At 41.2% G+C, this 111,213-nt stretch overlaps 5 protein-coding genes across 10 annotated transcripts; 1 reads left to right on the forward strand and 4 right to left on the reverse strand.

The window, feature by feature from the left end:
• Positions 1-2,034: 2,034 nt before the first annotated feature.
• On the reverse strand, positions 2,035-29,618 carry mgarpa (mitochondria localized glutamic acid rich protein a). 4 transcript variants are annotated; one of them, XM_049586267.1, is made up of 8 exons: positions 29,376-29,618; positions 26,138-26,238; positions 23,747-23,852; positions 16,635-16,652; positions 9,684-9,980; positions 5,190-6,196; positions 4,863-4,909; positions 2,035-4,668 (listed from the first exon to the last, which is right to left on the reverse strand). In XM_049586267.1, the coding sequence occupies exons 1-7, from the start codon at positions 29,449-29,451 to the stop codon at positions 4,874-4,876; spliced, it is 1,641 nt and encodes a 546-aa protein (XP_049442224.1). In that variant the 5' UTR covers positions 29,452-29,618; the 3' UTR covers positions 2,035-4,668; positions 4,863-4,873. The 4 variants fall into 4 exon arrangements, with proteins under 4 accessions (XP_049442224.1, XP_049442225.1, XP_049442226.1 ...); XM_049586268.1 differs by having other exon boundaries at positions 9,684-9,977; positions 29,376-29,617; XM_049586269.1 differs by lacking the exon at positions 4,863-4,909.
• A 4,458-nt stretch (positions 29,619-34,076) lies between these two features.
• Positions 34,077-36,200, reverse strand: ndufc1 (NADH:ubiquinone oxidoreductase subunit C1). Its single transcript, XM_049586302.1, has 4 exons — positions 36,066-36,200; positions 35,203-35,306; positions 34,376-34,447; positions 34,077-34,190 (listed from the first exon to the last, which is right to left on the reverse strand). The coding sequence occupies exons 1-3, from the start codon at positions 36,109-36,111 to the stop codon at positions 34,388-34,390; spliced, it is 210 nt and encodes a 69-aa protein (XP_049442259.1). The 5' UTR covers positions 36,112-36,200; the 3' UTR covers positions 34,077-34,190; positions 34,376-34,387.
• A 597-nt stretch (positions 36,201-36,797) lies between these two features.
• On the forward strand, positions 36,798-58,751 carry naa15a (N-alpha-acetyltransferase 15, NatA auxiliary subunit a). Its single transcript, XM_049586260.1, has 20 exons — positions 36,798-37,027; positions 38,864-38,948; positions 42,277-42,381; positions 42,624-42,781; positions 43,005-43,139; positions 47,374-47,527; positions 48,719-48,838; positions 51,110-51,205; positions 51,407-51,513; positions 51,615-51,687; positions 51,826-51,995; positions 52,130-52,282; positions 52,451-52,579; positions 52,706-52,919; positions 53,287-53,480; positions 54,114-54,222; positions 54,407-54,505; positions 54,795-54,938; positions 56,441-56,538; positions 58,036-58,751. Exons 1-20 carry the CDS (start codon positions 36,974-36,976, stop codon positions 58,243-58,245), a joined length of 2,607 nt encoding a protein of 868 aa, XP_049442217.1. The 5' UTR covers positions 36,798-36,973; the 3' UTR covers positions 58,246-58,751.
• Positions 58,752-63,183: 4,432 nt separating this feature from the next.
• immt (inner membrane protein, mitochondrial (mitofilin)) lies at positions 63,184-84,510 on the reverse strand. Of its 2 annotated transcripts, none has more exons than XM_049586264.1 (14): positions 84,269-84,510; positions 81,619-81,683; positions 81,290-81,473; positions 80,292-80,436; positions 75,707-75,799; positions 75,138-75,302; positions 74,202-74,335; positions 70,031-70,134; positions 67,598-67,733; positions 66,454-66,583; positions 65,914-66,137; positions 65,565-65,696; positions 65,135-65,264; positions 63,184-64,744 (listed from the first exon to the last, which is right to left on the reverse strand). In XM_049586264.1, the coding sequence occupies exons 1-14, from the start codon at positions 84,308-84,310 to the stop codon at positions 64,137-64,139; spliced, it is 2,292 nt and encodes a 763-aa protein (XP_049442221.1). In that variant the 5' UTR covers positions 84,311-84,510; the 3' UTR covers positions 63,184-64,136. The 2 variants fall into 2 exon arrangements, with proteins under 2 accessions (XP_049442221.1, XP_049442220.1); XM_049586263.1 differs by having other exon boundaries at positions 81,619-81,686; positions 84,269-84,509.
• A 1,319-nt stretch (positions 84,511-85,829) lies between these two features.
• LOC125894705 (stem-loop binding protein) lies at positions 85,830-96,738 on the reverse strand. Of its 2 annotated transcripts, none has more exons than XM_049586287.1 (8): positions 96,393-96,738; positions 94,726-94,875; positions 93,277-93,390; positions 93,074-93,139; positions 91,359-91,481; positions 90,938-91,093; positions 87,990-88,095; positions 85,830-86,610 (listed from the first exon to the last, which is right to left on the reverse strand). In XM_049586287.1, exons 1-8 carry the CDS (start codon positions 96,449-96,451, stop codon positions 86,539-86,541), a joined length of 846 nt encoding a protein of 281 aa, XP_049442244.1. In that variant the 5' UTR covers positions 96,452-96,738; the 3' UTR covers positions 85,830-86,538. The 2 variants fall into 2 exon arrangements, with proteins under 2 accessions (XP_049442244.1, XP_049442243.1); XM_049586286.1 differs by having other exon boundaries at positions 93,074-93,145; positions 96,393-96,735.
• Positions 96,739-111,213: the final 14,475 nt, after the last annotated feature.

Here is a 111,213-nt window from a genome sequence, read left to right on the forward strand (position 1 = left end):
GTCAGTATCTGGTGTGACCACCATTTGCCTCACGCAGTGCAACACATCTCCTTCGCATAGAGTTGATCAGGTTGTTGATTGTGGCCTGTGGGATGTTGGTCCACTCCTCTTCAATGGCTGTGCGAAGTTGCTGGATATTAGCAGGAACTGGAACACGCTGTCATATACGCCAATCCCAGTTTTCACTGTTCAGGGCAGATGGCAGACAGCTTGTGTGGCGTCATGTGGGTGAGCGGTTTGCTGATGTCAACGTTGTGGATCGAGTGGCCCATGGTGGAGGTGGGGTTATGGTATGGGCAGGTGTATGTTATGGACAACGAACACAAGTGCATTTTATTGATGGTATTTTGAATGCACAGAGATACCGTGACGAGATCCTGAGGCCCATTGTTGTGCCATTCATCCACGACCATCACCTCATGTTGCAGCACGATAATGCACGGCCCCATGTTGCAAGGATCTGCACACAAGTCCTGGAAGCTGAAAACATCCCAATTCTTGCATGGCCAGCATACTCCCCGGACATGTCACCCATTGAGCATGTTTGGGATGCTCTGGATCGGCGTATACGACAGCGTGTTCCAGTCCCTGCCAATATCCAGCAACTTTGCACAGCCATTGAAGAGGAGTGGACCAACATTCCACAGGCCACAATCAACAAACTGGTCAACTCTATGCAAAGGAGATGTGTTGCACTGCGTGAGGCAAATGGTGGTCACAACAGATACTGACTGGTTTTCTGACCCCCCCAGACACATTTCAGAGTGGCCTTTTATTGTGGCCAGCCTAAGGCACACCTGTGCAATAATCATGGTGTCTAATCAGCATCTTGATATGCCACACCTGTGAGGTGGGATGGATTATCTCGGCAAAGGAGAAGTGCTCACTAACACAGATTTAGACAGATTTGTGAACAATATTTGAGGGGAAATGGTCTTTTGTGTATATAGAAAATGTTTTAGATCTTTGAGTTCAGCTCATGAAAAATGGGAGCAAAAACAAAAGTGTTGCGTTTATATTTTTGTTCAGTGTAGAAAGAAACGCTGTCAGTCATGTCAATCACTGCTCCAGAACTGCTGTCAAACTGTCAAACTAGGAAGTGCTGATCAAATACTAATCAGGATTGTGTTACTGCATTGCCTTTTCTCACTTCAGATGTTTTTCAGAGGCATTTTTATTTTGAAATAATACACCAGATGAGGATATAATGACTAGTGAATGAATAGTTAGAAACTTGACTGGTACGTGGAGGCATACAACTGTGGGGCAGTAATTCTAGTTTATCTTACAGTTTATATCCATGTCTGTGAAAACATGGATGCTTCATACACATCTTCATCCTGGCAGCACAGAAGATCTCTACAATCAGCACAGTTTTAAGGAGGACACCCAATATTAGTGTCACCAATTCAGTATCTGACCAAATGTTGAGTAATGGCCAGAAAAGTGTTTTATTCAATTCAATTTCAATTTTACTCATAAAGCCCAATATCACAAATCACAATTTGCCTCAGAGGGCTTTATAGCATACGACATTCCTCCGTCTTTTGGATCCTCACAGTGGATAAGGAAAAACTCACCCTAAAAAAAACCTTTAACAGGAAAAAAATGTATAGAACATTATGTCAATAAAGTTGACCTTTCAACTTTTGGATATAAAATGTCATCACTTCATTATTTTATCCTATTAGACATTTGTTTGCGTATGAATTCTTCAGTTATGGCCAAAAACATTTTGTGAGGTCACTCTGACCTTGACCTTTTGGCCACAAAATTCTTATCAGTTTATTCTTTACTCCAAGTGGACCCTTGTGTCAAATTTAAAGAAATTCCCTTAAGCTGTTCTTGAGATATTGTGTTCATGAGAATAAGTCAGATGCAAGGTCACACTGACCTTGACCTTTAACCACCAGATTCTAATCAGTTCATTGTTGTGTTGTGGGGGGGGGAATAAAAAATAAAAAAAACCTACTGCAGCTTTAGGTCACGCAGTCAAGTTTTGAGAAAAATTAGTTTAAAAAAACAACACAAAAATCATGTTGAATCCCTCTTTATTTTGAAAAAACAAGAAAAACAGTAATGTGTGAAACAGTCACAGTTTCTGTCCTTTACCAAGTCAAAGGTATCCTTTCATGTCCTATTATAGAAACCTGCCTACGACCATCAAGGACACATCCATTTTTAAATACATACCAACAGACGAGTTCAATTCTTTCCTCAGTGATCTCTGATCTATTCAAAACACTGTACACAAAGCTAACAAATCCAGAAGTTAAACAGTAGAGACGTGAAAATCTGAGGGGGAATCGGGAAAGAGAGGACTATAGCAGAGCTGTCAAAGCATTTCACACTGGAGACTTTACTTCAAACATTAGCACATCAGTATCACCACTGTTCAGACTTCCTGCAAGCCTTTAAATCACACATCCATACAGATCAGAGTGCTAGAACAAGGCAAGAAAAGCTCCTCCAAAAGGACACAAAAGCAAAGAGCAAAAGAACATGCTTCTTATCCCTTCTCTTATTCAACTCACTCACAACTGTTTCTCCCATGACGCTGAGCTACACTCATCAGTCTATTAGTTTATCAATGAATAAGGAGATGTGAATAAAAAGGATACAAGAAGGACTTTTGCACGATTCATATTCAGTTATATTAAAGTTTAAAAGAGATTGTAACTTCATATCAGGCAGATGTCCCTATCAGTTTGTACATTCGCTACATAATGAGATTGTCTGCAAACCTGGGGGAACAAACTCACCCAAAAAGGTAACTCAACACTGACTACAAAGACGAACACACCTGCTGCGCTGCTCTCCATGGGTCACAACTTTTAAAGTTTGTTTCCAGTCTGGCCACAGCCCAATCAATGATGTCACAACTGGGGTTTTCCAACAGCTGTTGAGGGCAAAAGACCTGCTGTGACATCAACTGAGGTGTGGCCAGAAGTGAAACATGCTTTAGAGTTGAAACCGAATGAGAGCGGTGCAGCAGCAGCAGCTTCCTGCTGTTTCAGTGTTAAATGACCCTTTAAAAAGGAAGAAAAGTCAAGGGAAATCCACATATGTTTGCCTTATTTCATTGTACAGGATAAGTTAAAGTGATCAAATTACAGCTTCTGAAAAATAATGTGCTTACTGAAGTCAGTGGCTTAGCAACTGTGCTGTTGGCTTAGGAACTGTAACACTGTGACTGCATCAAGAGGAGGTCTGGAGTGTCCTTTTAAAGACTGAAAACACAAGAACAGTGAGGTAGCAAGGTGGCTGCTGCATATGGGCTGTTAAGTCTGTGCACAGAGTGTTCCTTCAAAAAAAAAGAAACCACAGCACGTGTTTCCAGCTGTTCATCGTCACACAAAGAGAAGCAGAGGAGAAACCTGAGGTAAGGTACTGTAAAGAATGCTGGTGGATAAAAACACCCCTTGCTTCTTTAAAAGATAACACTTGGCTTCACACTCTAAGTAACTGGGGAGAGACTGGGTTAAAAGGGGAACACTGGTATTTTTCAACCTGGAGCCTATTTTCTCTTGTTTGTGCCCAAGTGACACGCAGGAACAACAACTTTTAAAAATGGTGCTGTATTGAGAGAGAGAGCTGCAGCCGGCAGTGGCAAAACAGTCAAGGTGTTTGGTTTTGCCACTGACAGGCTGTGTGTCTGACAACATTACGGAAAGGACCCTACAGAGAAATTAAACGTTTGTCTGTTCTTTACAAAAGGTATCGTTCTGAAATCTCTTGAATTTTTTCATATTGTGGAAATCAGGTAATTATTTAGTTGTGACATTAAAACTTTTAGATAAGAGTGAGATCCTTTTTCTGTACCCCATCACAACACACCATTACCGGCACTCCTCTCTCCAACCCTCACTTGCATTTCCACTGTTTTCTTCCTGCACGAGTCACCTCATGAGATTTCAGATTGAGACTTGGACACAAAACAGACTGCAGAAAGCAAAAGCTACAGAAAAACATTTAATTTCTTTGTAGAGTCCTTTCCATACTGTTGTCAGACACTGATAACAAACTGATCCTGTCAGTGGCAAAAAAGCACTTACAGTGAGCATAAACTGACTCCTGCAACAAGTAGTTGCATTGTAGCCTGCAGCAGTCTCTCAATACTGGACCACTTTCAAAATTGCTGTTCTCATTGGTCACTTAAGACACAAAAAATGGGAATATAGGGTCCAGGTTAAAAAATACCAGCATTCCCTCTTCAACAGGACATTGTGAGGTGTATCAAATATTCCACTGGAGTGATTTGAGGCAGTAAACTGTGTAACAGTAAGAAAAAGGGTGAGTGAATGGCTCAGTTTTGTCCTCAGCAGTAAACAGGTTGCAATTCTTTGAAGTTAACGAAGAACTGTTACTGGGGATACTAACAGATAAACCAGAGATGTGTTCAACTACTGACTGGGCTCATCTAGGACAAGAGAGTCAAGACATGAAAGTCAGTGTGGAGTGTCACAATAATGGGCACTGCCAATATGTTGGGATGACAGTTCCATAAAGCAGGCATTAATCTAAACATGGTGCTGTATTTGTATCTTTACACTGGAACTACATATTAGTCCCTTGCAGTTTTACAGGTAAAGGGAGGAAGGAAAAGTGTTGGGTAAAGGCACATCCTCTTCTTCTGCAGGACTGAAGTCATCTTTCAAGAGCTGTTCACTGTGATGGAGGACAGAAACACAAGTCAATAGTATTGTACACTGTCTGTGTCTAATATGAATACATTAAAAAAAAACTGTACATCCCATAAGAGTATCTGAGCCTGTAGTATAGCAATGTGGATATGAAGGGTGAGAAGTGTGTCATGTCCACAGCCTACTCTATCATGGTAGAAATAATTAAAGACTCAGTACCTTACATGGAACTACTGCATTTGCATCCTAAGAAGACGCCGTTTACCCTGAGTAGCAGAGTTTAAAAATCCATGTTAGAATGATTTTTAAAAGCCCACACTGATTGAGAGCAGGGGTCAAAATTTCATTTCATTACATATCTATGCTATGCTAAAGCATTCTGATTATAAAATGGGTCTTTATGACCCTTTCTGAAAACACTGTTACACTGTACAACTGAGACTGAGACATGAGGAATCTAGTCCTGTTACTTCTATACTGATCAACATCCCACCATGAAGTCTTTAATCAACCTAAGAACAGTCTAAAAACAAAGTTAAGTGGTACCTCAGAAGCAGGGGTATCATCATCATCTGGGGCTGGGATGAGTCTACCGGTCATGGATCCCACTCCCAGCACCTTGGGCCGTTTTTCAACTTCAGGTGTTCCTTCCAGAACCACAACAATGTACTCTCTCTTGGGACCTTCTGGGTTCTCCGCAGAGCCTGCAGCTCCTTCTTTCACCACAGGACTCGCTGCTTCTGTAACAGGGGCTGCTGCAACTTCTACTGGGGCCTCTTCTACCACGGACGCAGCATCTACTGGTGCAGGGGCTTCCTCAACAACGGGTGCAGCCTCCACTGGTGCAGGGGCCTCTTCTACTGGTGCAACCTCCACTGGTGCCGGGGCCTCTTCTACTGGTGCAGCCTCCACTGGTGCAGGGGCCTCTTCTACTGGTGCAGCCTCCACTGGTGCCGGGGCCTCTTCTGCTGGTGCAGCCTCCACTGGTGCAGGGGCCTCTTCTACTGGTGCAGCCTCCACTGGTGCCGGGGCCTCTTCTGCTGGTGCAGCCTCCACTGGTGCAGGGGCCTCTTCTGCTGGTGCAGCCTCCACTGGTGCCGGGGCCTCTTCTGCTGGTGCAGCCTCCACTGGTGCAGGGGCCTCTTCTACTGGTGCAATCTCCACTGGTGCAGGGGTGTCTTCTGCTGGTGCAGCAGCCTCTTCTACTGGTGCAACCTCCACTGGTGCAGGGGCCTCTTCTACTGGTGCAGGGGCCTCTTCCACTGGTGCAACCTCCACAGGTGCAGCTGCCTCATCTGCTGGAGCAGTAGATTCTTCTGCTGGTGTAACTTCAGCTGGTGCAGGGGCTTCTACTACTGGTGCAACAGCCTCCTCCACAGGTGCAGGGGCCTCTTCTGTGGGTGCAGGGGCCTCCTCAACTGGTGCAATGTCTTCAACAGGCTGTGCCTCTACTGGTGCCACAGACTCTTTGATGTCTTCAACAGTGGGTGCCAATTCTTCACTGACTTCAGTTATTTTTGGTACCTCTACGGCAGAGGCAGCTGCCAGGGCCACTGAAACACAAAATCCAGCCATCCAAACATCACTGATGCCCAAGTTATATTTTTCCACATTTAGCTCACACAACGTGCGGTAGGTAGCCAAAGATAGCATTTGTGAGACAGTTTTAGGGATAGAGAATCTAGTGGCAGCAAATCTATCTGGTTGATTGTGACTACATGCAGGTGTCATGTCAACCCCCAGCAGTGGAAGAAGTTGAAGAGAAACAGAGGCGTTACAGTAAAGCGGTGCAAGTCATTACGGGCATAGATGTAGAGCCACAAACCAGTGAAGATTCTCCACATAATAGGAAAAATACACAGCTGCCAACATTAATTCTACATAGACAAAAGCAGAACAGCACACCCATTAATAACTGGCAACTTGGGTGGAGTTTGGACACGCTGCTTTAAACTCTTGGAAATTCTCTGCAAGAAATAAGTAAATCTGAGGACAGTTGCAGTGCAGTTTCTACATCAGCACATACCATTTTTGAGTAAGATCTGTTATATTTGATTAAGGGTGTATTGTCAAGGATACAGCATCTATTGGTCTGGACATGTTATAGAAATCACCAGTCGTCTCTGGTGAACAAACTATACATTTTAGTACCGCAATTTCTTGTTACTAATTGACCAAAAAATGCAGTAGTGTTGATAAACGGCATCTGTGAAAAGACTGGCGACTTTTAACATTACATGTTTGTTACTGAGATTCATCAGAGGGAGCCTGAGATTTCTGTTGCAAATGACTGCTTCTCTGTAACTGCTGTGCGTATGACAATACAGAACTTGAAACATACCGCTGCTCATCTTGCACATAAATTCTTAAAGGTGAAAACGCACTGCCACCGCTGCAGTACAACCTGACGCGTGCAGTGCTACCCCTAACACTATGGGTGGGAATCACCAGAGGCTCCATGATACCATATTGTCACTATACTTCAATCACGATACAATATTATTGCGATTTTAAATGTCTTGCGATATGCCAAGTATTGCGATAAAACACACTGCGATAGTTTTCAGTCTGTTCATCTCACTTGCAGTTGCAGCAAAATGCATGTAGTAGACTGAAAAGCAACTGACCTTTACTCAAGTAGGCTGTCTAAAGTTTAATTTGTATTTATAATATTAATAATTTACATTTAAAAAAAAAAAAAAAAAAATCGATAAATGGCACTGTGGCGATCCGATATTGCCACTAGGGATGTCCCAATCACATTTTTTTTTCATCCAATCTGTTACAAAGTCCTTTATTTTGAAACCGATACCGAGTCCAATCCGATACTTTGTGAATGCAAAAAAGAATGCATCCAAGTTGTCCCATAAGGTTTGTTTTTTATTTTAATAATATCCAAAGAGCTTATTGGTGGTTCAGCAGCACAAAATGTAAACAAATTCTGAATTGTAAACAAATGGTCCCTCCAGAGTTGCTGTAGGGCTGTGGTAGGCGAAGTTCCGCCGTTAGGTGTGGCTGTGTTGCTCGGAATGCAGAGAGTTGCGGTGGCCGCTGAACCTTTTGTCTCGACTCCTGTCCGTTTATTGCTCATTAGCTGCACTCAGTTAGGTGAACCCAGGACGCTCGCTGTTACAATACATTGGAAAGCGGAGGCAACAATGAACAACACAGATGAAAAACCTGGCCATTTTTGTTGATTTCATTCCTCCAATCTTTTATTACCGATTCAGATTTTGTAAAAATAACGTGATCGGTGTCGATGCCTGATCCGAGGATCCCTAATTGCCACACAAAAATATTGTGATACTACGCTGTATCTAGAGCTGCTAAGGGAGCCGGTATGTACAAGAAGAGAGTGAGTGGGGGAAAAATGCATTTAATTCCCGGTGACAGGGGTGGGAATAGGACAGTGGTGTGAAGTGCCGCAGGACCGTCCATCCAGGAGCACTGACGCATGTCTAGCCACTGCCAGTGTGGGGTTATACACTGAAAATAATGGGGGTATTTTTTGACGTGCGCTGTTCACATCTGTTGTGTTTTGGCCTTAAAGTGAAAACCATGCAAAAAGTAAGGGTTGTATCTCGATGAACAAAGAAGTCCCAGTGCATTTCTGACAGTGTAGCAAAGAAGAATTGGGTGCAGAGAGCAGTGAGAAGAAAATTTAAAGTATTTGAAATGCATTTCCACGTTACTGTGAGCATTTAATCAGGCTGATTAAAATGCTCACCTCAAAAGAAAAGAGCAGGCTTGAGTTTAGGTTCACTGAAGACTTGCATTCAGTATGAGAGGACAATTTAAATAATTTATAGAAAATTATAACATTTATGATGGGAATTTAAAAATTTGATTACTAAACTGGAATGAATAGCTAGAAATGTCCTTACTTAACGTACGTAAAAAGACCAAGTCAGACAAATTAAAGACGGCAGTAAACCTTTCCGGCTTCATAAAGGTTTTATTGTATGACTTGATGAATTACTGTAAAATGTTCACAGTGCTCATTATCCAGTTATAAGCAAAATAAAAATATGATCACATATGGGTTGAATCACTTGTTGACCTGATGAGTTCTTATGAGTTTCACATTACACTTAAGGAAAAGAAAACACTGCAGCGGTTACACAATTAGTACAGAGCCATCTCATCTTGCTGTAGAATAAACACAACTGTTTGATAGTTTAAGAATAAACAACCTGCTCTGTGATACCTGAATGAAGTAGTACAACATTACAGAGGTTTCAATGAAATACAGCTTTTGATCAAATCTCGTAAAATTCCATTAGGGACTTCATAACAAAAATATAGCAATGTTATCACAGTATTTAAGGGGTGTTCCTGCTTGTTCCACGCTTACTTCCTTGTGTGTGGTTTGTTGAACCTGATATAAAGCCTGTGGTATTCTCACAGGGATTAGCTGGTTTTTAGTCATGTTAACTGTGTGAAATAAGGCCAATCTTTATGAATGTTACTCAGAGTGATCACATTTATTTCACTCATAACTGCATATGAGAGACCTAACTGACACTTTGGAAATGTCTCACTCTGGTGTGCAGCTGTAAATCAAGAGGAGCCTGCTGAGGAGATCTCTTTGCTGGCTTTGATATCTCTAGCTCCCATAATAATCTGAACAAATATAGACATCTCACACTGATCTATGCTGCACACCGAAACAAAAAAATCTTAAGTCACCCTTACATAAAGAAACGCTCAGTTCACACATTAATAACCCTCTCAACCCACTCCAATAAATAAAAGAGAAACTATACATTGTCAGGAAGATAAGAGTGCTGAATAAGAGGTGAACCCCAGCACCTGAGGAGAAGCAGCTAACCTCTAGTGGATCTAGACAGTGACTGTAAGTTACCAGTTTTATTGATCCCAGTGTTGTGAGGGAAGAAAAGGACCTGCTGTCAGCGGCTCTTTAATTAAAGTGGTTTAAGGATAGTTAGATAGGAAGTGTGTGTGCGCCTCCCTGTAGTGAAAGTGTGACACCTCAGGCCTCAGAGGCAGCTGCCTCGTCCTCAGGTGAAGAGGTCGTACCGTTGCTTTCGGGTTCCTCAGCAGCGACAGCGGCCGGTTCTGCAACAGCCTCAGCAGCCTCCTCAACAGCTTTGGCCGCTTGAGCCACTTCTTCTGCAACTGTCTCCACTTCGTGCGCAGCCTCGGCAATGCCCTCTGCCACCTCAGCAACAACCTCAGCGGCCTCAGCGACTGCCTCTGCGACTGCCTCCTCTACAGTCTCAGCCTCGCCATTAGCAACTTCCCCAGCCTCCTCTTCGCCAACCTCAGCCTCTCCACTGGCTTCCTCAGCTGCCACTTCTTCCTCCTCCTCTCCTGCTAGAACACAAGAACCAGAAGGAGTGGATCAGCCAGAGCATTGGTTTGATTCACGGGGCTAACAGTGAGCAGCCAGCAGTCAGCAACCCGTCCTAATCAATATTAACCATTGGTGCAGCCACTGTGTGTTCTCTACAGACACATGCAGTTTGGAAATGCTTCATTTAAGAGCATAAACCAAGCAAAACATCACTCTTTAAATGTGTGTTTTGATTAAAAACCGCATTAAACAATATTTTTTATATATTATCTGTAGCTGGGTTTCCATTCAAACTGTGCCAGAGCCCCGACACATCAAGCATCCGTTGCCCTCGTGTTTGCGGTGTGTCCAGCACCATTGGAACTATTTGGCCCTTGTCTGCTGTATTCGGCCTATTCAGCGTGATGAATTGGCGTTGAAGCCAGTGGAGCCCGTCTGTAAGTGAAATCACACTGTTTGAAAGCTCATGAGAAACTGCACTGCAGAGAGCTAACAAGACACCTCAAGTCAAAATGGCCTAAGATCAAAATAAACTTATTAGGTATTGAGCTCTTTAGCGGGAAATGTCTGTAATTGTTTGTATTATTGTTCATATCCTTTGTTCTTACATGTGGTATGTTGTTAGTGGCCAACTACCATCCTGTCACTCTTCCGTTTTTTCTTTTTGAATGTCGACTTCAGACTACCGCCGCCTGCTGGTGTGGAGAGTTTTTCGTCTCACAGAATGTGCTGGTTGGCAGTAGTCTTTGTGGTACGTTCAGGTGACACTTTTTGGCCGAGACACGGGCGACATGAGGTGACACAACAGTCGGCTTACGTCGCCACTACTTGTTTGATGTCTGTTTGGTGTGTCTGGGCCTTTAAACCACACACACACACACAGAGAAAATTTGATAAAATGTTTTATAATACCTGTTGTACTACTACTGTTGTAGTAGCTGTCACTTTTTATTACAAATTCAAATTTCATTTTAATGTGGGAACAAATATTTGACCAGTCATTATCTTATTAAATTAAAAAAATCATTCAATTTACAGTCTGCAAGAAAAAAAACAGCATAGTTTTTGATCTTTAGGATTGAGTAATTGTTACAAGGTGAAAATTCACCCTCTAAGGCTCAACCCCAATAAGCCCCGTGCCCCTACTATTTAGCCCTTAGCCCAACATTTTGCTCATTCCCGTCTAGGGGTAGGGCGTATTGATTCTTGTTGGGACAGAGGGGCAGGGCAAAGCGTTTGGGCTACAAGGCCCTCAAAATGGACGTTTTCCCAGAGGCACACTCCATACTGAGTGTTCTGAGAAATCATCTGCAAGATGACTACACTAATTTTTTTTTCATGACAGTCTCGCTTTGGGACATACTTCCATGTCACATTCCACCCCTTTGATGACATATGACAACTGAAATTGAACTGCAGTCCAGCAGCAAGAGAGAGAGACTCACAAACAAAGCGTCACACACTGATGCACAATAGTGTGTCAACAGGCAAAGCACGTGTTTGAATCTGCAGGGCTCCAGACCATGACTATTTAGTCACATTTTGTGACCATGGAGCACCAGTGCAACTTGCAATAATCATTAATATATGAACTGGAGAGCAGTTGGTTTGTTTCCAACTCAGTGACTACACTCATGTTAAATGGCGCCACGCCAACAGTTTAACTTACTGAGATTAACGATAGCATGAGCAGAAGAAGCATGTGTCTTTGTATCTGCAGGGCCCCAGACCACGACTATGTAGTCACGTTTTGCAACTATGGAGCACCGGAGCAACTTGCAGATACAGTTATTAGTTTGTTCTAATTCATTCAAACTTTTTTATTTTTTTTAAAGTGACAACTCTACAATGTAGATAACAAATGTGCCGATCTGCTCAGATTTGTCAAATGTCAGGTACTTTCAGACAGCGAGCAGTTGTTGCCGAGGCCTTCGCTGTTTTTAATGTAAAATAATGCAGCAGTGCCACTTTCCTGAACTTGCACTGTGTGTAACAGCTTTGGGAAAATGAGACAGGTGGACAGTTGGATGGAAACATAGCTACTGACAGCTGATCGTATTTTCCCAGCAGGCTGATCCAGATGTACTACTTCTAAACTTAATACTTCAGTGAATACTAAAGGCAACACCATCATCACATAAACTGCATGCAAACTCAAAGACAGGAAGGATCATGACAGACCAGAGAAGAGAGGGGAAGGAAGGGAGGTAGAGGGGTGGGTTAAGGGTGTGGGGTAGAGGGGGTGAAGTTGAATTTTGGTTCTTACCATCCAGTTAACAAGCTATGTATTATCTGGAACTCTGAAAGTAAGTCTGACAGTGAGACAGCCAGGTAGGTTGTGCGTCTTTAATCTTTGAGACATCCCTCCACCATTTGCTCTACAGTAACGATTAACACATATACACCAAGTTGTGGGAGACTGGCCCAGGAGTCAACTTTAACTTTAACTCTAGTGCTCAACACTTGAGCATTAACTATTGGGAGTGATAATAGCCAGCTAGCACATTTGTACTTCTGCTGTTTCCAGAAGTATTTTTCCCCACTGTAATTTTCCATTTCAAAGGTTTCTGCTAACGTTACCTCCAATGTTCTTGAACCCTAAAAACACTTTAGACCCCTGTAAAATGAAACAATACCGACCACAAGTTGAGGTAAAGGCCATCAGTTTCAACTGTTTCAAGTTTGATTCCGAGAAATGTTTTTGCGTCTCAGCTCCCATTGCTATGGGGAAGCAAAAAGTTTGAGCTGTAGCAAATTCAAAACCTTCTTTGTTACATTTGATTTTAAAACACTGTGCCATAGTTAGCAGAGCCATTAAAAATTGATGAAGAATCCAAAAAAGGAAGTTATCTGAGGTGCTGATTGTATTATTAGGTTTCTGAAAAGCATCAACTTTAGCATCCACAGCTAGTGGATTTAACATTTCAAACTCAGTTTTTATCATAATGCACCTTTGGAGTTGCGGTTAACTGTGAAAGCTTTACAAATATTAAGTCTCACTGAAGAATAATATATATGAATTATTTTTTAAGTGGCCATTGAGACTGCAAATGAGGTAAATATATATCACTGACCAGCAGATACATACACTGTATGTTCACCTGGAATAGTGCTAAATGTAAACCTGGCTACATCAGCTCAAACAGCCCCTGAGATGGTGCTAATGGAATACCATCACTCACAACAGTGCATGCTAATGTGGTAGCATGGATAGCTTTGCTCAATAGTTATGTTAATCAACTGGCTAATGTCCCACAAAAACAAAGTAATCTTTTAACATTCAAACTAAGATATAGTCCACTGATAAAAAAAAAAATAAATCTGTCAAGTGGTTTTGGATACTTCTGTCAAGTCCATTTATCCTCTTCACAGTTACACATTAACATTTAGCAGCAAGAGGCAAAAACTGAAGAAAGGAGCACAGAATCAATATCCTCCACAGAACTGTCCCGAGGTTTAAAGCTGAGTAGAGCACTCTCTTTCTTAGCAGTACAGGAAGGGAGGAAGGAGGAGAGGGATTTTGTTTTCCTGTTCAGATCCAAAGAGTCCAGTTCTAGGACGAATATCCATGCGGCCACAGAGGACCTTAGCTTTACCATTACACTGAAAAGAGTAAAGACACAAAGAGTTAGAGAAATGGGAAGAAGAGGTCTAATTTTTTTTTTTTAAAGCCAGATTTAATTTACACACCAAAGTCATTGTCAGTCTAAAAACCACCCACAGAAGCTTGGTATGTGAAATGGCAAAAAAATGGGTATGGGCTGCTTTAAAGATGCACTGGTGATGTCGATGGTGAGTGCTCTGAGAAGAAGCTTTTGTCATTAGCACATATGACAGTTTGTCTCACTTGGAGCAGAGATGTCTTCAAATTGACTCAAGTTTGGAAGAAAACACAAGACCTTATTTATCTAAAGCCCTTCCCCACAACAGGAATAAAGAACACAAGAGTGAGAGAAAAGAGGGATTGAGTGGGATCAAAGGAGGGGACTGGTTTGGTGACTAAAGCCTTTTGGCAAGGAAGATAAAATTCAGAGGCAAGACTCAGGTCAGATAGGAAGACAAGTGCAGCCAATACATGTTTCCAAACTAGAAATTACTCCTCTGAAGTTGGAGATAAAATGTACAACTTCAGGGTAGGATGAATTACAAATATGGCTACAGCCAAAGCTTAGCTACTCAGGATGCTGTAAATGATTGTGATGCGCAATATGTGTCTCAGGGGCAATCCCCTGCACCATTTACATGTATGTGTAATTGTTACATGTATTCTGCTTCTTAACAAATCACAGAACCTCCCAGTTGATGTTGTGAAGTTTAAGACAATTCATACCCATTTTCCACCAAATTAGCTCTGGTTCTTGAACTGGTTCTGTTCAGGTTTCTTGGAACCTTGGTGCTATCTAGCAAACAAGCCTGACTGTCCGTCAGTTTTGGGCAGAACAATTAATAAAAGGATCAGAAGTAAACAGTATTAACAAAACTATCACATTAATTATCTGAGAGCCTTTGTTCTGTTATTAGAAATATTTGTTCTCATTTAACAGCACGGACCCAACGATTAATAAGATGTTTACACGAGACTCCATCCTCTTTCCAACCTGTAGAATATGACACATCTACTGATGTTGTCATGGTTTACACATTAGGTAAAAAAAAAAAAACCTGCTCTTTACAATTTTTTGGATTCAGAATGCTCCGAGCAGTTCAAAATTAGGTGTGGAAACCAGAACAGAACCCATGCAATATTGGTGGAAAAGGAGTTTCCTCCTTATTTTCTTTTTGTTTTAACTCTTCTACTAACCCTGCTTTGCTGTTCTTTTGTTATATAAAAAAAAAAAACGAGTTCACCATCAGTAGAATCCATTATTGTCCCTGTATTTTGTGTGATCTATCCGAGCCAAATATTAACCATTCAGTGTGTGTCAAATGCACACTTTTTGATTGAGGAAAGTCAAATAGGGCAATCTGAGTCATATATAATATCAGCTTTAGGGGAGCTCTTAAGTTTGCAGCACAGTTAGCACTGATGTAGATGAAAATCCTATACTTTTAAAATGAAGTGGAAGTTTTTAGGTCATTTTACAATTACAATAAATTGCGATATTTGTTTGGCATTTGTGAAATATCTTCAGACAACCTGCTGAAAAATTGGAAGGAGGTTTTGTTTTTACCCTAATCACCCTCTGTATTGTCCTGAGGGTGTCACTACAGGAACACTTTTGTCCAAGATGGAAGCACGTTATTCTCTGGAGAGCAGGAAGCAATTTTCACTGCAATCTGCCAATTAGATTTTGACACTAATGGTGTACTAGTATAGATTTCAGCCCTCGGCACAAATTCTAAAATGGGATGAGAGTAGTGTAGTATCTTTGTGTATGTTTACATGCCCATTAATATTCCACTATCATTCCAAATGACAATATTCTGAATTTGATGCGGGTCATGAAAACAGTATATTTTGTTTGGACTTTCCTTTCTTTGTTGATGTTTACAGCACATTAAAAATATACATCTCGACTGGGGGTTTTTCCACAGTTTACAACACACGGCGTCCTGTCCATTTACGATCAGCTCTGTGTGTTTTCATGGTTATGTTGTACACAAAGCAACCCGCAAACTGTTTGCAAGGCTGAGTAGTCATGCATGTCTCAAATAAAAAGCCCACAAGGACACGCACAAATATAACGCCAACCTTTTCAAGTAGGTATATATAATATTGGCATGTCATCGGTATCAATTGATATTGGCTTTAAAATGGATTGACCAACATGCTGATAATATTCGTAAATCATCGGTATTGGCCAACATGCTTTTTCGTGTTTAGCACAATTAATGAATATAGCATACACTGAACAGTATTGTATTTTATGTCTCCTTCTGCTGGTGGGCCATCACAATAAGAGTATGCGTGCATACTATGATGTTAATTCCACTACAGAAGAGAGGTCTGCATAGACAGGTAAAACATTTGTTCATACACCCTTGCTTTTTTGATGTTCCAGATTTCTTCTTACTTCATTTCAATCAGGTTCCATGAGGCATTTATTTAAATTTCATCTTACGTTTTTATGTTGTCTGAGACTTTCCATGAATGCATAAACATGCATTACAACAACTGTTTGAGCCATATTAAGCGATGCCCCAGTGTTCTCCTGACTCCAGGTCAGTGACCCTTTGATACATATTAATTGTGTCGGTTGCTTGGACCCCACTAGAGTTACTTACAAGTCAAGTTTTTAAATATTCTGCTGTGCTCTGACTACCCCCATCTCTACAGTGGCAGTATGCAGCTGTAAGAATTTACAGTTCCCCCTGTTAGCTTTACCTGACATGATATAGCACTGTAATCTTAAAATAGGTTGTCATCTTTCAGACTACATTTGTCTTTGTTGGATGTGACTGTCTGCTGCTACAATCACATCATTCCCATTTTATGTGTAGCTACCTTAACTTTTTCACTCTCGACTGTGTAATTTTGGAACTATGAGTGGTAAAAACATACAGTGATTTGTGTGATCATGAGCTTTCGGTGCAACTAATGTTGGAATCAGGATAGTGAAATTATTAAAAGCACAATCAAGCCCATGCCAACATTTCCTTAACTCAGGACAACATTTCAGTGAGCATTCAGGCGGTGATAATGAATGCTTAATATCTGTGATGAAACAACTTACCCTCTTCTTCATCCCTGCCTGTAAGAAAACAGAAACATCAGTGTAAGTTTCACACAGAAACAAGATGCAGCCACAGTGGCAACAGATGAGCAGTAAAAAAAAAAAAAAAATGCAGGGTTTAGCAAAAGGAAGGAGGTGTCTGGACAGACTCTGGAACATGTTCAAGTTTACAATCTGTTACAGCTTAAAAACAAGGATATTTGATACACATTTCAATAAATTGGTTTGCATTTGACATGCTGGTCACATCATTTTACCCTTGTAGATGTGCTTTTTCTTAAAAAATATTAATAGTTAAATGGAGATTTTATTTGTCATATATTCCACAAGATTTATCTTTTGCGGAGCATGAATGCACTCTGTTAACTTCTGCCGATTATATTTTAAAGATGCTTGTGTGAAACTGGGATATGTGGTTTGATAGTGAACAAAAGAGTCTTTGAAATCATTAATATTCATTCTGTGGAACTAACTGGAATTTAACACTCAGCCCAATGGGATTGTTTCTTACTGTATGTAATAGAAAACTACATGAAATAAGTCATCTTGATAGCAGCAGTGAGCATGACTCTGCAGAAGCACAAGTAGTTTATAGGGGATGTATCTCTTATGCATTCGTGCCTGTACACAGTGATGGTATGAGTACACTGGCAGTTGGTATATTTGCTCTATTCAGTATCTCTAACGTATCTCATGAATCTACAACAGAACATGGGCAGTTAAGAGTCCGCCAGCCAGAACAAACAAAAAGCCAGCTATCAGTGATCACAAACACTGATATCATATTCAAACACAATACACAGAGTCGTGTGTGCTGGATCAGAGGATGTTTGTGTTTAGAGGAAATTAGTTTGTGTCAGGGAGGGGAGGGGCTTTAGAACAGGGAATTCCAGATGTACTCAAAAGTAAAGACTGTCTCATGTTATCATTTTGTTTGTTGTTTTTTTGTTTTGTTTCTTGCTCTATTGTGTTTCTTTACTGCTTTCTACTGTCTTTCTTCACTGCACTCTACCTGTTTCTTTACTGTACTCTGCAGTGTTCCTTTACCACAGTCTACTTTGTTTCTTTACAGTGCTCTTCTGTGTTTTGTCCTTCTCAGCCTGCTGGTGTTGCAGCACTTCTTTCATTTACTGTTTGAATGCATCAGTGAATGTGGCTGAGTTCAGAAACTGAGGTAGGTAAAAGGGATGGATGCACTGACCTACAATTGTAATTAGCATTAGCAAAGAGTAGTGTCCAAAGCATTCAGCAGGGTTCCTTTTAGCCTGTGCTGAACATTGCTTTCATGGCTTAACATGACAACCATCACAGCCAGGTTTTATCAGCTGTTACCAATTAACATCAATTCTGTTAGTAAGATGACATAACAAAATGAAATTTGTCTGTTTTCTAGTTAAAGTGCTCCCTACAGCAGTTGGTTGTACTCAGCCAATGATTATGGCTGAGTGGTGTTACTGAGTGTAGGACCCTACACTCAGTAACACCACTTTCACCATCTCATCTTCTCCATGAAAATGGAGTAAACTCCATCTGCTATAACGATCATCTGTGGTTAAAAACTCAAAAATAAATAAATAATTAATAAAGTAAAATAGTTGTAAGAGGACCTTGGTTTGTTTTTTTCAAAACCAAGGTCAAGATGTCCACACTCAATGCAGCAGCAGTTTTCTGCCAACTGTAATTCCCTGTCTAATTAGGGTTGCAGTTTCTGACAATTGTAGATTTATCTATTGAATATAACCTAAGCACAAAGTAAGGATATTTGTAGATTTTTTTCTTGTAACAATGCTTCTTGGCAATAAATATTATACCGTTGGAAAGCCTGTTTATTTCTCTTTTAAATGGTGCCACATTTGTAAGGAACATGCATTTGTGGGATGAGCAGCAGAGCTGAGTATGTGGGTTGTGCCCATGCAAAATTAGCCAAATCTTCTCTGCCAACGCCAATCGGCTTTTTCTTGCTGTTGCTATTGACTCTTGTTTTGAGCTTCTGGTACCCCCCAGGTGCTGACAATCAGTTAGGTGGGCCCTGCTACAGTGGTCAGTTGGTGTCTGCTCTAAGAATCAGCATGCCACTTTTGACTGATCTGGATAGGGCGCGTGCAATAGGGCAACTTCAAGCTGATGTTCTGCAAAACCAAGTTGCGGCATTATTTGGAGCGAGCCCAAGTACCATCTGCAAACTGAAGGCCAAGTTCCATATAACGGGGGATGTCAGAGTCAGGCCGCGAAGTGGGCGTCCCAAGAAGACTGTTTCCTCATCCTGTCAGCACTTAGGAACCGTAGGCAGTCTTCTACAGATTTGCAGTTAAGGTTTGCAGGACGATATGGCAGACAGCTCTCTGTCCAGACAATCTGGAACAGACTGCACGCAGCCAATCTCCAGTGTCATAGGGCTGCAAAGAGGCTTGCCATGACTGCCCTTCATGGTCAGGCCCGTTTGCGCTGGTGTCAGCAACACGTGCACTGGAACCTGAACATGTGGAGGAACGTTATGTTCAGCGGTGAGTTCAGATTCTGCCTATGGCAGTTGAATCGTATGGTCAAAGTGTGAAGAAGACGTGGACAACGCTTTGCTGCTTGCTGCACCGATAGAGTAACATCTTTTGGTGGAGGCAGTGTGATGGTGTGGGGCGGCATCTCCCTCATTGGAAAAATGAGGCTTGTCATCATTGGAGGCAATCTCAATGCAGAGAGACATCGAGATGAAATTCTGAAACCAGTGGCAATCCCATATCTCCACAGTCTGGGACCGAACTCTATCCTCCAAGGAAATAACCTACCAAACACAAATTTCCTTACTTTTTGTGCTTAGTTTATATTGAATATCAATGGTTTGGTCTATAACATTTCAGAAAAATATCCATCACAATTTTTTCAGATCCCAAATTGATTTAGTCAAACAGATTATACAATTTCCAAGAAGACCTAACTGATAAAGCACCCTGACAATAGTCCAGATTTCTTCTAATTGGCTTCAAAACATCTAAACTGATTTGAAAGCAATTTAGCAGCAGTGGTAAAAATACACACGTAGGTCAGCTAGCAACATGGCTCTGTGTGTGTGTGTGTGTGTGTGTGTGTGTGTGTGTGTGTGTGTGTGTGTGTGTGTGTGTGTGTGTGTCTAACAGGATGGCTCTCTCCCAGCAGACTGAGCTGGGCAGCTATGCTCAGTCTCTATATTTGTGTGTTGTGTCAGTGAAGTTCACTTACTGCTGAAATAAGCAGGAGATAATCTGAGACTGTCCCACAATCCTTTGCTTGGGGGTGGACTCAATCTGTTTGCTCACAGTAAGGCAGAGCAGCCGCAGGCATAAATGAGGGCTTATTATAATTATCCTCAACATTGTTTTAGTGCAAGTCCTATTGTTATCGGTAACTCAGCTTAGACCTTTAGCCCCTGTCATAAACCTAGATTTACACTGTGACACAACAGTCTGACATTAAGCACAGCTACAGTCAGTGTCTGCATTTCTTGATTAACTCTCAAAAATTACAGAGAGAACACTGATAAAGAAAACAAGAGCTAAAGAAGACTGGTCACAGTGCTGTTTATCTTCTCAAGATGCACTGATGCTCATTTCTGTTATCAAACAATACAATTTAGTTGTTGTTTGTATTTGTGGTCAAATAAATCAATTTGTGTTTCAATTAAAGACAATACAGTTTTGCTTAGTCCAATGAAATGTTTTGACTTTCATCCCCTGTTAGCCCTCATTTCAGCACCAGGAGCTGTCCACAGTATGATCCATTAAGCCTCTTACTGTACATGATGCAGAACAAGACAGTCGTGTTGTTCTCCACATGGGATATTGGTTATTAGATGGTAAAACTGTCTCACTGTCATTCATTCAGGCAGTAGGATTACCTTATGTGTGGAACACTTTGTTTTTGACAGTTAACCATAAAATCAAAAATCTGTATTTTTCCTCTTAGCTGCAGTGCTATTTATTAGGGGTGGGCGATAATACGACAATAAGGTATCCCACGGTATCTAAAAATAGCAACGGTATCAGTTTCATCACCATCATTAAAAAATCTGCCACCCATATAGGCCTATAGGGGCCTGATATAATATTAAATATAATTTATTTAATGCCTAAATAATGAGTGTTTGTCCAGCTCCTATGTATGTGTGGTTGAGTTTTCAATTTAATACTATTACAATTTAAAACTAACAGTAGGCTTTAATGTTTCTCTTATAACTGCCCTTAACTGTTGTCGGGAGATGACATTTGATAAAGTTTTTGGATGTGACGTCTTCACATGACAGCTTGGACGTGAGAGGGAAGAAAAGTTGGTCGCCAAAAAAAACAAAACAAAAATAAACACACAACTTCTGCAAGCAGCAGCAGGTCCAGTGGCCATCAGAGTGAAGGAGGGAGAAGCGCAGCCCGAACCACCCAGCACTGCAGCCAAAGTTGTCAATCCACTACGTGCTGTGCTCCAGATGGAAGAAGTAAACATGCTGTTTTTTTCTGGCGGAAAACCTTGAATAGTTTTGAAGCATAGGATGCTGCTATAGCCTAGTTATCATTATGCTTTGTTTTTATTTCATTTTCAATGAAGAGTAGCCTGTTCTGAGGAAAGTTTGGACTCGGAGAGGCTGAACTTTTCAAACTGAAGGTAGGCTCTAAAAATAAACCAATGAACAGTCTTTCCCGTTGCGTTCTCAGGATAGGATTATATATGCCCATTTTCAATAATGCCTTGTTATTTATTGTTCTGTTCTTCTTATTTGAAGAGCCCTAGTACTGGATGCTGTAGAGCTGTGCTTTTAATTTGATTTATGTTGATAGGATCTAAAAATAAACCATCAGACTATACCCGTTGCGATCTCAGGATATGCTGTATAGCACACATTATCGTTACTGCCTTTGTTATTTATTGTTACTTTTTTATTATTTGATAAGCCTATAAGTATTGGATGCTATAGGGCTGTGTTTTGATTTAACTGATTTGTGCTGATTACTGTACTGAAGTGGACTGTAGCCCACAGACAATTTGTTGTTATTTCATTCTGTTTTATTTGGTTGACTGTGGTATTTGCGTATTTGTTAATAAAACTTGTTAATGTTGTACATGTTTTCTTGTTATTTTTCAGTATTCTTAGGCCTATGTAATGTTTGCTATTCTGTTTCTGAACAGTATAGGCACAAGCCGACATTCTGGCAACTCCCTCTGAGCCCTTCAAAGTGATTTTTAATTAGTCACGGTAATACCATATACCCCGGGAAAATGTGGGGAAGGTTTAACAGTAACAAAATTTGGATACTGCCCAACTCTACTATTTATTAATCTAGACTGTTTTGGTGGGAGTTGCCGAGTGTTGGAGATATTAACCAAAGAGATGTCTGCCTTCTCTCAAATATAATGGGACTAGATAGTAATGTCTGCCTGTGGTGCTCAGAGGGCAAAAAAAAAACAAAAAACAAAACAAAAAACAAAACAAAACACACATTAAAAAAAAAAACTCAGCAGTGATGTCTCTTTCCAGAAACAATGACCCAGTGACTCAAGATAATCCACAGACCTGGTTGTGAGCAGTTTCATGTAGGAACTGTTTTCTTTCTACCTAACTAGTCCTGCCAGCTATATCACTGAGCAGAAGGAGGCGTGCATCTACTAATGGACAAGAGGCTCGTGACAGCGCAAGATGTAAACATCAATGGCGTCTTCCAGTGGTGCTAGGTGAGCTAACAGTAGATGCACACTTCCTTCTGTGCAGAGATACCGTTGTAGTGTAGTTTGGTAGAAAGAAAATAGTTCCCTCATGAAACTGCTCACAACAAGGTCTGCGGATTATCTGAGTTACGAGGTCATGATTTCTGGAAAGAGACACTGCTGTTGTGTCTTGTATTTTGGCAAGTTGCGCAATGGGAGCCAGGTGCCATCTAGTCCCACTTTTGTTTTGCACCAATCTAGGCAATGTGACTTAAAAATAATACTGCAATATTTTAGGCTATATGGTGACACATGATATATAATGTTCTGCAAATGATTACGATTGCAGTTAGGTTGAATATAGTAGCTACTGTCATATTAAAGTTAAATAAAATACTGTTATAATACAGTTAAACGAAGTATTGTTATGTTTAAATAAATCAAAGCAGAAGTGCAAGTGCTTTTATTTTCAAGCACCCCGCTAGTCTTGATCAGGAAGTGTTGATGTTTTTGCTTTGAACTTAAAGCTTCCGGTCAACAGACATTAGCAGTTAGCAGAAAGTTAAGCTGCTGCACTGTTAGCATGATGATTTATTCACTGTGAGCTGGAAACACACTAACAGCTCTCCACTTTATATATTTATGGTATTTGCAAGCTGCAGTGGTGCTCCATGGTTGCAAAATGCAACTAAATGTAGCGGTGTGGAGCCCTGCAGATAAGATACATGCTTTGTCACACGCTATCACTAAGGAGAAAGTGGTGTGGATGGGGAGAGGAGTCTTTCCTTCGTGTGTGTGTGTATGTATGTATGTATGTGTGTGTGTGTGTGTGTGTGTGTGTGTGTGTGTGTGTGTGCCAAAACAAACTGGATTCATAAATAGCACTACGGGGAAGAGGAAAAAAATGTATTTTTGATTTTGGGGCAACCTGTTCCTTCAAGCCCATTAAGCCAACATATCTTTTCCTTCACAATCTGCCAAATGTTCTTCGGCCAGGTACAGTCACTGGCTTGCAGGGAGCACTTAAACCAGACAAGAACAAAGTTTCATTTTAACCAAGTTACTGAACAATGACTGGACACGGGCAATTATATTCCTTGCTGGAAACTTGTCATCTTACTACCACAAAGGCAGCCATCACTGTGGGCTAAAGAAATTATTATTATTATTTATTTATTTATTTTTTAAAAAAAAGCCTGTTACTTAAAATCAAAATAATTTGCTAACCTGGAGGCAGATCTAAAATAAAACCAGCTATCAGAAGACCAAACACTAACCTGAACTGTACCTATACACAAAACAAGTGAGTAAAGTTTTATCAAGAACTATTTTTAGCTTCATATAATACAATCCAGGAGCCAGTGGAGATGATTTGGTCTCTGATCACCTGTAGTTTAGTCTGGTACAGTAGGTAAAAAAAAATCAAGTTGCAGGTGAGGAAAACTTACTCTTAGGTGGCCATGGTTTAGGTACCCACTCTGTCTTTGGTCTGGCATTGATTTGTGCCACACGATTATTGAACCGGGCGTTGTCTGAGGTCACAGTGTTGTATGCCTGTGGAGAGAGGAAAGAGTCTAAAATCTGAAAATTTTCTTAATTTCTCATTCCTGAAATGAAATTATGTAATTTTATATGATTAACTCATTTGTTGGACTCAGACAGTCAGGGTTTGGTTTGAGTGATGGACTGCTGCCTTCTACATCTGGTAGGGTTTTCCTATGGGCCAGAGTTGGTCCACATTACCTGCATTGTGCCAAGCCAGCAGGGGATAGCTGTGATGCTTTGCTGTGGTTCTGTGTACTGCCACCCTGTGATGTCCTTCTCGCTGTCTGTACAGCTATGTGACTAGTCCAGGAGGAACGAGGACTAGGAAGAATTCTTTGTTACAAAAAGTCTCTCTGCGTTTAGCTCTCAGTTCTTTTGCAGCTTCAGACTGAATGTTTGAGGTTTGGAGTTTAGTCTCACTCCTGTGATCTGTCCGCAGTCTCCGATCTCTGATGTGAGACTGCAGACAGCCTGATTTTACCGATCGCTTTCAACAGTATCGGAGCTGTGTTAAGCTGCTGCTGATGCAAACCCATTCTGTTGCTGTTCACCATAAAAGCTATCCACTGATGAACAGGCAGGATGCTGTTTTAGTGAACGAAGAAATACCATGTGTTTTTCACCAAGGTAGCAGAGCTTCATTAACAGTGCTAATCTTGAACAGAAACAGGTATGATCAAGCAGATATTGACATATTCTGTGCTGTTTGGTCAGTGTTTCAAAATATTGCAGGGAAGAATATTATAAACACGGACGCAAATAAAAAATGTAAGTATTTGAATTTTAACAGCCATTGAATACTTAATCTTTAAATGTTAACACCACTAATTTCACAGAATTGATGTATTTTACTTTGAAAACCATGTATCTGAATTTTGGTTCTGGATTCACCTCTTTGAAATTTAACAATATTATTTTTATTGATGTTCACAAATTCCGATCCAGAAATTCAAGTTGCAGGACTTCAAAAAATAATAAAATCAGGTTGCTCAATTTTGTTCAGTCAAGTCAGATCCAAAAATTCAAGTTTATGGAGAACATGTCACAGTGAAGTTCACCTTTGACTTTTTGGATATAAAATGCAATCACTTAATTTTATCTTATTACACATTGTAGATTTTGTCACAATTAGCTCATGAATTCTGAGTTATGCCTATTCACTTCATTCTTGAGTCTAAGTGGATGTTTGTGGAAAAGCTGGGAGGAAAAAAAAAAAGCTTAAAAGGGACACTGTGTAGCGTTTTCAGTTGTTTATTGGCAAAAATCGATGTCTGCATTCATAAATGTCATCATTGGTGAATTATTACCTCCACCGATAATCTGACTTATTCTTGTAAAAGGAGAATTTCAGATTTGTTTGTACATTGGGCGGGTAATTCGTTTGGGGGGTTTCATAATGATCTGCCATCTTGAAAATACATCCGCCAGCAAGGGACATATCACACTACCAGGGAATAACCCCGCCTTCGGCGTTTTCATTGAGAGCCAGGCCAGCGCTGGTACACAGTGGCTACCATAGTTGCAATACACATTTGAAAAAGTGAGGCACTAGAGTGCGCTATCCGTTTGAATTCAATACACCGTTTCAACGTTATGCGAGAAATTCCTACACATGGTGGCTTTAAGGCTTTCTTGAGATATCAGGGTCACAAGAATGAGACAGGAGGTCACAGTGACCTTGACCTCTGACCACCAAAATTTAATCAGTTCATCGTTAAGTTCAAACAGTCATTTGTACCACATTTGAAGAAATTCTCTCAATGTGTCCTTGAGAAATCACGGGAATGGGACTGACAAATGGACAGCCAACCCTAAAACATAATGCGTCCAGCCACAGCTATGGCTGGCGCAGGGGCATAAAAATTTCAAATAGCAACGTCTGGGCTACCCAGCCTATCCTACCCTGGGTAGCCTGAATGTTGCCATTTGAATTTTTATATTTAGATAAATGGTTTTCAAAGTAATATTTTCAATTCTATGACTTGAGTGGTGTTTAAATCTCAGTATGAAGTACTCAGTGGCTGTTAAAATCCAAATACTTATGTCTCTTACATGCTTCCATACACAAACAGAAACAATAACAGTGAGCTGTACAGAGCTGCATGCTGGCACTGTTGTTTGTGACTGAGACACCTCCATCACATCACCTTGCTGCAGAAAAACTGCACAGAAAAGAAAAAAAAAGATGCTAGCTAACAAAAGGTTAGCTTTGTCAGCTTATTTAAGGTTAGTATCATCATAGTATCTTGTCGAAGTTACTGAAATGACAAAGTGATAGACACAATACAACTTACGTATGACACGGCACCGACAAAAGCTCCACCACACAGCAGGGTGTAGACTATGTTCTCCCCAGACCCACCAGGAAGTGAGGACATCGGTCGCTGCTGCACAACTGGAAAGGGTTAAAAGGTCACATGTTAGAGCGCTCTCAAACCTGTCAATATTTTATTCATGCTTATTATCCTGTTAGGGGTCACAGAGGGGCTGGTGTCTATCCTGCTGACACTGGGTAAGGGGCAGGGTACACCCTGGACAGGTCACCAGACTATCACAGGGCTGATACAAAGAGACATATAACCATTCATACGCAATTGAGAGTCACCAATTAACCTAGCCTGCATGTCTTTGGACTGTGGAGTACCCAGAGACAACCTATGCTGACACAGAGAGAACATACAGACTCTGCACAGAAGGGCTCTCCCACCCCAGGGTTCAAACCAGTAACCCTCTTGCTGTGAGGCAACAATTCTAACCCCTGCATCACTGTGCCGTCCACCCGTCAATTTGGTAAATTAAAATTTTCCTTAATCTTATTAGGTCTTCTACCTTTGACCTTTGTATGTATTAGAGGTTTTCTGATTTTCTGAAAGGACTAAAGTGAAAGAATACAAATGATTCAAGAGGACAATCAACCTTACATTCACATCAACTGCCCTGCCTTTATGTGCTCCCACTGCCATTGACCCTGGTGGCTTTAAAAAGATCCAACAGGATAGGAATAATGTGCTGCACAAACCCCTAAGCTTCGGCTCTTTCTCCAAGTGTTTTCTCACCAATCCCTTTAACACTAAGGTGCTCGACTGGCCCATGATGCCTCCCACTCTGATTGGATTTAGCACAATAGATAGATTTAGATTGCCAAAAATATGCCTGTCAGTGCTTGTTTGACACCTGCAAGGTGTCGCATTCTACGCCACACCCTTGGAAAGAGAAGATATTTGTTTTGTTTTGACCTGTTTCAAACACGTATTGCAAGGAGCTTTAAATACCGAAGTAAGTTTTAGCAAAGTCCCTGCTGCAGTCTCGGGTGAACTACTCCTGCAGCGTTTGACTAAGCAAAACATCTGTTCCTGTTTAGCGGAGCATTTTCTTCCCTGATGGAATACTGTAAAAATACAAACAAGCACATTTTGTCTACAATGAAAAACACTGTCAGGGTCCACTCCTCTAATACTTTTGACATCAGCTTTCACTTAAACCCTCCACAAACACCTAAGAATCATGCTTACAACAAACTACATGCGGCTGAACACAATTTAACACAATTTGTTTGGTTTAGAGATGATGGATGTCCAAAAAGACACACACACACACACACACACACACACACACACAAAACAAAAAGTTCTATCCTTAAATCTGGCTAGGCCTCAACTTACTATGAGAAAAAGTAAAAGTCCCCTGCTACTTTTGTTTTTAAAGGATGGGGGTGCACGTGTTCTAAATATTAGGGGGGCATGTCCGTCATCTTATTGTTTGTTAGTAGTTTTTTTGGAGAAGTTAGGGCCAATGGAGTTTTGACATGTCCACTGTTGAGGGTATTAAAGTCTTCATATTCTCAGGAACTAATCCATTGTCCCAGGGTTCTGACACTGCTCCCAGTCACCCTGTTATTTATACTGGCTAATCGGCTCAAGTAAGGCACGAGTGAGTGGGATAAGGTGGTGAAAATTCATGACCACTGGAGGGGACGCAGGTCAACAAGTCACAGGATTAGACCATGATACAATCTTCTGGTTAAGTGGGACCACTGGAGTGGAGAGGGGCTGTGTATGTGTCCCATCACTGAATGGATTTTAGGTATATAGTGGACATTATGTTGATGTAATCTCTTTAGAGGCCCCCAGTGGTGCCTGGCAGCAAGACACAGGACAAGCCGTACTGGGAAGGCTTGTCATGCTACCGTCTTTTTTTAGTCATGGACTTTATGTTAGGGCATAGAAGCCAAAAGGTGACGCCTGAAGCAGTCAGGTCAGATAAAGGTGGGGCAGGCTGCACATTGGGAAGGACAGGCATTTTGGAGAAAAATGATTTTTAGATATGTACCATGGAAGTGTAAAGGCTGCTACAACTGACCATTCAGAGGCAAAATGTAGCCAAAAATGAGCTAAAGAATGCAAAACTCAAGGTCCACTTATTGCTTTCACAGTTGAGAGTTCGAGAATAAGCTTTTGTTATTTAGTTACATTGTCACTTACTTAGCTTGCCTTAAATTAAGATTTTCTCGTTGTCAACCACCACCTACACTAACAAACAGCCACCTATAGTGGTTAGCTGGAATGATGACTGGTTCGGATCGCGGGTTCATTCAAGGTGCAAGTAGAACCCATAGCAGCACAAGTGATGATGGGTAGTGATTACAGAGCACCCATATGCTCCCATGTGCCAACACCCACCGTTGCCAGTGTTTCCATTTATCATTCAAAGTTATGTAAGGTTATCAGAGAAGAAGAGAGAAGCTGCGGCCACCGACCGGTTCGTGGCGCCCGCCTGCATCAACTGAAGGTATAGCTCGTATAGCTGCACTCTTTACATTAGACCACTGTCACACGAGTACACCACGTGACTGACAGCGGCAACCATGTTTCCACGCTACACACAGTCCGGTGAAGGTCATGCACACATGTACACATGCCAAAATCATAGGATACTTTCAATGGCCTTAACTTCACGGAGGAGAAATTGTACTGTCGTTCATTTGTATTGGTGTTAATAGTTCAGCCCACGTTACACTGGTAAGAACCGGAGCACGTGTCGTATATAAAGTATGGAAACAAGCTGGCAAACAACGGATTAACTAACAGATCTGATGTGGCAGACTGCTGCCCTGCGTAATACTGTGGCACTGTGTGTTTAGTGTCATTAGAAAATACTCAGAGGCTCAGAGTATGCCCCCATCTCAATGAGGAGAAACATACACTTGTGTCCTAATGAATAACACCACTCAAATATGAGAGACCAGAATGCACCACAAACACATTTTAGCCCAGCTTCAGCAAAAAAAAAACCAAAAAAAAAACGAGTTGACCTTCACATCCCAAGCCACAGATTCTCCAGCTTGATGCGGCTATGCAGAGAAATTCACACGAGGACACAATGTACTACTCCACCGATTTAAGTGGAGAGGCGATAGATGACAAAGAGAACACGTCACTTTTAACGTTAAGCACGGGGAGGTTGGGAAAACGAGTAAATTCTTCGTATAACTGAGGTTGTATTTTATTACAATGCCAGGCTGATGAAACTCACCATCCCGGGGCAACCTGTAGGCTGCTCTCCGCGCCACAGGCCCACACCTTTGCCAGGCCGCTCTGCAGGAAAACATCGCTGCTCTCCGAGGGCTTCTGTGGGAATGCTGCAGTTTCAGCAAACGCTGGATGAATGGCTGGTCTGGTCTGGTCTGGTTAGAGAAGCGTGCGAGGAGGCGGAGGCCAGAAATCGCCTCTGTTGCGCAATATATGTCGCGCGGCGCTGTTGTATGAAGGGTGATTAATGCCACAGACAGAAAAACGGAAGATGACATGTATGAGGAATTGTTAACAGCCCAGAAGAGAGGGCGGTTGAATTTATGAGAATAGTGGCTAAAGCCACAGAAACAAAGGAGGATGTTTAAAGAGGGGTGATCAGTTCCGCAGGGAAGGGGGGATTTGTGAGAACTAATTACAGCAAAGCAGTAATTTAGGGGGTTGCCACTAGGAATGAGTAAGTACACCATTAACTGTATCTGTATAACCATCACATTATAACTAATTACACATATCTATATCAGTATAGGACAGAATAGACTGAGTTTAAACCAAAAGTGGGTTAGGCTGAACGTTTACATGACATTAGAGAAAACTGATTTATTGTGTTAGTCTGACTAAAACCAGACTTTAAAAATACATGTGAACATGTTAGTTTGAATGAAATTGTACTAAATTGAATTTCTCAAAGTCAGACTAACACACCCAGATAATGTGATTCCTCCTGCATGTATACAGTCAATCAGAGCCAAACTGACCTTGGCGCTCTGCACATGCTCCACAGTTTCCACCCCGGGCTTTGACCCAAAAGTCGAATAGCATTAAATGTGTAACAAAAGAAGAAGCCAGTAAGAACATGGCGAAATCTACATCCAGGGTCATGTATTTTAGGATGAACGAGGAGACACAGTTTATGCTGTGTCTGCTGAAAGAGTTGAATATTATAAAATGCATGGAGGGAAAACACGGAACAGTGACTCGTTCAACAGCTAGACGACACTCACTTGTTTGGCGTGTGACAGTGTAGAGTGCCCCAGGAATAAGTGCTAAAACCCGGAAATGAGTTAGCATTTCTGCACTCCTGGTTCGCTCGTAATGAAGTCAGTGTTTTTTGAACGGGTTTTTGTTTAGATGGTGGTTAACACAAGCTTGAGAGACTTTCACATTTTGTTTCATGATATAAAATACAACAGTAAATACCCCACTGTTAATTTTGAAGCCTCTATGTGTCTTTAAAAAGGCGGTTGCTGATAAGTTACTACAGGAGACTAGAGAATGTTATCACGCCAAACACAGCTTTAAAGCCTGGTTGTAGAGGCAACATTCCAGTCATGCGACGTGGTGTACTTTGTTTATAACCTAACGTTAGCTTTTTACTTCTGTTGGTTGAATTTAGGCTTCAAAAATCATAAAACTGGTGTTCATTTGTGAAGATTATTGTGCTGAACATAACTATCATAAAAGTTTGTTTGCCACAGTGTTAATTTTCTGCAATAATTCAAAATCCAATAGAAAAAAACCCAATTGGTTTTTGCCGAGGGAACCAGGGCGATGCTAACTTCCGTGTTAGCCTTCAGAAAAACATCATTCCTGGAGCACTCTATTATCTGTAATTGTATCTGTGCTCAGAATGGGTGGAGTTTAAACCAGAAATGAGTGGGGCTGAACAGAAGGTCTCATTTTAAGCCTGTTTATGTTTTTATATATGTATATATATATATAATCCTGGCATTGTTATATATATATATATATATATACATATATGTATACATTTACTTATAAAACTACATGCAGAACAATGCCAAGATTGAGCTTCAAATCTTTTTGGTCACTAAAGTAGGCCTAAGAGATTGAACACAGCTACCTTAATGAGGATTTTCCTTCATCATGATGAGGATGGGTATTGACGTATTTTACTCAGATGATACCTGTACAAAGTAAATTAATGGTACCTGATACTTGTTTTATTGGAGTATTTGGCTCAACCCTATTCGCCACAGAGACACAGGCTAGGTCCTAGGTCGTTGTGACAGGGAGCAAGTGTTTCAAGAGCAGATATGTATACTGTAGCAGACAAAACAAATAAACAAACAAAACCATGCAAATTAATTTTCAGTTGGACTTTAAGAGATTCCCCCCCCCCCCACACACACACACACACACACACACACACAATTTTGATTATGGAAAAATACTTTCCTAAAGGTATTTAAATATAAGAAAATATTTAAATAAATACAGGGACAGATAGACAGATACATTTTTAAACACTTGATGTACAAACAATGACGTAAGCCTAAAACATTTTAAAATGAAGTTATTGAAATGAAACCGTAAAACTAAACCTCAAGCCCCTAAATTCATTTTTACATTCTGAAAGACATCATCATTAATGAGTGGATTTGTGGAAACCATCATCAGCCCTTTACAAAGCAGCATGTGTGGTTCACAGGCTCTTAGTTATATGCTCCTCACATGCACACCACATGCTTAAAACCTCATTAAAATTAGTATGTAATGTAATCTTGTGACAAAAATAAATACCCTCAAAAAACAGAAAGTATAAGACTTGCTATATCCACTTTGACAACTGCACTGTACTCTTAGGAAGCAGGCCTCAAAGCAGGCCAACTCCTGACACTTTCCTCTTCAATGGCACTAATCACCCTCCATATCACCTATCATGGTGACTTTCATCTGCCCCACCCTTTGCACTACATCTGTCACCTAAAAGTAAAGCACTGAAGGTCGCACACAACACCATTAATGCCATTTTTTCATGCTTGTTCATTTCTGCTTTTACGAGGTGTTTTCAGGCGTCAACTATTGTTGGTATATTGTGGATTTTTCATATTTAATTTTGAAATAACTGTTGTCTACATTGTTAGCTACTGTATATTGACTTTAGCCTCAAAAAACCCTTTCTAATTACTAAAACTTCATAGACGCTGTTGCAGTGAGGACAGTTTGGAGATACAAGGCAGCATATGTTCTTTTCCCCTCTCTCTCAGACAGCTGTCCCTTTGAATGTTCTAACAAAAATAAAAACCTATCCTGATTAGAAATGTAAGAATTTCAATACATGTTCTATCATGGAAATTTTAATCCTCAGGTTGGGACATTTGTGTTCTGCCTATGTTTGCATATGGTCACATTAGGTTAAGACTCTAAATTGACCTTTGGTGGGGACATGTTTGTGTAGGTCCTGTGGTAGAGTGACCTGTTTTCCGTGTTTTCCGAGTTGTCTTGATTACAGTGTTGATTATTTGACATAAATCTTGGTTCTTCAAAGCTGGTTTAAATTCACCTGGAACTATTGTCAGAACAAGTCCTTCATCCCAAACTTGCCAAAGTGCCGACTCCTTGACAGTAAGCTGGATCAGGGTCAGTGTGTTTCAGCCTTTTTCAGATAGAAATGGCACTTGCCTTTTTGGATTTATAATGACATGACATGAGTGTTAATATAATTATACTTTCAGATGAGAACATGCCGATTATGGAGAAATGATCTGTTCATGTCATTACCACATCTACAAAAATGGAACCTCCATTTTATCTCTTAAAAAATCATTTTTACTTGCATGAACAATTTTTTTGCATTATGTTATCGTCTAACATGGGTAACCTCCCTAGAAGAACACTGCACCATACTACACTGCGAGAACTGTTCAGAAATGGACCAAGGAAAATGACAAAGAGCTCGAGGTGTCGACCTGGCCTCAAAATTAACCAGATCCTGGGTCTGACCTGTTAAAACTTGGACACAGGCCCTCTGGGGGTGTCTTGTGGTGTCTGGTGGCAGTGCATTAGTGGCGATCTTTTGAGTCTTGTGGGTTGCAAAGTGGGGTACCAGCATGTCCCAAGGATACTGTAATGGATTGAAATCTGGGAAATTTGAAGGCCAGGTCTACGGTGAGGTCTTTGTCACGTTCCCCAAGCAATTCCTGAACAGTTTTTGCAGTGTAGATTGGTGCATTGTCCTGCAGGGGGGGCAAGGTCATCAGGGAGCGCCATTGCACTAAGCGAGGCGTACTTGGTCTGCAATGGTGGTTGGGTGGGCGGAGCTTGTCAGGTGGCATCCACACGAATGCCAGGACCAAGGACATTGCATTGTAACGAAATGATCGATGTTAATCACTTAACCTGTTAGTTATAAAGTTATAAAGTTTTGGCTGATTGTTGTAACTCTGAGAAAGCAAGACATCTGTAACTGAAAATACTTCATGTAGGGTTTCTCCCTAAAATGCCTTGGTACTGAGCTAACTGTCAAGAAGTCTTCATTTTTGTAGGTTCGGGCTTAAGGACTTGTTCTGACAACAGTTCCAGATTCATTTTAAGCCAGCTTAGAAGAACCAAAAAAAATCCAGACTTGCGTGAAATTGGCAACACTCTAATCTGTTGATTCAGTTATCCATGTATTAAGACTGGAAACAGACTGGGGCCCTGTCCAGGGTTTGCAAAAACACATTATGTACCATAATTACTAATGTTGATTATGGTTGAAATGACAAAACTGTTACAAAAAGTTAACTGACAAAACTTTACCTAGTACCAGAAGACAAGCGATGCTGATGTCATTTGATGGCTATACACTGACAGGAAGTATCTCAAACATTTCATTCATTAATATACTGTTCAATATCAACACCACAGCAACTGTGAATGCATTGATTGATGTGAACAAAATGATCATGACTCAAGTATGTTACACTTGACATATTTTTATTTTACACAGAATTGAGAGGGAGGAATGGGGAACAGTGGAAATAGAAAGAAGTGGACAAACAGGTGCATCCTACAAACAGGACCTGCGGACCTCCTACACAGGACAAGAAATAACAGAGTGTCACATTTCATTTCTTCCTCCATTTATAGATCTTCACACTGGAGGACAAAATGCCTATAATGCGATATGACAATATAGGTATCAAATCACAAAATGATATTCTGTATGCTGATTTCGTTTATTTTTAGTATCATTTAAACCAAAAAACACTCACATACCAGTGTGATGGGTTATTCCAGGCCATTCCTCACTTTGTATTCATCTACATCTGTGCTGTGTTGCTTGAAGAGCTGCAGATGGAAGACAGATACCACAAGTCATTTAAATGATATCAGAACAGTTTCCATATTCAACTACATCCTGCCGTTACCTGATTGTTCATTTTCTGGCAGGTCTGCAATAAATACGTGAGTGTTTATATATATAAATACAGAGAAACTCAAAGGACTTTGTGAGAGCTTTTTATTGTCACTAAATAAAGGAATATTTTAACAACAGATAAGAGAACCAAACAACAGTTTAAAACTGGGGAGCAACAGCTAAGGAACTCTCCTTTTATAAAGATAATATCACACCAAATGTTGTAAAAAATTAAGGACTCTTAACATGGCTTTGCCATTCAAAGACCATTTAAGACACACAGACAATAGGTGAAATACCCTTTCAAAATAAAAATAGCTTGCTGCTCATTGCTGCCCTCTTCTGGATAAAATAATGGCATGCACTTTGAGATACAGTTAATGCTGAATGGTGGATGTGCTCAGTGACCAAACTTTACCTAATTGCTAAATGATTCTAAGATTTGGAAAAAAAGGTATTTAATTTTGCTGGAACACATGTACACATTTCGTGATAGGTTAGCCAATGACATAAACTGCATTGGTGTATGGACAGAGTTTGGCCTCCATACAAAGAGACAGTAATAAACTCACTGGGTAAAAGAAACCCTGTGTGAACTAACCATTGCACTCTAACTACAAATGATCAGTTTTATAGATTAAATATGTTATTAAAATGTTCTGTGTGAAGTGATGTGGTCATTTACCAGGCCCCAGAGGAAAACAGATGATCCGAAGGCAAGGCCCACTCTTAACCAGTTGGGATTAGCAATGTCAGGCTTGGAGCTTGTGAATGCAGACCTGGATCCAACTGTAAAAAATAACAAAAACAACCACACTGAAAAAAGGGCTTTGTTTTGGCATTGGCAGTCACTACTTGGAACACAGGGGAGGTATAATTTTAAGTGTCAGAATGAACCCTTGCCAACCTACGAGAAACGACTTGACGCCATTTATAAGCCCTTGTTATTCGCCTGACCACAATCAATTTCAATAATGCGGTTTATTAATGTATTAGAATTGGTTTAGAGTGCTCTCTGTGTGCCACTGTATGTTTTGGTAGAAGCAGACTGTGGATCTAACTATGGACTGTCCGGTTACTAAAATTATGCCGAATTGAAGAATCGTCCCTATTCACACTAAAGGGTGAAAAAATAAGTCTTTCTGAAAATGTAGGTTTCTAATAAGCAGGGCAGCATCATAATTGCACGGGCTCTGAATGAGATTTGGCGTGAATAGCCCGTCATACATGGGAGTAGTATTACGTTGGTAAAAAAAAAAATAGGTGTACAATCCTTAGTGTTAAACTACATAAACAGTCTATCATACTATTGGCAAACGATTAGGTAAACAATTTGGAAAGCATTACGTTAACTAACACTGCCATAAGATACATAACGTTAACTTTATGGGAGAACGCCTAGGTGACTGCAGTGCTTCATGAATGCTAAGCTAAGCTAAGGTCAGGCTTCAAAATAAATACAGCGTACGTGTTGTAAATAGCAAGATAAAAAAAAGGTGTTTCAAAATTATGAACATTAATTTATTGCCATTACGCCACAAATCTTACCTTTGCTGACGAGAGCTGCTCTAGAAAATAACTGGTGGAAAGTCATTTTAGCTGAGGGACAGCTACCTTCATCTGTTGTGCGATCCTGCCGAACTACGGTTGATTAAACTTCCTGGAAGTACTGAGTAGATGATCGCCGATAAGTCGCTCGAACACTCAGGAGAATCTCCCCCGTTTAATAATTTAATATATTAATTAACATTTTAATTAAATAAGATTTGTAATTTAAAACTTACCGGATCGTGGATTATATTATTTTAAAGCGAATATAGCTCCATAATCCAGTTTAGCATCATTCGCGTTACAAAATCTTATTCATCTTCTTATGAATTTTCTGGTTTGTATTGCAAACGAATGAATCATGTTTTTTTGCATACCTTGTCTCCATTCTAAGAACATATTTTAATGAAACAAAATGTTCCTTGCTGAGTAATCTGTTTTACAACCTGCCCAAATAATATTCTAGCAAGTGTGATCATTTACCGAAAAGCAATGCAGTGTTAAATTTACAGAAATTCCAATGGAGTTTGGTTAGCAACGTTCAAAACAACCAGTGCACCGGGCAGAGGAGCGTACTGACAAACTGTAATTTAAACATACGAAAGATGGTTTTATCTTTATCTATTTTTGTATAATCAAATAACATGAAAACTCCGTGTCATGTCATGCTTGTTAAAATACCACATAGTCAGTGAAACACCTCGGCCCTGCTGGCCCGTGTTTGACACGCAGACTCAGAGAGCAGCCTGACCCGGAGGAGAAGCACATCGGCCATTTTGCTCGGAAGGGGGCCTCGGCTTCAACACGTGAGAGATAGGAGCCTGAAGAGACTAAAACAGTCCAGGATCTCTGACTCCAGGAGGATACTATTCATGTGTGAACCGACAGAGGCATAGGAAGCCAACACAATGCCCACAATCACTCTACCGCCGAAGGAGAATGCTCTCTTCAAGAGAATATTGGTAGGCTAAATGCCTGAGATAGCGTTAGCTTACTGGCTAATGCTAGTTTGCCAAGTAGCCGTCAGTTGTAGCAGTCAGAGCAAGTAGCTAGGGAGTCGCTAGTGATTAAACCAAAAATGCAGTACACCAAACGCATTGTATTTCATCATGCCTCTGTTAACAATAAGTAGTTACAACAATGCAAGTAAGGAAAAGGCATAGTGAGCTAGCAACCAGTCGTGTGGTGTTTTAGCTATCCTTTGGCCTTGCAACATATCCAAAGTATACCAATGACAAAGCTGCTTGACACATGACAGCCATACACAACTTAGCTGCATAGTTAAGGTTAGCTTTTTCATTACGAGTTGCAGTTTGGAAACGTTTTCCTCTGTACTGTTAATAAACTTTAGCAACATTTTTCTTGCATATGCGGCCAATATAGTTGTCGTTAGTTGGAGCAGTTCAGTTCGGCACGTAATGTTACCGCGAGACAAACTTCATTCAGTAGTTTGGAAATTCAATAGTAAGCTTACTTTAGCTTCTTTATAACATAAGGCTGACGGGGAAATTCGAGGCATGTACATTGCACATTTAAAATCGGCATGTATTCAACGACTGTTAGCCAAGTGTTATTTACAAATATTAAAGGGGTAGTTCAGATTTTTTTTGAAGTGATGTTGTATGAGATACTTATCCATGAACAGTGCATTACCCGCAGTAAATGTCAGTCAGCATGCCTCCAGTTTGGAGAAACAGGCAAGAGCCCAACATGGAAGCTCTAAGCAACATACTGCTGTAGATGTGGGTCAGCAACAAAATATATATATTTAAACCACCTAAAAAAAAATCAGTTTAAGTGTATGCTATATTGGGTCTTTTCAAGGCTTTACCTTAAATTCAAGTGAAGCTGTTTTATCACTCTCTGCAAGCCAGACTACACTGAGAAAAGCAGCAATTTTAGCTTGCTGCTGGCCTATCATTGCACCATCAGTAAGTTTGTTTGTGCCATTGTGTGACTTTAGAAGGTGTTAAGAAGGGTTAGTTCAGGTTCACCAAAATTACACAGTAACACAAACTAACTAACTGATGGAAGCAGCAATAAACTAGCAGCTCCTGTTGTCAGTGAGTTTTCTAAGTAGAGTCTGGTGGCATTGAGAAGAGCATAGATAAGGAAACCAAAGTCGTTAAGAGCTTCCCCATTGAAAAATGCTGTCTGACGAAAAGTCAGTGAAAAATACTCCCAATATAGTGTACACTTAAATTGTTAAAGAATTTTTTAGGTGGCTAAAATTTGTTGTGTTGTTGATCCCTCCACAACAGTATAGTGCTTAGCTTCCATGTCAGACTTCCTGCTTCTCTAAACTGGGGGCGTGCTGGCTGACACCTACATTATGTGATACACTGACTATGGATAGTGGAAGTACCCCATACAAACCCACTTTAAATAAAATGCTATCCCTGTAAGTCATTGATGGTAGCTATCACGTGCCATATAATACTAATAATGTATACTACTAATAACACATAAACCACTGTTGTGTACTAGGATGGTGTTCATCACATTTCATCCACAGCTCTCCATCATCAAGGCTGTATCAAAAGCTGTTTCTTCAGTGCTACAATATCACGCTGACTGGACTTCCAAGAAGGCAATGTTTGGTGTATGCGATGCTTTGCTTGCTGGTAGCAGGAAGGACCAGTTATTTCTGCTGATTGCTGGAACACAATGTTTGCATTCAGCTCTTGCAATAATGTCATTTTTGTGCACTTTAACCTCTCAGGATTAGTGTAACAGGAGAATGGCAGGCAGTTGGCCTCAGATGCCTGATGTAAAGTCTGCTCTGTCTTTTGTTGCAGAGATGCTACGAACACAAGCAGTACAGGAACGGCCTGAAGTTCTGCAAACAGATCCTGGGCAACCCAAAGTTTGCTGAACATGGAGGTAAGACACAAGCTACTTGACTTGCTCCTAAACGGTAAGTCACTAGGAAGCTGTAGGAAAGCATCACGCTTCACTGTCACCTTTTTGTTTCTGCTGTTTTTGACTGCTGAATTTACTGGTAGTTACACAAGATGTATAAAGCGACTGGATCACTGTGTAAATTTGCCTCTGTAGGTCTGTAGAAACACTCTGCCTAATTAAAGATACACACATTTAAAGAAATATGAATTGAAGTGGTGAAAAAGGCACTAACCAAAAAGGATTGTCATTAGGGGCCCAGCAACTTCGAGAAAAAAAGTATTATTATTATTATTATTAGATCATTACCAGCAAAGGGTGCAGTAATGGCAGACAAATTGGAACACTAAGGCAAAAAACAAACCTAAAAAATTGAATGTTTCACACAGCGGTTACCAGCAAGCTACAGATTGTGGGTCTGGGTTATTTTATTTATTTGTTTAGGTTGTTCACAGGTTGTTAACAGTGAGCGCTGTGGTTGTAGCCAAACTGATGCTGGATTACTGAGAAGAATACAAGTATTGATATTTTAAAGTATAAAAAAATACGATAATGAGAAATTGTATAATACTGATATTTCTACAACACAACAAACAGAACCCCTAAACAAGTTTTTTTTTGTGAAGAATTGTTACCAAGATATGGACTGAGTGGAAATGTTTTTGTCCTCAGCTTTTAGCCATTATGCTGCCCACTGCTGTGATCAGCTCCCTGTGGAACTGAAATATGCTCAGACTGTAGCTATTTTTAAAACGAACCTTAAGACGTCTCTATTCTCCACAGCTGTTTATTCATCAGTTTTTTATGGCACTTTTTTATATTTATTGTCAATTTAGTTTTTAAACTCGTCTGTACTAAAGTCAAACTTTCATTTGCTCTTATTTAGCTTATAAATATATTTTTCTTATCTTCTGCCTGTTAAGCACTTTGAATAACCTACGTATATGATAAGGTGCTTTATAAATAAACTTGACCTTGCCTCTCTGATGGTTAAACTGTGTAATGGCAAAACTGATTGTAAATGACCTCAGACATATCTTGGGCATTTTCTATGAGGTCTTGTTACTTATCAGCTGGTGTATGCGGTGAAACTGATGATAAGCTGTGATCTACGCATTCATTGGTTTGCCTCTAGTTGTGATACTTGTCACAGCAGTTTCAGTGGTTCAGGCTTTGTTAGCGTTACGATGCAGCAGTGGCAGGATTTGGATAGGTGTGCCTGTCATGGTGTTGTATTTGTTTTCCATTATGCCTTATACTTTTATATGTTTATACAAAACACCTGTTCCATTTAGCTTGCAGGCAAGCTTATTAAATCCCTAGAAGTAAACTGCAGTGTTGTGTAAGTCATTCCATTAGGGCTGGGATGATATGCTTACCTCCTGATTTGATAATATAAGGATACTTCATCCTCATTTCCACCAAGCAGTCCAGTTCAGTTCAGTTCGGTACACAGTACGTATTAAAACAATTACTTTTCCGTTTCCATTATGAAAAGTTGTGGATGGTACCAGTAGAACCATCCCCATTTTTCCTCGCCTCTCTGTTGGGGTACCGAGCTCATTTGATACTAAAAGTTAGAGCTGGAAACACTGCAGTCTGTTACTTGGTCAAGAGAGGACTGTCACTCTTGCTCAGGGCTGAGTTTGAGTTGGTTTTGAAGACTATGTAAACACTGTTCATATCGTGGCACGTTTTTCATACATTAGTAAACCATAACAATAAAATGCCTCTTGCAGCAACTATAGACTGAAAAAATTGTTGAGCTCACCCCACTGTTTAAAGGCCACTGCCAGAATTTACTGGCAACTTTTAAGGTGAAAGGTTTTCTTGTAATGTTACTCAATGCATGATTTGACAGCGTGAATCATTCAACACATCATAAAGGTCAACATAACAACTGTGGCCATTCCATTTGTTTTCATTGTCTCCCTTGAAGAGCATTTACTTCAATGACGACTGGATCTTTTAAGCATTTAAAATATATATATGAATTTCAACTAGGCCTGGGACGATCAGCGATCAAATCGTATATTGGCGATTGGAGGGTTGCCAGGCGATTTTGAAAAAAAAAACAAAAAAAAACAAAACGGCGCTCTACAGTGCATTAAGAGATGTTTTTTGGGGGAAATACATGACTGTCAGAGAAGCCCCGTTTACAAACAGACCTACAATCCATCTCCTCTCCTCTCTCCTCTCTCTTCTCAGCGGAGGGTGCCCTGTCAGCCCTGTGCTGACAGTGACAGGGCGCATCTCTTTGATCCGAAGTGACACAGCCCGTTTGCGCATGCTTCGGGGTCGATCAGAATAATTGCAAATAAATATTGTTTTAATGTGTAACTATTGAAATGTTCACAAGGGCTTTCCTAAATTCCTACAATGTTGCGGCACTGCCGCCTTTGCAGGTTAAAACTTAATGACAACGACTTGAAGTGAGGCGGAGCAACACCGCTGCACTGACAAGCCGGAGACGCTCACTTTTGCATGTGATGCAAAATCTTAAAAGAACGTGGTAGTGATCGACGAAAGACATGTGCCAAGGACGTGTTTACTTTCTAACACTAGACGGTGGAAAAAAGTTGAATGACACACTTCTATAGAGTGTATATTCAAAAACAGTGAATATCTCATTAAGGATACATGATAATATCGGCATATCATTGGTATCAGCCAATATCTGCTTTAAAATGAACAGATCAGAATCAGCCAACATGCTTTTTCGGATTTTGCAGAATGAATTAATGTTACATACATTGAAAAGTATTGTATTTCATGTCTCCATTCCACTACAGACGGGATGTGATGATCTCTAATATTAGGTGGGGGAAAAGTGGATATATCAATATTGGTATCGGTTATCAGTCAGATAAGTTGATACATATCGGCATATTGGATATTGGCCAAAAATCCAATATCGTGCATCCTTACATCGCATATCAGTCAGTCTCTCTGACTTTAATTTCACCAACATCATATACTGCATGGCCCATGTCCTCGGACCATCTGCCTTTTTCTGTTCTCTGGTATCGGCTTTCCTTTTCTTGAAGCAGATGTAACATCTTGTTACTTGTAGACCACCACAATACGAGTGGTAGATTCTTTCCATCTCTGCATTTAAATTACTTTGATTCAGGGATTTAAGCAACTGATTAAAAATAGTAAATATAAGAAACTGAGATACTTAAATATATAGATTTCTCCCCCATCCCTCCATCCTTCAGTTAATGTGAATAAACTGTGTGTAAACAGTTTGTGTCACTCTTGACAACTTTCTGACTGTCTTTTCCCCCCACCCTGCTTTGTGCTCCAGAGACGCTGGCCATGAAGGGTTTAACCCTTAATTGTCTGGGCAAGAAGGAGGAGGCCTATGAGCTGGTGAGGCGAGGCCTACGCAACGACCTCAAGAGCCATGTCTGTATCCTTCCATCATCCCCTTAGGACACCCACATTTCGTCAGCTTGACATTCAAACTCAGTTCAACCCTGCATCTGCTGAATTCTCTCTGAAACACATGGCTGCACTTTGTGGAGGGTGTAAACCAGTCTTTAACTTCTCCCAGTCTGTTAATTTATGACTGCTCGTTACATTTGTAAGCACATCTAAACACCTGGATAGTATTCTCTGTCTGTTTGCTTCCTGAACTCACTCATCCCTCAGGCTGGCATGTGTACGGCCTGCTGCAGCGCTCAGATAAAAAGTATGACGAGGCCATCAAGTGTTACCGCAATGCTCTGAAGTGGGACAAGGACAACCTGCAGATCCTGCGAGACCTCTCTCTGCTGCAGATCCAGATGAGAGACCTGGAGGGATACAGGGTGAGGGTCACCAGGGAGAGATGTATGTAAAATTAGAGCTGTCCAGATAAAAGGCTTAGATGAAGGAATGCAGTTACCTGTCCTGCTACACAAGGTAGAACTTTGTTGAGGATAGGCAGAGGAGAGGTTGACAGACCAGTACAAATCAGTGGTGGACAGGATAATCAAACATAAATGTTGTTTAGAGTTTGGTGTGCTATGGTTCAGTCTTCTCCCGCTGCAGGAGACTCGATACCAGCTGCTGCAGCTCCGTCCAGCCCAGCGGGCCTCGTGGATCGGATATGCTGTAGCCTATCATCTGTTGGAAGACTTTGAGATGGCTGCTAAGATTGTTGAGGAGTTCCGCAAAACGCAGCAGGTAAGCCAAAGCTTCAGATGACCCAACAAAACTGTACAGATATTTTAAAACAAAACATCTACTCTGACAAGACTGAATCCACATTCAGACTGGATAAATATTACGGGGGAGGTGGGGAATAAAATATTCACCGTACTTTTTGGTAATTTTTAGTCATTGTTCTAGAAAATACAGGATATTATGGTCTGTAATAGATATTGACATTCCTAAAGAGAAAACTAAAAGCTACTGATACTGATGAATGATAGTGTGTGATGTATACGAGTCAAAAATCGCACTCCCTCAGTCAAATCTGACCACACAGACAGTAAACATATGTCATTCAGTGTGACTTACACATTCTTAGCATGTCTATATTTCAGATGTCCATTGAGAGTTAACATTCATAAATCTGCTTGGAAGTCACAGAAAAAAGCCCATTTTACACAGAGATGGAGCTATAGAGCGCTACGAAGTCCCTTCTTAATACTGCCTTTGTATTTTTGCACAGAAGCAAACAATGATAGCATCATTCCGCTCCAGTGTGTGATTTTTAGACAACATGCTGGCATCGCAGAATGAAAAGAGGTGTGATGGCCATGACATGTAACACAATAGCATCGGTTTCTGGTGTGATATATTACAGATGCGTCAGCAGCAATTTATAAACAATAACAATGGCATTAACATAGCAATAACTATCATTTACTATCATGTCCCGATCCAGCTTTTTCACTTCCGATCCGATACCGATATTACAGCCTTGAGTTTTGGCCGATACCGATCCGATCCAAGCACGTATTGTACATATTCACTTATTTTGTTGTCAGTCATGTTAGAAAAGGTTTGATCAAGTAATATTAGTCTAACAAGAACAACTACTTAATCGGGTTAGTTAGAATGATCCATAACAGTTGATACGAGAAACTGACCCGTTTATTGTTAACAGGGTTAAATAAACAAACTTTAAACTTGAACATTAACATAAATAAAAAATATAGCTGGTTTGCTTTGGCTGCTTTGGCCCCTTAATAAATAGAAAATAAATCAACACAAGAAATCTTTAAAATGTCTAACATTGAAATTAAAACAGCAGCAAGACTCCACACACTTGTGCTTTGGCCCCCTAATAAATAAAAAAAAGATTAACACCACAAGACATTGTTGACATTTAACAAACAATGCAGCCTTTCCTTTTCAGTTATTTTAGTAGTGTCAGTGCCAGCCTGGTGCACAGGCACACAATATTGTACAACTGTTTAAATAAGCAATAGTCCATCCATGGCTCCAATTTCACTAATTGTGCCCAAAACAATGCCATCTGTGCTCTTTACTTAAACAGTAAGAGTGTAAACCAAATAAAAATAATCACTCTCAAAAAACCAGAGTAGAAAACAAATAGTCAGTTGACTAAGTTGACCGCTACTCTTCCTACCCTTCCCTCGGTGTGTGTCTGCCATCTGCATGCTGGCCTGGTGGATTGATAGTAAGAGCTGGAGCGGATCACTGGAATAGACTGCTTGAATCGCAGATTGTTGGGCTGACCAGAAAACCTGGATCGGACTGCATGAAAAACTGGATCGGAGTTCTTGGATCGGCATTTTTCCATGCAGTCCGATCCGATGCCGATGCCCATTTTTTGCTAATATCAGCGGCCGATACCGATCCGAATATCGGATTGGGACATCCCTACTGATTACGTCCTCTGTTTGGAGGGTAAGGAGCTCCCAGACCTCATTCCTTTACCAATTTGCTGACATTTTTGGCCGCTGTTCCTCTTCTTTGAGTTAGCTGCTAACGGCTATCAGCTAATTTTTAAATCTCCTGTGGTAGGTCACACACATAACACATCATCAAAACGTCACACCTGTACTACCCATGGTCCTGTCCTGCTGACTGTCCTATTTATAGTGACTTTGTTCTTTGTTGTGTGTAATCAAATTGTCACAGTAATCTTCCATGGATAACCTTCGACATAAAGTAAAATAAGGGCAAATTTAATTTCTGTGGCTATTGACATAACATAGCTCTAATATGCGTCTGTGTGATGTTTTTTACCATCATGTATATTTCTTCATTTTCTCCCTGCATTCCGTCTCTCCCTTAATGTATGCCAGCTAGCTAAAATTATGTTTGCAGAGAGTTTGAATCTGATGTTTAGAAAAATGAAAGAAAAAAAATTGTGTCCTTCAAAAGTCATGGAAAAGTTTTGAAATTTGCCCATGAAAATGTGTGGGAACTAGGGTTGGGAATCTCTCTGTGATAGACGATTCGATACGTATCTAGATACACGGGTTACGATACGATTCAAAAACAATATATTTTTAATACAGAACGATTTGATACGATTCGATACAGTGTAGGATTGATAAAATTCGATACGATTCTATGGTTAACATTTGTTGATGTAGACATTAATCATACATTATAAAATAAAGAAGCCAATTCTATAAAAGTGACATTCTTACAGTATTTTCAAATTTGTAAAAGACCACATCCCCAAGCATTGTTGCTGTATGGCACTGGCAAAAATAAAATAAAAAGACAAACAATAACAAAATCACATGTCAAATGTATTTATTTTTAGACATGGACCAAAAAAGTCTTGCTGAATGAACATCATTTTGTTGGATGGGATCAATATAAAAATGAGAAGAAGTTTTAAACTTTAACTTTAAAGTTTTGAACTTTAAGTAAAATTTAAGTGTTTTAAACCTACTTGTTGTGTTGTTTTTATTGTATTGTCTGTGTTTTTGTATGTACCTTATATGGACTTGAGTCTGGAATAAAGTTTATTATAACGCTGTACAATATAAACATAAAGCAGAATAAAATAATAACATGCAATGTAGGGGCAGAATCTGACATCTCCTGTTATTAGTTGATATCATGGACTGTGATGACTAGCAGCTTATCACTGACAGCATGTCAGACTATTTCTCTGTGTTTGCTACACTCTGTTTGTCATTTATAAAAAGATAATCACTTTTTTATAATACATCACTGATATTTCAATGGAATAAATTACTTATTGACTTATTCATACTTCAAAAACAGCATCAGTAAGTGATTAACATAAGGGGGATCAAAATAAAATAAATAAATAAAATAAGAATGAACTGGCCACCCTCCTCCCCTGACAAGTAAAGAACAGTCCCTAAAGTGCGGTGAGGTTTGTGGAAATATGAAGGGCTCGTTTCTCCTCTGACACGTCACATACCTGTGTGCTGCCAGGGCTCGCCTAGTATTTCTGGGCAGTCATGACACCGACGAAGACTTCTTGGACCTGGAGCCAGGCTTGTCGGTCACCGTTAAGCCGTTATCTTGCGCCCCGGAGCACTATGGCCGCCGTATTTGACAGGAATATGTATTTCTGTCTGTGTCTGTGACCCCCATTCAACCCACAACCGACAGGATTCGCCTTTAGTTTCTGCTGCGGCTTGGCTGCTCCCTGGTTTATCCAACCAGCATTGGCTTCTGTTCCTCATCTCCACCGGTCAAGCTGGCGCTGATGTTTACATCCATTATCGTTGTCAGTAATGCCTGCTACGGAGCATGCCACCGACTCTCGCGTTGTTTTCGAGATGCAAACTGTTAAAGCCAGTCAACCAATTGCTAGTCTCGCGATACCCGAATCCATGACTCCACAATCGATTCATCTAAGGATTCATGGCTGATTCGTATCGATTGAGGAGGCTGCTACCGACGCAGCCGTATCTCTCGCTTGTCAAACCGGATATCCGGTCGTATCGGTTAATCGTTCCCAACCCTAGTAGGAACCATCACTGGCACCTGGGCGAATAGACTGAACTAATCAGGTTACTAATATTTATTTTTTTATGCAGAGAAATGAATGATTTCTTTGCACTCATGTCGACACCATATTCTGAATATGATCATAACCAGGATAAGATCATAAATGTTTTTTTCATGTCCCTCTAAACACATTCAATGGCATGCACACTACTTTTCTGCTTACAGCATTAAGAAAAGACGTATAAAATTTACGTATCACTCATGCTTTTAATGGTTTAAAGTAAGCCAATGTCATTTCCTGGGCTCTTATCCAGACAGTTACCTGTCACTTGGAATGCTATTTTACTTATGCTTGTAGAAATTTCAAATTTGGATTTTATTTTTATTTTTGTTTTTGTTTTTGTTTTTGTGGTGGGAAAAATATTGACTTATGTTTCCATCTCTTTTTCGTGTGTGTGTGTGTGTGTGTGTGTGTGTGTGTGTGTGTGTGTTTGTCAAGACATCTCCAGACAAGGTTGACTACGAGTACAGTGAACTGCTGCTGTATCAGAACCAGGTTCTGAGGGAGGCCGGCCTGCACAAGGAGGCTCTGGATCACCTCAACAATTACGAGAAACAAATCTGTGACAAACTGGCTGTGGAGGAGACGAGAGGTGGGTTGATGCTGTCATGAAACAGCAACACTGTTCACTTAAGCTCCATTTCCACCAAATGCTTTCCATATTGTACCTTTGGAACCAACTGTAACCCTAAAGACATGGTACCTAGACCCTAGGTCCACTGTTTCCACTGCAAACAGTACTCTCTCACATGGGTGGGGTTGTTGTCACTCACTTCTCCATTCAGCACTCACTGTATTTCCTCCTTTATCAGTCCGCACCTCATTTATTGTGCACAGAACAGGATTGCATGCTGTCATTTTCAGAACAAAATAAGAGGCTGCAGTGAGAGTCTCTCTCCATGGGATATTTAAAAAAAAAAAAAAGTGGGTCTGTGCATTTAGTCCTTCTAAGGCAAGCGCAGGGGTTTTGTGTTGCCGGAGCCCACAGGAACGATGCTCCGCAATACTTTTTTTTTTCTCTTGAGTGAGGTTAGGAATATATGCAGTTCACATAATCTGGTCGAAATTAATCCATATTTTTCAACACTCGAAGATCCACTCATTACTAAGAGTGTATGTCATCCAGGAGAGACCATAAAACTAATGGAAAGGTAAAAGTTGTCATATTGAAATTTAAGGTGTGTTGATGGATTCACGTCATCAACCCACACATTGAGCAAGATAACTAAATACTCCACCCTAAAAATTGCCAGCAGTGGGCCAAGTGGATTAAACAAATTTTTCTCAGAATACAGCTGCTGCGAGAGGCAGCATTTCTGTCATTTTATAGGTATAGTTTTCTAATATATGTAAAACTCTCCAGGATATGAACAGTGGTTACACAAGCCTCAAAACCAGCCCCAACTCAGTCCTGAGCAGAGTGACCATCCTCTGTTGACTAATTAAGGGACTGCAGTGTTCACAGCTCCACCTTTTAGTACCAGATCTGTGTGCTAGGTACCCCCAACTGAGGGTCGACCAAATATGGGGACAGTACAGTTCCATTGGTACCATCCACAAGTTTTCACAGTGGAAACAGAAAAAAAAGGATTGTCTTCACGCAGAGCTATTGAAAAGGTTCAGCCACTTCTCCAGGTAGACAGAATGTGGGACAGAGCTAACAACAGAATTTTAATTGACTTCATGTTCAATCACAGCTTCATAACATGACTGACAAACATGGGTAATGTTGAAAGTACCTAACCCACAGAAAAGCTTTGTAAGCTTATGTGTGTTTTTGTAGGAGAGCTGCTGCTGAAGCTGGAGAGGCCTGATGAGGCTTCTGAGGTCTACAAGAGACTCCAAGAAAGAAACCCTGAGAACTGGGCCTACTACCAGGGTCTGGAAAAGGCCTTAAAGCCAGGTGAACACTCTCCTCAGGCCCACACCTGTGTTGTATCGTATTGTGTCATGTTGCATCATATTGTATCCAGGGGTGATGGGAATTTCCAGCGTGCAGCGATTGGCGAGGGGAAAAAAAAAAAGTTGATGCGGGATACATGCGTGCATCGCAGACAGTAGACGGGCTCTGGTAGAAGCGCTTTAAACAGGGACCCCTCGCTCTCAACCTATGGCTTTCGCTCCCAACCAGACCAAAGTTTGGCTACTAGCCAATCAGAAGTAGAGCGGGGGCGGGTCTTTGAGGGGCGGAACAAACTTGGTTCAGAGCCAACATCAGATTCTAGTGGAGCCCATGCCGTAGACTCTCTCATCAAGATGGAAAGTAAGTTAATGAAACCCAGGGAAAACGTCCAGATAGTCGATAAAGGACTCAAATATAAATGGTGTTGGGCGTGGATAAAAGAGATTGGCATAGACGGAAAGCCTTTTGGGAGCTGGTGCAAAAAATTAAGGGAACCAGGTGCGTGTTTCTGCACATTGCGCTCACGTAAATTGATGTATGCAACCAGCATAGCAAGAGAGTCCTATCACGGCATGAATTAGACCCCGGTCATAAAGCTGTAACGTGGATGCCGGGAGCTACAGTCACCGCTGACATACCGGTGCAGGATGTTGGCTCTGTATGACTGTGTTGCCCATCAGTAGGCTCGTTTGAGATGAACTGCGCCTCGCCAGGAAAGTAGATGAGAGCAGGCGGCTGCTGCAGGGGGCGGTGACAAAAAGCTGCGGTCAGGTTGGACAGTTTTCCGCAGCCTTCAGTCCGTACAGGAAGTCACAGAAACACACAAAACACACGATATGATGTCAGTTTATTAAAATATTATCAGGCTTATGCATAAGTTTGTTTTCCATCTCCAGTTTTAATTATGATAGATTAATTTATTAAAATGCTTTACAGGTGATCTGTAATTTATGTTCATGGTTTAAATTCCATTTTACATTAATTCTCATGTAAATCCACTTCATATCAGTTTGCTGCTGCAGAGCAGACCTGTCCCTCCTACTACAGAGGCTAAATAAATTGTGTTTGACTGTAAGGTTCATATTTTCAGAGGAAAAAAGTACAAGACAACAGCTTTCATTAAGGCTCAGTCAGATACAGTCAGGGCTTCACATTTGTACAGATGTTAGTTTCAGAATCCTCACATCCCACTGACCACCAGTCTCTGTGATGGTAAATACTTCAATAATTATAAAAGTCCAGTGTTATATGCAGTAGGCTCTGTATAGTTTATGATGAATGTCTTTGCTCTCTGAAGACTAAACTTCACCATCAGTCACACAACATGATTTCTGTAGAATAAACCTTCAAATCAGACAAATAAAATTTAAATATCTGAAATTCAACAAATATGAAAAGTTTATCTAAAATGCCATCTTGTTGAGTCGACATCTAAACCAATCAGCTGTTAGATCAGGTGAGAGACAGGCGGTGAAAAACTTTAAAAACTGTGGCCGCCTCGCTCTCGCAATTTTATCGCCGTCCACCCATTCCTCATGCCTCAACCTGAAAATTTTTTTCTTTTGCTATCACCCCTGTGTATCATTTTGTATGGTATCTTAATGTATAACATGTATTACAGAATTTATTTTAAAGGGATACTTTGCCAATTTTCAACCAGCTTTGTATCATAGCAGTATGGGCAGTATGTGGAATTGAAATGTGGTAAACTTCGCTCCATCTTACCAGTGCCCCAGATCTCCCTGCTCCCCTCCCATTTCAAATCTGCTGAATCCAGTTGATGTGACTAACTCAGACTGCTGAAGACTCACTTTAGTTTCAGCTAAAGTTTGGGATGTATTGTTACACCAAAAGAGGACTGAATTTATATGGGTGCCTGACTATTGTTTAAAGACAAAATGTGAAACTATTCTTTAATGCCTTTGTTCATTATCTGTGATGCCAAACACAAGACGTGCAGTGATATGACTTACAAAATGATGATTTGAATCACTGACTCTTAGGGGGCAGCCCTAATATTTATCTGATGTCTTATTCTAAGCATGTATCATTATTAGAGCAGACAGCTTTTGCATCTTGTGAAGTTGTTTATGAGGCTTCTTTCTCAAAAAGGTGTATCCACATTGTTTTTTTCAAAAGTTTTTCAAATGATTGTTCAGTGTGGTACTAGAGGTCCAAAGGGGAGGGTGGCTGCAGTGTTAGTGGGGAATGATATTTTTTTTTACTTTCGATCAGTTTTTCTCCTTACACTATGTGTGTGTGTTTGTCCAGAAAGTGTAGAGGATCGCCAGAAGATTTATGAGGAGTCCTGGGTGAAGTTTCCTAAAGGCCTGGTTCCCCGAAGACTGCCTCTTAATTTCCTGACAGGTAAACACAGTGCAGCCACAGCACCACCATGATGCCAGTGTGGCAACAGTGATATTTCTGTTCCATTAAAATTCTTTTTTCCCCCCTGTATACTGTATGTCATGTTCATTTCACAGTGTGTAGGATCAAGTCCAATACATTATAGTCATCTCACTATAAATCTCACTTTCCTGTACCTTTACTGTGTGTTGTGCTGGCCAGGAGAGAAGTTTCGTGAATGTCTAGACAGCTATCTGAGGATGAACTTCAGTAAAGGCTGCCCACCCGTCTTCACTACCCTCAAATCCCTCTACACCGACAAAGAAAAGGTAAGCAAGGGGACATTCAAAATATGTGCTCCTACATTGAAATTTTTGTCAGTCCTTCTCTGAAACCAAACAATAAATGACCTTGTGCTCTCCTCATACAGGTTACAATCATTGAAGAATTAGTAGTTGGCTATGAAACCTGTTTAAAAAACTGTCGAATGTTTAGTGAAAATGGTGAGTGGTTTTTTTGTGTGTGTTGTTTTCCTTGTCATTGGCCTCAGTGTATTAGTTTGATTTATTTGTGACTCAGACCCATCTGAATCCTATGGAAAGGCAGAATCCTCATGTGACTTGTGTGAAATGTGTGTACAGATGATGGGAAGGAGGAGCCCCCTACCACCCTGTTGTGGGTACAGTATTTCCTGGCACAGCACTTTGACTACATAGACCAGCCCAGCCTCGCCCTGGAGTACATCAACACCGCCATCGACAGCACGCCCACGCTCATTGAGCTCTTCCTCATCAAGGCCAAGATCTTCAAGGTTTAGTATTAACTCTACAAATACAGAGTAAACCCATTTTCATAATGTTAGACTTGGATGGAAGTTGGATGATTAAACTTGTTTTGTATCCTGAGTATTTACTCATTCTTTATCTTCTTCTCTGCTTCCTGCAGCATGCAGGCAACATAAAGGAAGCAGCTCGGTGGATGGACGAAGCTCAGGCCCTGGACACTGCTGACCGTTTCATCAACTCCAAGTGTGCCAAGTACATGCTGAAGGCTGGCCTCATCAAAGAGGCAGAGGAAATGTGCTCCAAGTTCACACGGGTAAGAGACACAGTGTCTTGTATGCATGCATCAGACATCAGATATATGATTAGACTTGGTGCACTGTCTGACTCGTGACATCGTGACTCCAGCTCACCTCAGTCGCTACACTTTCACTTTGGCCTCACAGTATGATCATGGGAGTGTGTGTATGTGTGTGTTTTTCAGGAGGGGACATCTGCAGTAGAGAACCTGAATGAGATGCAGTGCATGTGGTTCCAGACAGAGTGTGCCTTGGCTTACAACACCATGAACAAGTTTGGAGAGGCTCTGAAGAAGTGCCATGAGATTGAGAGGGTAAGTTTCTACAACTATCTACAACCAAACTCGATCAGATGAGACTGACTTTCACACCAACCTGTCTCTATGATTCTCTGAACATCAGCAGGCTCATTACTGTCTGCCCTCTCTCCCCTCTGTCAGCATTTTGTGGAGATCACAGACGACCAGTTTGACTTCCACACCTACTGCATGAGGAAGATGACGCTGCGTTCCTACGTGGACCTGCTGAAGCTGGAGGACGTACTGCGGCAGCATCCGTTTTACTACAAAGCTGCTCGAACCGCCATCCAGATCTACCTGATCCTGCACGACAAGCCTCTGACTGATGACAGCAAGGAGAGCCAGGCGGACACCGGTCAGACTCTGTGTGTGTGTGTGTGTGTGTGTGTGTGTGTGTGTGTGTGTGTGTGTGTGTGTCTTTTGCATCCATTCAAACACCAGAGTCATGCAACAGTAAATACAATGATACAGTCCACATATATAAAAAGTGTGCCTCTAACACAGTCATCTTTTTTTGAGGATTTATGCCTTTTATTAAAAAGTTCTAATGGACCTAATCTTGACAGTTTTTTAGGTGCATTGGAAACACAGAGGTTTTTTTCGTTGAACAGTTCTGTCAACAATGAGCTGGAGTTTGTAACACAATACCAGTGTGTTGACAGTACTGTTTTGAAAGTGTCACTATTATCATAAAATTTCTTTTACTTTTTTGCTCTGTGTAGAAAATCTGACAGACAAGGAGCTGAAGAAACTGCGCAACAAACAGCGAAGAGCCCAGAAGAAGGCCCAGTTAGAAGAGGAGAAGAAGAATGCAGAGAAGGAGAAACAGCTAAAGAACCAGAAGAAGAAGAAGGAGGATGACGATGAGGAGATAGGAGGGCCCAAAGAGGAGCTAATACCAGACAAACTGGCCAAGGTGGGCTCATATTTTCTACTTCTTCCAGCTGTGCTCTGTGAATACAGCGTCTTTGATAGAATTATTACAGAAAAAAAATATTTGTGGGTGAGGTCTAGGTACGGTGGTGCAGTACACTTTCGTGTTTACTATGATTTTAATTAAACCAGATGCACTTTCATGTTCATTCTTCCAGTCGGCAGTTCAAAACCAGTATGTCTTATCATATGTTCTGAGACTGTGGCCATTATTCAAAGTGGTAATGTAAAGAGCCACTACGAGGCAAAGGACAGAGCATCTTTAGAGCAAAATGCACACTGGAATCTGAACTGAGGGCACAGAAAATAAAAGATTTTATATCAATCAATCAATCAGTGTACACTGAACAAAAATTTAAACCCAACACTTTTTCATTTTATTGATGTCAGCTTGAATGCACAAACTGTGCTCACCAACATGGATTTGAACAAACTTTGAACAAAAATTTGAGAGACATACATCTAGTGAGTGCATGAACATTAACATGCATTAACATAAACCTGTGAAAAATAGGAGCAAAAAGTGTTGCGTTTAGATTATCATTCAGTGTATATTTCACAAGAAGTCAAGTATGTAATGTGTGCAGTATTCCCTGATGTGAACTTGTTTCACCAGGTTGAGAATCCTCTGGAGGAGGCAGTGAAGTTCCTGATCCCTCTTAAGAACCTGGTGCGCAACAAGATCGAGACTCACCTCCTGGCCTTCGAGATCTACTTCAGGAAAGGTCAGAGCCAGACTGTCAGCCTGCATCTTACCATCACACACTCATTTCAATTGTCCCAACTGTAAGCAGAGGTAGAAAGCATTACAATCAAATACTGAGATAGTTTTTTTTTATATATATATCTTGAGTGTAACTGCATCATTACTAACTTGAACTAACAATCTGATTTTCTTCATTTCTCCAGAGAAGTACCTGTTGATGCTTCAGTCAGTAAAGAGGGCTGTAACCATAGAGCCTTCCAACCCATGGCTGCACCAGTGTCTAGTGCGCTTCTTCAGAGGAGGTGAGTATAACACACACTGAGCTCATGTTTCATAGTGATGTTTGCTGCATGTTACTGGGGGAGGAGCTTTGAGAAGCTCACATGGGCAGGAGCTGTACACGTAACTTTGAAACATGAGAAATCTTCAACTGTGGGATTGAAGTGTGAACTGCTTTGAGTCAGGATGGTGGTAGCATAGACACACTAACTGTCCTTCTAACATAGATTTCCTAATAAGTCTGTAGGTGTTTCTCAATAGATCGATATGTCTTTTGTGTGTGTGTGTGTGTGTGTGTGTGTGTGTGTGTAGTGCGTGAGAGTGCAGACTTGCCGGAGGCAGTGAGGACGGTGTTGAAGCAGGAGATCTCCAGGCTGTTTGGGGAGAGCAACCCTCAGAGCTTTAACAAGAACTACCTGAGCCAACACTCAAACTCCATCCCACACCGACTGGCTGGTACACAGAACACACGATCCATGCAACAGGGACACATCCTAATGTTTCCCTAATTGTGCTGCATTGTGAAAAACAAATCTGTGTTGACATCAGCAGGAGAGCTAGTTAACATTAGCTGTTAGCAGCTAATTAATGTTAGTGGTTAGATAGTGAACATTAGCTGTTAGTAGCTAATTAATGTCAGCAGATAGTTAACATTAGCTGTTAGCAACTAATGTTAGCTGTTAGCAGATAGTTAACATTAGCAGTTAGTAGCTAATTAATGTTAGCAGATAGTTAACGTCAGCTGTTAGCAGATAGTCAACATTAGCTGTTAGCAGATAGTTAACATCAGCTGTTAGCAGATAGTTAACATTAGCTGTTAGTAGCTAATTAATGTTAGCAGATAGTTAATTTTAGCTGTTAACAGATAGTTAATGTCAGCTGTTAGTAGATAGTTAACATTCGCTGTTAGTAGCAAATTAATGTTAGCAGATAGTTAACATTAGCTGTTAGCAGCTAATTAATGTTAGCTGTTAGCAGATAGTTAACATTAGCTGTTAGTAGCTAATTAATGTTAGCAGATAGATCATTTTAGCTGTTAGTAGATAGTAAACGTCCGCTGTTAGCAGACAGTTGACATCAGCTGTTAGCAGATAGTTAACATTAGCTGTTAGCAGATAGTTAACGTCAGCTGTTAGCAGATAGTTAACATTAGCTGTTAGTAGCTAATTAATGTTAGCAGATAGTTAATTTTAGCTGTTAACAGATAGTTAACATTAGCTGTTAGTAGCAAATGAATGTTAGCAGATAGTTAACATTAGCTGTTAGCAGCTAATTAACGTTAGCTGTTAGTAGCTAATTAATGTTAGCAGATAGTTAATTTTAGCTGTTAGCAGATGGTAAACGTCCGCTGTTAGCAGACAGTTAACATCAGCTGTTAGCAGATAGTTAACGTCAGCTGTTAGCAGATCTTTAATGTTAGCTTTTACCTGACAGAGGTTGCTTTTAGTTCCATTATGATGCATTCAAGCTCTTTTAAGTAAAAATGAGTATTGTGTGAAGGTAAATCTTAAAACTATCTTGAGGTGTTCAATGTTATTTTGGAACAAATATTGAAGAAGGAATGATGATATTTATGGCTAAAAGGCTTTTGAAGCAGTATTTTAAAAGATGTTTTTCATGTGTTAGGTTATATTAAAGCTTGTTTCATAAATTTTTATGATTGAATTTGTGCTCATTAACAAAAAAAAGTTCGTTAATTAATTAATTTATTTCTAATGAAGATTCCCTTGTTTCCCCCGCACAAAAGGGAGAATAACAACAAAAACAAATTAAACAACAACAACATAAAAACATCAGTATTTGCAATCGGCCTAGAATTTCTCCCATCAGTGCATCCCTAATTCATATATGAGACTAACGTGTAAAATTGCCTTAAGATTTGTGTGACAAGGTTCATGTCTGAAGGCTCTGTTGTTTTGAAGCAACTTGTGATCAGTGTGTGTCTCTTATATTCCCAGCTGCTAAGATGATGGTCTACCTGGAGCCTTCCTCTGACAAGATGGCCTGTGAGATAGCTACGGCCCTGGATGAGTCACTGTCCGGAAAAAGCATCCAGGTCTGTGATCATTTACCAGCAACTACAGTATGAGACATAACGCATCAGAGGGCTGAAGTATGAAGCACAATTAGTGGCTTTGTGAGGGTGTGTTGATCCTAAACAGTGTTCAGTGTCACAAAGGTGGCTCTCTTGTAACTTGGATAGATCTCCATGGTGTTCTGCAGACCTAACCTGGTCTGGACCTGTCTGTTTCAGACTGAAACTTGGTGGTCAAAGGTCATTGTGAACTAACAAAACATGATTTATGCCATAACTCGAGTTCATATGTCAATTATGACAGAATAAAGGATTAAGTGATGAAGTGATGACATTTTACATCCAAAAGGTCAAAGGTCTACTTCACTGTAACATCATAATGTTCTACAAAAACACTTTTCTGGTCACTACGCGTCATATCTCAGGAACAGAAGGAGAGACATTTGGTCAGATAGTGAATTGGTGACACTTGAATCTGTGATGATTGTATAGATCTTCTGTGCTGTCGTCTTCTGAGGGGAAGATGTGTGCATTCATGTTTTCACAGACATGGATGTAAACTGTAATTGTAACTTGACCATTGCACAGAGGCATACAACTGCAAGTCAGTAATTCTAATTTTATTTGTAAGGCTGTTGCTGCTCTCACTGAACCACTGAATGTATTTGTAGTATTCTCTGGTCCATTTGCTCGCACAGGCTCTTAAAGAAACCTTCTATAAAATTGCACGTGGCATGCAGTAATGGATCACCATGTTATTAATCAGGGTGACGTTTACTTGCATATGAAATGCATCATAACTTCTTTAAATCATACCATTCTTTGGATCATGGTTTTATGCTTGATTCTGATTTACTGAAGTCTGTTTTACACTGCTGGTATATTACAGTTAATACAACACTTATAAGAAAACCTGATTAGTCTATTGGAACTTATCACGGATAATATTCAATCACTGATTCAATTACTGATATTCAATCAGTAAAAAAAATTTTTCTTTTATTTGGCCAAAAACTGAAGTGATTTCCATGTGGTCTTCATTACAGGACAGTGTCAGTATATGTTACTGCAAATGTCACATTAGAAATAAAAGACAGCCACTGAGAGTGCAATGAGTGGTAAAATAGGTATATTTACAACAAATTAACACAGTCACTTAATGCCAGCTTTTGTCTCTTGCTAGCAACAGCTTTGCTTTTTACTGTAAAAACACAAAAAAAATTCTTCATAGGAAGAAGTAGGCGGCACGTGTTTGGTAGGTTTTGTGAGTCGAACACCAAATGCCCCCTTTAATTGGAACACACACAGAGCCTGAGGAAAAGAAAAGCCTGGCTGATGATCACCTTTGTGGTACCTGTTACCTGATTGGAGTTTTGGGGTTTGTTGAGCAGCTGATGCAAAGAAAGCCTGGCTCTGTGGTCACCTCTCAGCTGACTCTGGTTTAGAACATGTCAACAATAATTCAGATAAACTGACTGTGTGTGTGTGTGTGTGTGTGTGTGTGTGTGTGTGTTGCAGATCTGTACTGAGGTGCTGGAGGCTCTGCGTGACGGGCAGCTGGGCGAGGGTCAGCAGAAGGCTGCTGAGGCTTACCGAGCTGCCTGCCATAAGATCTACCCCTACAGCCTGGCCTTCATGCCTCCTGGTTACCAAGACAACACCACCACAATCAGTGCCAATGGCGACCTGTCGGCAGGAGAGCATGATGACATGGCAAATGAAATGTGAGCTTGGATGAGAGGAGGAGGAAGAGGAGGAGGAGGAGGAGGAGGAGGTGCGAACACGCCGCCAGACGCCTTAGTCCGCCAACACACCCATTTCCCCAAACCCCGCCCCCCTCCAGTCCCTGGGCTATGGCTGCTGTGAGTCGCCACAACATTGCACTGATCTGAATGGACTGAGCGCCACAGGAGAGACAGGAAAGGGAGCTGGCACATGGAGGAAGGCGATGCCCATATAACTTTTTTAAACCTTAAGAAAGGCCCTGTCCACAGTTATTCTGTAACTGAAAAAGAAACAGATAAATACAATATGGGGAGGCAAAAGAGGATTCTGGGAAAGTGGACATTGGATGGCTAAGACGGCTCCTGTGAACACAGTCTAGGTTTTCTATAACTCCTGTGTTTTCACGCCATGTCCTTCTTGTAGGTGCATCTGCTTCTCACGTTTTTAAAAGTAATTTATATATTACAAACTGACAAAAGGATTAATAAAACAATGTTTGCAAAACCAAACGGTACCATTGTGATAGTGGTGGTGGTGGTGATGTTGCGGGAGTGTTGTTGAGAATGTGAGTTGCTGTTCGTCTGAAACAAACACAACAGGAAAAAGGGGTTTCAGGTTCCAGAGAGGTTGTAGGAAGCAGTTGCCCCTTCCCTGCACTTCTCTGCTCTGCCACATGAGGGCACACTGCTTCTCCTGACATGAAATGGAAGAGGAGAATGAGAGGACGTGCAGGACAGGAGTGAGTGAGTGAGCTGCAGATCCCACAGTTGTGCTTCAACTGTCCCAAGACTTTATACTGATCCCTTCACTGCATCTCCTCAGTCTGGTCCTTTTGGGAGAAAGCTATGAGATATCCCATGAATACTACTTGTGTTGTACATTTGTAAGTCACCTAAATTCAGCACACCATCAACTTGCTGTTGTTTTTTTAACCACCAAGAACTCTGAATCAAACTCATTTTTGGAAGGGAGTTGTTTTAATTGATTGCACACTGAGAGCAGGCTAGATTTAATCAAATATCATGGTGCTGAGTGTACAGCAGAGATAAACAGTTGCTTTTTAACGTGTTTTAATTCCAAGCCATCATATCCATAATGTAATCCTGACCAGTAGAAATCTAATTAATGGCATCTACAGTTCATCTCTTACTAGTCTTGATATGAACAATTGATTTCTTACAAGCGGAAGTGTCAATTGTAGATGTCTAACTAAATTACAACTAGGTGACATTTACCATTGACTTCTATTCAAACTCAGCTAAGGATATTTATAATTTTGACACGTTATAATTACAAATGGATGTATTCATTCATTCATTTTCTTTAACCACTTATCCTCTGGAGGGTCGTGGGGGAGCTGGAGCCTATCCCAGCTGACACTGGGCGACAGGCAGGGTACACCCTGGATAGGTCGCAAGACTATCACAGGGCTGACACATAGAGACAGACATTCACACCTACGGGCAATTTAACGTAACCTGCATGTCTTTGGATTGTGGGAGGAAGCTGGAGTACCCGGAGAAAACCCACGCTGACACAGGGAGAACATGCAAACTCCACACAGAAGGGAACCCTCTTGCTGTGAGGCGACGGTGCTAACCACTACACCACCACGCTGCCTATGGCATATTTAGAAAGTAATTCTAATTAACAGAAATTCTTAGTGAATATATCTACAAATCATCTCTTACTAGTCAAAATGTTAATTCTTGATAGTTAATTTCTTGCTAGTGGAAAATATCATTGTAGATACCTGCAACTTAATTGCACTGAACAAAAATATAAATGCAACACTTTTGTTTTTGCTCCCATTTTTCATGAGCTGAACTCAAAGATCTGAAACATCTTCTATACACAAAAGACCATTTCCCACAAATATTGTTCACAGATCTGTCTAAATCTGTGTTAGTGAGCACTTCTCCTTTGCCAAGATAATCCATCCCACCTCACAGGTGTGGCATATCAAGATGCTGATTAGACAGCATGATTATTGCACAGGTGTGCCTTAGGCTGGCCACAATAAAAGGCCACTCTGAAATGTTCAGTTTTATCACACAGCACAATGCCACAGATGTCGCAAGTTTTGAGGGAGCGTGCAATTGGCATGCTGACTGCAGGAATGTCCACCAGAGCTGTTGCCCATGAATTGAATGTTAATTTCTCTACCATAAGCCGTCTCTAAAGGCGTTTCAGAGAATTTGGCAGTACATCCAATCGGCCTCACAACCGCAGACCACGTGTAACCACACCAGCCCAGGACCTCCACATCCAGCATGTTCACCTCCAAGATCGTCTGAGACCAGCCACCCGGACAGCTGCTGCAACAATCGGTTTGCATAACCAAAGAATTTCTGCACAAACTGTCAGAAACCGTCTCAGGGAAGCTCATCTGCACACTCGTCGTCGTAACCGACTTGGGTGGGCAAATGCTCACATTGGATGGCGTCTGGCACGTTGGAGAGGTGTTCTCTTCACGGATGAATCCCGGTTTTCACTGTTCAGGGCAGATGGCAGACAGCTTGTGTGGCGTCGTGTGGGTAAGCGGTTTTCTGATGTCAACGTTGTGGATCGAGTGGCCCATGGTGGTGGTGGGGTTATGGTACGGGCAGGTGTATATTATGGACAATGAACACAGGTGCATTTTATTGATGGCATTTTGAATGCACAGAGATACCGTGACGAGATCCTGAGGCCCGTTGTTGTGCCATTCATCCACGACCATCACCTCATGTTGCAGCATGATAATGCACGGCCCCATTTTGCAAGGATCTGTACACAGTTCCTGGAAGCTGAAAACATCCCAGTTCTTGCATGGCCAGCATAGTCACCGGACATGTCACCCATTGAGCATGTTTGGGATGCTCTGGATTGGCGTATATGACAGCGTGTTCCAGTTCCTGCCAATATCCAGCAACTTCGCACAGCCATTGAAGAGGAGTGGACCAACATTCCACAGGCCACAATAAACAAACTGATCAACTCTATGCGAAGGAGATGTGTTGCACTGCGTGAGGCAAATGGTGGTCACACCAGATACTGACTGGTTTTCTGACCCCCCCCCCCCCCCCCCCCGCCCCCCAATAAAGCAGAACTGCACATTTCAGAGTGACCTTTTATTGTGGCCAGCCTAAGGCACACCTGTGCAATAATCATGCTGTCTAATCAGCATCTTGATATGCCACACCTGTGAGGTGGGATGGATTATCTCGGCAAAGGAGAAGTGCTGACTAACACAGATTTAGACAGATTTGTGAACAATATTTGTGAGGAAATGGTCTTTTGTGTATATAGAAAATGTTTTAGATCTTTGAGTTCAGCTCACGAAAAATGGGAGCAAAAACAAAAGTGTTGCATTTATATTTTTGTTCAGTGTACAACTAGTTGACTTTTACCATTGATTTCTATTCACAGTTAACTACAGATAATTTAATTTTGATATGTTAGAATTCCAAACCAACATCTTGATGTCATTTTGTCAAGCCAGAATGAAATTTTAGATATCTAGAATTTCGTTTATAATATCTATAATGTAAAGAGCAATTGTGGATATGTACAATGAACATTTCCACTTGGAAGAATGTAATTGTTTATATCAACAATTAACATTTTCACTTTTAAGAACAAACTTGTGTATGTCTGTAATTAACATTGTCACTAGTGAGAACTGAGTTGTAGATATCAATAATTAGAAATGCAACTGGTCAAATATTACTTATGGATGTGTTGGCTTGGAACTATAACATGTCAAAATTATATTATAGATATCTATTGTTGAGTATGAATACAAGTCAATGGTTCAGGTCAACCAGCTGTAAGTAAGTTACAAATATCTACAAAGAACATTACCACTAGTTAGAAATAAATTATCAAAAGTCATCATTTTGATGGGTAGAAGATGAAGTTTAGATATTTTTATCAGAATTTCTGCTGGTGGGGTGTTGGTGGCTCAGTGGTAGAGCAGGCGCCCCATGAACAAGGCTGTTGCCGCAGCGGTTTGGGTTCGAGTCCAGCCTGTGACCCTTTGCTGCATATCTCTCTCCCCCTTCACGCTTCACTGTCCTGTCTATTAAAGGCAAAAAAAAAAAAAGCCCTAAAAAAAAGAATTTCTGCTGTTGAGAATTACATTATGGATATGTTAGCTTGGAATTATAAGACGTCAAAATTATAGGTATCTGAAATACGTTTGCCCCACCTGGTGGGCCATGTGTACATTTGAGAATCTTCAGACAGTTAAGGAGCGATCTGCACTTTTCTCCCAGTGACTGGTTAGTACTTGTTGCCTTTAGGTTTAGGCAAAAGGGGTGGAGTTGTTTTGGGTGAGGGTAAAAATGTCAGGGTAAGCCAATCAGAGGCAGAGTAAGAGAGTAAGATGGGCTAATTTTTTTGCTCTCCCAAGAAAACTGTTAGTTGTTGGGTTTTTTTTTTTTCAGATTCCTTGTGCTGTCCTAGAAAACACACATCCATAGGCCGTGCTTTGTTTTCAGCTCAACTGTTAAACATGGCAGCCAGGTCACAAACTCTCATTTTACAGCTAAACAGTACACTAAAAATGTTTCTGAAATATTTGGGGTGACAAATAGGCAGTAAAAGTAATTTAATTAGCGCTGTCTAGTTTTAAGTTTGACCCAGTTCAGGAGCAGTCAATTGACGTGACTGACAGCTGTGTAAGAGACTCCTCGGCTCTGATGGGTTGTTTTTCTTCATGTGTGGTAAAGCCAATAGAAGCAATAATAGGAGGATTTTTTTCACATATTATCTGCCTTATGTTATACTGTGTGGATAGAGTAAAGTTTCAGCAAATATGACAATAAGTTATTTTTCTATCAGATACCAACTACAACTTTAAGTGAAACAGATTACCTATAAATACTTTCCACTTGAAACTCAGACCTTCTACCAAACAGTTGTGACAGAGGAAATAAAACACCAAACAGACAGCACTACTGTTTATGATTTATTGGAACATGTGCAGTATTGACAAAAATAAAATGCAGCATGACATATTCTTTAATGAGTGTTAGGACTCATGTTCCATAACACTTTGGGGAGGAGGAGGGGGGTTAGCCAGAAATAAATACCTGAACCAAACCTGTGGACCTGGATTGGCAAGACTACATTAAGAGGGTGCATCAATTATATTTTACAAATAATCCTCCAGAGTGACTTAGTGCTTTAAAACAAATAAACTTGTGTTGCATCTTAACATCAATGACTTGGTTAACTTCAGTCAACTTAAAGGAATATGCCACTAAAAATCTCTTCTGAGTATCAAACACTAGAGCCCGACTGATACATCTGTTGGCTGATAAAGTCCATCACAAATATAACAGTATCAGCTTGTGTGTTGTCCGATATGAAAAGTTTGATAATGCAGAAAAAGACGTTTGGGGTAATTTCTAATGATCAAATTCCCAATAAAAGTTTACAGTTTCAGCACACTAATGTCATTATTAACAGTAAAGTTTATTGTTAAACTGTATCTGTATCTTAAACTGTATATAAATAGGCGGACCCCATTACATATCTTTGTCACACGTGTTTGTTAACCATAATTAAAGGAAAATTGCGTAACATAATTATATATATATATATATATATATATATATATATATATATATATATATATATATATATATATAGGCCGATTTATCAGTATTTGATTTTTTTACTCTTAGTATCTCTTAGTATCAACCCCAAAAATCCAGTATCGGTCGGGCTATCAAACACTGCCCCCTTGGTGGAGTGACTCTAAGCTGACCACAGCTGCTGTGAAAGATGAATCTACCACCTCCACCTAGCTACCTCTCCAGCAACAGTGAGCCATGTGATACTCAAAGAGAGATTTTCAGTGAACTGTTCCTTTAAGGGGTGCCAGGTTAAATAAGAGTGGCATCCTACGGAGCCTGGGTGGTTCCTAACCCCACTGCATTTGCGTAAGCAGACAGCAAACTGACCACCTGCCTTGTTTCAAGTGTGAGTCTGGCTTCTGTCAGCCAGTCCTCCACCACTCTCCTGGCCTCTCCTCTTAACTGGTTCACTAGTTTAGCTGCTAACTCCAGGTCCCCATGCTCTAAGCAGTAGCTAGCATATGACAGAAGCTTGAACGGGTCTAAATCCTCACTGCCCAGCTGGGCGGGTGGAGCTTCCTGTTTGCTTTCAAAGAGCAGTGCAGCTTGGATGTAGGACAGGAAATACTGGTACAAGGAGTTGTGAGTTTCGTCGATGAGGGCAACCCTGCGAACCAGCGATCGTATTGAGTTGAAGCGGGCACGGAGAGAGGCCTCACTGTACACTCCACGCTGCAGGGATTCTTCTGGAAGGGCCGACGCCAGAGCCAAGGCAAAGTCATTGTCGTGGCAGCTGTCTCGCACAGCCTTAGCGGCACCCTCTAGAGGCACGGTGGGGCAATCGGCGCCAGCAGTCTTGAAGGTGTAGTTGAGGGCCTCCACAGAGAGCCAGAGCTGGTGAGCTTTACGAGCCTCCTCCTCTGCTATCACATGGCCTGCATTGGAAAGACAGGAAGGTGTTTACATGACAGGATTTAAATGAATCCAAACTGATCATTCCACCAGTGAATAGTGTGTTAAGTGGTATGTCCAGATAACACACACACTTATAAACCTTTCATTTTATTGTTATATAAGAGTCAAGGGTTTTTACTGAGGGAATTATGGAGAACTCTTTCATAGATTACAGGTTAAGATTTTACACACAGAACATGATGAGCTTGTAAAATATGATGCCAGTTACAAATTAATCTGCAAATTATTTAAAAGATTTAAGGGACAGAACATGTTGGCATCTGTTGACAGACTGACTGCACTAGAATGTAAGAAGTTTTCACAGTTTCAATGTCATGGTTGTAGTGTGTGTCGTGTAGTGTGTATTTTACTGTCTATGGCCTCCTCCATCCCCTTCACCCTTGCGTAGGCGCTGTTCATATCTAGAGTGAAGTTATCCAGCTGTTCCTGGCTCAGCTGACGGAAGCGGGTCTCCTGTTCCAGCATCTTACTGTTTAGGACCTGAACACAACCCACAGCAGAGTGGTGAAGGAAAGATTGCAGTCAGACAGGCTGTTAGAGACATTAACCATGAGGAGTGAGTAGAGTGGATGCTACAGGCACCAAGCAGGCTGAGTCTACTCAGGCTACCCTGGCTAAACACACGCAGCCTCCACAATCCTCACTTACAGTGTGTGAGTATATTCTTGCTTTAAGGAGGAGTACAGACATTTAATAGACAGCCATACACATAATTCACTAGTGTGTGTTCTAATATTTGAATGAAATGTGTGTGTGGAGAATGTGTGTCAGTGCAGAGACCTGCTCAGCATCAGCTCTCAGCTCCTGCTCCTGGACTTTGAGGACATCTTGGACATGGTCTGTGTGTGCAGCCGCCTGACGCCTCAGCTGCGTCCTCATCTCTGCCTCCATCACTTCCCTTAATTCAGATAGCTACACACACACACACACACACACACACACACACACACACACACACACACACACACACACAGTTACTGTCTAGTTACATTACTTAGAACAACGGATAAATGGGTGATTGGTTCCAGCCCAGTAATCTCCTAGCCTCAGTAGCCAATGAATGGCTGTCTGATGTGGCATAGCACTGTGATGATTCAGGGAGATCAAGCTCAGTAAACCCTGAATGTACCTTCTTCTCCTTCTCCAGCCGGGCCTCCTCCTTGATATGCTGCACAGCTGTGCTGACAGCTTTCTCCAGGGCTTTCTGATCCTCCAGCTTCTGCTGCTCCAGCGACGCATCAATGTGAATTTGCTCTCTGACTCTCTGCTCAGCCAGCTCTCGGTTCAGCTGGTCAATGCGACGGTGGGCGTGGGCGATCAGGGCGTTAAGGTCATCTGCTGACAGTTTACCAGCTGACATGCAAAAACAAAGTTATTTTTCAAATGTATTTCTTTTATCTACATAACTCTATTTCAGGTGTTTATCTTGATCAGTGGCAGAACAAGTGTGTCCCAATCCCATCAGGATACACTCTGTACTAATGCTGAGAATGCATCATTTCAACAGTGAGACATTAATGGCCCGCCAGGGGTGGAGTGGGTGGGATGAAGGGACTTTGAAATTATATGTAAATATTTTAAATGTGAAGGGGGATGAGGGCAACAAGAGATGGAGACTGATGACACATAACCCCAGCTGGGTGCGAACTGGTGCTGTGTGTGTTCTTACTGAGCCCCTTCCAGTTGGCCTGGATCTCTGGAGTTAGGCTACTAACTTCCCTCTGGAACTGTTGTTTGGCTTCATTAACCAGTTCACTGTACTGGGAGACAATCTTAGCCTCTGACTCTGCAGACTGCACCTGTACACAGACACAGACAGACACACACATTGAAGATTTTGGTTGACCAATAGATCTACATTCTAACCCTCACCTATGGCCACAAGCATCAAGCATACAAGCGTCTGAAATGAGTTGACTATGAACATTAAAAATTTTTTATCTTAAAGACTTTTTTTTTGGTCATTTTCAGAAGTACGTCCTATTCAGGGGGAGTTGCAGGTGGTGAGGGGGTTATTCGAATGACATCACTTCATGCATGCTCAAACCGAGTTCAGGATGTTTTAGTTACTTATCTTTATAATAGCCTGAAGGAGCAGGATTTTATAATTACTGCATGAATAGAGCAAAGAAAGGCTCCAGCTGAAATCTACCAGCAATTATTAACCCAGCTTATGTTCACACAAATTGAAAACATAGTATCAACATGGTACATCAGCAAGTGGACAGCAAACAGAACAGGAATTTCTGTTTTTCCACCCCCCAGAAAAGAATTTAATTCACTACTTTAAGCCACCATGCAGCCGGGGGTCACATCATTCTCACCACATGCCGACAGAAAAAAGGCATGTCTGTTACATTAAAATTTTTACTGTGTTTGCCAAATCAAACTCAGATAAAAGAACCATCTTTCTAATCTGTTTGTGTTATCATTTATTTTTAGCCTTGCGAGCAGCGTGGCTTGAGGAATAGGTCTGTTTACCACCTTGGTTGAGGCTCCTGGATGAGTTGCCACGAAATTTTGTACAAACCTTTATGCTCCCATTAAGATGAATCCTAATGACTTTCCCCCTGACTTTTCCTCTAATGATGTCAGATTGACATTTATTGTTTTTAGTGAAATTTGGTTCACACATTTATTTTCCCCTTCAGGATGAATCCTAATCATGTTGGCCGTACAGACATAAAGCTGGTGTAAGTCTGAACATCTTTTTCTTTGCCATAAAGTGAATAAGCATATTTGCCAAAACTAAGAATATCCTTTAAAAGGCTTTTTTATTTGGTTGTACATAATGTACAAAATAATGTCCTTACCTTAGTGACCACTTTGTCCAAGTCCACCACCATGTTATGGAGATTCTCCTCTGCTGCTAAAACCAGTGGGCGAACAGCAACGACCTTCAGACCTTTAGACTTGTCAATCTTTGCCTTGAGACTGTCCAAGGCTTCACTACAGGAAGGGAGAGGAGGGAGAGTGGGTGAGGAAGATGACAGTTTGGGCAGAAAACTGGGGCAAGATCTGAAAGTGAATTAGGGTAATGTTGGTGATAGGAACACAGGCTTAGTTTACAGTATACTCCAACAACATATTTCACTCTGGTCACAGAGGAAGAGTTTCATACATGGTGAGATTATAAGACTTAAATGAGAACTATGCTGTTTAAAAAAAATCATACATGTTGTTCCTGTGGTTTAAGACAGTCCAAAGTGCTAAAACTCAAATTGATGTCATCATGTATTAAGTCTAAAGCTGCTCCATAGATAACAGTTGGGTTTCTGTTGAAATGACCAAATGTGTTTAACAGAAATTTCACAAAATTGTTAACAGAAAATGCAAATTTACACATTTTCCCATCCACTGCTGTTAACAACAACAACAACAACAACAAGTAATATTATAGCTGTGTGTTCTTGGGAGAGTTCTGGCAACAGCCCTGTGTGTGTAAGTGTGTTAAAAGTAGGGATGGGAATCGAGAACCGGTTCCTGTTAAGAACCGGTTCCAACTGGTCCAATTCATTGACATCATTAGCATTTATGCTTAACGATTCCCTTATTGATTCTTTTCATTACGCCGAATCTATGCTCGTCAGTCAGCAGCACGTTCAACAACAAAGAAGACCTAACGTAAGGTTCATAATAAAACGTTCTGAAAGCAGATGTATTGGGTTACAAACAACGGGAAGTGATATCATTAATTCACAGGAGGAATCGATAAGGGAATCGATAAAGAATCGGATCGATAAGCAGAATCGATAATGGCACTGATAGATAAAATCCTATCAATTCCCATCCCTAGTTAAAAGCCATCGGAAGAAGATGAAGATGAACCTTGCAGTTGCCTAAGCAATGACGGTACATTATGATATCAACATTTATTTTTCTGTATCTGTTTCCACTGCACTTAATCACATTTGCCTTTCATGGATACACCAACTTTTCCAGCTCCCCAAAGAATAAAAATCCACTCAGATTCTTTATGTGCAAATTGCAGATGCACATAAAAAGAGGCTGATGGAAACACACCTAGTAAATGGTGAAAGATGTAGATGACACAGAGTATATCTGGACATTTCCTGTTTCAGAACGGAGAACACTACAATACAAGTAAACTCACTTGAGTATAAAAACAAACATTCTGTGGGTCCACAAAATCAGTCTCCCATTCACTGTCTATAGAGCAGCTCCAGACTTGACACTCTGTGACATCACAAGTTTGAGAGTTCCTTTTCTGGTTTTTGGCTTTGAGAGAGAGTAGCTCATGTTCACTAAGTGACTGGACTTTCCCAGGCCGTGGAAATAACATACTGGAATGGACAGTTGATGCTGCATGCAACTGAATGTCAAGGCGTAAAGTTCAGGGTCTCACAAGGATTTTACAGCAAAGCATTGTGCCTCGTCTGAAATAAAGAGCACCTCCACTTATGGCTGCACAATTAGTGAATATCTGAGTTGACACTGGATTTATAAATAAAAATTGACAAAGACGAGGATTAACGGTAACGGTATGGTAACGTTAAAAATGTTACTCTTCTCAGCCTTCATGCATTCTTCATGTTGCAGATTGTGGTGTTTTTTCAGCTGGTTTAGCAGGTTACATTGCACAGACACATCTCATGCGCTCTTTGCACATGATTTGCTGTCCTGTGTCCAAACAACAGACGATGACTGATGATTTTCATTGAGCTCATCTGCAGTCGCAACATTCAGGACAGTTTCTTCCAGAGTGCTACTGCAGGGGGTGCACAGAGCACCATGACAGCTCTTTAAAAATGGAGGCTGATTGTTAGTTTAGGAGGCGCTTGATTTGATATGAAGTGTAGTCCATGAGCAGAGCACACATTTTAAACGTCAGTATCACAGACAATCACAGCCATTGAATTGTGGGAAGCCAAAATCGTGATCATGATTAATATTTGACTAATTGTGCAGCCCTACCTCCACTATCAGCAGAAGAACATATCACCATTACTTTTATGACATATAACAGTGGCCTTACTGAGCTTTGGCCAAAATGAGCAGCCATGCTATATCAGAGCCAAGACCACATATCTAAAGAGGAAGACGACTGTTTAAATCTACCAACTACACTGATAACAAGATGTGTGAGGCTAGGTCTGATTCAGCTCAGCAGGTGAATGACAACAAAAAGAAACCCTTTATACATCATGCGTGTGCGTGGCGTGTGTGTGTGTGTGTGTGTGTGTGTGTGTGTGTGTGTGTGTGTGTGTGTTTTAAATATGTCTCACTTGGCATTGGACAGAGCAGTTCCAGCATCATTCACAGCGCTGGTTCTATCAGCTAGAGCAGCTTCTAGTTCCTTCCACTGGGCTGACTTCTCCTCAGGTGGGACCTGGATTAATAAGAACTATAATCACTCTTCTGCAAAACAAATAAAGTGTCACAGCACAGGAAGCACAGCTAAAATGTTTTGTTGTTATGTCTAGGAGACTTACTTACCTCTAACCTCTAAGGTTGTACCTAAGCATGAATTTTTTGGGGAATCTCAAAATTAGATTTGGTTCTGATTCTTGGTGTCATGACTCCATTCAATATCAATCCTTGATTTAATAAGGCAAAAGGGGGCACTAGCTTTATGCTTTTAACAGTCCCTCCAGAAAATCGTGCTCTTGCGATTGCAATAATTAACGCAAATTCAATTAAAGTCCGCAATATGTGCGGGGGCTTGCAATTTTTCAAAAGTCCCGCAATTTTTCAGCGTTTTTCCGCATTTTCTAGCATTTTCTGGCTGACCGGAAATCGTCACACATGCAACGTCATTTGAAACGTCATTAGACGTGTCATCAAATGCGCTAATGGTATTGCAGTATGGAGAAACGCCCTGTATTGACATAAGAATTTGCACTGTTTAAATGCATACAATATGAGTTGAATGTATTAAAATGTTATGTTTACAGAAGATGTAGCTTACATGTTGTTTTACAGTCACATTGTCTGGTTTGAGAGCTACAATATTCACTCAGGATTTTTTACAACATTATTGGAGTCGATGTTTGATGATGATTAAATAAAACTAAAGAAGAGAACTATAAAAAACATTTGCAGCTATTTTTGTAATATTCAGTATGATTATTATAGCAAGTAATTCCATGACTTTTTTTTTTGGATGTAGTAATTAAAGGAGCTTTATGTAAGAAATCTAAAGCAAATAGTCGTAAAATCCTCCTAATATGTCACAGAGACTAAGGAATAATGTTCATATAACATACTGATCTCACCGACAACAATATTTGCATGTAAAAAAATTTTTTGCAGTCTGCAAATCATGTTTATGTTTGTGCCACCCACCGCCATCTACCAGTCACACAGTCAGTAGAGTCTCAGCATGAGTTACAGTTACGACTGAGCTACAGCAGCACGGCAAGCAGCATTAGCCACAATTTTTGTCATTTGCCACAAAAATGGAGGGGCTGTTTTAATCCAGTTCACTGTGTGTCAACTGTTTATGCCTGTCCTCAGTTCACTGAATTAGAATATGAAACATAACAGGAATTTATGTGGTCTGGATTACTATCTGACTTACACAAATAAAAGTAAACTGAATTTATTCAGAGGAATATGACAGTCTTCTACTGGTATGTGAATAATGAAATAAATGGGCAGCTGTGGCCCAGGAGGGAGAATGGGTCATCTACTAATCAGAAATTCAGCGGTTTGATCCCTGGCTCTTCCAGTCTGCATTCTGAAGTACCCTTAGGCAAGATAATAAACCCAAAATTGTTCTCGATGGTTGTTTCATCGGTGTGTGTGCCTAAAACCTGAGTAGCAGGTTGCACCTTGTATGTTAGCCTCGGCCACCAGTGTGTGAATGGGTGATTGTGACTCGTAGTGTAAAAGTGCTTTGAGTGGTCAAAAATTTAGAAAGGTGCTATACAAGTGCAGGTCCATTTACCAAATATAATCTACAGTCTCACATCACTGGTTAAATATTTTTTGTACAACAGACTGAAAGATCCAACCTAAAGAAATTCCACGCTGACCACTGTGACCTTTTCTTTATTACAGTTCAACTATGACATTGTCAGTGTTGTAATGTAATTTGAGTTGGCATTCCTTCTAATTTTCTCAAAAGCTGTACAGTAAAATAACTTAAATTTTCCAAAGTCACAGTCAGAGTCATCCTGAAAAACATTACATTGAAGGAAAAAAAATAATTAATTTAATTTTTGAGATTTTAAAAATGAAGATATTTTCGATGTGTTACAATATTTTCAGCTGAACTTCCCTGTACAGCAATGTGTGTGAAACTGTTCATGGTCATGGTGAGTAGAAGTCCATTTCCCTTCTCAGTAAACCTTATATGGAAACTGTTCATTAGTCATATTAGGACTGCTTTGGTGATGTCACATATTCAACAAGACTTGTTTAATATATGACATGTAATAAAACATTGCTGTAATGCGAGACTGTCTTTGACCTTTTTGGCCTCTTTGAGTAACGAATCGACTTTGTGGTCGTGCTTTCAACTGATCACCACCTGCTGGTGAGGTAAATCAGATAGTGAGGAAGGATGACAAACAGAACTGGTAAACCCAAATATGTAGTGAGGGTGAACTGGGAGCGCCTGGCTGAGGCCTGAGGCTGTGGACTTGGACCAGGAATATTGTCAAGTGGTGGAAACAGACTCCTGAACTTGACCAATGCATCCTCTGTGAAGGAGGTCTGGTTAGCATGAGCCAGAGATGGGGACTCGAGTCATTGTGACTTGGACTCGAGTCGACTCGAGTTGCTGTTTTGATGACTTGTGCCTTGGTTAGTGTGTGTGTGTGTGTGTGTGTGTGTGTGTGTGTGTGGGTCATCCCTGCAAATGGGGGTCATCCCTGCAAAGTAAACATTGCAGCGATGAAGTCAATGTTTACTGACAGTTACTTATATCTTGTCTTTTCACTTTATTAATAGGGATGCACCGAAATGAAAATTTGTGGCCGAAGCCGAATAATATTAAATGCTTGGCCGAATACCGAATGTCATTGTCTAGTTGTTCATTAGTTTTTGCAGATGAACCCCCTCCAGATTAGTGTTGTCACGGTACCAAAATTGGGACCCACTGTACGATACCAGTGAAAGTATCACGGTTCTGAGTGGTATCACGATACCACAGCGAAAATGAGGCAGATGTGCCTTTTGTCATTTATAAAAAGATAAATCACTTTTCTATAATACATCAATGATATTTCAGTGGAATAAATTACTTATTGACTTATTCATACTTCAAAAACAGCATCAATAAGTGATTAACATAGGGGGGATCAAAATAAAATAAATAAATAAAATAAAAATCAACCAGCCACCCTCCTCCCCTGACAAGTAAAGAACAGTCCCTAAAGCGCGGTGAGGTTTGTGGGCCGTGAACGGCTCGTTTCTCCTCCGACACGTCACATACCTGTGTTCGGCTGGCTCGGCTGTTCAGGTACTTCTGGGCAGTCATGACGTCAAGAAGAGGATATTATTGGAGCTGACTTCTCCGACGCTGGTAAGCCGATGGCCGCCGTATCTAACAGGAATACATTACTGTCTGTGTCTGTGACCCCCGTTCAACCCACAATCGGTGGGATTCGCCTTTCGTTTCTGCTGGTGGTTGAAATCTGTAGGCTGCTCGCACAGCGTGCTGAATGATTTAAGCCTATTTTGCTCGCTCAAAACTATTTTTAGTCGCAAATGTGAGTGCGGTGATGGGTGGATCGCCATACTACCAACATTTTACTCCGCCTGTCACGGCATGCTGTTTGATTGTGTTATCAAAACACGCCGCTATTATTCGGCCTTGCTTTTAACTTATTCCACCGAATACCAAATGTGTGTTTTTTACAATATTCAGCCGAATATATTTGGTTACCGAATATTCGGTGCATCCCTATTTATTAAGATCAGATTCTGCAGGTAAAATCACAATAATAAGGTGACTTGACTTGGACTTGACCTGACCTATTACAGGACTTGACTTGACTTGACATAACCTGTGACCTGACTTGACTTGACTTACCCAAGAAAAAATGACTTGGGACTTACTTGAGACTTGAAGGTTAAGACTTGAGACTTACTTGAGACTTGCACATGTGTGACTTGGTCCCATCTCTGGCTAACGCAGCAGCAGCTAACATGCAACACCCAGCCATTAAACGGTTCCAACAAATTCACACTGAAACCGTAATGTAATGATGAGCTGTTTAATCCTCATCTCTGCCATCATGGTAGACAGTCAATTGTGATAACGATGTAACAGAATCATCTGTTTAATATGTAATCAGAATAACTGTACCCAGCTCAGTACAATGCCCAGCCACTGCCTACAACACTAAAACACCTCAACAGATATGCATCTAATCCCATTTTCACACCTGTAACAGACTTAACGTAAACACACCACTTCCTTGTGGTCAGTGTTGCTGTGTTCTGTACCTCTGCTTCCATAGCCTCCTTCAGTTTGAGCGTGTGTCGTGTGATAGCCTGCAGGGCTGCCTCCTGAGCTCCAATGGCCTGTAGAGTCGCTTTAGCTGAGCTGGCCAGTGAGTCTTCAAGACTGGCTGATACAGCTGCAAAACAGTCACACAAAAACATCAGAGGCTGACAGAGAATGTTGAGCAGGATGGAGAGTAGAGCAGCTGAATGACAATTCACAGTTGATACAGTGAATGTGCATGCCTCCTTCTTCTGGAAGCTAAGAGAGCTAGCTAAACATTGCTTAAAGTTCTACAATCAGCTTAAAAATACCATTTTCTGTTTTTTTTCCCTGAATCACAAGGTGTTAGTTTTCAATGATTTGCCAATAAAAGAATTGTAGTACTTGCGTTATGTTCTAAAACCCCTACACTGGGGTGTAACAAGATACAAGCACCACCATTTCATTTAAAAGTGTGGCCAGTTTACTGTATGATGGCATAAACTGTACAATAGTGAAAGAGAAAACAGTATTTCACATATGCCAATTTATAACCTTTTTCCACCAGGAATTGTGGGGAAAACCCCATAAAAAATAGGTTATAGACTGCTTTCCCATTGCCTGCAGACACAACCCTCTATAAAAGATTGTGCATTTCTTTTTTTCCCTTCTGGTACATCTTGTTCCATCTCACACACGCCTGAAAATAAGTTTGGGAATGGCAGAAAGTAGCATGTGAGCCAGTGAAAATGTTACAGTAGTTACTTCTTTTTTAATACATCTTATTCAGTCTCTCTCTCTCAAACTTGGTGGAGTGATGTTTGAGCACTGCTTGGACGGAGATGGACGGTATACAAAAGCCAGATGGTAGTAGGTGTTAGTGGGTTTTTTGTTCAGTGTGTGTATGTGTGTGTGTGTGTGTGTGTGTGTGTGTGTGTGTGTTGTTGCCAGCCTACATGCTAGGGTGTCCAGCTCCTCCTGGTCTTGTTGAGCCAGTCTAGCTGCCACTTCCTCTACTGATCGCTCTTTGAGTGGTTCTGTTGCCGCGGGTGATTCTGTGTCAGGGTGAATAGCTGCTGTCACTGGAGTATCCTCATGGTGATGGCACTCTTTGCACTCCTCTGGAGAATATGCACACATGGACACAATGTAACCTTAATTTCACTCAAATCCTTTCGGCAATCCAGTAATTAAAAGGAGATAAATACTGCATAACTGTTTCCTTTGTAACTGGTAGTCTTCCTTCAGTGTTTCACTTCACAGTGTACTAAAAGAAGGCTATGTGTTTGGTTTGTGTGCAGCATGAAATAACCTGCTTTAGTCTTTTAAAGATGTGGGAATTTTAGACCTTCCTGTGGCACTACATTCACTCATTTGAAAGCCATTGGGAAAGCCCAAAGGCTCTGAGTCGCAAGAAACTGTCATCAAGTCAGGGTCAATCCATTCTACATTTATCCATGCATGCAGTGATTTCAATGTCCAAAGGTTGAATTTCTGCCTTTACTTTAAGATATCACAGCTTTACCTTTGACGGCTGCTACCTCCGTGTCACATGGAGCAGGGACTGTTGACACCTCACTCATGGCTGAGATGATGTGAGTAGCCTCTGCTGAAGCCTCTGGATGGGACACAGACACAGAAACGTACAAGCAAATTGTGTGTCACTCACATGTGTAGACCTTTAATGAGCCCTTGAACAAATTTAAAGAAACAAAATGCTGCATGCACAAACTATACTGTCTTTATTTGACAGGACAGTTCATAGTGAAAAGGGGAACAAAGCGGTGCTAACATGCAGCAAAGGGTCACACGTGGGAATTGAACCTGCAGATTCTGCGGCAAGGACATAGCCTCAGTACATGCAGCACCAACTCTACCAGGTGAGCAACTAGGTACCTCCAAACTACATTCTACCACTACATAAATCTAACAGCAGTGCAGCTAATGACTATTTGGAGAAGCAAACTCTAAAGGCAGCAGGTTCTGGCATTTCGTTTTAAAAACGATTCAAACAATTAACTGATTATTAAATCAACAGACTTATCAATTAAAGGACTAAAGGGCAACACACATCAGTGATACTGGTGACGAATGATACACTGCAACCCGCTCTCATGGCCTTACATAGAAAACAGATGCTACTGTCCCACTGTTAATACTGTATGTTGGATGTGGGGATGGAACAGTTTGAGATTTTCACGGTACGATAACTGTCTCAGAAAATATCACAGTTTCACTTACAGAATTCATATTATTATCAGTCTTTAAGGACTGTAAAGAAAGGGGTATTGCTGGTTGAACAGATTTGTATTTCTATAATTAAAACCTGAAACCATTTTTTTTTTTTAAACAAAAGTAAGTGTAAAAAGTCTCCCCTTTAAAAATAATTAAAGAAGGGGGAGATTCAGTGTCCAGTTACATTTTTTTTCAATATTGCAGATAAGCAAATGAACACAGCATAATAACCCTCAACTTTTATATCACAGTATACCTGGAAACTGGTATATCACTGCAGCCCTAGTTGGCTGGTTATTCTACTGTAAAATGTTTAAGCGATCCCTGATTTGTCAACCATTTGGTGAAATTTTTAAGATCCTGTTCTTTAACAAGTTTTGGAGGTTTTGTGTATTTTTAGGATTTAGTGGCATCCATCTGTCAGGTTGCAAACTGAACCAACTGAAACTTTCCCCATGTGACGAGTATGTAGGAGTACTACAGTGACTGACATGAATGCGCAAATGCTTCTGTCTAGAGCCAGTGTTTGGTTTGTTAATTCTGGGCTACTGTAGATACAACATGGCAGACTCCATGGAACAGGACCTGCTCCGTATATACATACAAACAGCTCATTCTAAGGTCACGAAAACACAACGATTCTTAGGGTGCTTTCACACCTAACCTGTTTGGTTTGGTTAAAATGAACTCAGGTCTGTTTGCGCTGTGAATATGGTTCGTTTGTACTGGTCTGAAAGCTGTCAGTCTAACCCTGGTGCGGACCAAACAACCAGACTGAGGCTGATAGAAAAGGTGGACTTCAGTCTGATTCTAAACAGACTCTGGTGTGGTTTGTTTGTGGTGTGAAAGAAAACAAACCAACCACAGGACTTTATGGTAGCAGATTGTGGTTTTAGCATGATTTCAACAGCTAGACCACTGACAAATCCTCCTGCTGATCCTGAAATCTGTCTGTGTTCTCATAACTGATCCTGATAAAGGCCATGTATATCCCATAACCTATTTATGCTAATGTGGGGTAGGTATTTTTCCTGATTAAAATGCTGTTAAAACTGTTGTAATTTTATCGGACTCTGTTTACTGTGTCTTTTCACTTAGTCTATTAAAAAGTATGTGACAGTGATCCCACATTATTAAGCCCTGAATCATTACTATACAAGACGCCTTCTTTTCATCCTGTCTCTAAGTTAGTCATTATTCATAACATGCCACTGATTTGCAGTCTAATAATAGCCTCCTAATAATGCATACAATCAGTTATTTCTATATGAGCTCTTTGTGAAACCAAAGAACAGAAATATCAACACTTTGGAAGCATTAAAGTGCTGCTGCAGAAACGTCTGTGCATCACCAGTGTTTGATTTCCCCATGTGGGTCCTGATGATGCAGGATGAAAACCTGTCAGTCATTAAGACTTCATGTTTACTCCTTTTGGTTCAGAACAAGAACTGAACCAAAACTAAAATGCAAAAATGTTTTTTTCTCCCTCTGGTGCAGACCAAATGAACCCAACTACAGGTGTTAAGGCACTCTATATACTTATGAGTATTATATTCCATTTCCGCCACTGTATCCCCCTAAATCCTACACACGGGACCTTTAATGCTGATGAGTGTTTGGAGTTGAAAGACTGAAAGCCTGCAATGTTTCAATTAAATTTGTATAGTTAAATACTTTAGGCCAAAGTTTTTAATAGTCATAGATTTTTTAAATGTTAATGAAGATTAGGAAAGTGTTTGTCACAATAATAATAATAATAATGGATTCATAAAAACAACATAAAATAATCAATAAACACATTGTTTAAATACAGGTTGATGGATACCTAAGTAAAAAATGGAATTTCAGTTGCTGCCATGTTGTTCCACACCGCCACCTGTGTGTGTTGCCCTTAACTGTTTCAGCTCTTAAGTGTAGAGAAAAGCAGAGGAGCACAGTGTTCTACAGGAAAGCTAAAGTATACAGCTACAGCTTACCCTCAGAGATCTCTGTGGATGCAGAAAAATTACAGAGGGCAAATGAAACACTTGGTAAAATTGTGTAAATGTTAAATATGTATTTGTATAAGGACATATGTTGTAACTTGGTGTGATCAACCTCCATAAAAATAGTGGACTACATTTCCAATCACTGCTGGTATTTCTCTGATATCGTCCCTAAACATAATGACACCACTCGCAGCTATATTAGCATTGTTTTCATACGGGATTGTGGATTTTGTATTTATAGATATACTGTAGGACAAGCTGGTATGCAGACACACACCACTGATTTCTGCAGAAGTAGAGTCAGGTGGGACTTTTCTTCTGGTTGACTGCTTGGAGCCATCTGCACTGACATGGTGTGGTCTCTTTAAAATGGAGCCAGCAATTTCTACACGCTCGAACTGTCGGTCAGAACGCAACTTCAGATAAAATTGGACACCTTGACATAAGACCATTTTGGAACCTCTGGTGCTGTTTCAGAGCCTTTTCAGCCCTGACAAGAACTCAGTTTGATCCTGATACTGGAAAGTACACCCAGTTATTATTCTGTATCTTTGTAAAAATAATGACTTCTTCTGGAAATGTCTGCATTACACACTTCAAGATTGTTGCTATGACAGTCTAGAAGAAGGGCCTAAATAAATTACTGTACTTAATCCTCAAAGCAAATGGTACAGTAGTCCAACATTTTATTCTGACACTCTTCCCCAGTATGAGCAACAGCCCTGCACTGGCTCTGGTTGTACCAGAGACAGGAACTTCAATGATTCTTTTACCTGTTAAACTTTTGTTCTCTCTCATCAAACAGATTCACACGTTTTATAATTATGATAAATAGTTAAAGTAGTAAATATACTGTTAACGCTAGCTATGGGCATTATTAAGATTTTAACAATACTACTACTCTTACTGCTACTGCTTTTAGATCTGGTACTTTAACAGTGCTCTTATTGGTTCTATTGGGATTTTCAAGAGAAAACCCCCCAAAACAAAATAAGAACAGAATTAACATTGCTTTATTTTCTTTATTTTTATGTAAATTAACATTCTGCTACAGCATCATTTTCCTTGGACCCTCACAGCGGATAAGAAAAAACTCCCCAGAAACCCTTTAACAGGGAAACAATGGTAGAAACCTCAGAAACCTGAATGAATTACTATAATAGACCATTACATACCTGAGGTGGATGGAGTAACAGGAGATCAACTATGAACTAAGTGTGGTTAAAGACGGTGCATTTCTCCGCCTGTATGTGATGCACTTTTGTTGTGGCAACAAGCAGTGTCCGCATCAACTCTTGTCAAGTATGACTATACTTGGGAGCATTTTGCTCTCTCCGCCACTGTCACTAAGAGCAGGGCCTCTGTGCGTGTGTGTGACACAGAACTGGCCCTGCCCCTCACACATGCAGCAGACTGTGAGGCTCCGACACAGAGAGCTCTCCTCTGGATTGAACAGCAAAAATGCATCAGTGACGAATGTCTTAATCTTATTGCAAATTAGAAATAGAGTTGGTGAGATAAAACCCGTACAAGTAAGTTAGGTTAAATAACCTAAATAAACAAGAAATATATCTTCTGAATTTCTCCAATACAGATGGCACAACTGTTAACATCAGAGCTTATCAATACTACGGTCTTTAATTAATCGGCCCCAGAGCCCATTTAATACCAGGGTGCAATACCCATCCCTAGTAAATGCTATGTATGGTAATATCTGAGGCAATATCACCATACTGGAAATCAGGCTGGTGGTACTATGCTGACACAATACTGCCGTCCAGAGCTCCACTTTCCCACACTTACTTTAACTACTATAACAGCAGTTGCCAGTAACTCAAAAAACTGCAGGTACATAATGTATGAGTCCGTAGCAAGTCAGAGACTTACCCTCTATGGTCTGTGCAGGCTGTGTTGGGACAGGACTCGTCTCTTTGGCTGGACTCTCTGCTGGCTCTTTCACCATTTTCTCTGACTTAGCTTTGGACGCCTTCAGTGGTTTCTCCATCATAGAGGGAGGCTGGGCTCTATCCACCTAAACACCAGAAACAGTAGCTGTTTAAAGTGAGGTCTGAGAGTCTCACAATGTTTTTGAATGAATCCACATATCAGTCAGTTCTGTACAAAGTCATATCCATCAACAATGGATGCCGATTGAATATGTATCTGACATACTGAAATAACAGCTGAAATCTTATTTTTCAAGTGCTAGATCAACTTTGTCCATATACTGAAGGTCCTGATTCAAAACTTTTAAGTTGATAAACCCTAAATTATTGATCTGATATTAATCAATCAATCAATCAATTTTATTTATAAAGCCCAATATCACAAATCACAATTTGCCTCACAGGGCTTTACAGCATACAACATCCCTCTGTCCTTATGACCCTCGCAGCAGATAAGGAAAAACTCCCTTTAACAGTGGAAAAAAATGGTAGAAACCTCAGGAAGAGCAACTGAGGAGGGATCCCTCTTCCAGGACGGACAGACATGCATTAGATGACATAGGAAAGTTTAACTGAAAGAATGTAACTTCTGAAATCAGTGAGGCTGTCAGCTAGAAAGGAGAGGTCCATCTACAGTCCAGTCTTATTACAAAGTGATTTTTCTAATAATCTTTGGTGGAGAGAATGAATGGACTTTGACTGGCTTCATTTCAGCCGATAATGATCATTAAAAAGAGCTTGGACTGGCCCTGATAATGGTACTTTGGAAATGCTCAGGACATCTGTAATTTAAAGTAATTTCATCTCCCAGCTCTCTTCAGGAGTGGATTTAATTGTCTTTCAAACTCTGTTGTATTTTCAAAGCAGTTTCATGTAATGAAAACAAAACACCACCGAGCCATAGCACACTGCCCAAACATGCTGTTAATCCATCCTGACCTGTTTCTTGAGGCCGCCATCTTGAGGAGCAGGTCCCAAAGCCAGACCCAGCAGCCAGTCTGAGTATGGAACATTGCTCTCCACGGTAGCTCTGAACTTGTGGTCCCATTTAGCGTAGAGTATTGTACCTCCAATGCCACCACCTACCGTCAACAAGCCAGTAGCAACCACTTTAGCGGCACCACTGTGGTGGAAGAGGACAGCAAAGGATGAACATGAGTCTGATGTCAATATGTGGTGTCATGATATCATATGCCAGCTCGCCTTTTGACTCACCTGAAATTTGGCACAATAAATCTCTGTACAGTGTGTGTGCGTTAGTGTATTACCTGGGCTCTCCTGACGTGTAGTGCCGGCAGTGTTGCAAATTGGTTAGAGGGGTTCTCCCACAGTTCTTCTAGAGAGAAGACGAGAGAGGTGAACAGAGAGAAAGAAGGAGAGACAAAAATTAAAATTAGACAAACAGTTCATGGAGTAGTGTAGCTTGACTTATTTTTAACTATAATTTTTGGGGCTAATGGGCTACAAATTATTTCTGCTTTTCTTAATAGATTCACGTAAAAACTGAACTATGATTAACTGACTATGATTTTACACCTGAAAAGAAAATATATCAATAGAATTATCTACATGGTTATCATACCATATACATTTGCTTGTTCATGGTATTTGGGGAAAAAAAAAAAAGTAACCTCAATCAATCAGATGCAACCATCTGAAAGCTTTATTTAAACTATATCAAAGCATTTGTTGAACCCAAAAAAACACTTTGTATTCATTTAAGGGTGCAACTAACAATATTATTATTAATAATAATAATAATAATAACAACAATAACAATAATAATAATAATAATAATAATAATAATAATAGGAAGAAGAAGAAGAATGAATCAAAAGAATAAAGGACGAAATAATAACAACCGTGTAATTCTGTGTACTGTGACATCTTCTGGGACTTTTTTTTTTATAGTTAAAATCTCATACTAAAGCAATCCCACATGTGACACAATCATGAGCTGTTTGTGTTTTTTTGTTTTGGTGGACTTAAGACCATGTCACTTTGTTTGACAAAAACGTCCTATTTTATTCTGTTCTATTGGACGTGGCCCACGTTTTGGCAAAGATGAAGTGAATGGTGTACAAACCACACTCTCACAAATGCATCAGTCAAACCCTTGAAATAATGACCATTTATTAATTTCATAACTCTTTGTCGTTAAAGATATATGTCAAGTAACCACAAGTTTAACTGAAAACAAAAAACACAATGTAATAATGTATTGTGCTGTGAGCTTAACATTTAACTTAACATTTAACACCATACTACAGACAGTAGAGGTAGGAAAGATTTTTTTTGCTTATATTCGATATGCCGATATGTAACAACTCATTTGACTGATCAATACCACTATCAATATATCCACTTTTTTCCACCCTAGTTTTAGTGATCATCACGTCTCTTCTGTAGTGGAATCAACATCATCATATTATGCATGCATACTCTTACCGTGATGGCCCACCAGCAGATGGAGACATGAAATACAATACCTTTCAATGTATGTAATATACGTTGAATGTGCAAACAAAGAGAATTGTTGGCAATTTCTAATAGTTCATTTTAAGCTGATATTGGCCGATATCAATGATGTACCAATATTATTAGCATGTTGGCCAATTCCAATATTTCATTATAGGCCAATACCGGCGGATAGCAATGATGTCCCAATATTATTGTGCATCCCAAAATATTATTGTGATTTTAATTGTTTTGCAATGCAGAGTATTTCTATAACATATATTGCATTATATATCATTTTTGTTACTGCAAATTATGGAAAAACTTTGTCAACTTCAAACCTTTAGTCTGTTCATCTCACATCAGTCATTTGTATTGCAACAACATGTATCTAGTGGACTGAAAAAGCAATTGACCTTATTATTCTAGTGGGCTACCAAAGGTTTAATTTGTATTTTCAACATTAATCACATATTATATAGTAAAATGTTGATAACGTTATTTGGCATTCCTGTATCGCCACACAAAATATTGTGATACTATACTGTATCGATTTTCCCCCACCCCTCATAGGCAGGCCATTACACGTATTGTCACTCTTTACATACAAGTATATTATATAACGTTATATATTACATATGTTTATCAAACTATAGAGACCGGACATTACGCGAAGCTAAGTGATCATTTTGTGCAACAAGGCGGAACGAGACGTTCGTATTTACTTCTCCGTGCTGGAGCCGTGTGATATCACTGTGTCCCTCCTGCAAACTGCAGTGGTGACTTTGAAGAAATGTGACTCTAGATCTTTTTCAAACGTGAAGCCGATAAGTTAAAGCACAGTTGTGCAGGGGCTTTACAATAACATGAAGTTAATCCAGAAATGAAGTCAAATCATCTTCCCGGCTTTAACGTTAGCCTTATCTTTACCCTGCATGGACCGGACATTTTTTAAATGATTGTGTAAAGGTTGCCATGATCAAAAAATATCCTAGATTTAGCCATATTAAAAATTGTTGACGTTAGCTGTTATAAGAGACGATACACGTTTTTCCTTTTATTGACACGAAATAACAATGAAATGTGACAGGTTCACAGCAGCGATTTCTTGCGAGTTCGTCAATGGCCTTTTCAGTAAAACTTAGCTAACGTTAGCTCAGCGCGTTAGCTTACTTATGGTTTATATGCCATTAGCCATATGTCACTGGAAGCTAACCACCTAGCATTGACATTACGTATTGCTCTAATGGGCTCTTTCTGATGTCAACTAGTCCCATGTTCATTGTAAAAACCTAACGTTAGCTATGCAAGTGTTGATAAACCAACCTCGTATACAATAAAATCCACTGTGGCACCTTGGGCCAGTCTGTGGGTCACTGAATGACAGCAGGCTAATGCCAGCATGGTAACGTTAGCTCACGGTAATAAAGGAGTGGTTTGCTGCGAATGCACGAGTCTTACCCGGGCTGTGGCATTAGCTCCTCTCAGACAAGCCCTCAGCATGGTCCACTATCACTTCTTTCCCAAATGCTAATCAATTTAACCTGTACGGTTGTACTTTCTCCTCTTGTCCTTCTTTTCGTTTTCTTACCCCAGACCTTCTTCTCTTTTGTTTGGGTAGTTTAATCGCTTGTGTGCGCAACACTGCCCCCCAGTCAGAAGTAGAAATGAATGCAGGCCTCTCTCAAGCGCCACTGTGGAGTAAGCAAACCCCTGTCCGGTGTAGTGACAGTTTGCGCTACCTTCCCAGGGTGGTCTACCCGTCCAATCAGACAAGCCCGATGAACTTGGCTTCTCATTTGTAATGACCTAACCTAACAAAAACATTTTTAGTAGCTACCCAGGTCAGATGTGGGAATAATAGATAAACTACCTGTATAAATGTAATTAGATGTGGAGTAAATCATTCTATCAGGTGCAAATATATGGGTCACTCTTGCATTCGGTGCAGTTTGAGTCCCCATGACATAGTATGGTATATTTTGTCTAAAAGTGAGCTAAACCTTCTTTCTAAAAGCTTGTCTTAAATCATTAACCCACTACTACCATATAACAAACTGATATGTACGCTGAATTAATGAAATTTGAAATAATTACTAATTTTAGCACAAGTAGGTGAAACTGCCATGTCCCTAATCATGTGTGCTCAATTTAAATTACAAATACAAACAGAAATCAAACAAATTATATATTTTTCATAGTTGTTGTATAGCATAATTTATAATATTCCTCAATAATTTTATCTTTCCTTATTTAAATTTTTTAATGCTTAATTTTTTTAATGTGTTGTGTTCCTGAGTTGACTGTCCCCCCCTGTTACTCTGACGCAAGTCCCCCAGAGCAGGCCTCCTGACTTCCTCGTCCGTCACAGGGTGTAGCATACATTTTTGGCAGGAAAATACTCTACAAGAAGCAAGGTAAGTATGTCATCAACCTTGTTTCTAATGTTTTAGAATGCTTGTCTGATGTGGTAAAACATACCATGTCTGCCCTGTTCTGCTTATTCACAGTGGAAACCTATAAGTTTTGGTAATTTTGAAAATATGGTTAATAAATCTGTTAAAAATCCTCCTCAGTTGTCACCATGTGCTCGCTTCTTTTTCATCATGAGTAGTAATGGCTAACTTTAGCATGATATATCCCCCAGTTAATGTTTTACACCGTAACAGGTGCAAAGTGGGCTTGATGAATAGGGAGTATACTCTCTATTCATCAAGCCCACTGCAATTATTCCTCTACTGCTGTTAAATTAAGTGAGGTTCTGGTACTCTTGCAGCAAAATTTGCAAGGCTACTTATCAAAAATTTCATAGTACACATAGAACAATGACAGTTTTTTTTTTCCCCCCATGCCAAAGTCATGGTTCTTAACAACCAAAGCTGACACGCTGATTCAACTTCACAGCTGCTCTGGTTACCAAACCAAACTAGGTTTTAACTCAACTATTATACCAGGATAACAGGATGAGTAACAACTATTCAAAGTTCTGGACATAAAAGACAATGAGACATTCAATTTCTTTTTTTATTTGAAAGTTGTCACCATGAAGGAAACAGCAATAAACACAGCAACAATTGCATTAAAAAACAACCAAAATAAAAACAAACCACAGCCCACTGAAGTGATGCTCTTCAGTATTTAAAACTGAACATTCCAAAGGAAAAAAATTCTTAACATGAATCATTAAAGAGGAAAATGCTTTGCCTTTGGTTTGCTTATCTCCATTAAACAATTTAACAAACCCTTTGAGTTTGGTTAGTTTCTATGTATTCTTGTATTCTATTTAGCAAGCATAAGCAGGATATGATTTGCACATAATGGACATCAACAAACCTGGATGTCTGCCCTATCAGGCCACAGATCAGTGCTACAAGTGTTTGCAAACACCAATATTAAACATGCAACTGTCAAATCTTGCCATAAAAGAAGATTCCCTGAGCAGGTTCGTGATCTGTAAAAGGCCCCGACCTATGGATTAAGAAGCACTAGTATAAATGGAGGAAGAATACAAAATATGTTACAGTGTTGAACAGATAATTTCCAGCTGAGACACAGACACAGCACTATGAAGCTGTGCCAACGCATCACTGCTTCAAGCAGATCAAGTAACTAGTACCAGGAATAGAGTCATTCTGGGTAACGTGGTGGGCTGTGAAGAGTCTAAGTGTCAGGGGGGAAATGACTGTATTAGTTATCAAGTGTGTCAACGCGGATTTTCTTTTCCATAAGAACTATGCCATGTCAGGCTCCACTGTGGTTTCGGTCCTCTGTACTTTAACTGGAGTGCCTGAATAGTCTTCACCCTGAACAAGAGACAACAAGCAAACAAGGTCAGTAAAAAACTACTTCATAAAAGAGTTTGTTTTTTCCTCAGCTTTCAATGAGGATATCTACCTGGGCGTTACATATTTAATGTTCCACAGTACAGATTTACAACAACATATAAAAGATACAATGGATGAAAAGACTCCACAATGCATGCCTGTCATATCCTGGTTATGTATTGTGCATGTCATAATTATATCCTGATTTTAGAAACCTGAGTAAGACTGTATGCCAGTGTTACTGCGAGAGGAAATACCCACATTTATGCCCAGGTAGTTAAGGGTTAGGGTTAGTTATTTAGTTGGTTCATTGTGAATCATTTAACCACCAGCAATATTTTTGACAGGTTAGGCATGTTAGTCTTTAGGATCAAGTTGGAACTACGCAGGCCATACTAATGTGTACACAAGCAAACCGACCGTCACCCAATAGGTAGCAGATACTTTTGCAGTGAAAGATAAAACAGTTGTGTTTGTCTCATTTGTATGTGATTATTTATGCATACATTTAATGATATCCGCAGGTTATTTTTACTTCTGCGGTGGTTTATCTGTCACTCTGCAGATACACCTCCAAAACATGCAAATTGGCTTCACTATAAATCGCAGAACTGACTGACAAACACTTGTCTTTAGCTGGACACATTTCTCCCACCAATACAACATGCTAACGTTATTAGCACAAGTCTATGGCATTTTACATCGTATACATTAGCCTAGCATCTAGCAATCTTTTCCTGTTCTCATATAAAACCAGGGACAACAGCAACATTCAACAAAGGTAACGGTACATAATTTGGCTCCATTACAACTCACAAGATTCACCGACAAAAGAACTGTCTTATACTGAACAGGTTTTCCAAGCAAATACAACATGCTAATGTTATTAGCGCCAGCCTATGGCATTTTACATGGTATACATTAGCCTAGCGACGAGCGAAGATTTCCTCTGCTCACATGAAGCCATGATAAATCCCTAAGTATAAATCCCTGCATGTAAATGCACTTTGTTTAAAAGTGGTTGTTGATTTCCAGAGGAAATCATTCTTCACTGGAAACATTAATGTCCATATGTTAAATTGTGCATCTTTGCCTGTAGGCAAATCTAACCTTTTGCATATTCAGGTAAGCTGCTGTGCTGACAGAAGACTCCCTCTTTAAATTAACTAATTGAAAGTGTATCAACAACACTGTAACTAATTAAACAGTTTTCCCCTATGAACATTCAGTTGCTTATAATTTCTGCTACTTGAAAATGTGGAAGACTTGACTTGAATACATTTGTTTGCACTTTGTTTGGATCTAATATGGAAATTTGCCTGAATTCTACTAAACAAAAGTGACTTAATATAACTTACCTCCAGTGAAAGGCTGTGTGTGGTGACAGAGGCTGGGGCATTCTGGGAGTCTGGCAAGGTTGGGAAGTCCAGTTCAATGTCCATTACGTTGAGACCCAGCTCATCACTTGAGAAACAGAGGATAAACAACACATGAACATGACCAACAGCTGACTGGGCCTGGACAGAATGTATACAGGATCTATTCTTGTATCTCTGTTGAGGACCAAATGTCTTCTTACTAGGGGTGGGCAATATGGCTCTAAAATATTTCAGGATATTTTAGCAAATTAGTAAAAATAAAAAAGATTTTATAATTAATTGAAGAAGATAGAATTGCAACAAAATAAGTGACATAGTTTTACATGTTAAACCAACAGTTTGCCTTCAAATATTCAGTAAAAAATAAACAAAAATCATCTCTCATTTCTTTAGTTTGTAAACGACGACAGTCACTCAGAGCGAGATTCAGATTCTGTATACAATATTAATAGTACAACAAAACAAAATCGACCTCATATTACACATTTAAACAGTTTGCGAATACAAAGGTTGTGCCCTGGGATCTAAATACACTGCTCAAAAAAATGAAGGAAACACTTAATGGTCACAGTCTAACACCAAGTCAGTTAAACTACAGGGATATCATTCTGTCCATTTAGGAAGCACAACTGATTGTGAATCAGTTTCACCTCCTTTGGAGCAAATCAAAGTGACAACAGGTGCAATGGAGAGACAATAGCAAGACAGCCTCCAAAGAGGGAATGGTTTTGCATATGATGGCCACAGACGGTTGCTCTCGCCTAATCCTTCCTGACTGATTCTTCTCTAGTTTTGTGTTCTGCTAGTGTCCCTGTCACTACTGGTAGCATGAGGCGATACCTGCAGCCCAATCAGTTTGCACAGGTTGTCCAGCTGCTCCAGGATGGCACATCCATATGTGCGATCATAAGAACGTTTGCTGTGTCTTCCAGCACAGTCTCAAGAGCACGGAGGAGATACCAGGAGACTGGCCATTACAAGAGGAGTGCTGGACAGGGCCGTAGAAGGGTTATCAACCCAGCACCAGGACCAGTATCTGCTCCTTTGTGTGAGGAGGAACAGGAGGAGCACTGCTAGAGCCCTACAAAATGACCTCAGCTGGCTACTGGTGTGCATGTTTCTGATCTATCAGAAACAGACTCCATGAGGGTGGCATGAGGGCCCAACATCCTCTAGTGGGACCTGTGCTCACATCGCCACAGACTATTCAGGAGCTCACTGATGGCCTGATCCATGTCTGGTAGGAGATCCCCCAGGACACCATCCGTCGACTCATCAGGGGCATGCCCAATGCTGTCAGGAGTGTATACAGGCAAGTGGGAGCTGTACACACTAAAATTCATTCATGCAAGTGGGAGCAGGCTGTGATTTCAATTATTTACTTTGATTTTCATATGTGTGATTTTGAATCCAGTCCTCAGTGGGTTGATGATTTGGGTTTCCACTGACTGTTGTTACATCCTTTTGTTCTCAACAAATTATACAATGTGCATCAGTAAAGATTTTCAACTTGAATAATTCGTTCATCAAGATCTGATGTGTGATTGAAGTGTTAGTTTAATTTTTTTGAGCAGTGTATATAAAATCAACAGGTAATTTCCCTCTCTTAGCAAAATCCTAAATGTTTTGAGTTGTTTTTTCCCCCACCTGCATTTTTATGCTCTGCCATTTGGCCTCTCATCACACTGTAGCCTGTGACAGGCTGTTATGCTGCGATAAGTACTGCACATTAATTAGGCTTGGGATCCGGATCCAGTTCCTAGATTGTTTAAAAAAAAACACGCCACGTGCATTTCCATTAGAGTGCGGCACGGGCTGCATATTTCTGTCCGAACCCGACCGAGCCCGACATTATCTAATCACTAAAGCAATGAGTTTGTGTCACACAGTTGTCATGGTTACAGGCTATTTAACAGGCTGGGCGTTTGAGACGGGAGCGGGCGACGGGAGTGGGCGGCGGGAGGTCTGACGCTTCCAGCAAGAGGAGAGGGAGAAATAAAACAAAATAAGATAAAATAGGAAAAACCTGTTTCCCTCTTTTATTTAATTTTCAGCTTTTAATCAAGGCGGAGGCGGGCGGCAGGAGGTCCGCTTCCAGCAAGGGGAGAGGTAGAAACAAACAGCCAATGTGTGTGTGTGTTGTGTTCAGGTGTTGTCATGTAAATAACAGTGCCCAATCATGAATGCATATAAGTATTTTTTAAATTACATTGTTGTGGTTAATTTGAGGTAATAGTGTTACTGTAGAAATCAGAGAATCACTTTTTGTCGTTATATATTCTCAGGGAGATGATACAAGCTCTAAATCTGAAATACACACCACACACAAATGTGTATTTTCATCGAATTGTACTGTGCAACAGTTAGAATAAAGTTTTGTATTTGTATGATTGCATTTGTGTTTATTATATACTTGTTTAAGTATAGCAAGTATAATGAATATAATGTAGGAATCGTTAAGAAGGAATCGGTAAGGAATCGTAATCTTAATCGTTAAAATCCTAACGAGTCCCAACCCTAACATTAATATATATGGAGTTTTTTGTCAAGCCACAAGGTTGTGTTTACATTACTAAAGGTTTATGACAAAATCACTTGACGACACCGACTCCCATGTGTGCAGGAGAGGAAGAGACACTGTGCTGCTGCCAGAGGGGCCGCTGAATGAGTTCTCTCTGAGTGGTAAGTCTCTAAGAGTCTGAGAAGTCTGGGGCTGTTCATAAAACATTCAGGATGCCACCGTTGTTCCACACTACTGAAGCTGCTCCTTGTCATTTCACTTTCAGCCATGCTTGTTGTTGCCGCAAGCAACAGAATATGTCAACACGTCGAAATACCGCGAGTATCACAATGTGAATTTTTCATATCATACTTATTTTATCGGTATTCTCGTGAATGAAATGATACAGCACACCCCTACTTCTTACATGTTATCATGGACTGTGTCTTGGCCATCCTCTGTTGGGGGGTCCCAGGCATGGAGTTTGACCTTCCACAGCTTGATCTGTTGGTCCCAAGAGCGACGACTGTACTTCCTAAACTTATTGGGAGTTTTGGGGTGAACACCTGGCTGACGCATGTGTCTGCAAACACAAAGGGACAGAAAAACAATAGGAATGTAAAAGTTAAGAAATAAACCATCAGACTGATATCAGAAATCATTTTATGGCCAAGTAGGTTTGCACATACAAGGAAGTTGTCTTGGTGATTTGGTGCAAAAACACAGTGCAAAAAATAACACACAACAGTCTCAACGTGCACATAAAAGTTGCAGTGCTGTATTGATTGATGGTGTGTGTGTGTGTGTGTGTGTGTGTGTGTGTGTGTGTTATGATTGTTTAGACCTACTTCGGAACTTCTTTGATGTATCGGTCATAGGCCAATGTGTTCTTGCCATAGTTTATCTGTTTCTGTCGCCGTAGCAACACAGCCTCATCAGTCTCCATGTTTTCTCCCTCTTTTGAGTCACAGCTGCAGCAGACAGACAGACAGACGTATTTACACATACAGACTCAAACAATACAGGCGTGACAGGCTGCTTTTCATTGTGAACGAAACCTCCAAATAGCATCCAGACTTGCTATAACTATTCAAGCCTCAAGTCTTTATGTTACAACCTGGAGTAGTTGAAGAAGGCGTTAACTCGGAGACGACATGATATAATTTCAGTGGAAACTGAACCACTGCTGTTAATAGCTTATCTGATAACTCCAACTCAACTCTGTAAAAGCACTTTAAACACACATAGGAAAAGCCAATCATTGCAAAGTGGGTCTTTCCCATTTAAGAAAGGTACTGGGAATACATTGAATGCAAACACATTGCTCAGGACACAATAACAACATCTGTTGGAATATACCTGTTGGGTGACCCATTGCACCACACCCTCTAGAACGTTAATCACGTGTTCCATCACAGAGCTTGTCGGCCTATTGGTGTGCATTATGGATTAAATAGGTGTGGCTGCAACTTTTTAAAGATCTTGACCTGACAAAGATCCAAGTAGTGTCGAAATGTTGTCTTGATTAAACTTTCAGGACATGGAGTAAGTGTGCAGGCTTTACTTTGTTCCTCACATATGCCGTTTTTCTGATAGCCTTGCACCTACTTTGTGTGTAAATAATATAGTGTTAACTTTGGTGACAAAAACTATGATGAAAACTTTTCATCAACAACTTTTTTTCCATGACAAAAATGAGACGATGACAAGCTACAGTAAAAATTAAGATGAAATCTATGTTTAATTTTCACTGATGAGACGAAAATGTTAGTGATGGACTATCGGACACTGAAAGTTGAGAACAGGCGTTTTAATCACCAGCTCTGTGAGAGGACACAAGTTTAAACCTCCAGACTAGCATGTTGCGGATTAAGGAAGAATTCAGGCTTTAATGAAGTTATTTCTCTGCGTCATAATAGTGAGATGGATAAGTCAGAGTTTACAATGAACCTGGGTACAAATCCTGGTTGTCTCAGATTAGTTATTTGTGGTGTCAAGGTTTTCGAGAGCATGAATAGAGATGTTGAACTTCCCAAATGATGATCAGTAAGCTTGTGCTTGTAAATCACCCCTTAAACTGGATAAATGACAGTTTGTGAGTGTGTAGAAATTATTTGTGATTGTAGGAGGAAAAAAAGTCTGAATTTCATACAACCTGTCACTTTAATTCCAGTTTCTGAAACATGATTTAATTTAACTGGATTAGGTTTAAGATTAAAAACAGAGAAAACATAACAATTAAAAATATGTGCTCAAGTAAACACAACAAGCTTCAAACTTAAAGAGCAAACTTAAAAAAGAGCCAGCTGCTTTGGATGCAGTGTTACCCCTACTAAAAGAAACACATGAACACCATAATTCCTTTGAGTGTTTGTGTCAGTGTATGTCTGCCCCCACAAAAGCTGTAAATTTAACTCTAAAATGAGTAAACAGTTTACAGCAAGAATAACTTATGTATAGGCACACTGATAAATGTAATATGCAGAATGTTGGCCTTTAATTTAAATGAATCTTCAGAGTTTACTGTCAGAAAAAAGAGATAATACAAGAAAAGGTAACAAACCTCCCAGAAGAGCCAGAGGAGGTCTTTCTCTCTCTCTGGGTGACCTCAGCACCCAGTATCCTCCTCCTGTAACTGAACAGAGTGCACACACACACACACACACACACACAAACACTCAGTGAACACTGGCATTCAATATAGAGTGTGCTTTTAATAAATCAGAGATAAAAAAAAACCCATTAGAACAGAAGCAGTTTGGTTACCGCTGCATGTCTCTGTGTACACCCCTCCTCATCTCATCATCTTCCACCTGGCTGCCCCAGTCAGACTGTCTATTGCAGCGAGATGTTGGGCCTGTGCTCTCTGGAGTGGTGAAACTGGGGAAGAAGAACAGGGGGTACATAACAGCATGAACACACTGAGGGGAATAGAAGTTTTTGCTGCCACAGTGACAGCAGATGGAGTTGTGGGCACACATTGCCAAACCTGCACCACTCCTGTCAAGAGTACTGTTTCAATACATTGTGTGAGAGCTTGTTGTTGGTCCCTGCAAAGGAATCTCTGGTGTTACAGTTTGCCATCTGCGTAGTATTTTTTATGTAACTAAGCAACCAACCAACCGCAAAGTAGATGATCAGCTTCCTGTGTTTTTTCCCACATGTGCATGCCCAATGTGCATAAACAGTTATGTGATATGCGCTGTCAGATGTGTTAGTATGGGTGAAGATTAATTCTGAAATAGTGCTCAAATGCTTGTGTGTACAGAAATTGTTTTTGTTTTAAAATGAAAACCTTTTAGTGTGGATGTGACCTGAGCATGTTCAACACAAGCAGTGTCTGCAGGGGTTGCACAGTATTGTCAAGGAGTCTCTCACATCAAGCACAGACTGTTTGCCCTCCTCTCCACTGGGAGGCGCTACAGGATTGTCTGTTTCAGGACCCGCAGGCTCAGAACAGCTTCTTTCCAGTTGCCACCCTGCCTAAAGCCTGATTTATGGTCCTGCGGCATACCTACGTCATACCTACGTCGTTGCCGTGATGCTGTCGTGAACCCTTCGAACTTCTCCATCACTCCATTTCGTCGCGGTGCAATTCACCGCCACAGCGGTAGGGGGCTGCGTTCCTTTCCTGAACGGTTATCGTCGTCTCTTGATTCTTTGTTTAGCTTCCGGCTTTTCCGGTCACAGAGAAATGAACGCGGAGCACGGACAGAAGGCTCCATCCGTATCCGTATTTAACGTTGAGCATAAATGGGCCTTAATACTGCAACATCTACATCACAACAGAAGATGTTTAAAGATGGCGGAGATTCGCGGCGGGCATGGCGGAGTCTGGAAATACGGAACCGGAAATGCGTTGCTACCAAGCAAACCAATCACAGCCCTCTCGCTCTGCGCTGGGTCTGCATCGCCTCGACGTGTAGTTACATTTTTGGGGAGGTGCACGTCAGGCTACGCCGGAGGCTACGGTGAGCCTTCTGCATAGCCATGTATCCTACGACGTAGTGACGTCGTCGATTTAACGCAGGACCATAAATCAGGCTTAACTCTGCACCAACTCTGTCACATTGGTCATACTGTAGATAACTTATCTGTACATTTGTACATGTTGAGATGCTTGACTTTTTTGTCTCAGTTAGCTGTACTCTGACAATAAAGATGAATCTAACATATACAAAAAGATACTTCTATTGTAGGTGTATATTACCTTACCTAGCATGTCTCTTGTCAGAGTCTCTACCATCACTGCAGTCAGTGTGTCTGCCTTTTTCCTTAACACCACCTTCTTCCTCTCTGTTTGCCCGCAGACTTCCGTCGATCCCTCGTTTTCTGCAGTTGGACCACCGAGACGGGCCATAGCTCCTGCACAGGGAAGACACAAAGAATTTAAATTAAACATATAAGCATATCTTAAGTAAATGTTTCTGTTTGTGTTGAACAAATCAATAAAGCACCAAAAAAGCCATACACACTCTGACAGTACACTGTTCAAAAAGTAGGATGCATATCGATTATTTTTTTAAGCACTGAGGAGGGACCCATGTTTTTTATTTTGACTTAGGGGAGGGGCATGCACATTTAAATGGTTGTATTCTATATTTATTTTACCACTGATTATATACCACAATTTTTTTAATCTGCAAAATTACACCATTCAGTATAGCCAGAAACTGTAAAAACCAAAATTATCATTGGATTTTCAAAGTTCCACCTCCTCATGTGCCAGTAAGGCTTCCTTCAGGGAAAAAAAAAAAACACCAAATCTGAGCTCATCAAAATCACTTTGTTCCATGTCTCATTTAATTTTGACAGAAATGCCAGTTTGCACTTGTTAACCAGCATGCACAAGGGTGGAAACTCGAGACTTTTTACAACTCCAGGACCGCCTTTAACTTTAAACTTTCAAACATTTAAGAGTACATTTTAAAAAATCTAATAACAAAACTATGTTGGAGGGAGGATCATGCCGTTTCCACCAGTCACTCAGGGAGGCACATGGAAGAATATCCGTAGATTATAAAAAAAGAGGGGGTGGGGGAGAAGTCACACCCCAGCCACCCCTCTTCTCTGATGAGTAAAGAACAGTCCCTTATGTTAACACGCAACAGCAATGTAGCTCAACATCGCCGCCCAATAGTCTTCTAGAACAACTGATGGTTAACGTTACCTCCGTGTAGTATGCTGATACACGATTAGCACAAACTTGGGCTAACGTTAGCTGCACATAACGTTGGACTGATCATCACCGCCATATATCTATTCATTTGTATCCCGAATAACTACAGTCAGCAAAACCCCCCTTCATTGCCTAATGATCTTACTGTTGATGTTACACACGGGTCCTCCTGTAAACGTGGTTAAAGAAATCGTTCGGCTAAAGTTATCTGTACAGATACTGACACATTATAATCCAACCCGGCACACAACTTGACTGTTCTTTTACCGCCTTTCTGATCCTCTCTTACCACCACAATAACTACTAAACAGAGGACGCCGCCGTGTTAACGTGATGAATAACGATACCAAAGTTATGAATACAGTCCAATAAGGATAAAGTTGCGACCACAAGGCTACTAGACATAAGAAGGTAAAGCTAGTCAAACAAGCTAGCACAGGAAAGAAGCTGTAACGTTAGAGCAAATATTTTCAGGAACATGAACAGATCCAGTGTTTGCTAAAGTTATAGAAATATAGTCACTCACACATTAAAGTTACCAGCAAATAGGCCTCTTTTCTGTAAGTTAGCTAGCAACACATCTACAAAAACAGTTCCAGCTAACGTAGCATAGTGCTTTCCATCAAGTGGACAAAGGTAAGTTACAAAGGAAGCTCGTAATAACAGTTGAACGTTAGGTGAAACCACAAAATTCAAAACTGACCTGTTTTCGTGTTCGCTGTCGTGAGCATCACGTTGCTTGCCTCTGGTCCAGTCAGACATTTTCTTGATAACAATAAGGCTAACGTTAACTATCTGGAGAGTTAAAGTACTTCTGTTGGCAGCTGGGAGGCTCTACAGCAGGCTTGCAATCCACACAGATACCCGCCAACACTGAAAGACGCGGGGTTCCAAACAATCCAACAAGTCACATGACCGGAAATGGCAGTTACACATGTAAATTTTAGGGGACGAGGCTCGATGTGTGTGAACAGCGTCGCCTCCGCAGAGAATGAGAACAAGCGATGGGAGCAGGGCACAGCAGGGGGCAGTGGCAAAAAGTCTTCTTGTAATTCTTCTTCTTCTTCTTTCGTTTTACTCTCCTTTGCGCTGCATACCGCCACCTACTGTATCGGAGGGTGTAACGTCATGACTTAAAAAAGCTAGATAAAGAAAAGAAGAAAATATCCCAAAGACGTTATATTATGGATATTAATCCTGTTTGGTTTATATTTCAATAAAGCCCTTTGCACCTGCACGCTATGGTTTGTCCCCATCTCAACAGACCCATTACGCATTTTTAAAAACAGAATACTAAATGTGGTCTGGATTTGGTCTAATGGTCTGGATGGGGAAAAAACAGTGCAATCACCCTTTTTTGCATTTTCACAAATAGAATAAAGGTTTCACAAATCAGAAACTGTGTTTTAATGAGTCTCTGCAGTCTCCATGTTAATCTAGTCCAGATTTGACTAGTCTAAGTATAGTGGTTCGTGATCTGGACCTGGTCTAATGTGGTCTGGAAGGGGAAAAAAAACAGTGCATTAACCCTTTTTTTGTGTGTGTCTCCATTTCTCCAAGCCACACTCCTAACGTGCCCCCCCAAAAAAGGTCCTGGGGGCCTGCTTTTGCATAGTTTGTTATCTGTGTGTGTGTTTTTTCTGCAGTTTTACTTTCAAATCCTTTATTTTGAAACCCAGAAATCATGTCATCTGGAATCTATCAGAAATATAACAGTAAAAAGAGAACAGTTTTTAAAGACCGGGCTGTATGTTTAAAAAAGCACATGTACATTCTTATATATAGAGAAAAGACCTTGGAGCACATAAGAAAAAACATCAGGCCAGAGGCCGTCATACCTTCTATATGGTTAGATCTAAATAGAGGCGCCTCCATATTCAATAGGATGTCCCCAATATTTCTATAGGACTTAACAATATATCTACCATTACTCACAGAGGAGAGGAACAACACACCAAATACATCAGGGGTCCACTGACTACACAGATCATAAGGAACAATACCAGTCACTCCATGGACAGATAGATCAAATAGTACAAATTGTAAATTGTAAACTTGTAAAGGAGCAATAAGCGAAATTCATCATTTCTAGATTGAAGGATTTAAAAAATCGCTATGTGAAGAACTAGAGGTGTAATTTCATCTGGAGTATAGCATGACCTTACACACCCTCTCTCTGTGTTGATCTCCAGCCCATTGTTTACAAGCCGGTCCGGCTGCGCGTTCATGTACATTCATGTGAACCCCCTCCCCCCCCGGAGCCCTTGGCCCTCCCTCCCCATAAAAGGCTACAGCCAGTGAGCAATGACGTCCACCTGAAGACGACCAGGATCTGACATTACCTCTAAAGAAACAACGGTTGTTGGCGAAGAAGTTGTCGGATAAAGAAAGGGACAGAACCCGGATTAACATTGGCCTTGCATTTCCAAGGTGGAGAGCACTGCGAGAGCTAAAGGGGCTACAATCTGACTCGGAGCTAGCTCTTCTTCTCCTGGACAGGTACAACATAAAGTCAAATGTCTGTTTTAATTAGTGTTACAGTAACATTAAGCACATGTCACTATGTCGAATCAATTAAATTTAATGTTACAATCGTACTATGGGTTAATGTCCGGAGCTTGAGTTATTAGCGGCTCGGTCCCAGCAATGGGTCAGGCGTTACGGTTGTGTTAGGGGAGTAGCCCGGCAGCCCAGCTAACATTTGCAATTAGCATTGTAAAATGTAGCCCGGCGGGCAGCCTGCTGGCTGTGTTTAGCTATTCCCCTGCCTACTTCAATGATGATGGTCCCTGTCTCTCCATTTGGATCCAACCGGAGCACCAAGCCCTGGTTTGTTACTCAGGTTAATGTAGGAAGAAGCAGCGGGTATATCGGGCAGCTGAGTGAAGCAGAGCCTGTGGAAGAAACACTGGAACCGTCTGGATGTGATAATTCGTGGAGATGCTGCAGTGCTCGGCAGCACAGACGAGGCGAGTGGGGGGTGGTTGGGGGGGTTGAAGAGCAGAGGTAGAGGGAGGTGTGGCTCATGACACACTTTGTTTTGCTCTACAGGCAGTGCACAACAGCGAACCTAGCGATGAAACAATTTCGCTTATTGCCCCTTTAAATGGTAACTATTTGGGCTACTATTTTCTTAACATACATTGATTTATTACGTGCATTTGTATAGATTTTGTATTTAATTGTGGGGATTTTGTATTTCACCTCTATCATCATGTGACTGCCATGTGACTCTATGTATTTAAAGATGTGTCTTTACACATTTTGCTAAGTCTGAAGAAGAGTATTCAGCTCCAAACATTACTTGTGGATATGCTAATAAATTGCACTTATGGGAGCAACACTGTGCAAACTCTTTTCATGTTGTTTATTGCTATTTTTTTTTACTAGCACCTGCCTTAAAGGAATACTCCAACAATTTGGGAGTTATGCCCTTTCTCTATCATTTTCATAGTGAGACAACATGATCGATATCTTTTTTGTGTTTGTAAGTCCAGTTGCTGGGTCTCAGAGGTTAACATCGCGGCTTAACTTAGCGAATACAACTGAAGTCTATAGGGGGTCAGTAGCCCACTCGGTAAAAGTGAACAAATAAACGTTACAGAAACCCTGAAGCTGGCATTTCTGCATGTGCATTTAAAACAAACATGTTTAAACATTAATTCAAAAAACAAGAATCCTTTTCAGTTAGAAGAAGTTTGATACACAGAACTAGTGAATTTCCCCTCAGGGATGAATAAAGTTCTATCTATCTACACTGAACAAAAATATAAACGCAACACTTTTGTTTTTGCTCCCATTTTTCATGAGCTGAACTCAAAGATCTAAAACATTTTCTATATACACAAAAGACCATTTCCCTCAAATATTGTTCACAAATCTGTCTAAATCTGTGTTAGTGAGCACTTCTCCTTTGCCGAGATAATCCATCCCACCTCACAGGTGTGGCATATCAAGATGCTGATTAGACAGCATGATTATTGCACAGGTGTGCCTTAGGCTGGCCACAATAAAAGGCCACTCTAAAATGTCAGATGTCGCAAGTTTTGAGGGAGTTTGCAATTGGCATGCTGACTGCAGGAATGTCCACCAGAGCTGTTGCCCGTGAATTGAATGTTCATTTCTCTACCATAAGCCATCTCCAAAGGCATTTCAGACAATTTGGCAGTACATCCAACTGGCCTCACAACCGCAGACCACGTGTAACCACACCAGCCCAGGACCTCCACATCTAGCATGTTCACCTCCATGATCATCTGAGACCAGCCACCTGGACAGCTGCTGCAACAATCGGTTTGCATAACCAAAGAATTTCTGCACAGACTGTCAGAAACCGTCTCAGGGAAGCTCATTTGCATGCTCGTCTTCCTCATCAGGGTCTCGACCTGACTGCAGTTCGTCGTCGTAACCGACCTGAGTGTGCAAATGCTCACATTCGATGGCGTCTGGCACGTTGGAGAGGTGTTCTCTTCACGGATGAATCCCGGTTTTCACTGCTCAGGGCAGATGGCAGACAGCGTGTGTGGCATCGTGTGGGTGAGCGGTTTTCTGATGTCAACGTTGTGGATCGAGTGGCCCATGGTGGCGGTGGGGTTATGGTATGGGCAGGTGTGTGTTATGGACAACGAACACAGGTGCATTTTATTGATGGCATTTTGAATGCACAGAGATAACGTGATGAGATCCTGAGGCCCATTGTTGTGCCATTCATCCACGACCATCACCTCATGTTGCAGCATGATAATGCATGGCCCCATGTTGCAAGGATCTGTACACAATTCCTGGAAGCTGAAAACATCCCAGTTCTTGCATGGCCAGCATACTCACCGGACATGTCACCCACTGAGCATGTTTGGGATGCTCTGGATCAGCGTATACGACAGCATGTTCCAGTTCCTGCCAATATCCAGCAACTTCACACAGCCATTGAAGAGGAGTGGACCAACATTCCACAGGCCACAATCAACAACCTGATCAACTCTATGCGAAGGAGATGTGTTGCACTGCGTGAGGCAAATGGTGGGCACACCAGATACTTACTGGTTTTCTGACCCCCCCAGACCCCTCCAATAAAGCAAAACTGCCCATTTCAGAGTGGCCTTTTATTGTGGCCAGCCTAAGGCACACCTGTGCAATAATCATACTGTCTAATCAGCATCTTGATATGCCACACCTGTGAGGTGGGATGGATTATCTCGGCAAAGGAGAAGTGCTCACTAACACAGATTTAGACAGATTTGTGAACAATATTTGAGGGAAATGGTTTCTACATAATTGGTGCATGCATCCAGCATCTTCAGCTATAAATGAAAACGTAAAATGTAAAGAAAGATGCCCTGGTGCAAGACGCTATCAAGGGCTGTGTTAGCCTCGCCAGACGGAGAGGTTTCTGCATCATTGGTGCATGCGTCCAGCATCTTCAGCTGTAAATGAAAACGTAAAATGTAAAGAAAGACGCCCTGGTGCAAGACGCTACCAAGGGCTGTGTTAGCCTTGCCAGATGCAAAGGCTGCCTGGGGATTGATGAGTCCTGCCAGACACAAATATGTCCCCATCACTGGTGCATGCATCCAGCATCATCAAGTATTATGAAAATGTAAAATGTAAAGAAAGATGCCATAGTGCAAGACACTACCAAGGGCTGTGTTAGCCTTGCCAGATGCAGAGGTTTCTGCATCATTGGTACATGCCAGAGATGGGGGACTCGAGTCACATGACTTGACTCGAGTCAGACTCAAGTCGCAAATATGATAACTTGAGACTTGCTTGACTAACATTGATAAAAGACTCAACTTGACTTTGACTTTGTATTCATGACTTGAGACTTGACTTTGACTTGAGATGGATGACTCGAAAGGACTTGGCTTTAATTCAATATTAAAGGCACTCTAAGCACCGCTGGGCATCACTTCTGTTTACGTTCAACAATGTTATCAAACACAATGGAGCTAGCCCCCCCCCCCCGTCCCCCGTCCCCCGTGACTCTGTCATGAACGAGCAATAGCTGCTAGTTACCCTGGATTTACACACCTGTTGTGCACCCAAAATGAAAATTCATCCATTATCTACTCACCCTCATGCCGATGGAGGATCAGGTGAAGTTTTAGAGTCCTCACAACACTTGTGGAGATCCAAGGGGAGAGGAGTTAGCAACACAACTCCACCTATTGGAAGCTTACGGCGCCCCAGATTCAAACGTCCAAAAACACATAATTGAAACCATAGACATATATATGTAGATGCCACATCAAGTGGGTTTGCCCGCTGCTGCGATACGTCAACGTCACCACCATATTGGATGTGGCAAGGCTGCGCTGTAAATTAATACAAGTGAATGGACTTAATTTCATAAAGCGCCTTTCTACAAAGAAATTTACGATAATGCCTCTCGTTTATTCATTCACACACACACTAATATATTTGGGAAACAGTTAGGCACCAAAAACAATGTATTTGATCTTTTCAGATGGCTAAGATAAGAACTTTACTGATCCCACACAGGAGTAATTCACCTTACATCAGCTATAGAGAACAAGGTAGTGCTGAAAAACAATACACAGTATATATATATATATATATATATATATATACATACATATATATATATGTGTGTGTGTGTGTGTGTGTGTGTGTGTATAGTACAGCAGGCCTACAATAAAATACAAGACACAGTAAAAGGATAGACAGATACAAAAATAGCAAATATTTGCATATAAACTAAACCTAACTGTACTCATGGCAGGATTTGCAAGCGCTGAAATTAAGCTGTTTGGTGACTCAGATATCCTACACAATTACACTTTTTGGGGCGGCACGGTGGTTAGCACTCTTGCCTCACAGCAAGAGGGTTGCCGGTTCGATCCCGGGCGTGGGAGCCCTTCTGTGCGGAGTTTGCATATTCTCCCCGTGTCAGCGTGGGTTCTCCCCGGGCACTCCGGCTTCCTCCCACAGTCCAAAGACATGCAGATTGGGGACTAGGTTAACTGATAACTCTAAATTGTCCGTAGGTGTGAATGTGAGCATGAATGGTTGTTTGTCTCTATGTGTCAGCCCTGCGATAGTCTGGCGACCTGTCCAGGGTGTACCCTGCCTCTCGCTCGATGTCAGCTGGGATAGGCTCCAGCCCCCCCGCGACCCTCAAGAGGATGAAGCGGTTAAAAGATGAATGAATGAATGAATTACACTTTTTGGGGCTTCTGAGGCTTGCGCTTCCCTTCCTTCAGAATTGTACTCCATGCTGGGGAGAGGAGTTGGGGGCACGCCGTCACCCCCAGTGACTGCCGAGCAGGCTCCGCCGACCCCGGCGCTTCCCTCTCCTGCGATCCCGACGCGGCAGCACCAGCCCCACGGGCCCGGCCGGGCGATCCATGGCAATGGCACCTCTCCAAGTCCATCATCCGGCGATCCAGAGCCGCAGCCGGTCTCTGGAGTTCGATCACGCTTGTCTGTGTTTCCAACGCTGCTCTCAGAGTGGAAACTTCCTGGCTAAATATATATATATATATATATATATATATATATATATATATATATATATATATATATGTGTGTATATAGGCTACTGTGTATTGTTTTCGGCACTACCTTGTTCTCTATAGCTGATGTAAGGTGAGTTACTCCTGTGTGGGATCAATAAAGTTCTTATCTTAGCCATCTGAAAAGATCAAATACATTGTTTTTGGTGCCTGTTTCCCAAGTATATTAGTGTGTGTGTGAATGAATAAACGAGAGGCATTAACGTAAATGTCTTTAAAGAAAGGCGCTTTATGAAATTAAGTCCATTCGCTTGTATTAGTTTACAGCGCAGCCTTGCCACATCCAATATGGCGGCGACGTTGACGTACGGCTCAGCACTCAATGCGGCGTCTATGTATATATGTCTATGATTGAAACCACAAAATATCTCCATACTGCTCGTCCATAGTGATCCAAGTGGCCTGAAGCCCCGACATAAAAAGTTGTTTGTAGAAACGTCATTTGAACTCTGTTTTTAGCCTCATTCAGAGCTCTATGGTGCGAGCATTTCACTCTAAAAATAGTTTTGTGTGAGCAAAGGAAATCATTCAGCACGCTGTGCGAGTACAGATTTCAACCAGCAGCAGAAACGAAAGGCAAATCCTGCCGGTTGTGGGTTGAACGGGGATCACAGACAGGAATACGGCGGAGCACTATGGCCACCGCAAGATAACGGTTTACTGGCGACCGAGAAGCCAGGCTTCCTCTTCCTCTTCCACCACACTGAAGGGACTGTTCATAACTTATCAGAGGAGGAGGGTGGCTGGTTGATTTTTATTGTTTTATTTATTTTATTTAGATCCCCCCTGTAGCCACAAATATTTTTCCTTGAGCTTCTCGAAGTGACTGGTGGAAAATGCACGACCCTTCACCATGAATTAGATTTTTAAAATTTAGCTGAGTTCATCCGATGAACGACGAAAAGCCAACTTGCTGTCGTCTACGTCGCCTCACATTGCCCTGTGTCAGTTGCATTTGAACACACTACACGGCCAAGTGGCACGTATGCTCTGCGCCTGCGTGAGAGAGAGCGGAGTGAGAGAGTGGTACATCCTGTCAGCCAAGGGGTATTCTATCTGTGCAGCTGAGCACCGTAGCACCTCCACAGACTATTACACCCAGATGGTCCCAGTGTTTCCTCTGCAGGCTCCACTTCACTCAGCTGCCTGATAAACCCGCTGCTTCTTCCCACTCTAACCTGAATAACAAACCAGGGCTCGGTGCTCCAGTTGGATCCAAACGGAGGGCCAGGGCTAGCTCAGAGACTAGCGCAGGCTAACTGGCTGTGCTTCCCTCCGGTCATGCTGTGGCTAAAGCTCCGCTAGCCGCTCCCAGCTAGCCCTGGGTCTCCGTTTGGATTCTAACGGAGAGCTGGGGCTAGCTGGGAGGCTAGCGGAGGCTAACTGGCTGTGCTTCCCTCCGGTCATGCTGCGGCTAACGCTCCGCTAGCCGCTCCCAGCTAGCTCCGGTTTGTTATTCAGGTTAAAGCAGGAAGAAGCAGCGGGTCTGTTGGGCAGCTGAGTGAAGTGGAGCCTGAGGAGGAAGCACCTGTTAACCCCGGTTTCACTACAGGCAGATTCACTCGCTACAGGGGCGAGGAAATAAAACCTGAACAGCCAATCAGAGATCTCACCGACAAGCTCCGCAGCTGATTCAACATACTCAATCGTCAAAAAGCCGCCAATGCCGATCTGCAGACAGTGTGGGACACACCGCAAAAACTAGGCCGACAGACGCTCACCGACGGCCCGACTTTGGTCGACGGCCGACCATCAGCTTGGTGTGTCAGGGCCTTAATAGTAGAACAGTAGGCCCAATGTAGCCCTATCTGTGTGTGCTGGGCCCTTACCACACACATCATGGAGGAGAGGGTGGCTCCAGGGGAGCCTTTGTATTTTTTGTTGTTTTCCTATTAAATGTGTTATTTAAAATGTTTACTGCGCTCCTCAATTTCTTTCTGTGCTCCTAAATTTTTTCAGTTAGCATAGAACACTGTTTGAACTCTGATTTTAGTGTCGTAGCCTGTAGCTCTAACTGCCTCTCTGGGCACCGCATTCACGTGTGCACGCTTGACTTGTGACTTGCTTGACCTGAGCAATGACTCGACTTGCTTGACTTATAGCAGGGACTTGACTTGCTTGATTCTCACCATAAAAAACTTGGGACTTGCGTGAGACTTGAAGGTAAAGACTTGAGACTTGCTTGTGACTTGCACATGTGTGACTTTCCCCCATGTCTGGTGCATGCATCCAGCATCTTCAAGTATCATGAAAATGTAAAATGTAAAGAAAGATGCCCTGGTGCAAGACACTAGCAAGGGCTGTGTTAGCCTCGCCAGACACAAAGGCTGCCTGGGGATTTATGAGTCTTGCCAGACACAAATATGTCCCCCATCACTGGTGCATGCATCCAGCATCATCAAGTATTATGAAAATGTAAAATGTAAAGAAAGACGCCCTGGTGCAAGACACTACCAAGGGCTGTGTTAGCCTCGCCAGACACAAAGGCTGCCTGGGGATTTATGAGTCCTGCCAGACACAAAGGTTTCCCAATCAGGGTTGTCAATCTTCATCTGAGTCGCTGACATCGGGCCACCATTGGTCACCAGTGAAGGAGCTGAGGCATGAAGTGGAGGGTCTTCGTTCTTCAGGGCTGTCCTCACAAGTCCTCCTCTGCCGCTTCGCACTTGCCTGACCGGTGTTGCTTTCTTCCCTGCTTCTCTTGGTAGAGCTGAGATCTGAAGTCGAGGGTCTTGGGTCTTCATGGCTGTCCACACAAGTCTTCCTCCGCCTCTTCACACTTACGTGCAGTGTGTCGCTCTCTTCCCTGCTTCTCTTGGTTGATGACCTGAGACTGGAGGCTGGGGGAGCAGAGGCTTCAGACCGAGGAGAGACTAGGACAAGGACGACACGATCAGGATCCTCTTCGTCCTCTTCATCCTCGGTGGTGGACGCATACCAAGAATCTTCACTCTCCTGGTCAGACCAGTAATCTTTATCTTCAGACCAGTAATCTTCATCCTCAAAGTCCTGGAAATAGTCACTTACCTCAAACTTAACGTCAGCGAAGAAGCCAAGGTTGACCTCACTTACCTCTTCCTTGTCGAGGATCCTGGTGACTGAAGGGAGGCCATCATCCACGAGACGCATAGCATCACCTGAGGGGAAAAACATCAAATTATAAGCATTTGTCATAATGTCTCTCATTAAATATTTTGAATTAAATTAGCAATAATCAAAATTTAAATAAGAAAACACAGGTGCAGTGGATAGCACTGTAGTCTCAGAGTAAGAGGGTTCTCGGTTTGAACTCAGGGCAGGGGAGCCCCTCTGTGTGTCAGTGTGGGTGTTCTCCCACAGTCCAAGGACATGCAGGTGACACTAAATTGCCCATAGGAGTGAGTGTGAGCATGAATGGTTGTCTGTCTCTATGTGTTAGCCCTGTGATAGTCTGGTGACCTGTCCAGGGTGTATCCCTTGTCAGCTGGGATAGGCTCCAGCCTTACTGGTAAAGGCAGTTTTTTTGCACCAAACAGTTGTAACGACCTCAGTGTCTGTGTGTCTATGTGGACAAATCTCCCGAAGGGTTGCAATAAACAGCATAAATGTATTTAATATGCATCACAGTGAGTTATGTGCAGACTGAACTGGTAGTTAATAACTCAGAATTCTCACAGTTTATGAGTTGCACATCACATGTAGCAAATAATATCAGCCTGGATGTGCAGTCAGTAACATTGGTCTCTTGTCCCACGAAAACAAAACACCATACTAACAGAGGGTCGACAGCCCATTGGTTCGACTGTCCGCGGTGCTGAATGGCTCGCAGTGGATGGCTCCGCTTGAGGCGGAGCAGGCTCATGGCTTATGTGTTTGTCACTTTCTTTTTCATTTTAACCCACACCATGATCTTTTCCTGACCCTAACCAAGTGTTTTTTGTGCCTAAACCTAACCACACCTTAACCACAGGGCATCATGATGATTTCGGAACAAACTTCGGAACAATGAGTTTAATATGGTCAGAACAATGGGATGTTGAACCAATGGGCTGTCGAACTAATGGGCAGTTCCCACTAAGGGAGCGCTTTTCAGTATCAAATTTTAATAAGTTTATTTAATATGATACAATTTGAAATTAAAAGGACCAGATGTTTGTGCATGAACTCCAGATACAAAAGGCAGGCTTTAACAATTGAATCAAAACAACTCAGACATGTTCCCTGGTTTGATTGTACCTGTGCGTCATGCGTCCTGACGCCGCTCCTAACAGTTCCATAGTCTCCATGGTGACAACTAAATAACATTTGTGATATGATTTGAAATTCGGCCCAGTCGCCATTTTTGATTTTCGGTAAATTCAGTCACAAATGGTCACATTTGGAAGATGTGACCCCTCAAACATGCGAAAAACATAAAAGTGTTTTCAAATCACAACATTAATTGTAAATAGCTATATTCCACACATGTTCTGGTATATTTAAAGGGATAGTGCACCCAAAAATGAAAATTCAGCCATTATCTACTCACCCATATGCCGACGGAGCTAGCACACCTAATGGCAGACGGCGCCCCAGACTAATGTCCAAGAACACAAAATTGAATCCACAAAGTATCTCCATACTGCTCATCCATAGTGATCCAAGTGTGCTGCAGCCCCGACATAAAAGTTGTTTCGAAAAATGTCATATGAACTCTGTTTTTAGCCTCATTGTAGCCTGTAGCTCTGACTGCTTCTCTGTGCTCCGCGTTCACGTGTGTGCGCTCAGGGTGATCGGTGATCTCTGAAGAGCAACACTCTCGTCAGTACTGATGTCCAGATTCTCAAATGCAGGCATCGCCAATTCCCAGTCTGAGCAGCAAAGACTTTCCTCATCCGTTGGCATTGCTTTGCATTTGAAACAACTACACCACCAGGTTTCCAGTGCTCGACTCCGGTATTCTGCGGCTGGCTTAGGCTCATGAGCTGCGGCGGCTTCGTCCAGTAGCCTGAGTTCCGTCCGTATACTCGGGCTCAAAGAAATACGGCTCAACAAAGAAATGCTGTTCCTCCTCAATTTCAAAGTCTTCAGACATGTTGGGCTGTCCTTTCCTAAAAGACACAAGCTGGGGCTGCAGCACACTTGAATCACTACGGATGAGCAGTATGGAGATACTTTGTGGATTCAATTTTGTGTTCTTGGACGTTAGTCTGGGGCGCCGTCTGCCATTAGGTGTGCTAGCTGCTCCCCCCGCCGATCTCTGCAAGGGATGTGAGCACTCTAAAACTTCACCAGGGCCTCCATCGGCATATGGGTGAGTAGATAATGGCTGAATTTTCATTTTTGGGTGCACTATCCCTTTAATATATTCTGTACAAAGACTAATTTACACAAGGAATCGTGAATTAGCGTCTGTTTTCACCAAATTTTTCCAACAGGCCTAACAACATGGTGTGAACTGTCCACCTTAAAATTCAAAAATTAATCAATCGATCATACGATAATAGCCTACCATTAATTATGCGATTCTCTACACTGATAAGGCTTTTAACAATTTAAGAGGTCAACAATCAACAAGTAAAATACTAAAATAAATGTGACAGTTGTCTTACCTGCTCAGCTGATGTCCAGTCCACACAGGAGCTCCTCCAGGGTCCGGGGTCTGCTGGCGGGCATCGTCAGGTTCTTCGTACTCGTACTCGTCGTCCTCCGCTTATCCAGGTCCGGGTCGCAGGGGCAGCAGCCTCAGCAAAGAAGCCCAGACAGTCCTCTCCCCAGCCACTTCCGCCAGCTCTTCCGCGGGAACACCGAGGCGTTCCCAGGCCAGCCGGGTGATGTAATCCCTCCAGCGTGTTCTGGGGCGGCCCCGAGGTCTCCTCCCGGTTGGACATGCCCGAAACACCTCCCAAGGGAGGCGTCCGGAAGGCATCCTTACCAGATGCCCGATCCACCTCAACTGGCTCCTCTCGATGTGGAGGAGCAGCGGCTCTACTCCGAGTCCGAGTCAAAAGACCCTTCATGATGGATACGAACAAGGACATGTGTACCCGGCCCGGAGGGTTACCGGGGCCCCGCCCTGGAGCCAGGCCTGGGGTTGGGGCCCGTGGGCGAGCGCCTGGTGGTCTGGCCTTCGCCCATGGGGTCCGGCCGGGCCCAGCCCGAACCGGCTACATGGGCTCGTCCCCCTGTAGGCCCACCACCCGCAGAGGGATCCAGAAGGGTTCGGTGCAATGTGGATTGGGCAGAAGACCAAGGCGGGGGCCTTGGCGGTCCGATCCTCGGTTACAGAAGTTGGCTCGGGTTCTTCGGTTTCCCATAAAATGTAGAAATCCAAAAGTTTTAACAAACTTTTCTCGAATAAGATCTGCTTTCTGCTTCAAAAATCAAAGAGATAACTTTCCGCAGGTCAGCTCTAGTCCAAATCCAAGTGCAAAGGGAGAGATCAGAGTAGTGTAGTTATATATTCGACCTCGGCTGGGTCATCGTTCTGTTTCCATGACATTTCATGGTGCATGTGATTGAGACAGAAAGATAGACTTTTTTAGAATTTTTTTTTTACAAAAAAGAAGACAGATTTGTTCATATAATTATTTTATTTAGGTGCTACTTGTCTTTTTTATTTTTCACTGATTTTTTATTAGCATTTCTCTCTCTTTCATGACAGCTGCTGGCTCTGTGTAATTACTGTTAGGCTACATAAACAACAACAAAAAAACAAAAACACCCTCAACATCATGCTGCAGCAAAGCATATTTTATAATATTACATTTTTCTACCACATTTAGAAATAATGAAATAGAAAGACAGTACAGTGTTTGCCATTTATTGTGTATATATATATATATATATATATATATATATATATAAATATTTTTTTAAAAAATTATTATTTTTGTTTTGGGGCGGCACGGTGGTGTGGTGGTTAGCACTCTCGCCTCACAGCAAGAGGGTTGCCGGTTCGATCCCGGGCGTGGGAGCCCTTCTGTGCGGAGTTTGCATGTTCTCCCCGTGTCAGCGTGGGTTCTCTCCGGGCACTCCGGCTTCCTCCCACAGTCCAAAGACATGCAGATTGGGGACTAGGTTAATTGATAACTCTAAATTGTCCGTAGGTGTGAATGTGAGCATGAATGGTTGTTTGTCTCTATGTGTCAGCCCTGCGATAGTCTGGCGACCTGTCCAGGGTGTACCCTGCCTTTCGCCCGATGTCAGCCGGGATAGGCTCCAGCCCCCCCGCGACCCTCAAGAGGATGAAGGGGTTAGAAGATGAATGAATGAATGAATGAATAGAAATACTGCCCATCCCTGGTCTTTGGTTTAGATGAAGTGGCTCACCACGTCCATGAAACCGTTGAATTTCCACCAGGTGGCACTAATTGGTTACTTTGGTAATTATGTGCTGCAGTGGCCCCTGCTGTTGCTATGAGACTAATTCCAAAATAATTCAAACCTGACCCGAAGAGTTTTTATCACTTTCATACTCACAATGATGTTAGTTTGGCACCCCAAAAGAGTAACTTGGACTCTCTGCCAGTGTACAACAGAAGCCATTTTGGGTGAAGTACAATAATCCTTTCTTTTTAAATCTTTATTTCTTTCTTAGTAAGTAGATACGCTTTTACTTTTTGATTCCTTTTTAGTATTACGTTTTTCAAAACACGCACACACACACACACACACACACACACACACACACGCTTTTTTTTTTTTAGCAGAGGTGAATTGTACAGCAGCTCTGGCATGCAGGCCCAGTGCTAGAGTAAAAGTATTTGCTGAAGAATAAACTCCCTGTGGAGCAAAGGCTCTGTTCGACTCCAACTCCCACAGGAAAGCAAAACTTTATTGGCACATGCCTCACTGATAGATACATCTCATTTGCTGATATCACGGTCCAGCATATTATCTCAGTAAGTTTGCTGATGATGCAAAATAAAGATTAATTCTCACAAATGGGGGCTTTGAAGTAAAATGCAATAGCCTTGTATTTGAAACGTAGGCTACTGGTATAATATAACAACATAATGCACGGTGAAG

Source organism: Epinephelus fuscoguttatus, linkage group LG9 (assembly GCF_011397635.1).
Source record: "Epinephelus fuscoguttatus linkage group LG9, E.fuscoguttatus.final_Chr_v1".
NCBI lineage: Eukaryota > Metazoa > Chordata > Actinopteri > Perciformes > Serranidae > Epinephelus > Epinephelus fuscoguttatus.

Bases quoted from the DNA above. Each gene is read 5' to 3' on its own strand.
- LOC125894705 (XM_049586286.1), bottom strand. From the start codon at position 96,451: ATGTCTGACTGGACCAGAGGCAAGCAACGTGATGCTCACGACAGCGAA. The intron at 88,096-90,937 runs GTAAGAAGTAGG...CTGTTTCTCAAG, and splicing joins GACACAGTCCATGATAACAT to TGATGAGCTGGGTCTCAACG. The intron at 86,611-87,989 runs GTAAGTTATATT...TCTCTTGTTCAG, and splicing joins CACACAGCCTTTCACTGGAG to GGTGAAGACTATTCAGGCAC.
- immt (XM_049586263.1), bottom strand. From the start codon at position 84,310: ATGCTGAGGGCTTGTCTGAGAGGAGCTAATGCCACAGCCCGG. The intron at 74,336-75,137 runs GTAGGCTGGCAA...ACTGTTTTGCAG, and splicing joins GGAGCTGGACACCCTAGCAT to CTGTATCAGCCAGTCTTGAA. The intron at 65,697-65,913 runs GTACATTCAGGG...GTGTGTGTGTAG, and splicing joins GGCTGGAGAAGGAGAAGAAG to CTATCTGAATTAAGGGAAGT.
- ndufc1 (XM_049586302.1), bottom strand. From the start codon at position 36,111: ATGACTTTCCACCAGTTATTTTCTAGAGCAGCTCTCGTCAGCAAAG. The intron at 35,307-36,065 runs GTAAGATTTGTG...TATTTTTTACAG, and splicing joins AGCAGCTCTCGTCAGCAAAG to TTGGATCCAGGTCTGCATTC. The intron at 34,448-35,202 runs GTAAATGACCAC...TTCCATCTGCAG, and splicing joins CTGTTTTCCTCTGGGGCCTG to CTCTTCAAGCAACACAGCAC.
- mgarpa (XM_049586267.1), bottom strand. From the start codon at position 29,451: ATGTTTTCCTGCAGAGCGGCCTGGCAAAGGTGTGGGCCTGTGGCGCGG. The intron at 23,853-26,137 runs GTAAGTTGTATT...CTCTCTCCACAG, and splicing joins TTGTCGGTGCCGTGTCATAC to GCATACAACACTGTGACCTC. The intron at 6,197-9,683 runs GTACGACCTCTT...TTTGTGTTTCAG, and splicing joins TGAGGAACCCGAAAGCAACG to TGGCCCTGGCAGCTGCCTCT.
- naa15a (XM_049586260.1), top strand. From the start codon at position 36,974: ATGCCCACAATCACTCTACCGCCGAAGGAGAATGCTCTCTTCAAGAGA. The intron at 42,382-42,623 runs GTATCCTTCCAT...CTCATCCCTCAG, and splicing joins CGACCTCAAGAGCCATGTCT to GCTGGCATGTGTACGGCCTG. The intron at 51,996-52,129 runs GTTTAGTATTAA...TGCTTCCTGCAG, and splicing joins TCAAGGCCAAGATCTTCAAG to CATGCAGGCAACATAAAGGA.